Genomic DNA, 137,162 nt, shown 5'->3' with positions numbered 1-137,162 from the left:
GTCATTTATGGGGTGATTCTAATGTTTCAGCAGCATTACACCCCCCAGAAAACAGTATGCTGCTATAAAATCAAATGCAAAATTCCTGGATCGAAAAGGCCAAAAAGCCTCCTTTTATGCCAAGCCCTGGCACATGCCCGCACATTGAATAAGGCACACATATTTGGTATCCCCATGCACGGGAGAAGTGGAAGAATGTCAAAGGAGATTAATTTTGTCCGTGGTCCATACTGTGTGTGAAAAATACTAGCATAAACTGGCGCAATTGCTAAATTCTTGCATTTTTTTCCAATTTTGCCCACTTTAGAGAAAAAAATAAAAATGATATATACTGACAAATGCCACTAAAACAAAGCCCTATCTGTCCTTTAAAAAGAGTGTAAAATTCAAACATGAACTTTATTCACCTGCAGAGTTATAGTCATCTAAAGAAGCGCATAGCAAAATTGTGAAATTTGCTCTGGTCATTTAGCTGTAAAACAGCCTAGTCCTTAACCGGTTAAATAAATATGTTTTAGGGAGTCAATGTCACTGATCGATAAGTGCTGTAATAATACAGTAGATAGAGATCTTTTAGACAGAACACAAGATCTCACAATAAGCAGCAAGATCTCGCATTCTGAGACTGGTTGCTGCTGTGGGTAGTTGTCGATAGACTCGGGATCACCTACCCAGAAAGTTCAGGACCTGACTCCTACAGGGAGTCAGGTCATTAGCATAATGAGAGCAAGTCTTAGGCCTCATGCACACGACCGTATTTTTTCCCACCCGTAAATACTGGCGTAAATACGGGTCCGGTGTCACACGTATTCGACCCGTTTTGCACCAGTATTTACGGGCCCGTGCCTGTAAATACGGGCCCGTGCCTGTAGATACGGGCCCGGTGTCATCCGTATTCCACCCGTATTTACGGGCACGTTTTTGGCTGCAAAATTACACTGCAGTAATCGGCAGCCCCTTCTCTCTATCAGTGCAGGATAGAGAGAACGGACAGCCCTTTCTGTAATAAAAGTTAAAGAAATTCATACTTACCCGGCCGTTGTCTTGGTGACGCGTCCCTCTCTTCACATCCAGCCCGACATCCCTGGATGACGCGGCAGTCCATGTGACCACTGCAGCCTGTGATTGGCCTGTGATTGGCTGCAGCGGTCACATGGGCTGAAACGTCATTCAGGGAAGTCGGGCCGGATGTCGAGAGGGACGCGTCACCAAGGCAACGGCCGGGAGACCGGACTGGAGGAAGCAGGAAGTTCTCGGTAAGTATGAACGTCTTTTTTTTTTACAGGTTGCTCTATATTCTGATCGGAATTCACTGTCCAGCGTGCTGAAAGAGTTATTGCCGATCAGTTAACTCTTTCAGCACTCTGGACAGTGAATATTTACCGACGTCGCCTAGCAACGCTCCCGTAATGACGGGTGCACACACGTAGTCACCCGTTATTACGGGAGCCCCATAGACTTCTATGGGCTGTCCGTGCCATTATTACGGCCTGAAATAGGACATGTTCTATCTTTTTCAACAGCACGGGCACCTTCCCGTAAGAAAACGGGAAGGTACCCGTGGGCAATAGAAGTCTATGAGCCCGTTATTACGGGTCGTAATTACGACACGTAATAACGGGTGTTTTTACGGTCGTGTGCATGAGGCCTTATAGAGAGATTTCTTTACATTTGCTTTCATTACATGTATTTAGAAAAATATTACGTTCTGAAGGGGCTGATGATTTTTCTAATAAAACAGGTGCCCTATGTACGGTGATAGATAATCTTTAAAATACAAAGTGTAAAAGTACATTTTTGTTTTTTGGGCTGTAGAAAAAGTCTTAATATAGTTAACTTTTGACCACTTGAAACAAAAATTAAGTGGAAAATTTGTTTTACGCTACAATTCTAAACAAATCCTTGTTTTTTTGTGTATGGAACTGATATTTGCGAGTTTGATATATTTAAAAGGTATTTTGAGGACTTTCTAGGATCACTTATCAGAAAACTAGTAATGATTGATGTAATGAATGGTTAACTTATTACTCTTGCAGTTCAGTGTTTGTGCAACCTAAAACCTAGATTTTAACGTAGATATTAAAATGTGTTGGGGTTTTGGCTAGGTTCTCTAGAACAGTGGAATCCAACCAAATATATAACACCCAATTTTTTCAGGTGCATTATTTATTCAGCGTATATAGTAAATTTATGTTAAATAAATCATAATTTAACCCTTTAGGACCCAATCTGTTCTCATTCGTATTCTAAGAGACATAACTTTTTAGTTATTCCCCAATGTAGTTGTATGAAGGATTGTTTTTTTGTGGGATTAGTTGAATATTTCAATGGAACCTTTTTGGGGTACATATAACTTATTGATAACATTTTGAACTTTTTTTTTAGGGGGGGGGGGGGTGGAAGAAACCAACAACTTTGATTGTGTTTTTTGCGTTTTAAATTTAGGCTGTTCTCTTTGCACACATTGAAACACTTTTGTCTTATTTTGAAAATGAAAATCTGAAAAATAGCTGCAGCGGGAAGGGGTTAAAGTGTTTTTAAACATTGTGCAAACTGTCAACAATCTTTTCTTAAACCTTTTGTAATGTTGTCAAGCATTCAGTGACTGCTGGAAGAGAGGTAGAAATTCGAAATCAATAAAGAAGACTACGTGAAGACCTGTATTCATATAGAAAGGACTTTGTGATGTTGAACTATGATCAGAGTTATTATATGCAAACTAAGCTGAAAGTAAGAAATCCAACCAGTCATCCTGATGATAACTAAAGAAGCATCGCCGTTACTGTTCAAGAGTTTAATTAGTTCATTTCGTTTTTTACGGGGATAAAAAAAGTTCTCTTATCCCAAGAGTAGGGCAAAAACTATTCCAGAATTTGGAAGTGAACTGTACATCTCGATTAGAGACATCATTATCTAGAATTCTATGTAATTTGGATACTTCCAGAATCATCCGTTTGTTCCGCACTAGGTATTCCCCTGATTAGGAACACTTTGGAATAAGTATCTCCGGCAAGGTTTTTTTCAGATAAAATTGTGCTGTCACACTTGTCTTTCTGTCTGAACACAGGGAACATCCTGGATAAGGTGTCAGTTTTAAAAATGTTTGATCCAGATCGATAAGCAATCCAATTGAAATCGAGAAACTAAAACTCCACCTTGCTTGGCATCACGGATGAATTCTAGATTTCTATGATCTGTAAAAACAGTTGGAATCTCCACTCAGAAAATATTTTTTTTTTATCGCTAGCAGATCTTTATTTCGAATATAGTAATTATTTTCAGATGAGTACATTTGACGAGAAGAATAAGAATAAAAGTTCAACAACATCTTGTCTTCATTTTTTGGGGTTCGCAAATCAATAACAGCCTTGATTATACTAGGGTTCATACTCAGACCTTCTGGAGATATAATGTTCCCTCAAGAAATTGAATTGTAGTCTGTTAAAACTCACATTTCTCAAGTTTAATATATAAGCAATATTCTCAAAAAGTCATTGTAGTACGGTGCAGACACGTTTGCGATTCTCCTCAAGATTGAATTAAAGAAGTCTAAAAGACACTACAAAATACTTAAAGTGTCTATACCTTGTCCTGAAGGCAGTCTTCCGTTTATGCCCAGGACCAATTTGAACAAGGTTATTTGCTCCTCTTAGATCAAGCTTAGTAAAATATTTTAGCTGTGCGAAGTCTTTCAAGTAATTCTGAAAGATAAAATATTGTTTTTTAACTGCGACGTTATTAGGCTCTCTATAGACAATGCAGGGACGTACAGTGTAATCGTTCTTCTTAACAAAGAACAAAGGTGCTCCAGCAGGAGCTGTAGAAGGGCAGAAAAATAATTTAAAAAAAAATACTCATCCAAATATTCCCATAAGGCTTTTAATTCTGGTTCAGAAAGAGAGTAGATACGACCAAAGGGTATTTTAGCTCCAGGTAGTTCTACCGGGCAATCATATGGACAATGTAGAGGAAGCATATTTGAATTATTTTTTATCACAGACATCTGGAAGTTATTTGTATATAGATATAACATGTTTTCCAATTGATGGATGGATTGTGACTATAAAGCCAATTCGAATGAACTATTGAATTAAGCCCTCCAACTCATCTGCGGCTTACAATCTGGAAAGTTCATTCTTCACATGCTCAAAAAGCCCTTGATAAAATTTGTTCTTCGGAGCTACTAGATTCCATGTGGTATCAGCTACCCAGCGGCGGAATTCTGTGTATTCAGAGTGTCTCCGTGCTGCAGATTGTGTAGTTTAGCATCAGCCATGGCACAACGATTGGGATTATTAACCCCTTAGTACCAGCCCATTTTAGGCCTTAATGTCCAAGGAATTTTTCTAGTTTTTCCACCGTCGCATTCAAAGAGCCATAACTTTTTTATTTGCCACAGACATAGCAGTATGAGGACTGATTATTTGTGAGATGTGTTGTATTCTACAAAAACACAATTTTGCGGTACATATAATTTTTTTTAAAAACTTTTATTTTTTGCAGGGGGGGGGGGGGATAGAAGAAAACAACAATTCTGCCATTGTTTTATGCATTTAAAATTTAGGCCATTTACATGTTTAGGCGTGAATTACACGTTACCTTTTTTCTATGGGTTGATACGTTTATGGCAATACGACATATGTATAGGGGAAGGAAGTAGGGAGGAAGGAAAGGAATGGAAGGAATGCGTCCACAAGAAAGTCTCATAACTATCCAAAAGTGAGACTAGTAAGTGAGAGATGGGGATGAGCATGGGAGATCCACAGGCCCCAGATCTTGTGGATTTTCAGGTGGGTATCGGAAAGAATGCTATATGTATATTTTTTATGTTTTGCTACTTTTGCACAATAACCGGCACAGACGGCCGCGGACAGTCACCCGCATTTGTGGGCCGTAAAATAAAAAAATAGGACATCCCCTTTTTTTTGTGGATGCTTTCTACGGCCCGGACACCTTTATATATGGAAAGGTGTCCATGGGCAATAGAAATTAATGGATCCGTACTTTTAGCCACAATTACGGATCCGTAATTGTGGATCAAAATTACGGTCGTGTGCATGGGGTCTTAGGCTGGGTTTACATATCATGGTCAATATGTAATCACGCCAAAACTGTGCCGTTTTGCCACGATTTTTGCAAAGTCAAGGCAGAATGGTGCTGTTTTGCAACTTGAAAACCCAGCATAAATTCAGCATTGGAGCTGTCCAACAGCACGAGAAAAGCTGGTGCCTGGGACACAGGAGTTTCCGGGTTCAAATCCTGACACTAACACCAGGCTTATAAGTTTTACAAACGTAAAAATATCAACCTCTATAATCATATGTGCAGGTCAGCCTTATAAGGTGGCTTACGGAGCGGATTCCAAATCCTACAACCAGAGGTGGACTGAGGGTTCAGGCATTTTCTGGCGTTGTCCCACGATTAAATGTGTGTTGGTGTGTGTATCTGCCATTGTGAGGAGGTCTGGATTTTTTCAGTGTCCCACGATTAAATATTACATTTCTTTTACACAAAACATAACCAATTCTTTTTTTTTTTTTTAAACTCGTTTTATTGAAAATAAACTGTCAGAGTAAATTCATCACATACATCAGGATAACAGTATACAACCATCAGTACATATATCAGAAGAATCGATACACATAGACAAGCGTACTCGCAGGTACACACTGAGCCGGACCGTGGTACGCAGACCACATATGCATAGTACAAATAGATCAAAACAATATAATGAAACGTTTATTCTAATACAAGAAATACGTGCCTACATTTCAATAGCCTTCAGTTAAGCACCAATCATCCCGTACGGCAAAGAAAAAGAACACATGGATGTGCGCCATCCACCCGAGTCCCTTACCCACTTCCCCCCCCCCCCCAGTGAGTGAGATTCGATGAGCACCAGCCACCCAAGATCAGATCGAATTTAGCCGGCTTCCCCCGGTGTTTATACACTACTTTTTCGAAGGGAAGTATGTCATTGATCAATTTACGCCACTGCGCCACTGTTGGTGCCCTATCCGCCATCCATCTTATGGCCACCGCCTTCCTCGCCATAAAGAGTGATTCCCTAAGAAAGGTCCTCTCATATATCGACCACTGCTCCTCTGAAAGCAGTCCCAACAAACACACCTCCGGCCTGCGAGGTATCGTCTTCCCCATCACTGCCGTCAATAATGCGACCACCTCCTCCCAAATGCTAAGGATCCGGTGACATCCCCACATCAAATGAATAAAATCAGCCCTATCCTCCCCACACCTATGACATTGTGAGGATGCCATCCGTCCCATACGGTATAATCTTATGGGCGTTAAATAACATTGGTGGATGATAAACAGTTGCACCAGTTTATTATTAGCAGCGGGTGAAACCAGCAAGTGGGACCCCTGAGCCTCCCTCCAGTCCTCAGCTGTAAGTTGTGGAATAAGTTCTCGCCACCTGTGAGCAGCTTATCCGAGGCCTCCTGAAGTGTGATCCCCACATCCTGCACCGAGGGAGCAGGTGTTGAAGTCCCAGCCACAGCAGACGCCTGCGCCGCGGAGCTCCCGCCAGCGCCATCTTGGATCACCACGCGGGCATATGATTTCAACTTTTCAGCCGCGTCCATCGCTTTAGGCGGGCTCATCTTTTTCCTGGAAGATGTCCTTCCCTTCCGACGCAGCAGGTAAGGAATTTTGGCTGTTTTCAGTGATTACAGCACCGTCAGGAGGATGTTAGATAGGATGCTGGCCCGGAGTAACCGCCACACACGTCCTCTCACATCTGCTGCTGGCCACGCCCCCCACATAAACAATTCTTAATTGGAATCATTTAAAAAAAAAATGCTGCCTAGAGATCACTGTTACACACCTGTTACGGCGCCCCCTGGTGTTTTTTTAATTCCCACTTAGAACTTCCACCTAACGTGCCCAGTGCTGGTGGTCACACATGCCCAGTAGCTCCTTCCCACCGCTCAATTCTCTTGTACACCGGCAATGGAGTGATTCCTACTAGAATCCCACTACACTAGAAGTGGCTTCTTCTTACAGCACTCAACACATTAGGTGGACGTTCTGGAAAGAAAATCAAAAGAACACCAGCGGGCAATATAACAAGAATGTAACAACAATATCTAGGCACAGGAGAATTTTTTTCAAAGATTCACATTAAAAAAAAATTATATTTTGGGTGATCTAAAAAGGAAATGTAATATTTAATCGTGGGACAATCCGGATCCAGCTCATTTTGTGCCTTCTGGAAGCAGTGATTTATTTTATTTTTGCATTGCTGCAATCCAAGAGCCCTAACTTTTTTATTTTTTCAACAACATAGCTGTATGAAAGATTGTTTTTTGTAGGACAAATTGCATTTTTAGTGACACCATTTTTGGGTACATAGAATTTATTGATAAACTTAAATAATGTTTTAGGGAAAGGGATGGAAAAACAGCAATTCTGCCATTGTTCTTCAGGAGTTTTTTTTTTTACATACCGGTAATTCACCGTGTGATATAAATAGCATGTTCATTTTATTCTAGGATTATTGCAATTGTGGCAATACCAAACATGTATTGTTTTTTTAAAAATACATTTGCACTAAAAACTTTTTTTGCGAACATGAACTTGCGACCCTCCAATCTTTTCTATAATACACAGCCATCGCAAGCCATGTTGCAGGGGCTCCAACGGGCTTACAGAGCCCTCCATCTGTAAATTCACTTAGGTGCCATGGTCGCTATTGACTGTGGCTTCTAAGAAGATAAATGGCCAGGGTCCGAGCTATACTATATGGACAAAAGTATTGTCACATCTACACCACATTACACCTACAGGAACTTTTAGGACATCCTACTCTAAATACATAGGCATTAATATGGAGTTGATCCCCCCTTTGCAGTTAAAACAGCTTCAACTCTTCTGGGAAGGCTTTCTACAAGATTTTGGAGAGTGTCTGTGGGAATTTTTGCCCATTCATCCAGAAGAGCATTTGTGAGGTCAGACACTGATGTTGGATGAGAGGGCCTGGCTTGCAATCTCCGTACATCCCCCAGGTGTTTGATGGGGTTAAAGTCAGTACTCTGTGTGGGCCAGTCAAGTTCTCCCACACCAAACTCATCCAACCATGCCATAATGAACTTTGCTTTGTGCACTGGGGACAATCATGCTGGATTAGAAAAGAGCCTCCCCCAAACTGTAACCACAAAGTTAAAAGCATGTCCAAAATGTCTTGGTTTGCGGAGGTATCAAAAATGTCCATTAGGGGGAAATACGGGACCTAGGCCAGCCCCTGAAAAACAACCCCATAGCTTTATACTTCCTCTAAAAACTTTACAGTTGGCACAATGCAGTCACGTAAGTAACGTTCTCCTGGCATTCACCAAAACCAGACTCGTCTATCAGATAGAGATTTGCCAATCCACGGAACACGTTTCTACTGTTCCTGAGTCCAGTGGCGGCGTGCTTTAAACTGGTCCATCCCACACTTGGCATTGTGCTTGGTAATGTAAGGGTATGTTCACACGGCAGCGTCCGTAACAGCTGAAATTACGGGGCTGTTTTCAGGAGAAAACAGCACCGTAATTTCAGCCGTAATGGCATGTTGAGGCGCTATTTCGCTGCGTCCATTACGGACGTTAATGGAGCTGTTTTTCCATGCAGTCAATAGAAAACTGCTCCATTTACGTCTGAAGAATTGACAGGCACTTCTTTGACGCGGGCGTCTTTTTTACGCCCCGCCTTTTGACAGCGGGGCGTAAAAAAAATTACCATGTGCACAGAACATCGTAAGACCCATTCTAATGAATGGGCAGATGTTTGCCAACGCTATCGAGGCGCATTTTCGGACGTAAATTGAGGCGTAAAACGCCCGAATTACGTCCGTAAATAAGCCGTTTGAACATACCCTAAGGATTGCATGCAGCTACTTGGTCATGGAAACCCATGTCATGAAGCTCCCAGCTCACTGTTTTTGTTCAGATGTTAATGCCAGAGGGGGTTTGGAGCTCTGCCGATATTTAGTCGGCAGAGCGTTGGTAACTTTTATGTACTATGCGTCTCAGCACTCGCCGACCCCGCTCTGTAACTTTACGTTGTTGTGGTTCCTAAACACTTCCACTGTGCAATAATACCATTTATAGTTAATCGTGGAATATCTAGGAGGGAAGAAGTTTCACAAACTGACTTGTTGCAATGGTGGCGCCCTATTACAGTACCACGCTCAAATTCAGTGATCTCTTTAGAACAACCCATTCTTTCACAAATGTTTAGAAAGCCCCATGCACACGACCCTAGATTTCGCCTGTAATTACGGACCTATTCATTTCTATGGCCGACAGACACCTTTCCGTACATTTACCTTCCGTAAAAATAGGACATGTCCTATTTTTTTATTTTACAGACCGTGCTCTGATACTTTATAATGGGAGCACAGCCCGCAAATGCAGACGGCTGTCCGCGGCCGTCCGTGTCCATAGTCACGAACTGTGATTATGGGCGCTGTCGTGTGCATGGGGCCTAAAGGCAGACCGCACGTCTAGGAGCTGGATTTTATAGACCTGCGGTAATGGGACTGAATGAAACACTTGAATTCAACAGGATATGAAAATGTGATCTCATCCACATGCTGCAGAACATTTTCGGAGCGGAAATCAGAGCATGATGAGGATTTCCCTTATTTTCAATGTAGAAGGGGTGAAATCCACAGGAAAATCTGCAACAAAATCGTGTGGATTAAAAAGTTAAAAAAAATAAATATGGCCACATGGTGGTATTTTTCCTTGTCCCTCCCCCATATAAAAAAATTCAACGCGAACATATACATACCTCAAAATGGTACATTTAGAAACTACAGCTTGTCCTGGAAAAAACAAGACCCAATATTTCTGCCTTGATGCAAAAATAAAAAAGTTATTTGTTCTGTAATACTGAGATAAAAAAAAAACTAAAATCTTAATGGGGTTAAAAGCCTATACTAAAATATGAAAATGTCTATATACCTATGGGAGAATTTCTGAACAGCTTTAGGGGGGATTCACACGAGCGTGTATTCGGTCCGTGCGGGCCGCGTGGTTTTCACGCGGCACGCATGGACCAATACAAGTCTATGGGGCAGTACAGACAGTCCGTGCTTTTTGCGCAGCTTTTGTCTGCTGCGCAAAAAGCGCGACAGGTTCAATAACTCTGCGTATTTCGCGCATCACGCACCCATTGAAGTCAATGGGTGCGTGAAAACCACGCAGGTTGCACGGAAGCACTTCCGTGCGAACTGCGTGTTTGCGCAACAGCTGCCAAAAGGATGAATGTAAACAGAAAAGCACCACGTGCTTTTCTGTTTCCGAACATCCAAACGGAGTGTCTTTGCAATTAGCGAAGCCGGACAAGCGAACCGAACTTCACCGGGTTCGGCCGAACTCGTTTTGGCCGAACCCGGCAAAAAAATTATCGGTACGCGACGTCAGGAGATAGTCACTGTCCATGGTGCTGAAAGAGTTAAACTGTTTCAGCACCATGGACAGTGACTTCCGATCCCAATAAACATGAACCTGGTTAAAAAAAACGAAGTTCTGACTTACTGTTAACTCCTGGCTTCTTCCTCCAGGATGACAATTCAGGCCAAGTGACAGCTCCAGCCAATCACAGGCCAAGCACAGGCTGCAGCGGTCACATGGACTGGCGCGTCATCCAGGGAGGTGGGGCCCGATGTCGAGAGGCGCGTCACCAAGGACGCGTCACCAAGGACGCGTCACCAAGGCAACGGCCGGGAAGTTCTCGGTAAGTACGAACTTTTTCTTTTTTTCAACAGGTTTTTCGATATTGTGTTCGGCATTCACTGTCGAGGGTGCTGAAAGAGTTAGCTCTTTCAGCACCTTGGACAGTGACGGGCGTCGACTAGCCTCATCTCTATGATGGCGGCTGCGCAAAAATCATGCAGCCGCGCATCAGACACGGATGACACACGCAGCTGTCAAATGGTTTTTGCGCGCGCAAAACGCAGCGTTGTTTGCGCGCGCAAAAACGCAACGTTCGTCTGAATCTGCCCTTATGCCTTTCTGGTGTTAAAAAGTTACAAATTATGGCGCACGCCATATTTGCGCAATAATTTGCTGCTTTTTCTTTTATGATAGGGTTAGTGGGTGCATGACCTCCACGTTTGACAAATTTAATTTGTAAATTACAACACAAATTTACGCCTGTTCATAGCAGGAGTAGATATGCATTTTCTGGCGCAAAGATTCGCCAAATTTATTAGGAGGCGCATCATACTCCAGCCTATTTTGGTTTTAGACTGGCATATGAAATGCAACTGTATGTAAATCTCCCCCATAGTGCTCTGGTCTGTGGTGTTTTAGTAGCGTTTTGTGAGTCAATGGCACTGTTAGGGTATGTGCACACACACTAATTACGTCCGGAATTGACGGACGTATTTCGGCCGCAAGTCCCGGACCGAACACAGTGCAAGGAGCCGGGCTCCTACCATCATACTTATGTACGATGCTAGGAGTCCCTGCCTCGCTGCAGGACAACTGTCACGTACTGAAAACATGATTACAGTACGGGACAGTTGTCCTGCAGAGAGGCAGGGACTCCTAGCATCGTACATAAGTATGATGCTAGGAGCCCGGCTCCCTGCACTGTGTTCGGTCCGGTACTTGCGGCCGAAATACGTCCGTCAATTACGGACGTAATTAGTGTGTGTGCACATACCCTTATATGTACATCTCCTGGAAAACCATCTGTACAAAATGCCATGATTTAAAAAAAAAAAAAAACACGGAAAATAAATGCAAAAAATGGCATAAAAAAAACCTGCTTCAAACTGTAGTTTTTTTTTTACATACGTTTTAAAACGCAGGAGCAGAAAACTTGTGTGATGGAAACCTAAGGCTGGCTTCTATTGAAAACAGGTTAAAATCCCTAGCTCAACCATTTATTTTTATTTTTTTGCTGTTTCTATTATTCAGTCACATATTGTCAGGCACTAGCAGTCTGGCCTCCGCTTCTGGTTCGTCCATTGCTGTCCCCCTTATGTCAAACTGTGAATATTTTCCATACAGTCCAGTAAGTATGCAGCAATTCACCAGCATTTCATACGTGCAACCAGGATGTTTTGCAGAAATGATCGTGCTTCTGCTGTGGTCTTTGTACGGTAGCTAATAAAGTTATTTGATACTCTCCATACGGCATGCCGGGATTTGTAGTTCGTTAGACCTTATATCATATTATACTTCTCACGTACTGACTACATTTCCCAGCATCTCTTTTAGATTGACAAAATATACAATAAAGATGGCGGCTCCCAGGTAGCAGATCTACTTCTTGGAATATTTTCTGTCCGCTTGTCGAGTTGCTAGCAGGTAAAAACATCCTCTTTGAAGAGCGGTCAAGCTGTGCATCGGTTCTGTATTGCGATGAAGGGGTTTCTGAATTTGTGTAATAGGCATCTATGTAGGAACATGTAATCGCTGCACTTCCTTTATGTCAGTAGTGATTTGTCAGGGTTTTCTACGGATGACAGCTGGGTCTACTCGTCACTAGATATCTCTTTTATTGAGCATCTTTTCCGTTCAGCATATTGTATCTGTTTTCTTTGTTTATTGTCCAGGAGAGAAAATTATTTGTATCTTATTTAAACGCCATGTAAACCTTTGAGAATTTTTTTTAAAAGAAATAAAACAACATATTAGAGGATTTTAGGCAACTTTTAATTATTTTTGAATACATTTTTTTTACGTTTTTGAGATATAGTTTCTATGTATCTTGGATACGTAGAAACTGTATCTTGCGCTCTAAGCCGAATCTGTCAGGTCAGCGTGGCTGACTACTTCGGTGACAGCGGTTCCTGCGTGTCTCTGTCACGCAGGATACAGCTGTTATCGATCACGTCTAAGTTCATGAACTTACCGGTGGTTCATGATCAATAACATGTCATTTAGAGAGCACCTCAGCCAGTTCGGCTAGGAAAATGAGTGTCCCATGAAAAAGAAGCACACAATTCTCAAATATTCATATGCAAATTGTAATTTTTTTATGAAAAAGTGCAAAACGTCTTTAAAAGTAGATCGTTTACATACAAACAACATATTATGGCCCTCGCTTTATGCACAAGATTGCTAGGCCAGGTTCACACGTAGCATATACACTGCGGATTATCCGTTACAGATTTCATTGCGGAAAATCCGCAGCGTATTACTAGCAGCAAAGTGGATGAGATTCGAACAGATCTCATCCACACGCTGCGTAAAAAACCTTCCAAAAAAACGTTCATAAATTGACCTGCAGTTCAGTGTTTTAATCCGCAGCATGTCAATTTATGCAGTGGAATTGCTGGTTTTCTCCATTGAATTCAATAGGGTAGTAAACCCTGCAGGAAATAGCAGATGTTGCGGGGGTTTTTTTTGCGGCGGAAAAGCTGCGATTCCGGTACAAAAATTGCAACTGAGAAAAGAAAAGGTCTACGCGTACCCAGATCCCTCTGCTCCTGCGTGCAGCCCGGCCTCCGGGGATGACGTTTCATCCCATGTGACTGCTGCAGGTCATCACAGGCTGCAGCGGTCACATGTGATGAAACATCAACCTAGAAGGCTGGGCTGCAGGATGTCAGAGGGATACGTCGCCATGGCTACAGGTAGGTCTAGATTTTTTTACGTGCTGCTTACCGCAGCGGACATTCCGGCCTATAAACTGCACCGCAATTTGGTGTGATTTTTTATTTTTATTTTTTGCCGGAATTTACTACGGCATACAGGGCAGATAGGCTGTGTACTTTTACGCAGAGTATCTTCCCTGTGTGAACATACCCTAATGCTGAGAGAGGAAAGTGCTTTGTCACAAAGTTGCAAGCCACTAATTCTCTAGAATGTCATATGTTCTAGCATTAAAGGGGATGTGCAGCGCCATCTCTTCCATCCGATCTGACATTGAGCGCTGAGAGACACTGCTGCAGATCGGGTGGGACAGTTGCCTATTCTAATTAAGAGGACACGTGCGCCTTACCTGCCGAGTATCAGATGGTTGTCCAGCCAGTAGACCAACTGAGGCCAAGAGAGTGTCCTTTAGGCCTCAGTCAGGCTGGTATATGTCAGTATACTTTTTTTTTTTTTTTTACAGTATGGAATAGCGTAGTAGACCATGATATTCCAGCCTGAGGCATCCCGCCAACAAAGATATACCATGCGGTATACATTTTGTTCTAACATGGGAGCCTATGTGCGGCAGATGCCACTGTATGGCATCCGTCCCAGGTATACGTTAAACATCGGGAATCTCCAGTGAAGTAACTGACAATATATTGGAAGTTATGAAGCTTCCTGCTCAGCATCAAGAAATCGCTCTGTCTGGGGACTCCGGCCCTGGGGAGGCTCCTGACATCACTGTACATATATGGACAGTGACTTCAGGGGCTACCCCAGTGCCATAGTCCCGGCGATGTATCCCACTGTATGCCATACAGTGAGATACGTTGCAGCCTTCTGTCAGAGGTAAACGCTGGGAGTCCTCCTGACGGAAGGCCAAAACGTGATGTGAAGAGGGCCCAAGATTTCCTTTAACTGGAAGTGAGGCGCCCTCCAACCAAACCATGAAATGTATTCCCAGTTCATTTTTCCTCCTCCACCAAATTTTAAAGTTGGCACTTTACATTTGTGCAGGAATTGTTCTCTCTTTTTTTCCTCCAAATTCAGATTTTTCAAGCCTCTGCTGCAAAGCTCTTATTGTATATAATAGGAGCTACTCCGCATGATCTTATGAGAAATCCAGCATCCAGAGTATGTGCCTGTTTTCCACTGTAAGGTTTCTGAACTTTATGCTCTGCAAGCAGCTCCGACATCGGGAATGCCTTGCTGCGCAATCCATCAAAATAAGCCTGTCTTTTATCTTTTCTAAGCTTCTAAATAGAGGATTTAGGTTTGGATCCTGCTCTCTCCTACTGGAGATATCTCTAAGGTCCCATACACACAACCGTAGAATTCGTATGTAATTACGGAAAGCTGTCCGTGTAATTACAGGAAGGTGTCTGTGACGTAAAAAGGCTGCCCAAAAGATAGGACATGTCCTACTTTATATGCGAGCACGGCCCGCAAATGCGGGTGCCCTATGTACACGACCGTAGAATTCATCCGTTATTACGGTCTGTAGTTACAGACCATAATTACGGACCCATTCATTTCTATGGCCAACGGACACCTTCCCGTATATTTACGGAATGTGTCTGGGCCATAGAAAGGCTCTATAAAAAATAGGACGTCCTATTTTTTTATTTTATGGACCGTGCTCCCATACTTTATAATGGGAGCACAGCCCGCAAATACGGACGACTGTCCGCGGCTGCCTGGCTGTAGCCGTAATTCCGGACAGGGATTACGGTCATGTGCATGGGTTCTAATATTTTCTGTGATGTTTCAGTAGCTCAGAAGAATGGAGTGCAGAAACCCATTGGTTGAATTGGAGAACAGGCCACCAGCTAAAGCCATTCTTTGCAACAGGACAGTGCACAACATCGAACTAAGGCTCAACCAGTGTAAAAGGGTTACATACTTGATAAGATTGAAAAAGACACAGATATGTCAAATGCAACCTATAATCCTACAGTATTGATCCAGCGGAAGAAAAAAACTCCTATGAGGCAGATGTCAATTTCCTCATTGGGGGAAAAAAAATCCTTCCCGACTTACAATTCTTTAACTTTTTTTTGTTGTTGCAGGTTTACACTTCTTGATGAGAGATGTTTGGGGATCTGTTTGAAGAAGATGAAGACTTCTCATTCCTTTCAAACAGAACTACTAGTGGCAGGAAAATAAAATCCAAAGATTCTGAAATACTGGAACCAAGGGGAGAAACCAGACTAAGTGGCCTCAGGAACCAGGGAAGCACCTGTTACCTTAATTCCCTACTGCAGACCTTACTTTTCACTCCAGAATTCCGAGGTACATTCGGATTATTCTATTCCATAAAGGAAAAACTTGATTTGATATTCAACAATCTGATAAGAAAAACAGGGTGGTGGTGGATAAATTGAATTCCCTACAGCTTCCATATTTGACATTCAGCTAACATATATTTATTTTACAACAACCTGTGTGCACTGCTCCATAAGCAGAATACAGGCTGTTATAAATGTCTGTCTGTATTCTGACGCATTCACAGGGAAATGGCAGCAAATTTAAAGTAGACTTCTAATGGTTAAAGGAAAAAGTATGTGTTGGGGTCCCAGAGATCGGAACCCACCGTTTATAAAGTATGCCATCGCTTTTCACTTTATAAGACAGGAGGAATAACCCTTTAATATAAAATCTACCTAATTGGTTATCTGCTCAGATGTTTTGTTCTAGTATTGCAAAATTCCAGATGAACATGCAGTTATGTGCTAGAAACAACTGATAAACTATCGGAATATTTGTTTTAATCGGATGCTAGATTTAGGAATTTTACTGAATTAGAATGACAAAAATGGTTATGGTGGCTGAGCAACTTTAATTCATTGTCGTTGGTATTTGTGTTTCAACAGAAGCCCTTTTTGCCTTGAGCCCTGAAGAGCTTGGCTCTCTAGATGAGAAAGATGTCCCTAATTCCAAGGTATTGTCATTTTCAGATTTGCTTGTAGGGTGTATATGTTCTGTTATTATGGCTATTGGACTGTGTAATAAAACCATACCTGATGCAGAACATCTAAAGTGGAACTCCAAGCTCCTCATTACTAAAGGTCATTTGGCTCAGTAGATATGGGGTCATTACCTGATAATCTTGTTTTTATCTCTAGTGGTTTAGTTAGGCTTTGTTCACATCTGCGTTGGGACTCCTTTCATGGGCTTTGTCAGACCTTTTCGTCAGGGGAATCCATGAACTGAATCCAAACGGAAACCATAGATTTCCGTTTGCATCATCATTCATTTCAATGGTGACGGATCCGGTGCAAATGGTTTCCGTTTGTCACCATTGTGTAAGGGTTCCGTTGTTTTGACTGAATCAACAGCGCAGTCGACTACGGTATATACGGTAGATCATAATCATTCTATCCTTGCTATAAGGGAACTCAACATGCATTGACTTCCTAATAAACTCGTCCTGGGCTTCTACTTATAGACCACATCCAACCTGAGCTGTACTGTAAAGCATAAGGAGGGACAGAGCAGCAGTGTTTCAGAGTATCTCTGACTTCCTTTGCAGCTTAGACCACCAGTTAAATTTTCAATCACTGATCATAACTACATGCTAATGTAGCAGAGCTAAAAAGCGTCTTACACTGAAGAAACTGCACACCTTTGAACAAATTTTTTTTTCTAATAAATCAATGTTTTAATTGACTTTTATTAAAATGCCTCTTTACTTTTTAAGATAGAGCTTCTATGTATCCTGTATACATAGAAGCTATATGGTTCCGTCAAAGCCGATTTAGTCAAGTCATCTTAAATGACGGTTTTGCTGAGATCTGGTCCTGCTTGTCTCTGCCACATAGGATCCAGCTAATAACGATCACATCTAAGTTCTGAACACTCAGGACCTGCTTTCAGCCGAGCCGTCGGCTTGGCTGACCTGACGACTGCGGTTTTGGCAGAACGATACAGCTTCTATGTATACAGGATACATAAAAGCTGTATCTTAAAAGCTAAACGTTTTCTTTAATAAAAAAAGTTAATTAAATTTTTTTTTTAAATCACTTAAGACATTGATTTATTAAAATAGTATTCCCACCTCCGTCATTTATGATGGGATTTATGGCATCCACTGCGCTCCGGCCACTGTCTGACGAGGTGGCCAGTTTTTCCGGAAACAGCCGAGTGCGTTTTACTGCGTCCAAAACTCCCATTGTGACACAAACAGCGCAGCTTTCCATAACTCCTGTTTTTCTTCTACGGGATTTCTGGAAACAGTGTAACAAAATTTTGCTCGACTGTTTCCGGAAAACCCGGCCACCTCGTCGGACAGTGGCCGAAGCCCTATGGCAGAAGGTAGGTAGGTCAAGGGGCTCTGTTCTAGAGTTAGGTGTGGGTTCCAGAGGTGTATTCTGTGGATATGCCATAAATGTCCAAGATGGGTATATCCCTTTAAGCTATATTAAAAGACCTAATGTTATAATCTTTCTTTAACTCCCACACAGTTTGAATGGAGCAGCAGCGCGCCTTCTCGATCGCTGCTCCATTCAAACTATTCCTCTCCGCGGTCATGCGGGTGGGGAGGAATGGGGAGCTTGGAAACCTCTTCTAGTGATTAGTGGGGACCTCGTCGATCAAAGTTTTATCACCTATCATATGAATTGGCAAAAAATTTGATCCATGAAAAACCTCTCAAAGAGGAAGAGATTGCCTGTTGACAGCTACCGCTAACATTTGCATGGTACTTCCTTGCAAGATCACAACTTTAACTGCATTTAGTCAGGCTAACTTGTAAAATTGCAAGACCATAGAAGACGACTGCTACACATGTCTGGAAGTGGAAACAGAAATAAAACCTACATTTTACATGTTAATTAAATTCAGTCTGCCAGTTTTACCATGATTCCTGGTTTTCCACTTTTTGTTCTTTTGCAGGTTCGAATCATTCCATTGCAGTTACAGCGATTGTTTGCACAACTCCTCCTAGTGGATCAGCAGGCTGCATCAACATCCGACCTTACAAGCAGCTTTGGCTGGGATAATGAGGTCGGCTTGCCTATATCTATTAATTTTAGTATTAATTTCTTTCAAATGGAAGTCTATATCATTTTTTTAAATAAATGGAAATCTGGTGGGTTTCTATTTTTACTTAAAAAATGGAAACATTTCTAATTCAGTGTCCATCATAGGCACCAAAGGCAATGTATAATGCTGGAATCCCATTTTCCTTTCAATTACTGGCATTCATGTTTACTTATATACAAGTTTGGCACATAAGATCCTTATTTTGATCTTGTGTTACATTTGGGAGATTTCCGCTTTTTCAGCTTCTTAAAGTAAACTCCACTTATTTATCTTTGTTTTATTCCTTGACTCTTGCAGGAAACTGGCCAGCATGATGTCCAGGAGTTAAACCGCATTTTGTTTAGTGCCTTGGAAAGCTCTCTGGAGGGCACTTCTGGCCATGATCTCATCAAGAACCTATATCATGGAACAATTGTTAACCGTATCCAGTGCCATGAATGTGGACATGTCAGTGAGAGGCAGGTGAGGTCACTACATCCAAGCTTGCCTGTCAACAAAATGTTACTGCTAAAAACGAAGCGCGGGCAGGCTTCATTCTGACTGATGAATGAGAATTTTCTTTTCAAGATATTACTAATTGATGAGGTTAATTATACACAAGTATTAGTACATAATATATGTAGAGAGTGCCTGTCACCTTCCAATATCATAATGCTTAATTAGTCACTAGCATCATCCTAAGGCTATGTTCACACCTACATTTCGGTTGCAGTTGTTCTGCTCCGTCATTAGTTATTTTCTGTCAGGACTCTGCGCTATTCTATCCAGTAAAAAAACATGGCTAGCTGACAGAAACTGATGGACCTATTATAGGTCGTTGGGAGTAAAAAAAAAAAATGGATTATGACGGATGAGAGTATGGTTAAATAAAGTTACAATGTTGCTCTTCAATGATGGCTCAATTGTTCCATTTCTACCTACATACAGGAAGATTTCCTTGATCTTACAGTAGCTGTGAAGGACATGGGCAGTTTAGAGGAGTCTTTATGCAGCATGTATGTGGAAGAAGAAATGTTTGACGGAGACAACCTGTACCGCTGTGGAGCATGTGACAAACTTGTCACTGCTGCTAAGGTACCTGTATCCATTTGCTCTCTTCATATTAAAGGGAACCTGTTACAACAATTTAAATGGGTATTCCCAACCACAGGCTATGCCATAAATGTCTGATAGATACAGGTCCCATCTATGGAACCCACATCTATTTCTAGAACATGGGCCCCCTGACCCTCATCCTACCTTCTTTCGCTGGGCTCCGGCCACTGGGTTATGACATGTCTGGGTTTTTTCCCAGGAACAGCCAAATGCGTTTTCCTACGCTGTTTCCAGAACTCCCAGGGAAGCGAACTGCGCTTTTTCCGTAGCTCTAGAGTTCTGGAAACTGCATACCTCACTCTGCTAAGCTGTTTCCATAACTCCCATTCACTTTTATGGGAGTTATTTAAACCATGTAGCTCATCAAGACTGGCTGTTTACATAGTCCTGGCCACCTCCTAACTCCGTGGCCAGAGCCCAGCAGGAGAAGGTAGGATGGGGGTCAGGGGATCCTATTCTAGAGATGGAGGTCGGACCTGCGTCAATTGGATATTTATGGCATATCATGTGGATATGCCATAAATGTCCGGGATGGGAATACCCCTTTAAGAATTTGCTTCCACTAAACAGCCTCTTAAAATGATTATCAGAGGTCAAGAAAATATGTCAGGCCTTTTAAAAACAGAAATATTTCTTTTTAGCGGTGCCATGGAAGGACATGTGCGCTTTAAATTACATCTTTCATGAGACAAATGCACATACTAAATCTAAACGATTGTCCATAATAAATGAAATAGCTGCATAGTTTACATACTTTGGTTACTTGGCAAGCTGTACATTGCTTCTCACTGTATTTATTGAATCTGTCAGCAGTGCAGTGAGCCATGAGGGAATCTCAGCCTATTAAATTGCTATCAAACTATTATTTGTGTAGGGCAGTCAAGTGCTGTGCCTTGCCTACATGACTTATGCAGCTAGTCGGCAGGAGCAGCTCTCACTAGTTTATGCCTTTATGGTCAAGTTCCTGGACTTAAAAGTAAATTTGTCTCATGTAAAACTGCTGTTCTCATCATAATAAAATTATCATGAAGTTGAACGTCTTGGCGTTGTCTAGAAGTTTACAGTGAGGAGTTCCTAGTGTGCTTATAAAAATGTAACATAACTGATTTTTTTTTTCTACAGTCTGCCAAACTGGCAAAATTACCGCCCTTCCTTACAATTTCTCTTCTGAGGTTCAACTTCGACTTCACAAAGTGTGAGCGGTATAAAGAGACCTCACGATACACCTTCCCTACACGCCTCAACATCCGCCCATTTTGTGAGCAGGTTTGAGAGGGCTTCTCTATTTATTTTAAATTTTGTTTTATAAAAATCTGTGTTCAAGCACTTGTGCGTACTTTTATAACATTGCCTGTTGAACCTTCTTTAGCATAAATTTTTTGATTGGCTGAAATACTGTTAGTTTGTTAGACATTCCACTATGTAAATTAGTTACTATTAAATATATACTCCAACGTTTATGGCATATCCCCATAGGTAGGACCTGCACCTAACTGGAGAACTGGGATCCCTCGACCCCCGTCCCATTTTGGTGAGGTGGCCGCAGCATCCTGGTTGAGAATGAATGCTCAGCTGCTTCCATTACTCCCAAAGAAGTGAAAGGAGAGAGATGTGCACATGTGCAGCCAACCTGTCCATTCATTCTCTGCCTGGATGTGGAAAAGATCCCCCGTTCTCCAGATATCCCATATCTGGGACCTGCACCTGTCAGGCATTAGTAGCAAATCCTGAGGACATGCTATAAATGTCACAGTGGAAAATACACCGTTAAATTAATGATATCTTTAGGGTCACCCGCACCTGTTTTTAGAACAGTTGTCCCTTGATCCCCGTCCCAACTGGAGAGGCAGCCATTGCATCCAGGCAGAGAATGAATTGAGAGGTTGGCTGCACATGTGCGCGGCCGTCTTTATTCACTTTTATGGGAGTTAGAGGGGTTGTCCGGGCACAGACAATTGATGACCTATTTACAGGATAGATAATCCGTATATGATCGGTGGGGGTCCGAGACCCGGACCCCGCACCGATCAGCAGCTCCTTTGTTAGGCCCCCAGGCTGCCATAACAACCATTGTAACTGGCCGATCATGCAGTGGGGGGGGGGGGTGTGATGGCTTTTTTTGAGGGGGGCGCCCCCTGATTCTAACACTTGCTGAGGTCACGATTGACCGCGTCATTTAAGGTGTTAAACAGGCGGAATCAAAGTGATCTTTGATTCCGCCCGTTGCAGTGAGGTGTCGGCTGTGTTATACAGCCGTCACCCGCTGTGTATGGAGCGCGCTCAGCTCGTGAGCGCACTCCATACTTCTCCTTAACCCTTATCACGTACAGTTACATGATAAGGGGTTAAGGAGTATGCTCATATTGTGCTTGCTTATGTATTCTGTTTGCATTGTTATCCACTGCCTCTCTTCTCCCTTTTAGAATCACTTGGAGGATACAGTGCAAATATATGAGTTATTTTCAGTTATCATACACAAGGGAGGATGTTATGGAGGTCATTATCATGTATACATCTGGGACGTAGATGAACTGGGACACTGGAATTGTCAGGTAACTATGACCATCACTGGTTGTAAACCAATTACAGGTAAGGGTTTATTCCAACTTTTTCTTGAAGCTAGCCGAAGACATTAGGTTGTCGTCAGATCACATAGAAATGAGTGGAATCTTCTGAATATCTTGTTGCCAATTGATTTTAATTATGGCTGATCTTGTGCTTCTCATCTCCGTGGGGGGGGGGGGGGGGGAGTGTCTGGCAGCTTTGTATTAGGCCTGCGCAAAAGGCACTTGACAGCTCCGTGTGTCATCTGTGTATGATGCGCGGCTGCGTGATTTTCGCGCAGCCGCCATCATAGAGATGAGGCTAGTCGACGCCAGTCACTGTCCAAGGTGCTGAAAGAGCTAACTGATCGGCAGTAACTCTTTCAGCACCCTCGACAGTGAATGCCGATCACAATATACACCAACCTGTGAATAAAAAAAGACGTTCAAACTTACCATGAACTGCCTGCTTCCTCCAGTCCGGTCTCCCGGCCGTTGCCTTGGTGACGCGTTCCTCTCTTGTCATCCGGCCCCACCTCCCAGGATGACGCGGCAGTCCATGAGACCGCTGCAGCCTGTGATTGGCTGCAGCCTGTGCTTGGCCTGTGATTGGCTGCAGCTGTCACTTGGACTTAATTGTCATCCCGGGAGGTCGGACTGGAGGAAGGAGCCGGGACTTATCGGTAAGTCCGAACTTCTGTTTTTTTTTTACACGTATATGTATATTGTGATCGAAAGTCACTGTCCGTGGTGCTGAAACAGTTTAAGTCTTTCAGCACCGTGGGCAGTGACTGTCTCCTGACGTCGCGTACCCGAACATTTTTTGCCGGGTTCGGTCAAAACGAGTTCGGCCGAACCCGGTGAAGTTCGGTGCGCTCATCTCTAATTTGACACTCCGTTTGGATGTTTGTAAACAGAAAAGCACGTGGTGCTTTTCTGTTTACATTCATCCTTTTGACAGCTCTTGCGCGAATCACGCAGTTCGCACGGAAGTGCTTCCGTGCGGCATGCGTGGTTTTCACGCACCCATTGACTTCAATGGGTGCGTGGATGCGCGAAAAACGCACGATTATAGAACATGTCGTGAGTTTTACGCAACGCACTCACGCTGCGCAAAATTCACGCATCGTCTAAACTGCCCCATAGAGTAATATAGGTGCGTACGACACGCGTGAAAAGCACGCGCGTCGTACGCGCGTATATTACGCTCGTGTAAATGAGGCCTTAAACTAACATGCACTGATGGCCTAGCCAAACGTATATATTAATGGAGCAGTCGTTGGTGAAAGTCCTCACCTGAACCTGGTCAGCTTTGTAAAGTTACCGTCCTCCGGATTTTGTTATTTTAATGCATCTCTACATTGCTCCTTTTGTCAATTAGGATTAAAATATATAATAAATAAAATAAGAGAGCTACATGTCTTTATTACTTGGTTTGAATTTTCCCATTGATTTCTATACAGGAAGAAAAGAAAACCCGAGGAGTAGGAGACATAGGGGATGAACAGGACTGTCCTGCTGTGATCCTTGCTGCCATTATTGCAGAGGTACTTAAACTAACATAAGACGGGAAACAGTAATATGTACATTATTTACTAAGTATGTAAAAAAACAAACTAAAACAGTTTTATATTTAAAGGAACACTCCAGGCTAAATTGATAGTTATGTGTTGTGCCCAGTGCAAGGCCTGATTTGGAGGTGCACAGATTTCAAAGAACACCAAAGAGATTCCCTGTGTAATGCACTGCCCCCTCAGGACCTGTAATATGCATAACACATCAGTTTTGTCCAAAGGAGAGTTTCTTTACTTTTAATAAAAATTTGTTAAAACCGCATTACACTTAAAATGACATTACATTTTGAGCGTTTTCTCTCTTTTGCTTTTTGTTTTTAAATGTGTTTTTCCACATAAAAAAGAAAATTAAAATGTTCCAGTTATCAATAGGTTGACACTTCCTGTTTTCAGTACCTCACTTGTCATCTTTGCTGTATAGACTGGGACAGAATGAGCAGAGTCATGTCATTATCATTAGTTATTGACCATTCTATTGTACTCCTGGAGGCCTAGAAAAGCAAGAATAGTAACATCATACACACAGATGATGATGATGATGATAATAATAAGGTGTTTGCAATTAAAAAATATTGTTAGGGATTTCTTTGGGCCTGAAGGAAATTTTTGATGTACTCATTACGAACCTAAAAACATGCAAACCTTGATACAAAGTCTTCTTCTATTCTTAGGCTGGTGTTGATAAAATGGTTCCCATTGATCAAATGAGTCAAAAGCTGCTGGAGCACACCGGATCTTCGTGGAACAAGGCTTATAGGAAGCAGCATGGAGCCCTCCATAAGGTACGAGCTTATAACCGTCAGGGTGTAGGCACAGTGGACCCTTTGTAGGTTCGATACATCAATTTGTATTTCTACTAAATAAATATGATCGTTATATAGACACTTCTCGGTTTTGGTCTACAGGTTGCTTCAAAAATTTCTATACAAAGGTGATTGTGGGTCTCATGGCTGCCAGGTTTCTGAATTAGTTCCCAGATCTCGGCCCACTCGGTTTTCAGTTGTGGGGGCACTTGAAGACCATAGTACACCAGTAACAGTGTGTGTTCTGACATGTACATTTTTGCACTTTTTTGCGGCAATTTTCACAAAAATGCTGTGATTTTGCAAAACATGGACACTTTTGCTGGATGAAAAAGGAATTCCCTAATAGAATGCAATTAAGCACGTAACTTTAGATATGTTAACGTCAGTTCCATAAGTGGAAGAGAAGCATTAAATTGTTTTCAATGGAATGGCATCCATGTAGAGCATAATTGGCAATAAAAAAAGTTTGAATCACCCTGTATATTCAAAACACAATATTACATGTACATGGTTTTATACTCTGCATTTGTGGGAAGACGTATCTGTGGTACACTGTGTGTGGTACACTGCTAAGATTGCGCAGGTTGGCTTTACATACTACAATTTTATGTGTCAGCATTTTACCCACAGTAATTTTTGCTAGATAGTATTAAAATGATTTTAAGTATTTGAAGTTTATGGAAATTACTATAATTGAAAGTAGCCTTACATGTTACAATGTTGTGCATCATAGCCCCAGCCTCATTTATAGCGTTTTTTGCCCCTCTTTATAATAAACGGTTATAGAATGTAATTTAAAGTAAAAACTCCTTTACGCTGTCATCGAATGTAAAGGAGCGACACTTTTTTATATAATAAAGAACGAATGATTCTGTATCTGCAAATGAAGACGGTACAAAGACTACTGTGTATTAAAGGGAAAACCCCCTCTATGATGTCCATATGCCTTAATAAGGCATATGGACAGTGTTGTCCTAATGGGACAACCCTTTTAACCCAAAAAATTGAGAATCACTTTAAAGGAAACTTTGATAAACCTATCCCTTTTAGAAGTTGTAATTTACTGAGTATATTGTTTGCTAAATAAGCTATCTTTTATTTGTAGTTCCTGCAGAACCATGCCTCAGTTTTTCAGTTAAGTTCAGACGGTTCTTTTGTGGGCTTGGCACATTTCGTGAACGGCACTGATCCACAATGCTGCAAGCCAAATAATACAGAAAAAATGGCAGCACCACAAAGAAGTTCTAGTCATTGGTTTGACTTCAATGACTCTACAGTGCAGTGCATCCAGGAAAAGGACATTGAAAAACAGTTCCAGGGAAAAGAAAGTGCGTATATGCTCTTCTACCGCAAAAGTCAACTGAAAAGATCACAGGAAGGTAATACTATGTGGGACATGTTATCTGCCCTCTCATGTCGTATCATACAAGTGATGTATATAATACAAATATATTTTTATTTACAGCTAGAGGCAATGCTCGGTCTGGAGTCCCTGAATACCTCCTACAACAGATGGATCAAGCTACTGAGGATCTTCAGTGGAAAAGGCATGTTTATATTTCCACTTCATTGATTTCACTCCATTATCATCCTTTGTTAACAATCCTCTTCATGTGTATTTATGTGTAGCTATAGCTATGTATACATCAATCTTTCCAGATGCATACATTGATCAATCAATCACATACACAATGATGATATGTTATTAGTACATTATATAAGTCTGCTTCCACTCTGCTCTCTTACATTTATATTTTTTAAATAGTAAATAGCGCAGTGATGATGACAAAATAATGCAACATTTAAGACCTAATTGATAAAATCCAGGAGTATTTTTTTTGAAAGACTATTTCCACCCTGAAAAACTTTTTTCTTTTATTGTTTCAATACATCTAAAATGAAAAAAAGCAGCAACAGTGCAAATCGTCTTAATTGAAAAGTTTTTATAGTATTGTGTCTGCAGCTTTAATATAGGCCTATATGTTTCCATGGTAACAGACTGCAAACAAACCCTGTGTAGTCTGATGCTGCTGTCACACTCCCTTCCATCTCTCCCCTAGCTTTTGCTTACCTACCAAATGTATTTTAGTAAGAATGAAGAGACCAATAGAAGGGAGTTTGACTGGAAGATCAGACTACACAGGGTTTGTTTGTTGTCTGTTACCATGGAAACATGTAGGTCTTTAAAGGAGCTGTAGGCACAAAACTATAGATTTATTTTTTAGTTAAGACTGTTTAGTAAGTTGCCTAATTTTTGCTATTAGATGTATCGGAACAAAAAATTGAATTGGTTATGGTGGTGGACCACCTTCTAAGCTGGTTGATGCTGACGTGCTCTTGTTTTATCGTAATGTTACGCAATTAATTCATAAGACCTCATGTACACAACCTAGCACAGATCTGTGTGGCATGAATCCTTATACATCTACGATCGTACCTTGTGCCTTTGATTTTATAGAGGCACATAGTGTTTTTTTCTCACATATTGTGCATAAATCAATGACAATTCAATTTGTGATTATGATCCATCGCATGCTGCATTGCTTCTAGCGAACAATACAGTCCCTCACAAAGGCAGAATTTTTGTTCTGATAAATCACTTTTATATATTTTTATTCTTATTAGTTTTAGAAAAGTACATTTTATTTTGTATCAGATGGTGCTTTACGTTAAAGGGGTTGTTTCATGTAGCGGCGGGGAAACATTGTTGTACATAGCTGCCTTTCAAATGAATGGCTGTTCATGTAATTCATAAATGGACTGTGTCAACTGGAGCGGTTCTCCATACTGGCTAATAGACCGAGGGGGCCTCCCCCATGACCCCTGTGTGCCCTAATAGGACATGAGACCGATTCTAAAGAAATAGATAATTGAGTTATTAAAGCTGAACTGGAAAACAAAATGTTCTTCAAAATTCTACTTCTGATTATTTTCAAGCAAATATATTCGACACTCAAGTCCAAGTGTTATTTTCAACTTATTTCAGATTTTGTTATATCAGTTTAGAAATAGTTTTGTTTTTTTTGTCATATTTCCTAAGACTCTGTTCACATCTGTGTTGTAGGCCCCATTCGGAGTCTCCATCACAGATTCCGTAAAATTTGGTGGAACAAACAACTGACACTTCAGTGGAATCCGTCAGATACCATTGTAAGTCAGCGGAGTCCTCTGGTCGCCACTGTCATCCATTGTGTAATGGATCTGACAATGTGTTGTGGTTTCCGTAATAAACGTAAAACACACCGCAGGTGCGAACAGAACCTTCTAAATTCATACTATACATAAAAAGTGTATTTGATAACATTTTCTATCCATTTAGATTGGAGTCTGACAGAAAAGCCAATTGCATGAACCTGCGCCTCCACTTGTCATCTTGCTACCGTTTGGATAATGGCGCTCTTCACCCAGTGACTTCCCTGGGAGATAGCACTCTCGAAATTAGCGTGGACCGGCGAGGCACTGTGGGGGACTTGAGGCAAACTATTTTCCAGGTGATATTGTCACTATACATTACTTCTTTATGTGGGATTGTATCTATTCAAGATTTTAATTTCTATCTACTTCCTTATGCTTTATTCCGTGTGTGTGTTGTTTTCTTTGTTTTTTTTTAGTATTCTGCTCCCTTCACATGTTTTTGTTGTATATCACTTGATAAAGCAATCATTAGGTCACAACGGGTCTGATGAATCATACGCCGGATCGTTCTTACAAATGATCTGACAATAGCGAATGATCGGCTGTTCTTGCCCAATCATGCCATACACATCTAGTTTGGCAGAAAATAGTCTGCCGTCAGCCATGGCAAGTGATCATTCACCTATCATTTTAGAACAGCCGTTGGCCGAAATGGTGAAAATCAGCCATTTCAGCCGACTATAATCTTGTGTATGGTCAACTTTAATAATAGATTTGAAGGGCTCTTTTTACTTTTCAGGGGCTGCCTGTGGCTGGCAGTCTTCTATCAGAGGTGATGCAAACATTTCAGTTTATGAATAAAACAAAAGGGAGCTCTTGGAAGGGCAACGATCAGCTGATGAACAAGCAAACGCTCTTTCATCGGCTGATCTTGTTTACGCAGCAATAAATGTTATCGTTGTCAGCAGCACATCTCCCATACATTCGCTGTCTCGTTGATCGGCGCTCGTTTTCACGGCACATATCAGGCCTCGTAATGGGACCCTAAGACTCTTGCTGGTCTTGAAAGCATTAGAAATGTTATGTAGATGTTAGAAAAAAAATTGATGAGCTAAAAAAAAAGAAAATAATTATTGTTGGATTTTGTCTGGGGTTTCCTTTAGGCTGGGTTAATACACGCTGTGGAGGATAAAGTCCGCAGAGAAATCTTTTGAAAATCCATGGTAAATCTGCATGTATTAACATGTGGATTTTTCCACAGAATTGCAGTGAATTTAAGCTCTTACAATATAGTAGGTAAAATCGGTGGCAAATTGGAACAAATCCGTGACCGAATAGAATCTACTCTGTGCTCTGGAATCCGCAGGTTTTTTTTTATTACATTCATTGTACTGCACATTTTCTGTGCAGAATCAGCAACAAATACATAACTTGTGTACATGGCCTTATACTGCAGGATGTTGTCAGGAGCTTCCCCCTCTGTATTTGTGTGTCTTTTTCTTCTTTTTTTGTTTTGTTATTTGGCATAAAGCGACTTTTCCTCTCCTTGAAAGTTTTGGATATTTCATTCAATTTTATTTTATTTTTTTGTTTAGTGTCGGTGCAGGGTTGAGTCTAATTTAAGAACAGATGTTTGTTCCTCACTAGAAAAAGTGTTTATAAAAGGGTGTGTGGCTTAGTACAGAAGGGGGCATGGCCTAATATGAGTCAAAATGTGCCAAATTGCAGCAAACGAAAGCTCCGTCAACGAAGAGTTGGTATAAGAAAGAGAAAAGTGGCAAGCATGGTACGCCAAATTTATCATACAACATGCGCCACTGTGATTAATTTGGAGAATCTTCAGACTGCCTGGTCTAAGTTTATGCTGTCTAAATCTCAGACAGTTTAGTAAATCTGTCCCATTGCAGTTGCTCATTTTTTTAGTTTTAGAAAATGTCCCAGCGGTGGCCGTATTAGATACACCTCTTTCCTTTTATCGTCTGTGAAGACAGTACAGCAGAGTGTGTGTGCTTAATGGCTGCTACAAAGAGTGGGAGTTAGTTGACAGAGAAATGTCAGACTATTACAGTCTCCAGGTAGTGGTGACCAACACACCCCTCCGCCAGAGACCAGAGAGTGGCAAAGGAGATGCATACAGAGGCAAATATGAGTGGGTATAGTGTTGCTAACCTGCCTTATCTAGGCCCCCAGCAGTGCAGTACAGCTGACATTAAGTCTCCCACCCTCTGCTGAACCTGTCCCAGTCTACAGTGCAAAGCTCATAAGTCCCTGTTGTGTGTGTGTGTGTGTGTGTGTGTGTTCTAGTGGCCAATGTTAAAAATATATTTCAAGATATTTTTTTTATGAGGATAGTGACATGAAAATACATAAAAAAATGTTTATAATAAAAACCTTATTTAAATATCATTTTCTGATAAATTTCCTTTAATATTTCCATTATGTATATATGACCAATGAATACTGCAGTGCTGTACACAGATTGTATCGCTCACATCTGTCTTTAATCAGGATAAAGTTATAATACATGCACACATACATACTAGGGACCAACTGACTTACCAATATTAATATTATGTATAGAATTTGTTTTACTCTTGTATTAACCTTTGTTACAGCTGTTGGATCCATCAATAGAAGGACATGTTCTGAGTATTGCAAAGCTTCTGCCTGCAGGGTTACATGTTTTCCAGGACCTATGTGGTGAGTGTGAGACATTTCTGCGGTTTCTGGAAAATAGATAATATATTATGTATATCCTCTACATTTGGGTATAATAAAGAATTCTCATGAATGCCAGGTAGACCTTTTTAGTTAGAAGATGACCCACTCTGTTTATTCGCTTGGGGTGCTTGAGTAGGTTACCCAACCTAGATTGTGTGTGTGTGTGTGTGTGTGTGTGTGTATGTATATGTTTATATAATATATATATATATATATATACACACACCAGCAGAGAGAAGCAGCAGCACTCGGTTCCAAGCACAAAATCCTGTAGTAAAGGGTGCCAGCAAGTAGTCTCGATCCAAAGACCATACAGATATCCAAGAAATAAATCCTGCAGCACTCCAGTAGTCAAGATGAAAAAAGTGTAGTTTTATTGTGCCAACATGGCAGGTGCTACGTTTCTGTCCCACACTAGGACCCTTTTCATGATTGAAAAAGGTCCTAGTGTGGGACAGAAACGACTACACTTTTTTCATCTTGACTACTGGAGTGCTGCAGGATTTATTTCTTGGATAGATAGTATGTATATATATGTGTATGTATATATATATATAATATATTGAAGAAAGTCCCACAGTGCTCCGTGTTAGTGGGTGTATGTATATATATATATATATATATATATAACACGGAGCGCTGTGGGACTTTCTTCAAAATAAATATATATATTGCAATCCACAGTGTAGTGCAATTTCTTTTATTAGAATATATTTAGAATCTATCGGACAATTCAAGCATATAGGCAGGGGCAGGCATACCATTGGTGCAACCTGTGCAGGTGCACAGGGGCCCAGTAGGTAAGGGGGCCCGCTTTCACCTTAAAGCACCCCTCATCTGTCTATTAGATTGCATATAAATGCCTGAGTTAATAGATTTGTTAACAATTAAAGAGACATAGACATGGATTTCTAGAGAGATATATGATGAGATATTGGAGAGCAAGGGTCCCATATTCTGTACTTGCACAGGGGCCCTCCGCTGTCCACCCCTGCATATAGGGTAAACTTTTTTTAGTCGTCTGACCATCAGATCATCCTAATGTCACACCAGAAAGCTCAGTTAAGTAGCGCAATCTCTGGATGTGGGTGTTCCCGCTAATAATTTCCAGCGCTGGTAAACCTGAGCTTTACCCTATATGCTTGGATTGTCCAATACGTTGTAAATATATTCTAATAAAAGACATTAAACTACGGAGTGCAGACTTTTCATATATGTACGGGTAGGTCCTTTTGACTTCATATTTGAGAGAATGTACAGTATGTCTCCAGGTTGGTTTATTGCACTTGTTGATGATGGTATTTAGAAATGGTATTTAGAAACATATGTATGAAGCAAGTACCGTAATATGATGTGTGAGTGTTCTGCAAGGCCTAGCAGCATCAATACTGAGCTTATTGTACATTGAGTGGCGGTACACTATTATAGTTTAGTGTTTGACGCCATCCTCATAATGTTTTATTTGTGTGGTTTTTAAAAAAAAAAAAAAAATTTTTGTTTTTAACTTTTAACATCTTCTACATCCATCTTTTTGGTGCACACATTTATTTGGGAGACCGTAGGATTATTTTCACAATTCCATGGATTTTTCTGATTTCCCTTATCCAACCTCCTCTTTAAAAAAGTATCTGAGAAAAAATGTACATCGGCCAATTCTGCATAATAAGCAAATCCCATTCCTTTTATGTTTTATAATTTTTCTAGATGCTGGGCAGAATCTTTTGAGTGTAGAAGTACATGATGGATGTGATATATTTGTTTGGGATGGAAAGCAGGTAAGGCACAGCTTAAAATTTTATTTGTCTGGGAAATGGGCAGCTCATCTATAGACGCAAGAAGTGGATAAGGCACCGAATGCACTGGTATGAAAGTTTCTGTTATACATAGAAACCATATAATAATTAGTCGTTATAGCAACGGCTCTCAAATTATCTTATATAATGGAAATTTATTATGTGTGATGTATTTAAGACCGTTTGATAGCCGGTTACTATAACTCAAAATTTTACTTGACCTTACCATCAAATATTTAAGGCATATTCTGTCATTATGTTATAAATGTTTGTGGCCATAGATTGGCCCATGCCTTAGGTGACACCAATGGATCACCATGCTATGTTCCAAATGGACTTCCAGTCTTGGATATCAGATGAAGAAGAAAATGACAATGACAGCACTCAGTAATAATGTAGAGGTTCGGACAGCACCAGGAATTATATATAGGGTGCACGAGTAGGAGCCCAAACCAATACTGTGGAAAACAAAGTACTCGGTACACCAATTGGGGGTAACTATTTTCTTGTTTTTTTATTTTGTCAGTCAGTGTATTCGTGCGACGTGTCGGTTAGCCGCTCTACCATAGCGCCACAGATCATACGGTTCCTCCTCACCTATGCAGGTATTCTAACAGCTAGCGCCTCTTTATGCGGCCAGCCGCTCATCCATAGCGCCACAGCTATTTACCGATCCAGCGTGTCCCTACAGAGCTCGACGAAGGTCCTTGTGACCGAAACGTCGCACACGTACACTGACTGGCAAAATAAAAAACCAAGAAAACATCTCACTCCAATTGGTGTGCTGAGTACTTTGTTTTCTACAGCACTCAGTAATAAGCATTTATTTTTAGACTGCCATGGTTTTGGTAAGGGCCAGAAAGGGACCAGCAGTTGCATGTTGTCATCCTGGCAAAGTTTTCCTTTAAGGCCTTGTTCACGCGGGGTTTTAAAAAAAACAACAAAAAAAACGACCTGGAAACGTGTTAAAAACGCTAGCATTTTTGTAAAGCGTCGTTTGACGCATTTTTTGTGTAATTAGGACTCCCATTAACTATGGAAATTAGGCGCTTTCTCCGCGCGTTTTACACGCCAAAGAATTGCCCTGATGCTGCTTTTTTTTTACAAGACCTGTTTTTTTTAAATACTCTTGCGTAAAACGTGGCGTATGCACTAACTATGCGCTTTCCTATTGATGTCAATGGGAAGTTTAAATCATGCGTTTTTCGGCACGTAAAAAAAAAATGCGTCTTAATACACTCCGTGTTAACAGGACCTTAAGCAGCTTTCTTAAAGACCACTCCGAATATAACAATATCCGCTAATAAAATGATTTTACCATAAAAAATGTCCTTACATCTCTTGTTTCTTCTGCATCAGTGTACACAAAAATATTAACGTGCATATCTTTGACTACTTTTTGCTGCAATATTTATAAGACATTGACCTGCAAGTTTGTGGCCTATGCTCTAAAATATAAATAATTCGCAAAACTGTGCGTTTGCATATTTATTTTCTTTCTTTTTTTTTTTTTGTTGTTGTGTGGCTGATTAGAAAGATTACAATGTTATAAGACCAGAACAACTACATTTCTCACTTGTGTCCTTCGCGCACAGCAACAGCACCGCTAATAAATGTCTGATACATTTTGGGCTCCTGCAGACAATGAACCGAGGCCTTTTGGGCAGTTCTCCATTATGCATGCATCATTCAGGATGTCAGGGCACCGCATGGTCTTCTCTCCACACCTTTTCCAAGTTCTATGCTTCCACAAGGTCATGTCAGGCAGTGGTCAACTAGGTCTTTGCGTGGTGTTTTCTGTGCTCCTCTTACTTTTTCCCAAACTCTGGGATTGCTTTTGGATATTCCATGGTTGCCGGATCTTACCCGTTTTTGCCAGCTTGTCTTCTGGACTGTGTTCTGTATTGTTTTAGTTTACCTGTTTTTTTTTTCTGTACTTTTACCATTTTAGTATTCCTACTGATCAGTTAACCTGAGTCAACATTAATCTTCATACCAGCTTCTATAGTGGTAGGGCTTATGCACTGGATCACTGTGTTCCCCTATTAACAAGAGAATGAAATTGACTAAAAAGTCCTTTTGTGTTATTAATATCCATATTCGCCTGTCTGACCGCTTTCATTTGCAATGCAGGTTGGAGGTCTGTGTGTGCAGAGTGGACCCGACTGTGCTCCTCTTCTTCTAACAATCATGCGTCCATGTAAAACCCAAAACAGCGGTTCTTCACAGAAATATTCAGAAAGTCAGAGAGTTTTCCCATCCAACTTTCAGTTGGGAGACCTGCAGCAGACATTAGCTGGTAGCCCCTCTAAAGAGTCATTATTGTGCTCCCCCTCCTCAGAGACCAGTGAGGGCTGGAGTGTTTTTGCCATGGAGGATATGAGCAAAACCCTCAAAATGTTAGGCCTTAAAGATGGAAGCTCCCTACTTCTGCTAGATTCACCTGAAGAGGGGTAAGAATGGCACCTATTATAATGTTATATACACACTTTACGTTACTACTCGTAGGAAAATATTCTTCACCCAGTATGGTTTTCATATAAGAGTTTATTTCTAATTTGCAAAGACCGATAAGGTGCAATTTTCATTCTAGGGATATGGTTCTTGCTGCCGGCAAAGAGATGGCTGTAGACATGAACTTATACTACATTCAAGTCCAGGACTGGTACAATTCAGGATCTGAGAAGGGAATTGTTCAAATAACTGCAGATCCTGATTCTGTGAGTAATGAAGGCCTATTCATGATCAAACACTTTTACTATTATAATGTAAAAATTGGCTGCCAAGTGACCAGTATAGTCAGTCTGCGGACATTGGGAAATCTGTAAGAATGGAAGTGATGTGCAGACATAAGGGGGAATTTATTAACCTTTCTACCTCAATTTTTTGGTGTAGAAAAGGCCCAAAAGTCTCAATTAGCAGGGTAAATTGTGACTTTTGGGCATTTTACGCCCCCCTCAGCACAACAGATTAACTAACATTATTGAGGAAATCTATGCCGGCTCCTAGCTGCTGTAGATTTTACTATATGGCGCATAGCAGGGTAGATGCCTGTTCTGGGCCTCGTACCTTGCCTCTACCGATCAGACTACCCTCACATCCCCATTGGACAATAAAAATAAAAACATATGTACTTCGCTCACCGCTGCACTTTACACCTTAGGCTCTCACAGAAGGCCGCTGCTCATACGAGATACTGATGCCGGCAGGGTCACAACCTTGTATGTGATGCAGCACTCAGTATGTTGACTGCTGGGTCGCATATAAGGCCCTGACGCTGCTCAGTATCAGTACCTTGTATGAGCCGCAGCCTGCTGTGAGAGCCTGAGGAGCGGAGCAGTGAGTTTTTATTTTATGTGTATTGGGCGCGGTCGCATTTGTAGCACACGGAAAAATGTAAAGGGTAATTGGAAAGTCTAATGCTGTTTTTTTCTATCTCTATTGTTTGCTTCCAGACAATGTTAAGTATCCGCAGAAAAGCAGCTGAGCTGTTGGAGCTGCCAGGGGAATGTGGTAAGCGTTTTAGTCTTGTGGTCAGACTCTCCTTTTATTTGACAGGTTTGCTCTTACAGGACATGAACTTGGCTTGTGTTTTAGAAAAATAAATTTATACGATTTGGATTTTCTCTTTGTTAGGTGACACCTGCCTGAGAGCTGTGCATAAAAGTGGAAAGTTGTTCCCACCTGGTGAGATGTTACAAACTATGTTGCTGACTAGTCCTCTATAACTATTATTGGGCTATAGTAATATTAAATAACTTAAAACTGTTTTCAACCCCAAATTGCATATTTTCTAGGAGTCAAATGAGATATGGAGGTAGATGATAGTCAGAAACTAAGCTATTCTGTTTTATTTAATAACATTTTCAGGAGGCCTATAAGCATAATCTTGTAATACAGAATAATAGAAGGAAGACAATTCACATTGAAAAAAAGCTGAAGGGAAATAGTCTATGGAGAAAGTGACAACTTCAGCCGATTTAACGGATAAAGGTCCCCTTTACACTGCCCGATATGGGCAGTAAAAACAAGCGCCGATCAGCGAGACTACTCGCCGCCTCCTATTAAGCCCTGCTGAAATGGTCACTTTTCAAACATCTTATGTTAATCTCATAGTATGCCTGAGATATATATATATAACTTTTGTAATTTACTTACTGTTAAAACTTAGTTGTTTTGTCCATGAAAATTCTGTCCGAAATTACTGCCACGAAGTGTCTCCCTTCCTGTAATCTGCTTTCCACCCCCTGTTGTCAAGCAAAATCTGTCCCTAGTTACAGAGCAGAGGACACTGACTGCATGCTTGCTGCAGCTTCCTGGTATGTGTTATATCTCACCTCAGTTCTGGATTATCAGATACACTGCAGTATAATCTCTATGATCCTTCAGTTTTTATATATGTGACAGATAGAGGATTCTCATTTACTTTGTCTATAAAAGACATGATAGCCATTAGGCTCCACTCACTAGCTCGGAGACAACTGAGAATTAGAGCCTGCAGAGGGGAAAACTGCTAAATAATACAAGTCATGTAATGGCCAGAAATATTGTTATTCCTCATGTACACACATATGACAACTTAAGTTTTAAGCACCGCAGCATCTAACTGGTTAAACAGCCAGGATCCGAGTTATAGGCCATTAGTGCGAGGTGTCGGCTGTACTACCGACTCTCCCCTCCGACTATGACTGACTGACATATGTTTACGTCAACCGTCAGTAAGGGGTTAAATCTCCAACTTTCGTGGATGGCATAGCAGCAGATTTAACTCAAACCCTATATCAAAAGACATAAACCATCTATAATAGCATTTATTATGCCACGTATACAACAGGGTGTGTATAGCAGAAAATCTTAACAAAAACATTACAATCTGAAACTTCTCACCTGCATTGGATAAAAATTATAATACAGGTTGTAGTACATTGGAAAGCATCTTTTTATTCAAAATTACCAGTAAAAAGATGTATTTGAGCAATGCAATTTGGCTGTTTCTTAGTTGCATCTAAAACTCTTGCATGACCACCAGTATGATCACTAGTCCAGCTGTTCCTTACTACCTTTTAGCTCAATAACCATATATATTTTTTCCTGCAGTTCTGGAGCATGTCACCGTGCAGGAGGCGGAAATTAAAGCTGGGAGCATTTTGGGTCTGTGCAGAGGCAGAGCACCCACCACCTCTGAGGTATGTGTTAAAAAAAAAAAAATGCTTCAAACCAATAGTAGTCAGTTAGCAATGGGGTTCTACCTCCAACAGTGTATGTTGTATTACATATAAATCATATTTGAAAGGTTTTAACTGCATGGCATACTGACACGACCGTGAGAAATTCCAGAAGATGGCATTGGAGGGGGTGTATGAGTTGGGGGCCCCCATGATGATCAGAATAAAGGGACCTATGTTCTACTGTAGAGAGATGGGATTCTTCCATTTTAACCCCTTAATACCAAAGGTATTTTAAACCTTCATGACCAAGCAATTTTTTACGTTTTTCCATTGTCACTTTTAAAGAGCTATAACTTTTTTTTTTTTTTTTTTTTCCCATCGACATAGCTGTACAAAGACTTGTTTTTTGCGGGACAAGTTGTATTTTTTAATAGCAGCATTTTGGGGTACTTATAATTTATTGATTAACTTCTGTATTGCAGTGTATTACTTCCTGTCAGTGTAAAACTGACAGGCATCTGTTAAGCCATGCCTCTGGCATTAAAGAGGCTCTGTCACCAGTTTATAACTGCCCTATCTCCTACCTAATCTAATAAGCGCCTTGATGTAGGTAACTACTGCTTTGTTTTGGGGTTTATTAAACGTTTATTTTTGACCAAGTTATGAACATTTTAAGGTTTATGGAAATTTGTTCTTAATTTTCACCTAGTGGGCGTTGTAAAGAAAAGTGTTTGACGCTGACCAATCAGCGTCATACACTTCTCTTCATTCCAGCCCAGCTTGATCCAGAGCACAGCGTGATCTCGCGATCAGAAGAGTGACGGTAGAATGTACAGACATCACCTCCAGCCGTGCCAGGACGTTTATTTGAATGTGCAGCGGCTGGAGGCAATGTCTGTTCAGTCTTCCATCGCTCAGATGAAGTGAGCACCCCGCCTGATGCGGTAACACTTTTTCTGGAGTGCTACCATGAAAAAGCGGCACTTCAGAACAACTACCCTGAATGGCCGCCATAAAAAACACTATACACCGGTCGTTAAGGGGTTAAGATTGGAGATTTCTGCATTTTGTCAACAACGGGCCCTTTATTCTGCTGATGGGGATGGGCTATCGCTATGTTTTCTCAGAAAGCCTCTTTAACCCCTTCTCCTTCAAAATTATGTACATGCACGTCATTGGCGGAAGGTAGTGTAACTTCTTCGTGATTACCAGCAAAAGTGTGATTAACAGCCAAAGTCCCGCCGTAACAGCCGGAATCAGAAAAAAAAGCTTTGTTGTGTATTTGAGGACTTGATTTTTACGGGTGAATAAGTTGCCCCACATCTAACAGGGACTAGAAAAAAAATAATTAAAAAACAATTAACTCCTTAATAACCGCCTGCCGTCCTTTGACGGCAGGCGGTGCATGTCCTAAGTATACAGCGACGTCTTTTGGCGTTGCTGTAGATGAGGCTGATGAGCGCTCATCGTCTAAGCAGGAGCTGTAACTTACAGCTCCTGATGTTAGAGGAGCCTGCTGAATACAGCTGGGGTCGGAAAACATTCGGACCCCAGCAGTTTAACCCTTTGATCGCCGTGGTCCGTGACCGCGGCAAGTTCTAGGGAGCTGCCCGCTTTTATCTAGTCATCGGAAACCCGGTGACGTGATCAAACACCGGGGGAATCCCTCTGCAGTCAGCCCTGGGGACCTACAAAGGACCCGAGGGCTGTCCGTTCAGTAAGGCCCCATGCACACGACCGTAAAAAACCTCAGTTTTTGCGGACCGCAATTGTGGTCCGCAAAAACAGAGCCATTCACTTTCATTGAACACTGACACCTTTCCGTAGCACTACGGAAGGGTGTCAGTGCCGTGGAAATGTTCCGGGAATTATGGAACATGAAAAATGTAGCTTTTCAGGCCCGGTCATTATGGGGTTAAATGGAAATGACATTGACAGAGAAATGACGTCACAACAAACTACAGTAAATGCAATTTTTTAAAAAGAATTTTTATTTCACAAAAGCAAAAAGAATATTTTAAAACATATCCATATTCGCTGTCAATGTACTCATAATGACCCGTACAATATAGTTACAATATAGTTATGCCATCTGTTAACTGCCGGAAGACATTTATTTTTTTTTAAAAACACAATCACGGATTTGCTTTTTGTTTTTGTTTTTTGTGCATTCTTCCTTTATTAATAATTTGTGCAAAGTTAAACCGTACTATGTGAAACTCGTTCCGCAAAAATCAATGCCTCAAGCAACAATATAGCTTTAAAATTAAAATGTTATGGCTGATGAAACGAGAGGCAAAAATAAAAATTCTCTTTGCTCAATCTTTAGGGTAGGAAGACACAAGTTGGATACACAGCGTATTTTACGCATTGGGTTTCATTGTGGAAATTTGAACAAATCTCATCCACACACAGTGGAAAAATTCTGCCGAGAAACCGTTCATAAATTGACCTGCGGTGTGTTTTTTTATAATCACAATAATCTATACCAAACGAGTAAAAGGAGCACTAGACTACCAAAGTATACACCGAATATAAAAAATATTATTGAATGACATAAAAATTTAAATGAACAAATATAGTGGCAAAATTCCAAAAGAAAACAGCGGGTGTACCATCGGGAAGGACCTGAACATCACTACCTAATAAGCATAATGCACTGTGATGTAAGAGGTAGAGATCCTTTACTCACTAAGTCAAACTATCTCCCTATCACTGAAATGTGACATAATGGCATAAATGCAACCAGTAATAACGGCATATGAACTTGAAAGGCGTACATTACCCATAATCCAAGCTGTCAGCACTGCTCTGTGCCCCAACGCGCATTTTACTTATTGCTTGCTCAGGTGGTACTGTTGCTGTATACAGAGCAGCTGTAGCTTGCGCTGAGAACTGAGTCCGTCAGGTTAGCGGGACTGACGGGTTTAGTGACACACGGGTCCTGTGTGTCTCTGACACGCAGGATCCACCTGTTATTCATCACATCTAAGTTATAAACTTGGATGTGATGGGATTTAGGTCTCAGCGCAAGATACAGCTGCTCTATATATAGGATACAAGGCAGCTGTATCTAAAATTGTAAAAATAATTTTTAATAAAAAATAATTAAAAAGTTGCACCAAACACACTGATACACATGTTTATTTAAAAACCAAAAACGATTTCAAAGATGTTACATAGCCTTTAATGATATTGTGTTAGTTTATAAATGAATGACTAACAAGTTACTCTACCCAGTTTAAAGCAAACCACACACAGATATATTCTATCACTAATTCCAAAGTGTGTGCAAGAATCTTCTTTATTCACTTGGATGACCAGATTGGGCATCTCAAGTGCATCGATAAAGAACCTTCTCAACCTATAAGTTCAAGGTCCATGATATTTGGGTTGCTTTCTCGTCTAACTATTAGAATATGGCTCACTGGAAATATGTGCTATAACAAGTAGAGAGTATCCCATATAAATGGCATTGTTTGTATACATCAACAGGTCTTCCTATCTTTTGTTCTTGGCACTGATCTCCAGGAAGGACAGGAGCAAGACATTATCCTGGATGAAACTCTGACCATGAAGGAGGTATATTACCAACCTTATCAAATGAGATAGTACTGCTGTTTGATAAATACGGCAGACACCTTCAGCGACAATTTTCAAGATTTTCTTACACCAATTATTAATTTACAACATATTAATAAATCTCCTCCATTGTACTTTGTCTTTTAAACCACCTTGAAATTCTTACTTTCACTTTATTGGTTTCTGGAGCCAGAATTAAGTAGTTGTTTTATGTATATATGTTTCTATTTTCCAAAACTTGTCTTAAATGCTCCTATTTATATCAGTCACTCACGGTCTGAACCCTTTTTTTCCCCATTTTTTTTTATTTTTTTATTTTTTAATAATATTTCTTAATATTTTTTTTAATAGAATTTAATGTTTTACAAAAAAAGGTCAATAATGAAAAATTAACAAAAAAACAATACAAAAGAAAAGGCGAGCACCCATTCTATTTATCTAATTGCTTATGTTTTGTTTCAGTGCTTAGATCAAATGCTGCAGAAAGCCGGCTTACCAGGTGGGAGAGAATTAGTTTTACATAAACTTAAACTTTCCAATTTATTAAAGATCATGTGCACCTTTGGACACCATTTTACATGGCTGATGTTTAGCTAACTAGGAATGCTGGCAGATTTCTTCCCTGAAGTCTATAGAATTGTGAATTCAGCTCTGGAATCTATAATACAGAATGTGATTAGAGTTTGGATTAGTACAACATTTTAACTTTTTATGTTCTGTTCTGTGTGTAAACTGGATAATGATGCTGAAACGATGATCCTTCGCTTTAACCTTTTATGTTCATATTATGAAGTTGTTTTATGTACTCTTCCCAATACTAACATAAGATGTTGGAATTGAATCTAATCAATGTTCTATATAGTGACTGCGGAACGGTTTCTCTGTTTGGACAAACACAAATACAACCTGAATTATAAAATAAAAAAAATCATACTATACCCCCATAGTGTAGTAAAAGAAGATACCTTACCCACTGTTAAAATGCTACCCAGCAATTTCTACTCATGGGCGCCTTTATGCGATTAATTTTTTTATCTATTTTTTTTTTTTTTTTTAATCAAAGCATTGCGTTTGGTAAAAATTGCATAAAATGTCAAGTTTGTGGTTACAAGTCTGAACCAAGCAGAGCCTGGAAACACAATTGTTCCTAAAATAAAAGTTAAAGATGCGTAGCGTTTATACATACCCCTTAGGCTAGAGTCACACGTTTTTCACGTCCGAGGTGCCGCCGTGCGGGTTCCGTTTTCACAGATCCCCACAGACTTGAGCCAATGGAGGGATCTGTAAAAACGGAAGATAATAGGACAGTTTCTATTTTTCAACGGACACTTCACACGGTCCATTGAAACAACAGCCATGTGAACGGCCCCATTGTAATGCATGCGTCCGTCTGCCGTTATTTTAACGTCCGTTACACGGAAGTAAAATACGCTCGTGTGAATAAAGCCTTATGCCCGATGTCTTTATGCACATACCTATTATCACATATTCACCAGAACTAAAAAGACCAAAATGTTGCTGTATCCCCCCCTGGGATTGCTGAAAGATTACAGGGGGAGGGAAGACCGTTACAGACTGTGATCTTTCTTCCTGCTGTCTCTTGCAGTCTCAAAGTTCAAGACCATGATTCAGTTCAGCTAAGGCACAAGTTCAGACTTGAAAATCTTTTTGATTGATATTACCCTTTTCTATCAGGTGATGCTGGATGGCACCTAAGAAAGATGGACTGGTGTTATGAAGCTGGAGACGCTGTGACTGAAGAGGTAATGGGGTTAAATAATTCTTGTACTTTATACACAGGCGTCTTCTCACATTTTATTTCCATTATACCTTCTTTATTCTATACTGCTCTCAATCATATGATTCATTTCTTCATATCCTTTATGTATAATAATCAACCTGTCAGGAAATTAATTATACAGCACCAAAGGGAGAACCAAACATACCAAGTGGAGATAAAGAATTAAAATTTACATTTACAGTAGGGCTGGCTGATATGGCCATAAATTCTTAATATTTCATTTTTCGAAGTTAATGATGATTCTAAGTTTTTATCTAAATTTTGTATGCAAACTGCAGTACTATTATTATTTTTATTACTATATAGGTTATTATTATATCTCTATTACTCTGCAGGTCCTGGGGTATGAGTGCAGCTCCTTAGTATCACTGTACTGTTGTTGTTAATATGTAGAATATTACTGCTATTACTCTGCAGGTCCTGGGGTATGAGTCCAGCTCAACACTAGTAAGGGCCTGTTCACACCAGCATCAGGGTTCCATTCACCATTTCCTTCGGAGGAACCGATGAACAGAAAGCCGAACGGAAACCATAGCTTCCGTTTGCATTATTATTGATTTCAATGGTAATGTTTGTTTCAGTATGTTTCCGTTTTTTTCCCTTCTGTAAAGTTTCCATTTCTTCACCCAAACAATATCGCAGTCAACAGTACTATTGTTTCAGTAAAAAAAAACTTTACGGAACGGAAACATTACCATTGAAATCCATTGTAATGCAAACGGAAGCGATAGTTTCTGTTTGGCTTTCCGTTCATCGGTTCCTCTGACGGAAAGGTTGAACGGAACCCAAACACTGAAGTGAACAGGCCCTTATACTGTATTATTATCATCATCATCATTATAGCCCTATACCTAGTAGTTGCTTCCTTGAAATCATCCCTGACAACTCCAAACCATTATAAAGGAAAACTTAAGCGACTTAAGCCTAAACTAAAAGTTCGGTCCAGACTTATTTGGACAGCGACACAATCTTCATGATTTGGGCTCTGCATGCCACCACATTGGATTTGAAATGAAACAACTGAGATGCAATTGAAGTGAAGACTTTCTGGTTTAATTCAAGGGGTTGAACAACAATATCCTGTGACACATTTAGGAATTGCAAACATTTTTCTACACAGCCTCATCATTTCAGGGGCTCAAAAGTAATTGGACAAATTAACATTACCATAAATAAAATGTTGTTCTTTTTTAAATACTTTGTAGAGAATCCTTTGCAGGCAATGACTGCCTGAAGTCTGGAACCCATGGACATTGCCAAATGCTGGGTTTCCTCCTTTGTGATGCTTTGCCCGGCCTTTACTGCAGCGTCTTCAGTTGTTGCTTGTTTGTGGGTCTTTCTGCCTTAAGTTTTGTCTTAAGCAAGTGAAATGCAGCTCGATCGGGTTGAGATCTGGTGATTGACTTGGCCATTGCAGAATCATCCACTTCTTTGCCTTAAAGCGACGTCCAATCTTCTTTGTGAAGCGACGTCCAATCAACCTTGCTGCATTTGGTTGAATCTGAGCAGAAAGTAAACCCTGAACACTTCAGATTTAATTCGGCTGTTTCTGTCTTCAGTCACATCATCAAAAATTGCACTAGTGACCGAGTGCCTTTGGCAGCCATGTATGTCCATGCCATCACACTGCCTCCACCATGTTTTACAAAGGATGTGGTGTGCTTTGGATCATGAACCGTTCCAAGACTTCTCCTTACTTTCTTCCTGCCGTTGATCTGAGTTTCATCTGTCCAAAGAATGCTGTTCCAGGGCTGGGCGGCTTCTTTAGATGTTGTTTGGCAAAGTCGAATCTGGCCTTTCTATTTTTTAGGCGGATTAATGGTTTGCACCTTGTAGTGAACCCTCTGTATTTGCTCTCATGAAGTCTTCTCTTTATGTTGGACTTAGATACAGATACACCTACTTCCAGGAGAGTGATCTTCACTTGGGTAGATGTTGTGAAAGGGTTTTTCTTCACTATGGAAAGGATTCTGCGATCATCCACCACTGTTGTCTTCTGTGGATGTCCAGGCCTTTTGGAGTTTACGAGATCACCAGTGCGCTCTTTTTTTTCAAGAGTGTACCAAACTGTGGATTTGGCCACTCCTAACATTTATTTGTGCTATCTCTCTCTCATGGATTTCTTCATTTTTTTCAGCCTAACGATGGTCCTTTGACCTCATGTTGTGGGTTCACAGCAACAGCTTCCAAATGCAAATGCCACACATGGAATCAACTCCAGACCTTTTACCTGCTGAATTGATGATGGATTAACGAGGGAATAGCCCATGCAGCCCATTAAATAGCTTTTGAGATTATTGTCCAATTACCTTTGATCCCTTGAAAAAGAGGCAGCTACATATTAAAGAGCTGTAATTCCTAAATTCTTCCTCAAATTAGCATGTGAATACCCTCAAATTAAAGCTGAGAGTCTGCACTTTAAGCCCATATTGATTATATAACTGTATATTTAATATATTTTGGTAAACCGCTAAAATGACAAAACTTGTGTTACCGTCTAAATAATTCTGGACCTAACTTTAAGTGAACTTTCGTCCTCCGGAACACCCCTACTACCCTGTAAAGCTGGCCATAGACATGAAAATTCTTGTCCATGTCATCAGGAGACACAGAGATGACCTGCGGACACTAAAGGAAAGTATTAGCTCCTTGTAACAGCTAAATCAGTGTTTAGCTTAGTGTCTATAGGAGGCAGGCCTCTAGACTCAATCACAAACTGCCTGCATTTGTTTCCCCCGGGACCAGGATCCACTGTAGCTATAAATGACTCTCTGGTCAGCCCATGGGACCAATACCAGCTTCCATGCATCTTTCGCTCCCCCGAATAATCATGAAGGTCAAAGTGGAAGGTATACTAGTAATTCTCCTTAGCCCTGGATTGGCCTGGTATGCCGACTTGGTCACTCTCTCTTAGTCGACGCACCCTGGTGTCTTCCCCTCCGACACAATCTGCTCTCTTAAGGTCTACTCTTCCACTCTCTCATTTAGTTACGCTTCTTTTAATGGTGTGGCTGTTGAAGCTGCCATACTGAGAGCTGGGGTTTATCTGAGCCGGTTATCTAAACAATGCTGAAAGCTAGGAAGCCCTCATTCACTAATTTACCACTGCATTTCAAAAGCGTTTCTTTCGCTAACGTGAAGAGAGACCGTTCCAGCTGATGCAATTTTTTTCTCTCTCGTTTCCTTTTTTTTTCTTCAAAAAGCATCTGTATATGGGCTAGGCCCTCAACTTCCTCAGGGGCCATGCACACTTTTTTGCTCAGAGTGGCATATGTGGTTCCTCCCTATCGCCAACCCACGGTACCATGGGGCTTTAACCTGGTTCTCGAGGTGCTGCAGTCTTCTCCATTTGAGACTCTCAATAGCATTTCACTTTGGGTTTTTTCTTGGAAAGTATATTTTCTGGTGGCCACCACCTTCATTCGGTGTGTCTCTGAATTGACAGACCTGTCCTGCAAGTCTCCATTCTTGGTTATCCACCAAGCAAAGTTATGCTCTGCCCTATTCCCTCCTTCTTTCCAAAGTGGTGTCAGCTTTCCACCTTAAGGCCTCGTGCACACGGCTGTGCCCGTAATCACAGCCCGTGATTGCGGGCACGGCCGGTCGCCGACACCCGTGGGCCGCGCACCACATTTTCATGCCGTGCTCCCATACAAAGTATGGGAGCACGGCACGCAAAATCCGAAAAGTAGGAGATGCTCCATATCTCCCGACACGGTTCTACGGCACTGACACCTTTCCGTAGCGCTACGGAAAGGTGTCCGCGGCCAATAGAACCTGGAGTTTTTCCACAGTCGTGTGCATAGTCCTGCCCCCTTTTTGTCCAGCTCCTTCACGCCTAAGGGATAAGGTCTCTTCACAAGGTAGACCTAGTCCGTGCCTTACGCATCTATCTGGTACAGAACACCTCGATCCGTTGCTCTGACTCTTCTTCTTTCCAGAGGGCCGCAGGCAGGGCAGCTTCCCAAGTCACCATATCAGATTTTTGTTACTCGCTGTGTAGTACTTTTCTCGTCAAGTTCACTGGTGGGTCAGCGACTCAGCATGCACTCATTTTTTCCCTCGGGTTCTCATATGGTTCCTCTTGTTTTTACTTTTCAATATTTGCATTTCTGCTTCTTCTGCTGCTTTTGTGCAAAACTGCTTTAGCTCAGTGCCTGTAGGAGGGATATTTCTGGTAGGAGGAGCGAACACTTTCACTTAGTGTCCGCCCCCTAGTGATAGCAGCCGCTATACCCAAGGTCATCTCTGTGTCCCCCAATGAATGCTTTGCGGAAATAATTTCACGGTAACTAAAATCCATTTTGTGGCGTTGGATCCCTCTGATTTAGGACAGGATCCATTGACAAACTTATGTTGATGGTGAGCAGCAGACACTCCCCTGATGTCTTTTGTGAGTTGAAACACCTAAGAAAGGTTGGATTTCAACCTGTCGAATCCTATTGTATCCCCAGGGATGCCTGCCAGAATTTCATCCCTGCCCCTATTGTAGAAATAACATGCCGAGACTGACCCAAATGGGGATATTTATGGTACGGTTACGGTCAGACAAACAATCATGTCTATGGCTAGCTTCAGCAAGCCAGATTATTGAAACCTGGAGATCCAGAATTTGAGGGAATAGTTCTGAGTCATGACCGCTCAATTTCCAATAAAGCTTCCAAAGGAGCAGTGCACCCACCCCTAATGATTATCCACTTTTAGGACTCTTCATTGAAGGATCTAAAAATTCAATCTGGAGACATATTCGTTATAACAGAAGGAAGACTTCCACCCAAGGTAAGTGTTTCTTATACCTGTAATATCCAAGGCAACTTTGTCATTTTATTTTTCCATAGTTCATTTTTCTGTTGATTAGATGTTTATTTTTACGTGGTATCTTGCACCTTTCTCACAGGGCTTCCTAAAGTTACCAATATGGCTGTACTGTCCAAAGGCGCAGCAAAATTCTGTTAATCATGTCACCTCTCATTCAACTGTACTGCAGATAAACCCATCTGGAGGTAGGATGTTGTGACTGTTTTAAGTGTAACAAAAATTTATTTTTATGTTTGTTTTGTCTTCACAAACTGGGTTTTGTTCAAACAAATATCTCTGTGATAGCTCTAAAAAGATAATAAGGTTAGAAGCACTTAGAGAGGATGTGAGCTCTCCTGACTTGTCTGTTTCAGTACATACGTGCATTCTTCTTGAAATGAAATAACAATGCAGGAGCACCTTTCCATAGGTCTGTGTGTAGGTGTTTTATAGGGGTACATAAAGGTTGCCGTAAACAGCTGAGATCAGATGATGCAATCATTCTAGGTGTTTAAATAGTTACAAATATTATGGGACAGTAGAAAATAATTTTTTAGAGATTATAAACCTCATTTTTTTTGTAGCAGGTAAAGGATAATTTGCCCATGATCTACAATTTTGATAATTCAGCACAAATTAAAAAGCTTCAAAGCAGTTGCCCGGGCACAGGTGGTTTTTCATACGGATAACCTCTCTACAGTATAGTTTATCAGTATATGATTGGTGGGGGTCTGACACCCGGACCCCACGCTGATCAGCCGTTACGGCTGCCTCTGGGCAGCGGATGTTATGCATGGATGGATGTTATTCACATGAATTTTCAGTAGACCCATCACGTCTAAATTTGTGCATTTTGTGATGAATCTGTGAATTTGGTCATCACCAGTGTCACACTTTTTATTAGCTCTCTTTCTGCAGTGAACAATCTAAATGGCCATTCAACAACTCAGACTTGTTCCTCTACCTTTCACAGATAATTCTCTGCAGGAAGATGTGGAGTCTGACCTCTGCTTTGTGTGCCATATAGAGATATCCAAAGATGCTTCTCTACAGGACCTGAAATTGCAGGTACCGTCTCGTCTGTAACTAACTAAATTCCCATTAACATCGTGTTTGTGCTACCTGCGGAGCGTATACGTTTTTTCTTTATAAAAACGTAGATCGTTGAAAACGTAAACAAACGGGGACTATTATCTGTTTACGTCTGTGTTTTTTCATAGCTTGTACGTTTAGCTTATACTCATACGTCATACGTTTCTGTCCGGTTTTTTTTTACCTAAAAAAAAAGTATATATTTTTTTTTTTAAGTGAACACTGATAGAAAAAAAACATAAACAAAAAAAAGGATAGATTTACTCTATTTAAAGAGGCTCTGTCACCACATTATAAGTGGCCTATATTGTACATGATGTGATCGGCGCTGTAATGTAGATTACAGCAGTGTTTTTTATTTAGAAAAACGATAATTTTTGACGGAGTTATGACCTATATTAGCTTTATGCTAATGAGTTTCTCAATGGACAACTGGACGTGTTTTACTATATGGCCAAGTGGGCGTTGTGGAGAGAAGTGTATGACACTGACGAATCAGTGACCAATCAGCGTCATACACTTCTCTCCATTCATTTACACAGCACTAGCGATATAGCTATATCGCTATGTGCTGCCACATAAACACACTATAACATTACTGCAATGTCATGACACTGAATATACATTACCTCCAGCCAGGACGTGATGTGTATTCAGAATCCTGACACTTCTCTGCACGTCTCTGTGACTACGCCTGCTGTGCTGTAAATCACAGAGAAGTGCAGAGAAGTGACAGGAGTCTGAATACGCATCCCGTCCTGGCTGGAGGTAATGTATATTCATTGTCAGGACACTGTAGTAATGTTATAGTGTGTTTATGTGGCAGCACATAGCGATATAGCTATATCGCTAGTGCTGTGTAAATGAATGGAGAGAAGTGTATGATGCTGATTGGTCAGCGTCATACACTTCTCTCCACAACGCCCACTTGGCCATATAGTAAAACACGCCCAGTTGTCCATTGAGAAACTCATTAGCATAAAGCTAATATATTTTTCTAAATACAAAACACTGCTGTAATCTACATTACAGCGCCGATCACATCATGTACAATATAGGCCACTTATAATGTGGTGACAGAGCCTCTTTAAGTGGATACAAACCTATAGCATTACGTTTGCATACGTTGTTCATTGAGATCAATGCTAAAACAAGTTACGTCACGTATACCTTTTTCTGAAATACAGAATAGCGTAGCAGACTACACTTTTCTGTCCCAACATAAACCATGACAAATATAGTCCAAACGGATGCTATTTTGGTCTACGTTTGACCCATTGTAGTCTATGTATACACCGAGCTGTACGTTTTCAATACTTTTTTTAGTGTTTAAAAACGTTTACGCTTGGCAGATAGCACAAACACTATGTGAATGGGGCCTTTCTTTGGTTTATTGCATGGTGGAAATGCAAAACAAAAATTGGAAGACGTGCTCCATGATTTGCAACTATGCTTATCCATTATCATTATTTCCTCCTCTATACAGATCATGACATTAACAGTTTTTGATGCCCTTGGAATTCCCTCTCCTGAGTTCCTTCGTATTTGGATCTTAGACAATAAACGTTTGGGAAAATTGCTACGGTTGAATCATTTGCAGATCAGGTGACCTATTCGAGCATATCGACACTATAGAGCGTCCCATGTATTACATTGTCTCTTTTGAGTTCAATAGGCACCATGTAATAATATATTTTTGAAGGAGAAATGCGCACCAGCAGCTTCTCACGCAAAAAGACCAGATTACTGATAGTTTACTGCTGCTAGACTCTCGCCAGTCTCCGCTCAAATGAAACGGAGTTGTCCTGATTGTACAACAATACCGGGTGAAAGAACGTTGTGGGTTGCGGGAAAGTGCATTGTGGATCTTCTCAACATTATTAGAATTTGTACTTCTATAGCCAAACATGTGCAAACTGCATAAACATTATTATGCATTTTGGTTAATCTTTCCTTCTTCATATTGGTTTAAACCACAAAAAAATTTATTGATGTGAGAGAGGGTCCTACTGCGGCAGGTTGACACCAAGCCAAAGATTCTGCTGATCTGAAATGGGAGTGAACAAATGGATTGTTACATAGTACAGAATCAAGACAGAGACCAGAAATTTTTAGCATTGCTTTAAAGGGAATGTATAATCAGAAAATGACATTATATTTTATTATTTTAATCCGGTTTTTATTAGAACATATTTTGTAAACATTTTTGGTACATTTTGTGTTATTTTGTTTTTTACCATCCGCTTAAAAAAACCTTTACATTTGTCAGCTTCACTTTATAAATTGGGAGAGAATCTTATTATCATTAGAGAGTAGAGCGAGGCAATGACCGCTTTATTGTACACCTGGAGGCCTAGATAAGGTACAGTACGATAGAATAAGCTATAAGATTTCTCTTATTCACTCCCATTAGTTTCTGGTGCCATAAAGCGCACACACCCTGCTGCCCTGTCTATACAGACAATACAGGAAGGAAGCGTGTATCTCCAATATGCCGTTCCCAGAAAAGTTTTTCAAAATTAAAAATAAATGGCTACGGCATTCAAAAACAAAGACCAAAGAAATAATTTCTCTTCCACCGACTTAAAGGGGTTGGGCAGTTTAAAATACCCATTTTTTTTACCTTTATTATGGAATTCTGAGTTAATACAGGATGATGACATGTTTAGGGTCCTCATCTCCTGGCCAGAATGGAGAGCGGTTACAAAAAGCATCCCTCACTCTGGAGGACCTATCCTGTCCTGCATTACACAGGAGCACTGTGTAATGCTTATTTTCTCCTGTGGTGGTGCTGCAGGGAAATGTAATACTTAGTGCCGGGTTTCCCCACAGATTACAACTGATCAGTGGGGGTCACTTTGTGATCAGTTATTGTCAAGAGACATTTTTAAGAAGTATGGATTGTGCAAAGCGAAGAGTCCCTTTTAACTAAATACATTCCCTTTTTAGGTCTTGACAATTAAATACTACTTTCTATATTTTTTTTATTATTTTTTTTACAGTGACCACAAACTGGGTATTAACACTACACTCTGTGTAGAGACACTACAGATAGAGGAGATTCTTGGGTGAGTATTGTACAAAATGATCAGCATTTCTGTCGAATTTTGAGAAGCATGTGGTTTAAAATTATCTTAAGTACAACAAATTCTCAGATTTCCTCCTTGATCATTTAGACCGCAGGATTTGCTTCTGCGGATACAACTGTCCATCCCAGGGGAGTGTCGTTACTTTCCATCTGTGGACATTGCTTGGAATATCTCTCGTGGTTGCACAGCATCTGCTCTGCGTCAGAAGATTGCCACCCATTGCTCTTTGCCCGTGGACAAAGTTGAGATTGCAAAGTACTTTGTTGAGAAACATGAGTGGCTTCCATTATCCAGCTGGGTGAGTATATGTGTGAGTATATGTTTTTGATTAAATAAAGAATTTATAGAAAAGGGAGACGGGCTCTGATCCATTGTCCTGTATTCTGGCATTCACGTATATACCCATTTTTTTTATCTACAGTATAGCTGATGACGATCTGTTTGGGTAATTCTTCTTTCCTTCACAATAGATTTATCCACAATAAAGGCCAATTCACTTTTTTGTTGTGATTTAAATAGACCACTTATATATCTGAGATGTGTTAATCTATTACAACAGACTCGGCATGTTTCCAAGAAAAAGAAGAAAAAAAAAATAGCAGCTAGCCTGCAGGGGGCACCCTATTACCTAAAAGATGGCGACATTATTGGGGTAAAGGTGAGTTGCATCTGTAACATATGTAAAATGATGTGGACAGAGTTCTAGGTATTGACTTGATGTTTTTTTATATTTTTGACAGAACCTTTTATTAGATGATAGAGTGGACTTCAGCTCAGAAGCTGATTTTATTGCTAAGGAAAAGCAAAGACAGATTGAAGAAGGCAAAAAGAAGAGGTAAGACTGACTACATATAAATTATGACGCCTTAAATTGCATTTGTCTATATTTAAATAGGACCATTAAAAGTGTTTTCCCATAATCAATATTTATCACCTACACACAGGATAGGTGGTAAATATATGATCAATGGGGGTCCGACCACGAGAACGGTCTTACTTTGCTGTTGCTGACTGCCCCATAGGAATGAATGGAGTAGTGACTGAACATGCGCACTACTGCTCCATTCCTTTGGGGCTCCCAGGAACGGCAAGGTAAGCTCGTGATCAGTGGTGGTCACAGCGGTCGGACCTCCAGCAATCAGATATTTATCATCTATCCTGTGGATAGGTGATGCATTTTGGTTTAGGGGAAACCCCTATAAGAGCGTTAACTCCCGAAAACCAACGCTATTCAAATGGAATCTGACCTGGCAATCAACTGGTATTGCCAGGGATACTATTCCTGGCCATACATCTTCCCTGCAGCACTACATGCCAGCCATTCAAATGAAAAGCTGAATGGCTGGCATGAAGAGCTGGAGGGGCTGGGTATGCCAGAGTGGGGGCTGTTTCTGGCTTGTAGACCTAGGTCTTAAGTGGTAGAATGGTTCTATGATGTCCATAGGACCTTTGGGCATCTGGACAGGGTTAATCAACAAATCTTGTTTTATATCAGTAGATCATCCTTTTGTTGCAGTTAGAATTGCTTCAGCCTCTTTTTTTTTTTTATCCCCTTTCTCACACCATAATTTCTCTTTTATAGTCCACAAGATCTTTGCAATGAAAAAGTTTGTCCAAGTGTGCGGAAGACGGAAACATCTCTATCCATCAGAGTGGGAGTATTCAGATAACATAGACATTCTCCAGAGGTTGGAGCATACAGTCTGGGATATTGTCCCCTTTTTCTCAGGGATGAGCATATAATGTCAGTGGAAGGCCGTGTGATTGGTGGTATCTAGGTCTCTCTCTACCCCCAGAGGTCATATCAGGTACTGCACCATCTCGAATTGCTGTATAACAGTGCTTATCACTGACCTCTTCTGCAAACCGTCAGGGACTTTTTTTTTTTTCTGTGGACGTGCCTTCTCTTTCCTCATTGTCTTCTGCAAATCATTTGTAATGGTTCTTGTCCAGTTGCTGCTCTAGGGTAAAAAGAAAAGCACATTGCTGTATTTCATCAGCTCACATTTACCTACTTGTGATAATTCCTTTCATTGTGGGTTTGCACGGCTAAGGTTTACAGTCCTACTGGTTGCTAGGGGAATAAGCTGCTGTTACATGATCATGGTAAAATACAATCCTTCAATTAATAGAATTTTAGGAGCTTGTTAGAACACATGCAATTTTGGAGTTCTTGTTGCAGGGCTGGGTAACGGTCATGTATAATGAGTCGTCATTTACAGAGCAGCAAATATATCGGTTTTATAAGTCATCTATGAGACTCTCCTAAAATGTGCCTTTACCTGTTCTGCTGTCCCTTCTAACCTGCTGCAGAAATTACTTTTTGTCATAAAGTCCTGTCTTTGTCAGATTGTGATATGTAAACACTGTTCTGCACCCCACTGAGATCATGATAAATGACATAAAAAATTGAACAGCGGCAATCTAAGAAAGAAAAAAAAAGATTGATGCAAGAAATAGCACTCATGACCTGCAGGCTCAGCATTTCCTCATGCAAGCCTTATTATAGTTCTGAAATGGCGGCTTTCCAAACACATTGGAGACTGAAAAACACTTTTTTTCTAAATTCATTACATTCTACATTTTTTTGCATAGAGTGGTTTAGGGTTTAGTAAGCTCCAAATCCCCTGCACAGAATTATTGATGTAAATTATAAAATTCTGGCTGCCTGCAGCTGCCACTTGAGGGAGCTCATGACATATGGATTGATACAGCTTCCATTATAAGTCTTTATACCATGATCTCCCTCTAGTGGCAGCAGAAATAATTATTATTTCAAGGGGTAGTCCCTACTTAAAGTATAACCTGTCATAGTGACATAGTGAAATTTTGATTGGTGGGTGTCCGAGCACTGAGACCCCCACCGATTGCTAAAACACTTTTTTGAGCGCTGTGCCACCTCATTTCTAATTGGCTTTACTCAGAGAGTTGTACGGCCTCAATAGAAAGTCTGAGTCCTTACACTGTTCGCTCGACGTTCCAAGGAAAGTCTATCACAAATTAGGCGGCATAGCACTCACCCGAGCGCTTTTGCCGCTTTGTTTTAGTGATCAGCAGGGGTCTCAGTGCTCGAACACACACCGATCAAAACTTCTGACATGTCACTGTGACATGTCCAAAAGTTTTTTAGAAGTTTAGTTACCCTTTAAATATTAACGCCATATCCACAGGACATACCATAAATGTCTGATAAATGCAGGTCCCAGCTCTGGGGACCATACCTATCTCCATAACTAGGGTCACACACATTCAGGTGAAGAATGAATGGAGGAGTGGCCTGGCATGCTTTCTCTGCTGTTTCCATAACTCCTATTGAACAGGATGGAGAAAGCCGTGTCCAAGCGGCAAGGTCGGGTGATCCCCATTCTGGAGATCGGTTTGGGTCCCTCAGCTGGGACCCGCATCTATAGAACTTCTTATGACATATCCCATGGAATGCCCCCTATATTTTTTATATTTTAAGAAGGTCTATTGTCACATAAAGTTTATATTCCCTTTTTAAAAATCACTTTACAATGTAAATGCGGACATACTAAATATAAGAAAGTTGAGTAAGGCTATGTTCACATCTGCATTCGCCATCCCCGTCATGGTTCATGTTGGGCTTTCTATCACTTTTTTTTTTAAAGGCAAAAATAATGCAGCATGCAGTAATATTCTTGCCATCAAAACTACTGAAACCTTGACCAGAAGCCAGGGCATTCATGTGAACAGAGCCGAACTTTATATGCATTGCAGTCCGAAGCTGCATTCGGAACTCTGGTGGTTGTTTGTCAATATACTTGTAACTGAGCAAATGTCCAAGATGAGAAAAAGATCGGCGCTGCTTTGGCTCTTAGAGCACTGAGAGTCTCCGCAATCAGACAACCGCACAGGTCTAAACGGATTAAATTAGATACACAACAGGTGGTGCTCAGTGGTATGTTAAGATAAGTATAGGTACAATAGTAAAGGTAGAAAAGCTCCACAGCACTCACCATTCAGTTGAATTTTAATTTAATGTTGCGGCAAAACACTTTGTTAAGGCCTTGACAAATCGCGGGTGGCCGTGGAACGGCCGTAGGCTTGAGCTTCACATCCATACTGCTTTTATCTGTTTCATTAAATGAAAATTCAACTGAATGGTGAGTGCCGTGGATCTTTTCTACCTTTACAAAACTGACCTTCCATAACGCTTTGTACGCTGCTGCACAGCATTTTGTTTTTTTGTACAGCGTTTTTCGTAAAGACTAGACTTCCGAGTATGCCAATTACTAGAAAAGCACTGTACGAGAAGGGAATGCTGGGAGAGTTTAGCTCCGTACCTGCTGAACTGTAAGCTCTGGATGAGTAAAGGCTATAAAACATGGTAAAACTCAAGATCCATATGTGTTCTGTGTTTAGCTTACAAATTTTGGTCACTATCCTCATCAATGACCAGGTGATATGTTTGTGTTGTTGTTTTTTCTGTATGGGGCTGAGTATCAATTCCTAACACAGAACTTCATCAGCAGTGGCCCGGATTCATAAAAAAAGCAAAGTCTTCCCTTTGGATCTTACCATCCTATGATGGGTGAATGCCCGAGGAATACTGATAAATGTAAACTGATGGATCATTAGGTTTCTCTGCTCTCTGGATCCATTTGTATACAAATTCCAGACCTAAAAGTGTGTAATATTATGGGACGTGAAGAAATCATATTGTAGATGTTAGGAAAAACCCACATGTTTGGTTAATTTTGTCAAAGGGGAAGCAAAACTATACATTATTGATGTCTGCAGGTGGAGAGGCTCTTTTCAACAGTACATGGATCAGAAGCAATATATTGTATGTCTGGGAGGTAACAAACCAACCATTTGAGTTAAGAGGTTGGAAAATAAATATTTTCTCTGTGATAAATGTTTTGTGTCTTTTTTTTTTTAAATATTGCTTAGGTTCAAAAGTATGACTTGTCCAACAGTGCGTCCATCTGATTTGCTATTGCAATATACTTTTGTGTTAAAAAAAACAAAAACACAGTTGTCCCACTAGTTTTTGGGGAATGCTACCTGCAAGTGTGGCTCTCATACATGGTGCAGAGATGCTTTTCCATGCATAGAAGCTAACGCGACGGGAAATCCACATTCAAGAAAGCCTTATTTATTCTGGTATTACAGCGTGTTATTAATATTGGGTTCATGAAATAGTTTAAAACATTCTAATAGAATGTTGCATCTGTTATCTGCTTAATATGTCTAAAATCAACATTTTTATCCTGTTGCCAATAAATATTAGTCTTTAATTTAAATATGTTTTAAAATAAACCATAAAGTGAATGAAAACCCTTAAAGAGACTCTGTCACCAGATTATAAGTGCCCTATCTCCTACATAATGTGATCGGCGCTGTAATGTAGATAACAAGTGTTTTTTCTTTTGAAAAACGATAATTTTTGAGCAAGTTATGAGCAATTTTAGGTTTATGCTAATTAGTTTCTTAATGCCCAACTGGGCGTTTTTAAACTTTTGACCAAGTGGGCGTTGTACAGAGAAGTGTATGACGCTGACCAATCAGCTACATACACTTCTCTCCATTCATGTCCATTTGTACTCAGCACTGCGTGATCTCGCGAGATCACGCTGTGCAGTGATTAAGTCCCACACAAACTTTACCAAAGTGTTGGTAGTGTGAATAGACATCGCGTCCTGGCTGGAGGTGATGTCTATTCACTCTCAAGAGACTTCAGTAAAGTTAATGTGGGTGTATGTGACAGCACAGCGTGATCTCGTGAGATCACGCTGTGCTGAGTACAAATGGACATGAATGGAGAGAAGTGTGTGACGCTGATTGGTCAGTGTTATACACTTCTCTGTACAACGCCCACTTGGTCAAAAGTTAAAAAACGCCCAGTTGGGCATTAAGAAACTAATAAGCATAAATATAAAATTGCTCATAACTTGCTTAAAAATGATCGTTTTTCAAAATAAAAAACACTGTTGTTATCTACATTACAGTGCAGATCAGATTATGTAGGCCACTTATAATGTGGTGACAGAGCCTCTTTAATTTAAAAGATTAGATGCTGGCTACTTGCAGCCGCCACTAGAGGGAGCTTAGGCTCTTACTGCATACTGTTTATACATTGAACTCCATAATAACACAGTATGTAGTAATCTTCTAAGATCCCTCTAGTGGTGATTGCAGGCAGCATTGTTATCTTTTAAACCCATCTATACAGGGGATTTGGAGCACTGTATCAGAAAAGCAAAACTCTTTTGATACAAAGATATGTTAATAAATTAATCGGCACAGAATACTGGATCTGAAAACAGCTTGGTGATAGAAGGTAGAGATTCACTTTAAAGGAGTTGTCTGATTTAGAAAAAACATTTTCGAATACTGGAAATTCTGGGCTAATAGAAAAGGGTCCCTCCCGTTTCAGCCAGTGACTACAAAGAGCGTTTCACTCTGGATGGCCTGGCACTTTGTGCATTACAAAGTCAGTTTATTGTTCTCAATGGAAACTATGTTCTGTTTCATTTGCCCTGTGGTGGTGCTGCATAAAATGTAACTCTTGCTGCCACGGTCCATCACATGTTACGGCTGATCGGTTTGCGTTCTGAGACATTTAGGTTTCTCCCCATATCTGCGCCCCTCTGCTCTCACAGCATTGCGTTTCACATAAGCTGCAATCCTCTCACCTCCTACTATGTGCTATTCATTATACTGGTGCCTTCTTACGTGGAGGATGGGCCTTTTGGTCCCCTCAAGCACCAGTTCCCAGGTGTGTCTGCTACCTCTGCACCCCTATAGCTAGGCCCCTGCCATCTGTATGGATCATATTGTATTATAAAATGTGATTTCAATATTACTTAGGCATCCTGTATGTTTGTATTACACATGGGATGTACAGTGGGAAACCAATCAGTTGTCTGGGGATCATGAACATTGAGTTTTCCTGTATTTGTCCCTAATTATACACACAAAATATAGTGACATCTCCTTGATAATATCTGATTAATAGGTTATGAGTAAACACAATTTTTGGGATAAAACATATTTATTTGTTACAAATACACAGTAAATATTTTGTATAAAATGTATAAAGTTACAGGGGTGACCTGGATATAATATGGACAAAGAGGAGCAGATGAGACTTTCTAGTTGCCCACAATTAATAAGCTATATTTTGATATGGCTTTTGGATATAGCACTATTTCCACCCATCATATGAATGCTATGTCAATTACATGGAGGTTGAGGGGTACATTACACAGTAAAGGGACAGTTAGTTAAAAGACAAGACCACAGCGAGCATATTAAATATCAGCGTACAGTAAGATATTAGGGGTTACTTCAATGACATTTAATACATCCACTGCCTACTCTGTTCTAATACAAGGCATCTACCAAGAATACTAATATTGACCAAAGGCTGTTTCCTATGTTTGCAGAGTAAAAAATGTAGGGTCATTGATAGAAAGGGTGGTGAGGGCGGGTGGGATGTTGTCTGTGCATTCATAGAACAAGAGGTAGGAAAAAGTAACAGTAGGAAAGACCTGTCATAGATTAAAGACTATGTAAACCCTTGAAAGGCAATTATTATTTTTTAAATAAAAAGGTCAGTCAGTGTGATTAGCGCAACTTTCTAAATAGTTTTTATTAAAAATTATTTTTACTTTTTGAGATAAAGCTGCTCTGTAATCTCTATACAGAGCGGCTGTATCGTTCGCTATGACCTGAATCCTGTCAGTACCGTGGACCTGACGAGTTCAGTGTCAGCGGGTCCCGTGAGAACCACCTGTAATCTATTAGATCTAAGTTATGAACTTAGATGTGATAGTGTACAGGTGGATCCTGTGTGTCAGAGATACGCAGGACCCACTGACACCAAACCCGTCAGTCCCACGAACCTGACAGGTGCAGAATAATTTTGGAGCATAAGTATTTATAAAGTTGCACTAATCCAACTGACTGAGTTTTTTTTTATATATATATATATATATATATATATATATATATATATATATATATATATAAAATTGCCTTTCAAAGTTGTACATAGCCATTAAAGGTAACTACATTTTTGCCGCGTCTGGTTCGCCATATGTTCGTTGTCATAAAATACTTTTTTCTTTTGGTCTCCTATAGTCTCTTATTATTGGTGGTCACCGTGGCTCCGAGACCAGACTCACAATTCTGTGTGGAGCACAATTTTTGCTTTCTTCATGTTTGTAATCACTGTGGGTAAGAGAAATATACAAGTTATTATTACAATATAATCCCACAAACAGAAATAACTGCAGTCGAAATATATCCCAAGGTCTGATAAACTCCCCACAGCTACGCAATATCGTTGAGATAACCTCAGACGAGATAAGGAGATATGGTACCTGATGGAACAACCCATTTGCCCTATTAGGAAGTCAAAAACAGTGCCCACCTCTATGAGGCAGAATGGAGATCTGCTAACAAGAAGTGTCTCTCGCGGACTCAGGCCATGAATTACCATAACCATGAAATACTACATAAATGTTTGACTTCCACTGGCATATTCCTCTGTTTGCTAGGGGTCTCTTCAAGGGGTTGTCAAGTCCCAAGAAATTGATGGCCTATCAATATGTGATCGGTCAGGGTCCGACACCCTGAGTCCTGAAACCCCTGCCGATCAGCTGTTTTGAAGAGGTGCAGTGCTCGTATGAGCGCTGTTTCCCCTTCAGTTTCTGATCTGCTCAAACCGAATCGCCAATAACTTGTAGCGGAGGTTTACATTATTACAGCCTTCTCCTATTCACTTCAATGGGAGAAGGCTGTAATACTGTGATCCACCGGTACAAGTGTGTTGGCGATTCAGTGTGAGCAGAAAAGGAAATTAAGTGGAAGTAGTGCTCGACGAGCGCTGCAGCCCCTCCAAAACAGCTGATCGGCGGAGGGGGCTGGGAGTCAGACCCGACCGATCACATACTGATGGCCTATCCTTGAGAACAGGCCATACATTTTTGGGAATGGACAATTTCTTTAAGCCAGCTGATTAATATGGATGCTCCCATATTAAAGGGGTTGTCTGTGATAGATTGTGAAGGACAATTATTTCAATGGTGTTGTGGGTAAAATAAGAATTACCATATTTGAATCACGTAACTTGTTATAGGAACGCTAGACCTAGAAATGAATGATCAAAGTAAACCGGAGATATATTTTCCCCCAGTGTTTTTCAGTCTGCAGGATTTTCTACATGTTCCTTGAAAAAAAGTCTTGTAGAGAGATCCTGCAGAGAACACAGGCGTTATTCTCCTGCTGATCTATTCCGTTTTCCATCGGGAATGGTCAATGGGGTGGGGCTTTTAAAAGGGGTGGGATTTAACAATCTTTCGTTTTCGACATGGCAGAAGGAGGGCGGCTCCTGCTCCAGCCAGTTGCCTTAGGGCAATACACATGAGAGTAAGAAGGGGGACACGGCTAATCTACTGGGACAAGACAAGAGTTCTTTTTTTTTGGGGGGGGGGGGGGGGATAATACTCACGCTCTGGAATGTCACCGGCTTCATAGGCATACAGTCTGTTTGAGTATCTTCCTGCTAGATCTGTCCTGACGGTCATAGATGGATCTGTAGTACAGAAAGTACATTACTCAAGACCTTGAATGGCTTATAGCCTTCTACAGTCAACAAGTACACCTCCTGATTAATAGACACAGTTGAAAAAAAAAAAAGTATTTCATGGCAATTTGCTACAGAGCCTGCTTAAAATAGAACTCACCAACAAACATGACTCTGGGTACATAATATCCATCTGGAGACTGGTTCTCATCAGCCACAGGGTGCTGTAAAGACAGATATCTACATAAGCAGTGTGTGGTAAAAAATATAAAACCATTAGAGGACAGATCTGCGTTGCTCTTATCAATTGCTCTTCATGTAATCAAAATCCTAGATCTCAATTTTATTGTGAAATTTACTTTGTGGGACAATGTTCTCTTTGATTTTAAAGCAGTTCTTACAACAAAAAAAATCCCCAGATTTACCCATATTAAACACTGCCTTTGCTTTGAGGAGGTGGCCAACTTGACGTCTTGTAGGCTGCAAATGTAGTAACAACTACCCAATGGCTACAGAATAATGACTCCTTCAAACGGGCGCATTTTGCATCAGTATTTGTAGGCCGAAACCAGAAATTGAACATAAACAAAGAAAAGCTAAAAAAGAAAGATGTGCACTTCTTTCATATTGTGGACCCACTCCTGGTTTTGGCTTGCAAATACTGATGCAAAACACTCACCTAAATATGCCGATCTGAATAAGGCCTTAGGCTGCATTCACACGTCCTATATTATGGCCGCAAGACCTTGACCGCCGCGATTAAACTGAACAACTTATATCACCATAGGCATAAGCTTGGTTTATTTGAACCACGGGGGAAACTGGGTCTTGCGGCCGTAATATGGACACTAAAATGCGGCTTTATCCAAATCTGTGTGGTATAACCGTGGTATGTGAAGATACTATACACTACTAAGTAAACAAAATGTGTACCACATCTACATGGGGCTCTTCAACAAGTGATAGTCATTCACATTATATAATGTAGAGAAATAAGCAAAAACTCACCACAACATTTAACATAATAAAATCCTGCTGAGCCAATTTCTGTGCCATAACATCAGCAGCAAAAGCTTTCTTCAGGTCTACATGTGAGAGAGAGAAATTGTAAGTTTCTTGAAAAATGAAAATAATATTTAGTATGAAAAAAACCTGACATTTAGAAGTTCTATTCTCCAGCGTTCATTATAAGTTAAATGCAGATGAAATTATTAAAATTACAATCTAAAATTTTGCTCCCTACAGTGGACACATCATTGTTCTTGTGAATAACGTCTGTCTCAAACAATAATCGTAAAGATTTGTCACAATTTAGGAGGTTATTATAAATCACACCCTCCACAGCCAACCTTGGATAATGTTAAAGAGGCTCTGTCACCAGATTATAAGTGGCCTATCTTGTACATGATGTGATCGGCACTGTAATGTAGATAACAACACTGGTTTTTATTTAGAAAAACGATCATTTTTGACGGAGTTATGACCTATTTTAACTTTATGCTAATGACTTTCTTAATGAACAACTGGGCGTTGTTGACCAAGTCGGCGTTGTACAGAGGAGTGTATGACGCTGACCAATCAGTGACCAATCAGCGTCATACACTTCTCTCCATACACTGCAGATAGCGATCTAGCTATGTCGCTATGTGCAGCCACATAAACACACTATAACATTACTGCAGTGTCCTGACAATGAATATACATTACCTCCAGCCAGGACGTGATGTGTATTCAGAATCCTGACCATTAATTTGAATGGCCAGCATGTAACACTAGATTTTTCCAGCAGCGGTTGGGATTACAGCAACAGAACACCTTAGTCCGAGTTTCCGCGTAGCATAAATGCTGCGGAATTTCCACAAAGGAATTCTGTGCGGAAATTCCGCAGCATTTACAGTAGCAGCAAAGTGGATGAGATTTTGAAAATCTCATGTCCACGCTGCAGAAAAAAAATTCAGCATAAACCTTAACCCCTTAAGGACTGAGCCTGTTTTGGCCTTAAGGACACAGCCTATTTTTTTCAAATCTGACGTGTCACTTTATGTGGCAATAACTCCGGAATGCTTTTACCTATCCAAGCGATTCTGAGATTGTTTTCTCGTGACACATTGGACTTTATGTTACTGGCAAAATTTGCTCGATGCATTAAGTATTTAATTGTGAAAAACACCAAAATTTAGCAAAAAATTGCAAAAATTAGCATTTTTCTAAATTTATATGTATCTGCTTGTAAGACCGATAGTAATACCACACAAAATTGTTGCTAATTAACATCACCCATATGTCTACTTTAGATTGCCATCGTTTTTTTGAACATCCTTTTATTTTTCTATGACATCACAAGGCTTAGAACTTTAGCAGCAATTTCTCACATTTTCAAGAAAATTTCAAAAGGCTATTTTTACAGGGGCCAGTTCAGTTGTGAAGTGGATTTTAGGGCCTTATATATTAGAAACCCTCGATAAGTCACCCCATTTTAAAAACTTCACCCCTCAAAGTATTCAAAACAGCATTTAGAAAGTTTCTTAACCCTTTAGATGTTTCACAGGAATTAAGGCAAAGTAGATGTGAAATGTTCAAATTTCTTTTTTTTTTTTGCAGAAATTCATTTTTCATCTATTTTTTTTGTAACACAGAAAGTTTTACCAGAGAGACGCAACTCAATATCTATTGCCCAGATTCTGCAGTTTTTAGAAATACCCCACATGTGGCCCTAGTGCACTTATTGACTGAAGCACAGGCCTCAGAAGCAAAGGAGCACCTAGAGGATTTTGGGGCCTCCTTTTTATTAGAAAATATTTTAGGCTCCATGTTGGGTCTGAAAGGCTCTTGCGGCGCCAAAACAGTGGAAATCCCCCAAAAGTGACCCCATTTTGGAAACTATACCCCTTGAGGAAATTATCTAGGGGTATAGTGAGCATTTTGACCCCGCAGGTTTTTTGCAGAAATTATTGGAAGTAGGCCGTGAAAATGAAAATCTACATTCTTTCAAAGAAAATGTAGGTTTAGCTAATTTTTTCTAATTTCCACAAGGACTAAAAGGAGAAAATGCACCACTACTTTTGTAAAGCAATTTCTCCCGAGTAAAACAAAACCCTGCATGTGGTCATAAACGGCTGTTTGGACACACGGCAGGGCTTAGAAGGGAAAGAGCGCCATTTGGCTTTTGGAGCTCAAATTTAGCAGGAATAGTTTGCGGAGACCACGTCACATTTGCAAAGCCCCTAAGGGACCAAAACAGTGAAAACACCAAAAAAGTGACTCCATTTAGGAAACTACACCCCTTGAAGAATCCATCTAGGGGTGTAGTGAGCATTTTGAACCCACAGGGGTTTCATAGATTTTATTAGAATTGGGCAGTGAAGATTTAAAAAATCCTTTTTTTCCAATAAGACGTAGCTTTAGCTCAAAATTTTTCATTTTCTCAACAAATAAAGGAATAAAAGAACCCCAACATTTGTAAAGCAACTTCTCTGGAGTACGGCAATACCCCATTTGTGGTCATAAACTGCTGTTTGGGCATACGGCAAGGATCAGAAGAGAAGGAGTGCCATTTGGCTTTTGGAGCACAGATTTTGCTGGATTGGTTTCTTGACACCATGTCACTTTTGCAAAGCTCCTAAGGTACCAGCACAGTGGAAACTCCCCAAAAGTGACTCGATTCACGAAACTACACCCCTTGAGGAATTCATCTAGGGGTGTAGTGAGCATTTTGACCCCACAGGTGTTTCATAGATTTTATTAGAATTGGGCAGTGAAAATAAAAAAAATCCTTTTTCTTCAATAAGACATAGTTTTAGCTGAAAATGTTTCATATTCTCAACAAATAAATGTGGTCATAAACTGCTGTTTGGGCACAGAGTAGGGCTCAGAAGGGAAGGAGCGCCATTTGGCTTTTGGAGTACAGATTTTGCTGGATTGGTTTCTGGTCGCTATGTCGCATTTGCAAAGTCCCTGTGGGACTAAAACAGTGGAAACCCCCCAGAAGTGACCCCATTTTGGAAACTACACCCCTCAAGGTATTCACCTAGGGGGTGTAGTGAGCATATTAACCCCACAGGTGATTGGCAGAAATTGGTGTGCACTCGATGTTGCGGAGTGAAAATGATTTTTCAATAGATATGCCAATATGTGGTGCCCAGCTTGTGCCACTGGAGACACACACCCCAAAATTTTTTAAAAGGGTTCTCCCGGGTATGGCGATGCCATATATGTGGAAGTAAACTGCTGTTTGGGCACACTGTAGGGTTCAGATGGGAGGTAGCGCCATTTGGCTTTTGGAGCGTGGATTTTGCTTGTAGTAGTTTTTGTTTTGAGTCTTACTGGTGTTTCCGTTTATAATGTGGGGGTACATGTAAGGCGGGCGGAGTATATAAGGGGCATAGTCAGGTGGTATAGTGGGGTAAAAAAAAACAATAAAATAATCCATAGATGTGTTTTATGCTGTGACACAATCCTTTCTGCACAGGCCAGTGTCGCACTAATAAATGGTCTTTACTTATCCCCCTTTTGGTCCACACTCCGCACCTTTGAAGTTTGGGGAGTTTTGCTAGAAAAGTGTTTGTCCTGGTATAATACGGGCATCCTCGCTTCCAGCAGATATGTTTTGGCCCTCCCCTTCCTGGTTCCCTAATTTTAGGGGCCTTGATAATTCGCCACTTGAAACAGAAGAAACGTTCCCCTCGGGCCGGCACAACTGCATATTTTTATTTCCTGGCTTATTGGTGCCTTGACTAATTTTATTTTTTCATAGACGTAGTGGTATGAGGGCTGGTTTGTTGTGAGACGAGCTGTAGTTTTTATTGGTACCATTTTGGGGTACATGCGACTTTTTGATCACTTGTTATCCTTTTTTTTTTGGGAGGCAAGGTGACCAAAAAACAGCAATTCTGGCATATTTTTTTAGTTCTTTTTATACAGCGTTCACCATGCATTATAAATTACATGTTAGCTTTATTCTGCGGGTCAGTCCGATTCCGGTAATACCTAATTTATAGCACTTTTTATGTTTTACAACTTTTTGCACAATAAAATAACTTTTGTAAAGAGAATGGATTTTTTTTCTGTCGCCAAGTTGTGAGAGCCATAACGGTTTTAAATTTTTGTCGACGGAGCTGTATGAGGGCTTGTTTTTAGCGAGACGAGTTATCGTTTTTATAGGTACCATTTTTAGGTACATGCGACTTTTTGATCACTTTTTATTTCAATTTTTAGAAGACAAAGTAGCAATTATGTCAGTATTTTTTTGTTTTTTTTTTACGGCGTTCACTGTGCGGAATAAATAACATAATATTTTTATAGTTAAGGTCGTTACGGTCGCAGCAATACCAAATATGTATGGCTTTATTATTTTTTTCAATAATAAATGACTTGATAAGGGAAAAAGGGCGATGTGTTTTGTGTTATTATTTGAAACTTTTATTGTATTTTTTACCACTTTTATTACACTTTTTGTTTACACTTTTCTTTAGTCCCACTAGGGGACTTGAAGGTCCAACTGTTTGTTTGATGTTCTAATACATTGCACTACCTATGTAGTGCAATGTATTAGAACTGTCAGTTGTTCACTGACAGCAAGCCGATCAGGCTCCGCCTCCGGGCGGGGCCTAATCGGCTAACGTAATGGCAGATAGGAAGCCATTGTTAGGCATCCTGTTGCCATAGTAGCAGTCGCCAGCCTTGCCATCGCTTGGCAAGGCTGCCGATTGCATACAAACCACTTTGAATCAGCGATTGCATTGAATCGCTGCATTGAAGGGGTTAATGGCAGGAATCAGAGCTAGCTCCGGTTCCTGCCTATAGATTGGGGTGTCTGCTGTAACATACAGCGGACACCCACTGCTGATGACGCCGGCTCAGCTTCTGAGGCGGCGCCATCTTGCCGATGGTACCGGAAGCTTCCTGGGCCCCGCCGACGACGGGGCATAGGAGGATTCCGTTACTGGCGGACCGGGAGGTAAGTATTAGCCCTCCCATCGCCTTTGCAGCCACCGGCAACCCAGCGATCACGTTGCTTGGGCGCCGGTGGCTATAAACTCCTCACATGCTGCGATCTCTATTGAACGCAGCATGTGAGGGGTTAATCGGTCGGATCGGAGGCTATCTCCGGTCCTGGCCGATACCTCAGGGTGCCAGCTGTAACATACAGCTGTCACCCGGCGGTGATGTCGCTGGCTCAGCTCCTGAGCCAGCTCCATCTCCTTCACGTACAGTTACGTGGAGATGCGCGAAAAGACCATCTCCCATCACGTAACTGTACGTGAAATGGCGCGAAGGGGTTAATAAAGTGACCTGCGGTGTGGAATTTAAATTCGCAGCATGTCAATTTATGCTGCATTTTCGTTGCTTTTCTAATGTAGGTTTTCCCCATTGAATTCAAAACCCCCAACAGAAAGCCAGTGTTGCGTCTTTTGCGGCGGAATCGCTGCAAAAATCGCAACTCAGGAAAAAAATAATAATCATACCTACCCAGAACTCTCTCCTCCTTCCTGCAGTCTTGCCTCCTGGGATGATGTTGCGTCCCATGTGACTGCTGCAGCGTCACATGGCCTGCAACGTTACCTTAGGAGGCCGGACTACACGCAGAGAAGAGGGAGGGGATAAGTATTTACCTTATTTTTTTCCACCGCGCTGCTTTCTGCAGTGGAAATTCCGTTTTTTCAGATGGCAGGTGCTGCGGGTTTCAGGTCGGATAAGCTGCACAATTTTTACGCAGCCTATCCGACCCGTGGGAACCCGGCCTTTAAAGTAAAACTCCACCTTTGATTAACAATGGCTATACTGTCAACAAAGGTAAAATGTGGCTTCTCTGTAACATATCCTTTGTCCTTTTTTTGCTACATGGAAGCCTTCAATAAGCTACTTTTACCAGATCTCTTAACCTTTATTGAGTTTCTTTATTTAGTAGTTTTAGGCATAATGTTATGCTACTGTGAATTTAGATGTTCTAATGATAATCATAGGAGATGTTAATTAGCTGAGCTTACTTTATGGTTACCAGGCAGCAAAATATTTTTGTTCTTTACTCCACAGGATAAAAGCAAACTAAAAAATAAGTTAATAAGTTAAAGGAATAGGACTATATCAGCAAATGTGGAGCTTCATTGGAAAAATAAAGCCCAACCTGAGTAATAAATGCTAGTAATTCATGAGAAGTTGCTGAACTATTGTCTATAGCAATTATTTTTACAGTGACGACTCTGGAATCTGGTTTACCTTGGCTGAAGGGGCAATCTTCCAGGTGATGAATCACCATAAGCGGTTTCCTTCTGCAAAGGTAATTTGACAAATGAATAAAGGGAAAACGTGTATTCGCGTAGAAGACATGTATGGTATAAGATGTACATAGAATGCTTTTTATATTACTAAAATATTTTCTCATTCATAACAGGGGCGGACATAGACAGAAGTGGGCCCCTGTGCAAGAACAATTTATGGGCCCTTTGCTCTCCAATAGCTCATCATAGAGCGCCCCCTTATGTCGCTCTTATAATCCAACAGTAATTGTGAGCTTTGACATTCATTATCTGAGTCCCTTACATCTAATAGACAGTAGGAAGCGACTTTAAAGTGTCAGTGGGCCCCTCTACGCACATATATTATGTCCACCCCTAATTCATAATTAAAAATGTAAACATTTATAAATCACTGCCATGTGATGAAAATCATTCTATAAAGCACATGGGTGAACGTTTGGGAACCAAATTCAATGTTCACTTATAATGTTCACCACCTAGTGGACCAGAAATGGGTATCCGTGATTGTCTCCTATATCTAATACAGTGCAAACATTTGACACTAGTCTAAACTTTTTCTATAGAAAATGGTCAATAAAATATTATATTACAAAATATGTTAGTTCTACATTTCATTCCTTGTTTTTTTTTTATTTCACCTTATAAGGCATGCACTTACGTTTCCCTAGACTTCGCCAAAGCCTCTTCGTAGGTCTGAACCCAGTCAATGCTGTCACCCCAGCCTGCAGAGAAGAGACATAATTTGTCATGTAAACTTGACAATAAATGTAAAATTAATTGTATTGTCCACAGTTCTAATAGGACCTTTATGGTATATATTTTTATAAAATAATATATACATATATAATGACAACCTCTGTTCGTAACCTCGACCTCCTCTAAAACACAGACACTTACCTCTGGAGAGGGTTTTGGGTTGAGTGACAGAGGCCTCTGTAGGCTCGGGTTCAGATTTGGCTGTGCTGCTGGCATCAGCGGGTGGCTGCTTCTTTGGTTTCCTTGTAGCTGCCTCTCCCAGCGCTGAGCAGAGGAGAAGGAGGCAACAAACAAACAAGTTGGACTGCATGGTGTCTGCAAGAGAAAGTATACTGCTCAGTGCACAGAAACTATTGGGGCATGTAACATTGCTGAACAAATTTAACACTTTGTGACATGTACAGATGTGCAAACAATGTGCAGTGGGATGGAACTGTCAACATGAAAAAAGGAATGCAAATATACGTTTCCTGTTCCTTATTGCTTGTTAATCACCCTAGGTAAACATCGCTAACGTCATTCTAGAAATATTGATCACAGTACATATCTGTAGCTGCCATTTGAAAAGGCTCATGACTGTAAGAATTCTGGACTTTCACAAGTGATATATGGATGGATTTGATTTGATTTAATCTGACAAAATAAACCTCTACATGGAGTTTGCATGTTCTTCTTGTGCTTGCATGGGTTTTCTCTGGGTATTTGGCTTATCTCCCCTGATCCAAAAACATATTGTGGCAGATTAACCACTGTGTCTGGGTCTAGAAAGTGTTGAAAAAATACACAATACTGATGATTACAATTAGCTAGACACAATTTAAACTGGACCAAAAAAGGGTGTGGCTTAGAGGGAAAGGGTGTGGCTTATAGGGAAAGGGTGTGGCTTAGAGGGAAAATGAGGCGCGGCTTAAAATGCCCCAGTGTACGTCAAAAATGCAGGAAAAAAACAACTGCCATGAAATAAGCCAAATCAAAAAGGAAGATGGTGTCCAACAGGTGCCAAAATGATCATGCAGTATGCACCGTGATAAATTTGGCGCATTTTAGGTCTGCCTGGTCTAAGTTTACACTGTCTAACTATTAGACTGCATTAGTAAATGTGGGCCACTGGTAGATTAATAGGGTTTTCCTATCTGAACAATCCATCCTTAGAATGTCTTCGTAGGAAAAGGGCTGTTGCCTTTAACTGGCTTCCTATAAAATTGTCCCTAGACTGTATATGAATGTATTCTTGCGGAAATTTAGATTATGAGCTCCATCGTTGATGCCGCGATGAGTGAATATATTCTGTGTACAGCACTGAAGAATATGTTGACACTGTATAAAGCACATAAATAGAAATGTATTGGGTGTGTATTGTATAACCATGTTTCCTATTTTTTCTGGTTTCTCAACTATAGAAGCACAAATCTTGAGGCCTTCTATGCTCTGCTTGGCTCTTGAATATGAATCAAGGGTTCTTGAAAGTCCAATTATCAATACAATGTAGCTGATATGCTTACACCGAACTTTAATGGCACTTTTGTTAGATATAAATGTCAAAAAGCAGCTATGTAAGATGAAAATTACAGGGCAGATGCATATTTTTTTTCCAAGTGGGATTAACTCTAGTAAATAATATCTTCTTTGATAACAAAGCAAAAGAAAAACCATATAATGTAACTTTTGACATAAAAATCAATCCTTGGGTGCATTCTAGAGGATGAATCACATCATTTATGTGGCTATAGTCCCTATGTAGAGTAACTGTTCCTTCCACAGCGAACCAAACTATATAGTCAATTAGTTGTAAATGTTCCTTGACTAATTTCTGCCCTACAGATACTTAAACTTACATGTCATATAATAGGAAATGTAACATAATAAGTAGGTGCAAAACAGAAGACTTCAATTCTTGCTGTGCAGTAGGTTACCTGTATATTCTTGCAGTCACTTACCTGTGGTTCTGCACTTTCTCGGTCAGTGTCAGGAGAGCACCTGGATGATCAGTGCTGTAGCTATGAGATGAGGACCTATTTATACCGAAAGGAGAGCAGGCTGCCTGAAATCAACGTCAGCTTTAGAACCAGGATGTCCTGATCCTTGGAGTTGACTGACCCAACCCAGAGATCAGCTCAAGCAAAGAACTGCCCCCATCACACCTTTCCCTTTCTTGAGGTTGCTGTTGTTTGTCTAGTTCAGATATGCAGGGGACACACCCGGCCTGGCTCTCTGTCCTTTATGTGTCCTACACTTATTGGCTGATGGGTACAGTAGTTGTAAGACTCACCAGATCCAAGGAGATATGGCATCGTGACATCACATTATGAATGTTTCCTCCATTAATGCCTGCACTTTTCACCAATTAGTATTACAAAGAAAGACTGTTTTACAGTCATTTATATTATTTTCTTAAAATAATAACTCTTGAAATACATCTGCTAAGCAGGTGCCTTCATTGTCATGCAATCTGTGCATCAAATTGGGCATTATTAGACTAAAGTATTGGGACATCTACACATTACACCTACAGGAGCTTTAATAACATCCCATTCTAAATCCATAGGCATTAATATGGTGTTGGTCTCCCCTTTGCAGCTAAAGGAGCTTCCACTCTTCTGGGAAGGCTTTCTTCAGGATTTCGGAGAGTGTCTGTGGAAATTTTTAAAATTCATCCAGAAGAGCATTTGTGAGGTCAGATACTGATGTTGGACGAGTAGGTCTGGGTACCAATCTCCATTCTAGTTCATCCCAAAGGTGTTTGATGGGGTTGAGGACAGGGCTCTGTGCGGGACAGTCACCCAACCCTGCCTTTATGGACTATGTTGCTTTGTGCACTGGGATACAGTAATGCTGGAACAGAAAATAGCCTTCCCCAAAGTGTTCCCACTAAGATGGAAGCTACAATTGTCCAAAGTGTCTTGGTATCCTGAAGCATTAAGATTTCTCTTCACTGGAACTAAGGGGCCTAGACCAACCCCTGAAGTGTGATTCATCACTCCACAGAACACTTTCCACTTCTCCCGAGTCCAGTGGCGGCGTGCTTTACATGACTCCATCCGACACTAGGCATTGTGCTTGGTGGTGTAAGGCTTGCATGCAGCTGGTAGGCAATGGAAACCCATGTCATGAAGGTCCACGCACAAAGTTTCTGCTGATGTTATGGAGGTTTGGAACTCTGCAGTTATTGAGTCAGCAGAGCGTTGGTGACTTTTATGCACTGTGTGCTAGGGCTGGGCAATTATGACCTAAATCAAAATCACGATTAATTGAACATGTAACCTCGATTACGGTTACTGAACGATTATTTACGCCACATCCCTTTTCTCATGCCATGCGCTTATTTGCATGCTACGCCATTTATTCCGACCCTGCTGTATATTACTGTATATAATATACTCACTGACACTGACACAGTATATTGCCCCCATAGAGCTCCTCACACAGTATGATGCCCATATAGCTGCCCCCACGTAGTATAATGCGCCACATAGCTGCCGCCTTACAGTATAGTCCCCCCCAAAACTGCCCTTCACACAGTATAATGCCCTCTATAACTGCCTTCCACACAGTATAGTGCACCATAGCTGCGCCCACGGGGTATAATGCCTCCATAGCTGCCCCCCACACCCGCAATAGTGACTAATAAAAATAATATACATACTCACCTAACCCTGTTCCAACGACCAGTGGATAAGATCCCTATAATGCTGGCAGCCACCGATTGCCTATAACCGGCCTCCCATGGCGGCCGCCAGCATCTTTTACCTCCTGTACCGGCATTCCCCTCCTCGGGGAAGCCGAGGAGGGAGTCCCAGTCAAAAGTTTGGTATGGGGTAGAGTCTTTCCGAGTTGCACCACTGTATTCCATAATTCTGTGTTTTCCAATAAATATATGCAAAGTTGTGGCTAACCCATGCCCTGTGGTCCAAGTGCCAACCTGTCTTACATTAAGTGCAGAACAGACCCACAATTTGGAATGGCATCCCAGGAACCAGGCACAATGGTTTTGTGCTACCAAAGCTCAGATATTCACTTCCATAATAACAGCAAAATTAGCACAGAGGGTAATGCCACCCTTCTCGCCTACAAGAGATAAGAGGGTGGGTAATAAAGCAGGGGCATCTTGTCCTGGTTTGTAATAGCCAGCAAAATCAGAGACCTATACAGAGTTTTGACATGGTACCGGCACCTTGCCCTATGTATAACACTGAATAGACGTATCATTTATAGGTATGAGTTTTCTTGTAATACATTATTCCTGGTTCATTGGCATAGTCATATTTTTTACAGCTGCCAGTAAGACAAAACTAACTCTGTGTAAAGCCTGGATCGCTTTATGATTATGATTTAATGGACATTCTGATCTGTTAGTAGAATTTTTCCTACTTGAACCCTTATCTCCAAGTTGTATTTTTTGATACACTAATAAAAGTAATTGTATTAAAAGCAGTAAAACTGTAACATATTTATATATATATATATATATATATATATATATATATATATATTTCAGTAGCACACATATTGAAACAATAGTAATGCTGGTTATAAATCTGTATAATTTAATGCCACTTCTATCCCCACTTGTCCTGAATGCAGGTGCTGTGTCGGGTGGAGCACACGGCTCCATTTGACTGAGCTGTAAATACAATCGTTTTAGGCTCAGGTACCAGGATGCAGATAAAGTTCACAGATAAAACCGTTCTCGAAGTGGGAGAGGCCTAATCAGTAGATTACTAGAAAGGTTGTGAGAGTGAGAATTGTTACAAAACGGTGGGAAGTTGTGAATGTCTACTACTTGGAAATGTAAAATGTATGAATGCTAAACTAATCTTTCCAGCCTCTTTGCCTTCGTCACAGTCATCTGTTAAACGTATACGTCATGGGCTTTTCATGACGTATATTTTAAATGACTACTATTACACGGATACCATTATATGCATGCAACGGATGTCTAACATTGGCTATAATGGTATCCATTTAACTGATACGTCATGAAAAGCGTCATGAGAGCTCATGATGATACCCTTACAGTCTATAGGTGACACAATTCCACTGTTAGGCTTTTCCTGGCGTTTATGTCAAATGGAGAATATAAAATGCAGTGGAAAAGGACCGAAGTCTTCGTTCACATCAGCGCTAGGGTCCCGTTCCGACGTTTTGACGGAACCAATAGCTTAGTCGACTACGCTATTGATTCCATCAAAACAACAGAACAATTGCACAACTGAGACAAACGAAAACCATTGGCACAGGATCCGTCACCATTGAAATCAATGGTGATGGAAACAGAAACCTATGGTTTCCGATTGTGTCTGTCAGGGCTCCGTTCCGACGGTAAGCTACGTCGGAACGGAGCCCTAGCGCAGTTGTGAACGAAGCCTAAGTAGTATTTAGCTGGCGTTATAGATGAGATAGCTTGGCTCACTGTCATTTCTCTTGACTCCATCATTAGCATTCACACTCAGTCAAGCCTGTATGTGTATTTCAATCAGGAGGCCCCTCTGGCAGCGGCTTATCTCCCGCAGGAACAAAAGATCGGGCATGATTGATCCTTCTTGCCCCATACCTATAACATTTTTGGCCAATCCCACTAAAATAGGTTGATTCGGGCGACTTTTATTTAATGTGTATGGCCAGCTTTATGACTAATAGGACCAATTTCAAAATCTCTAGATTTGCAGTCGACTAATTCCTATGCCTTATAACAGAGCTGTCTTTCAGATTCTATTTATATGCGCTTATACAATCTTGGTATAATGATGAACAGTAGAAAGATGTTTTCAGAACAGTTTTTAACAGATTTCAATTTGATCAATAGGCCAATTTAGATTGGTTTGAAAGTTAACCCAGCCTACAAAAATATATTCGGGAAATGCCTAAATAATAATTCTCTAATATACTGTTATGATCAGAATGCTCCCTGTTGCCGTGGGAGTGTTCTGATAACCCCTTTAATACATGTGTATTATGTGTGGAGCGAAAAGTATTAGCAGTGTACTCACATCAGTATGTGAGTACACTCACTAATATACATTCCGGTCCTCCGTCGCGCTGATTATGAAATTTTAATACATTTTTATAGCACTGGCGGGGGACCGGAAGTCTGGTTGCACAGACTTCCTTCATGACAACATGACTCTTTGTCATGAGACCAGCCCCGTTGTACTCTATGTAATCGCTGTACTATTGCTACTGCTTGTACATGGAGGACAGCGGGGCCAGCAACATGACAAAGAGTTGTAATCATATTTTAGCCTCCCAAACGGCTAACACTGCTGGGGTAAAGCAGTATTTCTTTTGCTTATATAGCGCCAACATATTCCACAGTTCTTTACCGAAGTTGTCATCAATCACTGTCTACAAACTTCATGCAGCAGTTGGTCAGATTCAAACCCAGGACCACAGTGCTGCAACACAACCACTGAGCCACAATGCTAAGTGTTAAATATATTAGTGCTTGCATCAAGGTAAAAAAGAAGTTTTATTCTGCCATGTGCCAAAAAAATGGGTCATCAAACAACTTCATGGGTGGTGAAATGTCACACAAAGTTAAGACCGTAGAAAATATCGGCTTTGAAAGTGACAGTACTACACAGGAAAAAAAAAACATATGATATTGCTTTAAGTTGGTGAAGCCAAGTACATGTTATGTCTGTAAAAAGTAAGTGGTATCATAAATTATTTGCATACAAACCGATAGTAAACTTCATTAAATATTGACTTATGTTTATATGTATTACAATAATACCATTGAAGGCAGAACATTATTTGATACTTGGTTTAATTCACTAGAGCAAGTCACTTGCCACAATGAAAATATAAAATATACAATATGCCATGAAAAAGCTTAAAGGGGAAATCTGCTCAAAATGATCTGCTGATATGTCATAGATATACTATATATGGGAAGATCACATTGGTGAAGTTTGCGATTTTGGACCACGACTAATTTTCAGAATAAAAGGATCTGTGGAAGGCTAAGGCTATCCATACACATTAGATGACTGAAGCGTCAAGCCGACAGTTAATTCTCCTATTTCCACCATAAATATGCTCGGCCGAGGACGCCTGTTTCTTTCAATGAGGAGAGAGAAATAGACAGCTGCCAGATGGCTCTTGCAGTGGCTTATCACGCGTGGTAAGTTAAAAATTCAACCTGCCCGTTCTTTCTTTCCCCCGACATCTTCTGTTGGGGGATAGTCAGGTGGACCCCATAATTGTTGACCGATCCTGTCGGGACCGTCCTTAGGATAGATGGTGCCTCGTGCGAAATTATCTTTCCGCGCCCCACCCCATCATAAAAAAAATGCCCCATAAAAAAGTATAATGCCCCACACACAATAATGCCCTATATAGTGCCCCCACACAGTATAATGTCCCTTTAGTGCCCCCCATACAGTATAATAATAATATATTATTACCCCTTCAAGGACACAGTATTTTGTCCTCTAATTGTGCCCACACAGTATTATGCCCCCTAAGTGCCACACAGTATATTGCCTCCTGTAGAACCCCTACACAGCATAATGTCCACTTAGTGGCCCCCACACAGTATAATGCCCACTCCTCTGGCTGCCACACACACCCTCTCGTAGATAGTGCCCCCCTGTAGATTGTGCCATACAGCCTCCCTGTAGACAGTGCCAACATCCCCCACCTCTACCTTGTAGATCGTGCCATACAGCCCCTCCTCCCCCTTGTAGAGAGTGCCCCCAAACAAACAAAAAAATGTAACTCACCTAAGCCCCGTTCCCACGACGAACTGAGCTGCTCCACAACGGGATCCTTGCGTAGGCCGGCGTGATTCTGTAGCCTAGTACAGAGGTTCCCAACCTTATCGGACTCTAGGCACCACTGGAAAAATAAAATTTCCTCAGTGCACCCCATCTAGAAATTATTAAGAGAAAGATAGAAAATGGCTAAAAACAAGCACTACACTCGTAGGGTATGTTCACACAGCGTTTTTTGTAAGGCAAAAAAAATCTGCCTCAAAATTCCTTCAGGAAGTGTTGTCTAACTTTTTTTTTTGCGTTTTTTTTTAAGCCGTTGAAGCTAATGCAAAAGACGTTGGTAAAAAAGCACCAAACAACCGACACAGCCCCCTTGTAGATAATGCCACACAGCCCCCTTGTAGATAGTGCCACACAGTCCCCTTATAGATAGTGCCACACAGCCGCCTTGGATATAGCGCCACACAGCCCCCTTGGATATAGTGCCACGCAGCCCCCGGTAGATAGTGCCACACAGCCCCCTGTAGATATTGCCACACAGCCCCCTGTAGGTATTGCCACACAGCACCCTGGTAGGTAGTGCCACATAGCCCCCTTGTAGGTAGTGCCACACAGCCCCCTTGAAGTTAGTGCCACACAGCCCCCATGTAGATAGCACCCCTCCTTCCTGTAGATAGCACCACAGTAGCTCGGTAACGGAGCGGAATCCCCCTGTAGCCGGGGATTCCATTCCTGGAGCGCTTATCTTGATGTCTCTGTCCATATATGGACAGTGACATCAGAGACAACTCCTGAAGCGGAAACCCCATCCACAGCGTTTGCCGACACTGTGACCGGGGATTCCACTCCAGGAGAAGCCCCTGTTGTCTGTGTCCATTTATGGACAGTGACATCACTGGCTTATCCTGGAGTGGACTCCCCGGTCACAGTGTCGGCAACACTGTGGACGGGGATTCCGCTTCAGGAGTTCCCCCTGATGTCACTGTCCATATATGGACAATGACATCAAGCGCTCAGTCCAGGAGCGGAATCCCCCGCCACACGGGGATTCCGCTCCTTCAGGGAGCTACAGTGGCACTAGTAGATTGTAGAGCAGGGAGATACCTCCCTGCTCTGCAATAGTGGCATCGCTACTGCTGTAGCAGCCGAAGCGCCCTCATGCCCGGTGTCGCTGCTAGCAGCCGCTATGGCTGCTACAGCAGTAGCGATGCCACTCAGTGAAGAAGCGCCTGGGCGGAAAGGCAACTGCTGAGTCGCCGGGCCCGGGCGCTTCTGAAACAAGCAGGGGAAGGGAGCCAGCGCCACGCCCCCTTCCACCTGCTGGAGTGATGCGCCCTGTGCAATGGCACAGGTCGCACACCCCTAAGGCCGACCCTGGATCCTGTCAAAATTAGTGGGTTCTGCCAAGCTTTATCTAATGTGTATGGGCACTTTTAATCCCCTTTTCAGCAGTTGGTGAGACCGCAAACAGGTCCACACCGGATCTTCTGATGGTGCCACATCAGGCCCCGACACACAATGTCTGTGCCACGGCGCGTACAAGCTCCTGATGCCAGGTATGCAGTTGTATACATCCTTTCTTTGACATTTCAGACTTCTCCTGCCTTCAGTTTCTGATATAGAAATAAACTGTTTAATATCTACCATTATGAGACATTATGAAACACTCTTGGGGCAATTTTACAGACACTGAATCACAGTGAGAGAACCGTCCAATCCCTCTGACCGTGCAGAGATAAGCTTGAGTGAGTGAATGTAGATCTGTAGTGTGTGCAATATGATCTGGTATGATTAATCAAATATTATGTGTCCATCATGGATGTGCCAGACAGACCAGAGTCTTTACTCTAATATCAACTTACTTTTCTTAGGGCCTGTTCACATCAGCATTTGGTTCCGTTGATGGGTTTCGTCAGACCTTTGCGTCAGGGGTACCCATCAACGGAAAGGCAAACAAAAACCATAGCTTTCCATTTGCATTACCATTGATTTCAATGGTAATGCTTCCGTTTCTAACGGTTTCCATTTTTTTTTTTACAGAATCAATGGCGCAGTCGATAGTATTAATTTCTAGGTTATAAAGGGTACCTTACTGATTCACCATATGGTGGCATATGGAGTGTCTACGTGTCTGTAATACAGACCCGTGGGGAGTATGACTGAAGGAGTACATGGTCCTTATATGAGCCGTTGAGAATTATATGGTCCTTATATGAGCCCATGAGAATGTTATCATTGTTAATACATGTGGAAGAGGAATGGGTTGTGTGACCTGTGTGGTTTTCACCTATGTTTATTTTAGATTCATTGCTAAGCCTGGTAAAACTCTGCAATATCAGTTCTGCTACATTTACTTTAATGTGATCCTTAGGTTGTTGCCTTGGCATTCTGTCACAGTTTCCTGAATGCTACATGCTTGTGCCAGAGACATATTTAGTATTGACATTGCCTTAGGCATTGAGAATAAATATGTTCTTTATCAGTGACTATGTAGCCAATGCAACACATTTACCAAGAGTGTCATAAAAATTACTATTTAAAAAAAGAGCATGTCGCCTATTTTGGAGTAATAAATGAATATGCGCCACATTGTTTGGTGCATTTTTTTTATTCATTCTAGATGCAGACACTGTAGTAACTCTGCCCCATTGTGTGAGGATGGAAACCTAGAAAGCGGCTCTGCTCCGGGACTCCGTCTCTGGGGAAGCCCCTGACATCAATGTCCATATATGGACAGTGTTGTCAGGAGCGGAGCAGTGTCCCAGGCAGAGTGCTAGTAGCGCTCTGCCCGGGACTTTGGCTCTGGGGTTGCCCCTGACATCACTATCCGTATATGGACAGTGATGTCAGGGGCTTCCCGAGAGACAGAGTACCGGAGCAGAGCCTTTACTAGCGCTCTGCCCGGGACTTCAGCTCTGCTCCTCACATCACTGTCCATATATGGACAGTGATATCAGGAGCAGGGCAGTAGTCCCAGGAAGAGGGCTAGTAGTGGGGTTGCACCTGACAACACTGTCCATATATGGACAGTGACGTCAGAGGCTTCTCCTGAAGCGGAATCCCCAGCCAGAACGTCGGCAATGCTCTGGCTGGGGATTCCACTCTTAGAGGGAACCACAAAGGCGCTACCTACAGGGAAGGTGGCTGTGTGACACTATCAGGGAGGGTGGCTGTGTGGCACTAACAGGGAGGGTGACTGTGTGTCACTACCAGGGAGGAGGGGGCTGTGGGCCCTACCTGGGAAGAGGGAGCTGTGGGTCCCTACCTGGGAAGAGGGAGCTGTGGGGCCCTATCTGGGAAGAGGGGGGCTGTGTGGCCCTACCTGGGAGGTGGGGGCTGTGTGGCACTACCTGGGGGGGTCTGTGTGGCACTATCTACAGAGGGCACTAAATTTATGGGGTACAAGCTGGGGGCCTAACTTTTATATTGGGGCATATACAGGGCCTAACGTCTATATGGAGGTACAAAGTGACATTTTCTGCCATTTTACTGCCACAGTGAGTTCCCCCGCAAAGGGGCCTACTGTCACCCAACGTCCCACATAAACCTGGAGCCGGCCCTGCCTGTGGATATGTCATAAATGTCCCTCATGGGAAAAACCCTTTAAGGACTAGGCCATTCTTAATTTTTTCATTTACGGGAAACGGGGCTAATTTAGATACAATAAGTGCTTTACAAATGTAATCAGAGTCAGAGGTTAAAATCACTGACACATAAAAGTGTTAACTCGGAAACCCCCTTTAACAATTCTACAAAACCCATTATTCTCAGAGAAATGCAAAATGATTACCAAACACTTTGACATTCAGAGACACTACTGTTTTCCTGAATTCCGTTATGTTTTATGTTAAAAAAATGTTCACGTAAGGGCCTGTTCACATCAGCGTTCGCTTTCCGTTCCGGGGTTCTGTCGGAGGTTTCCATCGGCTGAACCCCGCAACGGAAAGTCAAACTGAAACCACAGCTTCCGTTTCAGTCACCATTGATATCAATGGTGACGGAAAATGTGCTAATGGTTTCCGTTCGTCACCATTCCGGCAGGTTTCCATTTTAACGACGGAATCAATAGCGGAGCCGACTGCGCTATTGATTCCGTCGGAAAAACGGAAACCTGCCGTAATGGTGACCTAATGACCAATGGTGACCTAATGACCAAGGAAATGATAACTTGGTTTTTGCGGGTTGAGCTGTATTTTTCAATGGCACTGCTTTGGGGTATGTAGAATTTTTTTATTAACTTTTTTTCGGGGGGGGGGGGGGGGGGGAATATAAAAAAAACCCTCAGCAATTTAGCCATTGTTCTATGCATTTTACATTTACGCCGTTTACTGTGCGGCATAAATAACATGCTACCTATATTCTACGGGTCGGTACGATTATGATGATACCACATATGTTTAGCTTTTTTATGTTTTACTACTTTTGCACAATAAAAACACTTTTCAATTAAAATTATTTTATTTTGGATCGCCGCTTTCCAAGAGCCATAACTTTTTTTTATTTTTCCGTCAATGTTGCTATATGAGGGCTTGTTTTTTGCGGGACTTCATTGCTACCATTTTGGGGTGCATGGGACTTATTGATAAACCGTTTATTATTATTTATTGGTGGGAATGGGAAAAAATAGTAATTTTAAAGGGTTTTTTTTTGTTTTTTTTACTGTGTTCACCTTGCGGTTTAAATAATATACTAATATATTTAGTTTTTGCCATTATGATTGCGGGGATACCATATATGTGTAGTTTTTATTTTATTTTTGCACTTTTTTTTTTTTTATCGGTCATGTACTGTATTCTTTTTTTTTTTTTTCAAAGTTGTTTTTATTCAGCTTACAACATTTTATCAACAACAATACAGCATCCACTCCAGTTTCCAATAATATACATGTCATAATACAGCATAGTGGAGTGCCAGCCATGCGTACCCAGATCTTAACCCCCGACACCGAGGTTCTTACTGTAAGATAATTATCCGGGCCTCAGTCCTACCTAACTCAAGTCTCTGAAGTCCATGTATTCGCTGAGTATAGGCCATCAACTCTAGTTTGTGGATCCCAGCATAATGAATTCCCAGCATGGCTGCCACTCCCCCCACCATCTCCCACAAATCAACAGCTGCAAGTTACCTCAGATCTCAAAGCACGGGAAATACACTGAAGTGGCGAGCTGTTAACTTAACAAAAATCAACACATATTAGCCTGCCGCCTCTATTTTTACACTTTTACTAAATAAAACCATTTTTTTATGGGGAAAAAATATTTTGTTTTGTTTTTTATGTGTACCTTTTTATTAATTTTTATTCCACATTAATAATTTTTTCAGTCCCACTAGGGGACTTCACTATGCGATCTTTAGATCGCAGATATAATGCTTTGGTATACTTAGGGAACATATGTATCGGTGGTCATTAAGGGGTTCATATAACTGTGATTACCTCACCATAGGCCACCCTAAAGTCTTGGTTAAATGTAGGAAATAGCAATGTGATCTATTTTGTCTTTTAAACTGCTAGGGAGAATTTGGAACCAGTAGGAATTTACAGTAGAGGGGACCCCAGTAAGAATGATCTATCTCATAACGGCACGCTAGGCCTCATGCAACAGCAAAGACTTCCCAGATCCAATTACTACCTCTACAAAGTTAGTCCTGGGAACTTTCTGTTGCTGGATTAAGTGGTGTCATTTGCAAACCGATGCGTGTGCTCAATCCACTGGGGTACTGGTTCATCTACTTCTTCGTTTTCTCTGCATACTGCTTTGGTAAATTGGCCCTGTCTACCAGTGCAATGCAATGCAATGTATAGACGCCGTCTACCAATGTACTTTTGCATTGGCCCACCTACCGCCAATCTGGCTATAGCTAAAGGTTTGCTGATCCACCTATATGTGTTGACTCTGCCTGCTGCCAATTTGGACACCCCCACAACATAAGGCCACTTTTAGATATTTTCCAGGACCTCTAAGTTCGCAATCTGCCCCTGCTCAAAGGGTATTCCCAAATTTAACATCTATGGCGTATCCACGGGATATGCCATAAATGGGGTTAGCCCTATTAAATCTCATTTCTATGGACAGCATAAGGCTACATTCAAATGTTGGGGCATATTAAGACCAGGCAGTTAGAAGATGGCGCACGCTGTATAATAAATTTGGTGCATCTTTCTAGACACGCTTGATACTTATCTCTTCCTTATACCACCTCTTGGTTGGCTTTTGGCACAATTTTGGTGCATGGCGATGCATTTTAAGTCATGCCTATTCTGCTAAACTATGCCCTTTTTAGACACTTTTGAAAAGTGTCTAGTAAGGTGTAAACATATATTATTTTTGGCGCAAATCAATAATAAATTTGGTTACGTTGATTTTTTTCCAGAAATAGGCACAACTTAAGCCAGAAGTCTGGCGCAACAACAATAGTAAATCGGGCTTATTACGTTTTGAAGTAATTTTTTGTGCAGTTTTTTAAGCCAAAGTCATAAAATAGAGAGATGCATCAGTATTTCCTCTATTATTTTCCTTCCTTTTGTATTCACTCCTGGCTTTGGTTCAAAAAAATTGCATCAAAAACTGCATGTGTACATTTTTTGTAAAAACTCAGGAGTCCTATACCATCTGGTGATTGTTTTATAAGAGTTCTCTTGTACCCATACACATCTTGAAACGCCGTGTGAGAACCTTAGAATGCGAGAAACTTCTTCAGTAGTAAAATTTAGATCAAGTTCCTTTTCCCAAGCTTGAACGACGTTTTATTTAGAGCGCTCTCTGTTCATGAGTAGACCAGAATACAATTTAGAGAGTAGTCACCTTACTGTGTTAGGTAATATACGTTTCAAGCCAGGAAGGTTCCTGGATATTCGTGAACTTTTGTTTAAATAGAGTACAGACTTTTTGAAAATGAATGGTGTGCAGAAAGGTGGGAACCAGCAAACCCTGAGATGTCAGTAAATCCAGTGAATCTGTGTCCCTGAATGCATCAGATATATTATGGTCTGGCAATTTTTCCCATAAGCCCGGAAGAGGATGCATGGTATCTGTTAAATAAGGCAAGAGAGCCAAAGAAAAGATCAATCTAGTTGGTGTAAGGGAATTAAAATAATTTTGTAAGACCAAAATCGTCCCTTTGGTAGTAGGGCTCGTGTTAAAAGTGCTGTGAAGCCGAACAGCAGAGCACCACAATTGCACTAGGTAATTTGTTCCTATATCTTTCATATGACTCTGTATTTTGTTATATCCAAAAATAAAAGATATTTACAAAAAAAAAAAAAAACTGCATGTGTGAATCCATCCTAAGTCTGAGTCAGCACTTGAGCCCTAGAACATTCAGCATATTAATGATCTCATATTGTGTAAGGAGGTATCCTGCTCGGCTCAAAGAAATACAAACATGCCGGTGGAAATGTACACAAAGAATGGGGTGTGTTAAATCACTATTAAAATGCCCAGGACATGGAATTGCATACTAGCTGTGATTGCAAAGTGAGGACATAAGCACAAGCACATAAACACATGGAACTACAGACAAAAGCCATCTTGGAAAGTCCTGAGTGTTTTGTCAAACACTTTACTTGCTTATATAAAGTATATTACTAAAATAATGAATGTAGTCATGTAAAACAGTGTATGCCCCCTCCATGGTGTGGAGCAGCTCTTTACCAGGGATATGCTGCTATCTTATGAAATGAACCGATTCAGGTTTGTGTTAAAATTATCTGTCCTACAGGTTAAAGCCAGGAGTTAAACCAATGCTAATATTTTATATGTAATGTATATATTTCCATTGCTATGCTGTCATCTAGTGGCCAGACTGCATTAATGTGTTATGTGCACAGGACCTGTGGTCACCTGTTCTGAGCTATGCAGGTCCTCGAGTGACTGAAATGTTCTGCTCATGATAGAAGGGCGGAGCCATGGAGCACATCTATTAGGCAGGGAAAGGTTCTGGTTCTGGTTAGGGAGAGTTAGATTGGCGAGTGCCACATGGCTGGACTGGGTAAAGCACAGCAGGGAAGAGCAGACAAAGGGAGACTTCTCATTAATCAGCCCTGTGCCCAGGCACTGTTCTCCCTGGTGTGAGAAAGTACTCCTGCTGAAGACTAATGATTTGCTTAGAGAATCGGTGGAGTGGAGTCTCCCTGCCGCTGTGCTGATCACATAGAGTCAGCAGTAGAGCGAGTGTGCCAGCCGTAGTGATAGAGACTCTGGCTAAGGGCCTGTTCACATCACCGTTCGCTTTCCGTTCCGGGGTTCCATCTGAGGTTTCCGTCGGGTGAACCCCGAAACGGAAAGTGAAAGTGAAAGCACAGCTTCCGTTTGAGTCACCATTGATATCAATGGTGGCGGAAACATCACTAATGGTTTCCGTTCGTCACCATTCCGGCAGGTTTCCGGTTTTCCGGCGGAATCAATAGTGGAGTCGACTATTATTACTATTAAACTATTAGGGTATGTGCACACACACTAATTACGTCCGTAAGCATCGTACATATGTATGATGCTAGGAGCCCGGCTCCCTGAACTGTGTTCGGTCCGGGACTTGCGGCCGAAATACGTCCGTCAATTATGGACGTAATTAGTGTGTGTGCACATACCCTTATTAAAATTATTTTCAACCATGATTTGTGCTACAGTAGTTCTTCTGTGGGATCAGACCAGACGTCACTGCCCCCGCACATCTAAAAGCCTTTGGCGTTTATGACCCTGTGGCCGGTTCACAGGTTCTCCTGCCTTGGATCGCTTTTGGTAGGTACTAACCACCGCATATCGGGAAAACCCCACAAGACCCGCTGTTTTGGAGATGCTCTGACCCAGCCGTCTCGCCATCACAATTTGTCCCTTGTCAAAGTTGCTCAGATCCCTATACTTGCCCATTTTTCCTGCTTCCAACACATCAACATCAAGAACTGACTGTTCACTTACTGCCTAACATATCACACCCTGTGTCAGGCGCCATTGTAATGAGATAATCGGTTATTCACATCATCTGTTTGAGGGTACGGTCTCATGTTCCCGTAGTTTCTGCGTGCGACCGGAAACTACGACTGCGTGTGGTTTATTAATCGGCCTCAGTTTCACCTGCAAAACCGTAGGCCATTAGGATTGTAAATGGCATGGGAGGGGGGGTCTTGGGGGTTGCAGGAAAAATCACCGCTTACCTGTCAAATTGTGCAGCCAATTAACAATCTAAATGAAAACACAGCCCACCGTCTGCGTGGGATCGAACCCTCCATGTTATATATCTGATCGGTGTGTATGACATTAGTATAAAATTTCGCACATTTCAGTGATAAAATATAGATTTGAAAACAAAGTCAAGGTCACAGGGACATTGTGGTTACTATTGAAAAGCGTCGTATTTATGCCGCACGTCCGTCAACTGAATTCTGTTCCAAGACGGATCTTTATGTCACGTGACTGACAACAGTTCCAGCTCCGCCCCGGGATGTGTTACGCTTTGTTGCCATGGCGGCGAACGCTTGGTAACGGCGGAGGCGGTGCATGCGCAGAACGGTGATCGCTATGGATTGTGGGAAATGAAAGGTTGGCCGGTGCTGAGTATACGGTTCCCGAGCCTTGGAGACAAGTATAAACGAAAATCAGGGATCAGCGGGGAAGAGTACGGGGCGGACAGCACCGCTCTACCGCTAATCCTCTGCACAGCCCGGCCTCCGGGATGGATCCTGCGGTTGTCCGGTGCACACAGGAATCCCTGGGAAAGGTGATTAGGAAACCGCCACTGACTGATAAACTGCTGGGGAAGCCTCCGTTCCGGTACCTGCACGATATTCTAACAGAGGTGAGAGATCATATACGGGATAAACGGGGACAATACATGAGAAGTGCTGCTGAGGTGACAGCCACCTGTAGCTCCCTGTATGAGAACTACAAGTCCCAGAATCCTCTTCCCCGCCGTGCTGAGCCTTGTAGCCCTCCAGGAGAGTTATATGACCGTCTGCTGTCTGTGTAGATATAGCTTCTGTATGTATCAGGTCCCAGCAGTTCCCCAAAAATCCTCTGTGGTTGCTACACATTGTGTTCAGGCCTTTCTGGATTGTTTGTGTTTCTAGGAAGGTGACATAATATGGCCGCCCTTCCAGCTCCTATAGGAGTTGTCATCCAGCTTTGTCAGGTTTCTGAAAGGCTAATCTGCCTAGTCCCCTGCTCCTATATATGTTAGGCTCTGTTCACATTTGTGCTGTGGCGCCCCTACGGATCCCCGTGACTTATAATTGGGTTCCACTGAGGTATCCAGGTAAATATCGCTGCAATCATATCCTATATTTCCTGTACAAACAAATACTCTGACGCAGATGTGAACAGATCCTACATGATTTGCTGTTCACGTGTATATGAAAGCTGCGTGACAACCCCGGTGAGAGCTGGAATGGTGGCTATGCTGGTTGTCCCCAACTTTCCGAAAACTATGTACAAACACCACTGTACCCCACCCCCCACTGTAGGCGGCTTCCATAACTTCTATAGGAATCAATGGAGGGAGTGGTGCACATTCACGGTCAGCTCTTTATTTATGCTCTGGATGAGGCGGTTGGGGATTGGGTGACCCCCAGTTCTGGGAATAGGTGGGGGTCCCAGAGCTGAAAACCAGCATGTATCAGATATTTATGGAATATAGCGTAGATATGCCATAGATTTCTAAAGTTGGAATAACCCTTAAACAAGCTAGGGCTCCATGGCACAGCCCGAGAGTAGCAGTAGAATCGTGGGGCCATGTTGGATTGTTTGTGTTAAGAAGAATTTGGGATTTCTCGCAGTAATCCCACAATTTCCCATGACACGTGAGTGATAATGTGGAGCCCCAGTTTTTAAATCCATTCCAGCATGATCTCTGTGATGGCCAGAGAAGTGATAATTCACCTGCTGTGAGCTACAATAATACATTGCAGCAGTAATTCATGCTTCCGTGCAGATATATCGGTTTCTGTTGGCTGTTAAAGGGCTGTAGGAGTTATCAAAACTTTCCTGACATTTATTACCCATCTCGGGAAACCCTGAATGTATTTGACTTGAGAATGATGGTAAAATCAGAGCAGTAATCTTCTGATAAGGCTGTTTACGCCACCGCCATTCCAGAAAACTCCTCGCTCTCAGACATCAGGTGATCTGCATGTTCTTCTAGTCGGAGATGTCATTTATGTAAATTAGTTGGTGGCTGTACAGTAGTCTGGCTTGTTGTCTGGACCGCCCCTCATAGTTGTTACAAGGCAAAAGGTAAATAATGACATTATATTCTCCTGTAAACAAACTGGAACAATACGATTTTGTACATTACTAGGGCTCGTCCACACGCTGCGGAATTGCCGCGTTTTTCCGGCTGGAATTTCAGCCGGAAAAAACGCAGCAGCATAGTGGATGAGATTTAACAAATCGTATCCACATGCTGCGTAAAAATTCTGATCAGAAATTGACCTGCGATGCGTATTTTTCGGACCGCATCATGTCAATTCCTGCTGCGGAATTGCTGCGTTTTTCAGAGGGGATGTTTCTATTTCCTAACATTGTGAAAAACGCGGCAAAATATGGAACACTTTCTGCCGTAAACAAAATGCAGGATATGGTGCGTTTTTGCCGCAGTGGAATGTCTGCGTTTTTCAACTGAATTTCTGCAGCAATTCCGTTGTGTGTGGACAAGCCCTTAATCCATGACCAGTCTATGTAACAAGCCTCATAGTGAAATATCATTATTACCAAATATATAACAACTCAAAAACCAATGACAAGTCAAAATGTGAAACGGACAATTTAAGGCTGGGTTCACACTTGTGTTGGCGTGTTCCGCTGTTCTGCTCCGTCACAGGAGCAGAACAAGGGAATAACAGAACCAACGGTTCCATTGAACAACAAATACAAAACCCATTGACTTTAATGGGTTTCGTCGGGTTGTCCGTGATTTTGCTGCGCTATTGTCTTCGGAAAACTGTAGCAGACGCTGCCGGATCTGTGATGGAGGTCCCTAACAGAGCCTCGGTCGAAAATGTGAACATAGCCTTAGTTTAGAGGATTTTGACTGTTGTTATGATTCATTTTTGTACCATAGATATTTTATTGTTGATGATCATCTTAACTTTAGTACCATTAACATAATAATTATTTTGTCTTTCTCCACCTGAATAAATAATTTTTATGTTTTCTTTTGTAGGTGATTAGAACGACAGGATTTTTTAAGGGCTTGTACACGGAATCTGAACTGAAGTCCGATAATGTCAAGGTAAGTAGTCACAAAACTATAATTCGTATTGGTTATTTCTCCCTATAATCCTAAACTTAGTTTTAGAGCTCATGCAGAATGCCATATTACAGATCCAAATTTCTATGGACCTATATGGCACTTCTGTGTGCCTCTGATTTTATGTGGTGGCACATAGGCTTTTTTTTACTCATAGGTCCACGAAAAAAATTGTGACATACTCTAATTCATGCCGTACTATGAAGCTCCAAGAAGCGTGGCTTCTATGGGAGAGTTCCGTGCTTCACAGAGACGGCATATGGAGTGCCTACAGATCCGTAATATCGTGCAAAGCCTTATAGGTTCTGCGGACACACGGCTTGCCATAATTTAGTACATGGTTGGAATACTTTTTCGGCTGGCAAAAATCATGCCCAAAAATCATGCCCATTATCCCATTAATACTCCCTATACAGACAGGACATGTGAGTGGCTTCAAGATGGGTCATGGATGCCATTTCTGCTAGGTAGAAAACATAATTTGATGGGAAAAATCTTGTACTTTTTCTGCAACTCCAGATTGTGACTGATTTCCATAAATGCGTGAAACGGTCAGACCCCAATGGGACTTCAGGGAGTCCTTCAGCGGCATCTTTGCCCACATATAAAGTTCTCTAAGTAGTAACTTAAATTGCTGCAGGACACAGGGTAAACTTCTGTAATGAAAAGGTTTATGGCAGTTGTCAGAGCAAAAAAAAAAAAAAAAAACCTTTTAACATTGCTGCTTTATTGTGTGATTTGGGAATCCCAAGACTGTTCCCTTTATGAAGTACTCAAGGTTTTTCAGGTAGGGGTATCAGACCAAATCTGCTGTTGGCACCTAACTATTTGAGGTTGTATTCCATGCCTGTATACGGATGTTCTTATTACTGATCACTAAATATTCAACTGGCTCCTGAAGTCCGCAGTATTTGGTCTTCCACTTGTCTGAATTATTATGAAGACTACTTGCACTTTCTTTGCTTACCATAATAATAAAATGTGTAATTCTTTCCTGTGCAGTGAGTTTGCTAAAAATTTACGATCAGAAAACATTCTCTGTCCACCACCTCTAGTCACTATTGCTCCTGTGTGTTCCTATGGACTCTGTGACTCTTTGTCCATGTGATGCCATGTGACTGCGTCCCCCCCCCCCCCCAGCAGCAGCAGTCGTCTTTGCATTTTTGTCCATCCAAATATAATCTCCGTGGCGCATTTATTGGTACACTTTGCTGCATGACGTGACGTCACATGGGCAAAGCGTTACGGAAGTCAAAGGAATGCACAGGCGCAACATGTCGACGTGTTTATTTTTAACTCGTTCCACTTGTTTTTCCAGACGACCCTAACGGTGAAGTGTAGACTGTGCCATTTAAAAGTCTGATACAGTCTGAATATCCCATGAAATAAAATGTGATCTTGTTCTTTTTACTTTGTATTCACATCATCCGCTTGGCTATGTAAATATGTGATGTTATCCAGTGAAACCAAAGAAATGATTTCACGCCTGAAAACATGGCACATGCACATTCCCGAGCTATCCCTTACATGGCAACCACCACATAAACTGTACTGTTGTTGCCCAGTTACAGTTGAATACAAGTGCAGGCTACAATGGCTGATATTAACGGGAGGCTGCCAGGGCAGAACAATTGTATGAACATTAAGTTCCTTGAATGTGGTATTAATGGGGTTATATTTGGAAGGAATAATTGCTGGACGACAAGAAGGAAGGCAAGAAAGAAGTAGAGGTGACGTGATGACAGATTAAAAGGACCTGTCACTGTCTCATATGTCCTAGTTCACTGTCTCCCTGATTCCAGCAATGTTTTCTTTTTCCCTCTGCCCCCCCCCCCCGCCCCCCCGTTCAAGATATATGGTCCACTGTTGTGTTGGCTTCCTCTTTGCTTACTTTGCTGTAGTCAAGAGGGCGTGAACTACCCTCAAGCTGCCTCACGCTGATTGGTCTGCATCAGAGGCAGGGAAGCTAGCTCCTCCCAGTTGGCTAAGCACAGCAAGTTAGCATATAGGGAGCTAACACGGCAGTGGGCCATATCTCTGGAACGGGGGGCCTAAGAAAAAAAGACAAACCGCGCTAGAATCAGGGAGACAGTGCGATTAAGATCAGTTAACCATTTCAGTTTATGTGACCTAGTGACAGGTCCTCTTTAAGGCTAAGACTGCCCATGGGATGATTTTGCTGCAACTCCATATTGCATTATAATGACAAGTCATAATCTTCTATAATGTCCATTGGGGACAATACAGGCAGGCTACTAGAAATAGAGGGTTACTGATACCAGGAATGCAGCTTGTTTTATTCTTAACTAGCAGTTGGCCAACTCAGTGACAAATTATCATCATGGTGTCTCATGCAACCGTGATGCAACTTGTCATCATTTGCTCATCACTGTTTATTATTTCCTAACGTATACAATTTTGTCCGAGCAGCAAAGTTACATGCAATGGCACCGACGGACTATTGCTGCAACAAAAGTGCTATATATATATATATATATATATATATATAATGATGAATATTATGCTTGAAAAAAGTCCTAATGTTGGACTGAAACGTCGCACCTCTGTATGTTGGCTTGAATAAATCACAGTTTTTTTTATTCATCCTGTTGGAGTGCTGCAAGATTTATTTCTCCTGAATATTTATCCAGTCCTAGGATCTGGACTGCTTGCTGGCACCCGTTCACATATGTAAGCTTTCTCTTACTGAGATTGAGTGCTGCTGCTGCTTTCTCTGTTTGAATATATATATGATGATGTATAATCTTGGCCAGAGCGCAGGGCAATCAGCTAAGATTTAGGCCTTCTTCACACGGCAGTATTTTGGTCCGTTTTTTTTACATCCGTATTTGTAAGTCAAAGCCAGAAGTGAGTCCAAAATACAAAAACGGTGCAAATATTTCCATTATACTTTTTCTCTATGTAGTTTCCACTCCTGGTTTTGACCTTCAAATACTAATCCAACATTCTAACCTAAATACTTCTGTGTGAATGAGATCTTAAAATGTATTAATCTGCAGACCTGTTAGACTAAAGTCATTACAAAGTTTCAACAGCATCCAGTCTTAGTTTCAGTCCATTTAGTAGAGTGACAGGACTTTCTAGTTATTAGCCTCTAACTGTGGTCTAGTGATCAGTAATTGGAGTAGTCCTCTTTGTACAAGGTCAGGGGCTAACTTTACATTATTTTCGATTGTTGGATCCATCCTCTTATGTGTTTGTTTTTTTTGTTTTTTACAATGCTCTTTATTGTAGCATAAGTTCTTAAAGAGGATCTGCCACCACGTCATATAAGTTTAACTGGTTTACTGACTTGAATAGCGCTGTTTTTTTGGGGTTTTTGTTTCTGAGCCCTGCTGTTCCAGAGATATGGCCCAATGTTGTTTTAGCTCCCCATATGCTGATTTGCTGTAGTTAGCTAACGAGGCGGATCTAGCCTCCCTGCCTCTGATTCTGACCAATGAGCACGAGGCAGCTTGAGGATAGTTCAAGCCCTGTTGGCTAAGTACAGCAAATTAGCATAGAGAGCGCCAACACAACAGTGGGCCATATCTCTGAAACGGGAAGAGGGGTCCAGTAAAAGCTTAAAACAGTGTAGAAGCATTTCTAATAAACATGTATAGTTTGCTAGCAACACCCTAAATTATTTTTGTCTTGATCTTGACTCTTAGGATAAAGATGCCAAAATCAGTTTCTTACAGAAGGCAATAGATGTTGTCATTCTGGTCACCGGGGAGTCTCTTGCAGTCAAGCCAGCTCGTATTGTGGCGGGACATGAACCAGACAAAACCAATGAGTTCCTACAAGCCATAGGGAAATGCTGTTTTAATAAAGTAAGTGTCTGTTGTGACCTACGTATTCTGCATGCTTCGATTACCTCAACATGTGAATGGGTTTGTCAAGAATTGATTTGGTTCTTTAATTTAGTTATATCATATGGTACAATAATATAATCCACCTTCAAAACGCATTCTGTCTATGTTATAATAATAATAATCTTTATATAGCGCCAACATATTACGCAGCACTTTACAATTTAGAAGGAACATAAACAGACAATATCAGACATTACATAGTGACAAAGCTAATTTACAATTCAGACCGGAGGAGTGAGGACCCTGCTCGCAAGAGCTTACAATCTATGAGGAAATAAGGGAGACACAAAGTGTAACAGTGTTTGTTCTGTACAATGGTCCAGCCATTTTTATACACCTAAAGCTGCATGAGCCGGTCACCAGCCAGTATCCGTGTATGAAGGACATGAAGTGAAGGAGTGTGAGGGAATCTTATTCTGATGACTAATGGGGTCAAGGAAAAGAGTCAGATATGGGAATGTTATAGGCCTGTTTAAAAAGATGTGTTTTCAGGGCACGTTTACTAACTGTGAATATTGGGAATTGATCTGATTGTCTGGGGTAGCGCATTCCAGATGACTGGTGCAGCACGAGAAAAATCTTGGAGACGGGAGTGGGAGGTTCGTATTATGGAGGATTTTAATCTAAGGTTGTTGGCAGAACGTAGAGCGCGAGTAGGGTGGTAGACAGAGATGAGGGAGGAGATGTAAGGAGGTGCAGCACTGTGGGGAGCTTTGTGGGTGAGAGTAATAAGTTTGAATTTAATTCTGAAGGGTATGGGCAACCAGTGCCGTGACTGGCAGAGGGTAGAGGCGTTGGTGTAGCGATTGGTCATAAATATGAGTCTGGCTGCTGCATTGAGGATAGATTGGAGAGGGGAGAGTTTGTGAGGGGAAGACAGATAAGCAATGAGTTACAGTAGTCAAGGCGCGAGTGAATCCGAGCAACAATGAGCGTTTTGGCTGTTTCCTCCGTAAGAAAAGGGCGGATTCTGGAGATGTTTTTGAGGTGAAAATGACATGAGCGTGTAAGTGATTGAATGTGAGGAGTAAAGCAAAGATCTGAGTCAAAAATAACCCCGAGACAGCGGGCGTGCTGCTTAGGAGTTATGGTAGTGCCACACACAGAGATGGAGACATCAGGTTTAGGGAGGTTAGTAGATGGTGGGAACACAAGGAGCTCCGTTTTAGAAAGATTCAGATAGAGAGAGGACACGATGTTAGAGACAGCGGACAGACAATCACTGATGTTCTATATTCGAGCAGGGGTGATGTCACGGGAAGAGGCGTATAATTGGGTGTCATCAGCGTAGAGATGGTACTGGAAGCCAAATCTGCTGATAGTTTGTCCAATAGGGGCTGTGTAGAGAGAAAAGAGGAGCGGACCTAAGACTGATCCCTGAGGAACCCCGATAGCAAGGGGAAGAGGAGAAGAAGTAGAACCAGCAAATGACACTGAACGAGCGGTCAGAGAGATAGAAAGAAAACCAAGAGAGAGCCGTGTCTTTAAGGCCAATAGAGTGGAGCATGTTAAGTAGGAGTTTGTGGTCTACAGTGTCAAAGGCTGGAGAGAGATCCAGAAGAATCAGGAGAGAGGATTTACCGTCCAACTTAGCTGCCAAGAGATCATTTGAGACTTTAGTAAGGGCAGTCTCTGCGGAGTGTAGAGTGCGGAAACCAGATTGTAAGGGGTCAAGAATGGCGTTGGCGGAGAGATATATAACCTGAATATTGCTTATTAAGGCTCCTTCACATCTCTAAAATAACATGCCCTGGAATTGCGCTGCTATAACCTCTAAATTTCGGACATTGAGTGTCGTGCTCTCTGAGTACTTTATACAGTGCTTCATGTCTGCTATGCACTGGGTAGTTGGTGACATAGAGATTAGTAATCCTGAAGCTGATTGGGGTCAGCACAGTATAAGTACATTGCTTGCAGAACGCCTCTTACCTCAGACATGTGAGAGATAAATGTAGTAGTTCTGCGTGCAGAAGCCGTGCATATAAAATATTTTATTAATGTATTATTTACAATACAACTTCTAATCTATTTACCGCTTAAAAAATAGATTGCGTTAAAGGTGTCCTCCACTTTTTACAATCCTTGTTTGTTAGAAGGGTTCTCTAAAGATAAGCTGATTGCAGTAGGCCATGCTGCTAGGATCCCCTGCAGTCAGATGTAATCTGCAAGGGGAACCCGGGAGCAAATGTTTAATTCCCTTCTAGCGCCACCAAAGAAGGAATGAAGCGTTACGTTGTCCCCGTTAAAATTAATGACCTGTCCATGTAAAGAATGGACATGTTTGGGCCTCAAGACAGAAAGGCACTTTTTGTAGCCACTCTCTATAGACAAGGTCCTGATCGAGTGACTCCTCTATTAACTCAGAATTCCCTGATAGGGTATTTGAAAGTGAGTGCAATAAAATCTCTTGTAGCAATAATAGTATACAATTATCCGTTCCATTTAGAACCAACAGGTGACGTATTTCCTGTAGTCACACCTGCATATAGGACAGTCTTCTTTATTTTTTTTGCTTTTTAACCAGCTGTCCAGCGATGATGCTGTGAAGAGGATATTGTCGGGTGAGAAAGTGGACCTTAAAGGCAAGCCACCAGCAAGTTCCAAATCTCAGGACAAAGAAAACCGAGAGGCAAAGGAGGAAGAGAAGAGAAGTCACAAGGAGAAAGAAGTAAGTTTGTGTGTCACCTACTGTATTACTTATTGCCTTGGATTAGAACCTGTCAATGTAAGGAATGGCAATAATCCTGAAAATACATCACTGTGACCATGGCTAATGTAGTCTGATCCGGTTGAAGAAGAGTCACTGATGTGCAGCTCATAAACAATTTACCTTGGTACATTCAGCTATGAGGTAATCGGTATACAGTCCTAAGTGTTCATATACACGCAGACATTGCAAGTCAATGAAAGGGGGGGTCATATAACCCAGCATGAGTCTACCAACTTACTGACTTTAATGGGCCAGTCCTCTGCCCCTCAGTTTGTGAATTCACCACTATTGCTGTCAGCAAGCATTTATGGCTTTTCTCTAGGGCTCACTGTTTTGAGGCCATTTATAGGATTGCAGAATGATACCTTACATTATTACTCTGAGTGTAGAAATCCTGGACATGGGACATCTTGCAGAAAAATGATTTCACTATATAAAAGTATTTTCTCCTGTGAAGCGGTAGCGCCTGCATCTATAAAACTCGTGTGATGTGCTGTCTGTGTGATGTAGATTCATTATATTCATAGGGAGCACTTCAGCATGCTCATAGACTATTATTATCCAAAAGTACAGTTTGCCAAAACCGTGTCGTTTTAGCATATATTTGGATTTACATTTGCCTCAACTGTATTAAAAATTAACTTTTAAAAAAAAATGCAAGTTGAGCCTGCAAAAAATAAAAAGTGCATATAAATGCACACACTGCCGAATTTAATTATTTTTTTTTTTTTTTTTTTTTTTTTTACAATGGTAGTCAAGGGCAGACATGGGATTGTATAGGCATGCAAGACAATCTTAATGCCCAAGCATGATGTGAACAAAGCCTAACTTTGTTGTTGTATAGAAGAAAAATTTCTAGACCTGATAGAACAACATCACATATGTATGATGTTTGTCTCTTGATACTCTGCTCATGGGAGAATGTACTTGTATATCGGGTGAGGTTGTCCTTCCATCTTTCGTACACAAGGCTTAATGGGCATAGCTTTTAAATAGACATTACTCTGTTCCTGCCTCCTTCAGACAAACCATTTGCCATATAATGTTGATATGGTGATGTCTGTTGATGGATAAATATTTTTTGTTCTACATTTTAGGATAAAAGAGAAACTGAAATCCGAGAAAGAAGCAGAGATAGGAAGGAGAGACAACAACTCAAAGAGGAAGAGAAAAAAGAGCAGGAAAGGAGAAAGGAAAGGGAGAGAAATGGAGAGACTGAGAGAGACGGCTTGCGAGAAGGAGAGAAAAATGAGAAAGAAAAGAACAGAGTGAGAGAGTCCCGGTCAGAAACCGATAAAGAAAGAAGTAAAGAAAAGTCTGAGCGAGAGAAAGGCCGGGAGAGGGAGCGACGAAGTGAAGGGAGCCACGGAAAAGAGAAGGACAAAACTAGAGAGAAAATAAGAGATCGAGAACCGGAACGAAACCTGGACAAAGAGAAGGATTCAGAACATCGCAATCGTGACAGAGACAATAATCATGGGGAGCGTAGTAGGGACCGGGAGCAAGAAAAGACACGAACCCGAGATAGGGATAACGAGCGCAAAAGGGAAAGAGACCCTGAGAGGGAAAGGAGAAAAGAACATGGAAGGGAAACTGGAAGAGATGAAAAAACACAAGACGAGGAAAGGACACAACGCAAGGTAACAATACCAAGTACCATTATTGGGGTGCTGGTGCACAGTTATTGTGAATGTAATATATGGAGTAAATAATCTCTATCATTGAGCTTCTGTGACATAGCACAGCGGACCAGCGATAGAATAGCTTAAACTTCTTGACACACAAGTATGCTCATCATGAGTAGCTGGCAGTAACCGAATCATGCCAAACATACTAATCCTGCTGATCACGTGGGCACTGCTACCGTGTCCGTGTGATCAGAAGCAGGACGACAACTAAAATACACAGTCCAGTCTAACGGCGGAGATCAAAGGAAGCTTTGATCTGCGCTGTTGAATCCTTTGATCAGTGAAGATCCCCTTTTGATTTAATCACAGGGGAACTCTGTGGTGAGATCGGAGTCCATGCCTTTGAAGGACCTCATGGCTGTCTGGCCGGTTATCCAGCTTTTGTACTATTAATACTTAGACTACTATTCTGGCGTATAGATCTGTGCCAAAGCCTATTGACAGTTCAAGGAGTTATTTAAATATCGGGCACCAACTGTACTAATATCTAAATAACGGAGGAGGATAGGAAATTTTTTTAAAGTGCCCCAGGGTTTGTGCAGCCCTGCCTATTACATGCTGCACTCCGCTACACATGTATGGGCAGGTGAAAGGTTCTCTTTAAGTAATCTCATCTACACATTTCTGCACATAAATTAACCTGTGGTATTTTAAAATCCACAGCATGTTAATTTACCTTTCGTTTCCGTCTCAGAATTGTATCTGACAAGTTTATAAAACCCGCAGCATAAAAACCGCACCTAAAAATGCATGAAAAATCGCAGTATTAAGTGCAGATTTTACATTCGGAATCAGCTATGTTTACCTGCTGTTTTGATGGGGATTTTCTGCATCAAATTACGGAACAAATTAATGTAGCCTTAATGTAATTTCTAGTGTATGACCAGCAGGGGGTGCACAACTATAGTAATGTTAGTTATTATGTCTAAAGAACTCGATCATTGAAGTCCCCTGATGGATCTTCTCCTTCTTCTGCCAGTTACCCCTTCTCTAGTTTTGTGGGATCGGTAGCTCTTATAGTCCCTCTCTAGTGCAGGAGTTGCTGGTGATGTGTATCTGTATGCCCTAGTGAATGCAGATGACACATTCAGATCTTCACAAAAGCTATGAGATCTAATTGCACTACCCAATGGCTTCAGCTTGTATTGCTAAGCAGCAGCCCAAACACGTGCAAGACGCTATTTACCACACAGCAGGGTCAGAGAATGATTCATTAGGGAGTCTGTGGCGAAATGCAAACCATTACTGTCTCGGTACTCCTGTGATTTTACCTGTATTCTCAGGGATTCTCTAATGTTACCAGATATTCAATCTTAAAATAGCATTTCAATATTTTTTTTTAAAACCTGTAGAAAACCAAATCTATCATAAAATGTTTATAAAAGGCTCTTTAATGTTTATTAAAAATGTGAAAAACTTTTATGCAGAGATATATATATATATATATATATATATATATAATAACCGTAAGTTAAATATCCAAAGTCTGAGTCTGCAGTACTGACAGATTCCAGTGTCAGCGCTTTATATTCTGATTTCTATTCCACATCATTGTCCACATATTTGACGTTCATTAACAAACGTAGGATAAAGATGGTGATTAGAATACTCACAATGTATCCATTGGAAAACGACACCTGCAAAATCAGAAGTGGACATGTCTTATTCAAGTGATCATGTCTCCGTTATTTTTAAGTGAAATATTAAATTTAAAAATAAATAAATAAAATCTTGTGTGTGTAAATGTTTAATAATATGCAGAATCACCCGGATTGTAATGTCGGTTTCACACCGTATTGCAGGAGACAATAGTGTTCTATGAATTATTAATACAATTTAAGTCTTTTAACCCCTTAATGACCAGGCCATTTTGCGCGTTAATGACCAAGGATTATTTTTCGTTTTTTCACGGTCGCATTCCATGAGTCGTAACTTTTTTTTATTCCGTCAACATCGCCGTATAAGGGCTTGTTTTTTGCGGGACGAGTTGTATTTTGTATTTGCACCATTTTTAGAGACTTATAATATATCAATTAACTTTATTTTAGGAGAGAATTGAAAATAAGCAGCTATTCCAGCATTGATTTTCACGTTATAAATTTACGCCGTTTACTATGCAGCGTAAATAACATGTTAACTTTATTCTATGGGTCGGCACGATTAAGGGAATACCAAATATCTAAATATCTAATATGTTTTCCTACGTTTGCACAATAAAAACCCTTTTAGAAAAAAAATTACTTGTTTTTGCATCGCCGCATTCCAATAGACGCAATTTTTTTATTAATCCGTCAATGTGGCCGTATGTGGGCTTGATTTTTGCGGGCCAAGGTGTAGTTTTCATTAGTACTATTTTGGGGTACATAGGACCTATAGATTAACTTTTATTTAATTTTTTTATGGGGGGAATGGGAGAAAAGAGAGAATTTTGCCGTTGTTTTTTTTGGACGCCGTTCATCCGGCGGTTTAATGACTTGTTCATTTTATTGTTCAAGTCGTTGCGATCGTGGGGATACCATATATGTGTATGTGTTATTTGTTTTAACACTTATACTAAATAAAACCACTTTTTGGACTTCACTATGCGATCTGCTGATCGCATATATAATGCTTTGGTATACTTAGTATATCAAAGCATTATTGCCTGTCAGTGTAAAACTGACAGACTATCTATTAGGCCATGCCTCTGGCAGACTTTGTTAGGCCCCCGGCTGCCATGGAAACCCCACGGCGACCCGTGATTTCTTTGCGGGGGCGCCGATGGGGTGACAGAGGGAGCTCCTTCCCTCTGTCAAACTCATTAGATGCCGCTGTCGCTATTGACAGCAGCATTTAATGGGTTAAACTGCCATAATCGGAGCGCGCTTCGATTCCGGCAGTTGCAGCAGGAGCCAGGCTGTGTACACTGTCAGTACCCGCGCGATCACAGGACGGATATATCCGGCCTCCTGCGCGAGCTAGCAGCTGCAGAGGAAGGATATATCCGTCCTTCGGCGTTAAGAGGTTAAAGAGGACCTGTCCCCCCTCTCCTGACATGTCTGTTTTAGTAAATACTTGTATTCCCTGTGAGATAACAATTCTGGAACATCTTTTCTTAAAACTCAGTGTTGTTCCTTTCCTCTGTTATTCCTACAAGCAGTTTATAAATAAGTTGACAACTGATCGTTACTACTTGGGGCAGTGTCACTACACAGACTGACACTGTCCAATCAGTGCTGACGGAGTGGGACTGTAAAGGGACACACCCCTATGACAAGGGGAATGGTAACACCCAGTTGTCAATTGATTCATACACTTCTAGGAGGAATAACAGAGGAACAGCAGAACACAGAGTTTGAAGAAAATATATTCCAGAATTGTTATTTGATGGGGAACACAAGTATTTACTAAAATAGACCTGTCAGGAGAGGTGACAAATCCTTCTTAATCTGGCACTTTATTGTATGAAAATCCTGATAATCCGGCATTGAACTACTTTTAATAGGATTTTATTTGATAGTCCAGATGGTCCACACTGGCACCTGAAGATGATGGGGAAATCCCCTGATGCATTTGTTGACATGTTGAGGCTAGAAGCCTATCCTATCCTATCTATCTATCTATCTATCTATCTATCTATCTATCTATCTATCTATCTATCTATCTATCTATCTATATCTATCTATCGCCATCTGATAAATGTATCCAATAATCCAGCAATTTGAAAATGATAGATTTTTCCGGTACAATGCTGCAGACATCACCAGTGTATTTTAATTTCTAGTAAACAATTGGACGTAATATTGGACTATAGTATGACTTTTTGGGGCGAGTCTGCTGCTGTTTTATACTTGGATAGGTGTCTTATCTTCTATAGCAGTACGCAGCTTGCAGATGCAGCATTCAATATTATCTTGTTCTGAGACACACACATGACAGCATTTTTATAATATTTGGAAATCACATTGTGTTTGTTCTAAGGGGGAGCTCACAAAGAGTTTTTTGACGCGGACACCGTGCCGCAAAACGCGTCAAAAAATGGCCGAAAATTCCTCTCATTGATTTCGATGGGAGGCGGAGGCGTTTTTTTTCCCCCGCGAACAGAAAAACCGGCTCATGGGGAAAAAGAAGGGACATGCCCTATCTTCGGGCGTCTATGCCTCTGACCTCACATTGACCTCAATGGGAGGCAGATTTTTCTCCTGCAAAAACTCTGTGTGAACCCAGCCTAAGTGACCTATCGGTGTTGTACTTTTTATATCTAAGGAACTAATCTGTCTTTTCACAGCATAAAGGATCAGAAGAGTCTGCAAGGAAAACCTCAGAGGTCTCTACAGGGGAAGACAAACTCATCACAGATAAACCGGTATTTGTGAATTGTAGTTCTGCATCTACCGTATTCATTTATAATGCACGCAGAAGGTTGTGTAAACTTACTTGCCGTCCAGAGGTTTGGTCGAAGACTTTTCTTAGCAATATTGGTTCTAATTGGGTCCCTCAGTCTCCGAGAAATAAAAGTTTATTGCGCCGTAAATATTCAACTCTTGTTAAGATAGTTTAGATGTTCTACATTAAAAATGGATGTTCATTGTGAAGAGGGAAACCGTTCAACTCCATATTGAGAAACCTCTTGCCACTTTCAGTACAATAGGCTAGCTCATAGTGATCTGGCGATTAGTATGGAATAGATGTGATCGCGGTGATTGTAGTTTGCATCTTGTGACTACTTCCATCATTACTACATCTTGTAATTATAATAATTGTGTTTGTTTTCGCATTGTCCGTGGATCTCTCTCATTCTGAAAATAAGGTACATTGACTGTCAACTACTTAGCTGCTGTAGGCGAATATAGATCATTGTTGATGTGTTCTATATATGTGTGTAAATTCTATTAAGAAGATTATTAAAATGTATCATTATTTTAATTTTTAGAAGCCTCTTGTCCAATCCAAAAATTCCCGACCATCCGCCTCAAAACTACGAGAGAGAAGACCAGCAAAACCTAGTGGTGAAGGTAAGGTTAACCTGATCTAAGTATGAGGTGCTGTAAAATAGAAATACGATATTGAAAATGCTTGTGAACAAGAGATATCACACGTATGAAGGGAATGGATGGTGGCATATTTCCATTGAATACTATAAAATTCCTTTCGTCTAGCACATGATTTTAGTGGTATGGAAATTTCTATGTTCCCTCCTCATACTAGAAAAGACCCAAATTCTGTTTTGGGGCGCTATTCTTGGTCATAGCCTTAATAAATGAATCTTATGTAGATTGAGTAAGGACTGCATGCCGAGACATTGCTTCTTTTATAGTCTCCATAAAGCTTTGGACACTTGAAACGGCTGTGCCCTGGCTCTTCTGTACTATAAGTTTACATTACTGCAGCAATAATGTCAGTGCATGGAAACCCCTTCACATTACACTGACGTCTATAATCCTTTACCTGCAAACTCAGCTGAAAGTTACAGGATTGTAAAATTTACTTTTTCTCACTTTACAGGAGAGACTGCCAGTGATGAAGGTAAGGTCCTTTATTGCCTTAGTATTATTGAAAAAGGTCTCCTAATATAAAGGAGAGGATTAATAGTAATCGCAGCCAAACAACAATTTTTTTTATATATTTACGCTGTTGTAATAGCTGTGAGTTTGCATTAAAGTGGACCTGACATGTTGTTCTTTTGTCTTGTTTTATCTAAATAACTCCAAAATTTTGTGCAACTTAATGTTACATTATCTTTATATTATATAGGAGGTCAGAGCTCTGTTTTTCTGTTACACAGTTCCAAATCCCACGACTGTACATAATAAGTGCTTAATATCCTTCTAGTGGTAGTATCCTTATAGTATCCTTCTAGTGGTAGCTGCCGGCTGCCTGAAATTTATCATTTAACTCTCTTGCTGGGTGAGGCCCCATGCACACGAACGTAGATTTCATCCGTAATTACGGACCCATTCATTTCTATGGCTGACACACCTTCCCGTATATTTACGGGAAGGTGTCTGGGCCGTAGAAAGCTTTCGTAAAAAATAAGACATGTCCTGTTTTTTTATTTTATGGATCGTGCTCCCATACTTTTATAATGGGAGCTTGGCCCGCAAATGTGGATGACTGTCCGCGGCCGGCCGTAGCCATAATCACTGTAAAACCGGGATTACGGCTACGATAACACTGTAAAAAAACAAGAAACTGATCTCTGATCCCTAAAAATATCTGCTAAGAAATTAATTTGTATTTAACTTTAATAATGTAGATGTTCATCCCCTGTACTGCTAATAAGACATGTTTAATGAGGCACTCCGGTGATTTTTTTTTTTTATCGTGGCCATAGTTTGAAAAGCACACCTGGTAAAAGGGAGGCAGGAAATCATACCGGACGCTTTGTTGCCAAACTATCTTTTTCAAATCCCAGCTCCCGTTATATCACGTGACTGTATTGGGACTGCCTGATTCTTAAAACGTCTACTGTGTGGACTGGAAGTCACTTTCACTATGCATTCCCATGAGACTCACATGGAGACGTGACAGAACGGCGTTCGGGATTGGAGGAGATAGTTTGGCAACAAAGAGCCTAGTAAGAGTATTACCCGCCATTCTTTTTACTGGGTGTACTCTTTAAACGGGGCCACGTTAAATAAAAATCACCGGAGTGCTGCTTTTAATAATAAAACATCAATCAAATCCTATAATCAATCAAATTCTAAGATTTGCATTCTTTGAAACACCAGGAAGCCAAACTTTGATATGAGATCTAGAAAAAAGTACAAAGAAAATCATAGGGAGATGAGATCAGTCAACTGACATGAGGCAATTACCTTGTGAACAAAAATATGTTAAGCAGTATGTGAAATGTGTACACCTAGCTGGCCATCAGAACACATTTGGACAGTAAAATGCCATGTTACCCTGACAATAATAAGAGTAGTTGACAGGATCAACATTTTCAATAGTAGAGAATGTAAATGGCTGTTTCACTGCAATTTATGTTCAACCGTTCTATCAAGGACCAGCCTTTTTGGGGGCTTAGAACTATAAGGGGGGATTAATATGGTTTTAATTTGAAAAATGGTTAGCCCTCACAAATAAGTAATTCTATAAATTTAAATATAAAAGAAAAATTATTTTTACGGTGCGTGCATATTAAGTAAATAAGCCACCTGAGCACGAGTCGGCAACGAACTTTCTGTTAAAGAAGCACTCCGGAAATTTTTAATTTTTTTTTGCACAAATAATGCTAACGCAGGAGCAATATAATAGCAGTGTCATTTGTTTCTTCCCAGCTCCGTTGCATCTATACATTTTGAGCCCTTTCATTATGAGCAGCTGTGAACTGGGTCATGTGATCTTAGTCTTACCACCAAAATAGACTCTGCAGGAGGTCCTTCTCCCCGTGTAGATGACTACCAGTGAACTACAGGATCACATCATACCTATCATATTTGGTATTCAAAGCCCTGACCACCAATCCAAAACATACAACACAGCTGTTTAATTGACTACCATAGTTAGATTCATTACCTTACTCTCCATGCAATCCACGTGGACAAAATGGTGACAGAACGCTTTTCCCAATACACCTCAGTGAGTTACATGCCCAATTAAAGTGCGGGGGCATGACAGGAGTGTCAATTCAATTTTCCAATATATGGGCAAATTGTACTTGCGACCGCCATCCCATCCACCCGCCCATCCAAAAGATACAGGAGACTTCATGGCAATGCAAAGCCTGTTCCCTCGTATTAAATGGGGAAGGACAGAAAGAAGGGAGAACAATCTCTTTATTGATATGGAAAGCCGAAACGACCTTTGGAGGAAGGATGGGACAGGCCGGAAAGCCACCTTATCCCTATTGATGACCAAAAAGAGTTACTTGTAGGATAGGGAAGCTGGTTCAAAAGCAGTCTAATGCAAGTGACGGCCACCAGGAAGACAACATTCTAGGATATGAAACGAAGCGAAAAGTCCCTCAAGGGTCCACAAGTAGCAACCTGACGAGCCCCTAGGACCAAATTGAGATCCCACGACGTGAGATTCCTGGATGGAGGGACCACATGAGCTACCCCTTGTAGGAAGGTCTTCACTTGAGAACGAAGGTCCAAAGACTGCTGAAAATGTATGGACTGTGCAATAATTTGACACTTAAAGAGGCTCTGTCACCAGATTTTGCAACCCCTATCTGCTATTGCAGCAGATAGGCGCTGCAATGTAGATTACAGTAACGTTTTTATTTTTAAAAAACGAGCATTTTTGGCCAAGTTATGACCATTTTTGTATTTATGCAAATGAGGCTTGCAAAAGTCCAAGTGGGCGTGTATTATGTGCGTACATCGGGGCGTTTTTACTAACTGGGCGTTCTGACGAGAAGTATCATCCACTTCTCTTCAGAACGCCCAGCTTCTGGCAGTGCACAGACACACAGCGTGTTCTCGAGAGATCACGCTGTGACGTCACTTCCTGCCCCAGGTCCTGCATCGTGTCGGACGAGCGAGGACACCGGCACCAGAGGCTACATCGACTTACCTGCAAACGCCGATGCTGCTGCAGAATCAACTGTAGCCTCTGGTGCCGATGTGTCCTCGCTCGTCCGACACGATGCAGGACCTGGGGCAGGAAGTGAGTGACGTCACAGCGTGATCTCTCGAGAACACGGCTGTGTCTACACTGCCAGAAGCTGGGCGTTCTGAAGAGAAGGGGATGATACTTCTCGTCAGAATGCCCAGCTAGTAAAAGTAGTAAAAACGCCCCGATGTACGCACATAATACACGCCCACTTGGACTTTTGCAAGCCTCATTTGCATAAATACAAAAATGGTCATAACTTGGCCAAAAATGCTCGTTTTTTAAAAATAAAAACGTTACTGTAATCTACATTGCAGCGCCTATCTGCTGCAATAGCAGATAGGGGTTGCAAAATCTGGTGACAGAGCCTCTTTAAGGGAAAACACTCAAGTCCCAGATCAATGTCTGATTGTAGGAAGGATTGGACCATGTGGAACATACCATTGGGTGGAAACTGTGCTGTTCACACCAGGAGAAATAAGCCTTCCACATATGGTGGTACCTTGGCTAATTGAGGTTTCCTGGACTCAAACATCGCCTGAATGACCCATTTATAGGGAATCCAGTATCTGCTATATTGTCGATGCCACCTCCCGAACCCAAGAGTCGTCTGCATGAGCGAGCAATGTCCCTCAAAACAAAGCAGTCATCCCCCCACTTGGACAGCCAATACGAGTTGGTAGGCACCTTCAGGTTTTAGATGTCTTGGCAGAGGAGGACTTCTTGGCTTTGGGGTGCTGTAGCCAAGCAGGCCTGGGCTTGAAAGCCCAGACCTGCATAGAAGCTATCCATTGATGTGTCTTTTTTACCAGTTCTGATCCACTTCAGAGGACTCCCCAAAGGAGACCAGCTAATCCTGCAGAGAAGCCGCTTCTCCTGTTTGAATTCTAATAGAGAATGCTTGTGAGAAACCTGTAGAAGACGCTTCTGGATTTCTTACTGGACCTACCACAGGTGAGAGGGCTATCCCTCTACTGTAATACCCTAGGGGCAACTCCATTGACCCAAGCCTGTTCTGAAAGTATCTGGAAATGTTCCCCACAGCCTGGGTGAGGACCAGGCCCAGTCAGAGAGGCCACATCCCAGAAGCACACGTCCGAGGAATCAGCAAGCCTATTCACTTTCTTCTAAATAACATGTGCCACTTTATGAAACAATTTATGAAAGCGCTGGCCGCTGCAACCACTCTGCCCCCATCTTAGAATTGGGGCTAGCTTGCCCTTAGAATTCAGGCTGAATAATACGGCTGCCTGGTTCGTGGCGAAGATATAAGCCCAGAGCACTAACCTACCTGACCGCTGGTTGTGGAGAAAGTATGGAGGCTCTTGGGATCATTGCAGGGAATATCTGGCTGTAGTCCACAAGATGCGACCCTTCTGGAGGAGAGAACCGCCAGGAATCAAAGAACACTCCTGAGAGAGAACAAATAGGAGGACACCAGGCAGCAATAGAAGGGAATATGGCAGCCTAATACTACACCCCTGTCAGTTATGCTAAAAATTATGGAAATTCACTTTTCCCTAGTCTTCGGGTGTATATGGGTACACACCATCGGTAACGTCGTACTAGGAGAAGGGTTAACGGCTCTCTGGACTGTGACGACCGCAAAAGCAGGGGAATGGGTGACCATCAGAGAAGGAAACGCAGAGCAGATGACTGACTGGTTTCCCAACACCTTCAGGGAGCATGACTAGTGTGGCAGTCCACGCTGACAAACCCCCCCCTAACTTGAAAGAGAAAATAAATAAGACTAAAATAAGAAATCGCAGTAGCCCTGAGTATCAGGTCATGTCTGCTTCCTACGAATACTGGACTAAAACGGATTTGTCCTGTGCCTGTGGGAAATGTTTGGCTTGCCTGGGTGGAGCCAAGACTTTTCCTACCTAGTGCCAGCCTCCTAGTGGCAAGGGCTTATAGACATGATCGCTGAAAACCAAAACGTTTTTATTTTTCTGTCATTGTGGCTGTTTGAGGGCTTGTGTTTTTTTGTGTGACAAGTTGTATCTTTCAATGGCACTATTCTGGGGCACTTAAAATGTATTAATTAGCTTCTATTATAAAAAAAATTTAAGTGTGTGCAATGCCAGAAATTACAGCATTTTTTTGCTTTTCTTCTTCCTTTTTTATTTTTTACCATGCGTTAAAAATAACATTACCCTTTTTCTACGGGTTGGAACGAATACAGAATGCCAAATATATGTATAGTTTTTTCTTTTTGTTTTTTTTTTTAAGTGTTAGCGCTTTGCACAATAAAAAAAATAAAAATATTTTATTGAAAAAGTCGTAGTTGTATGAGGACGTGTTTATTGCAGGATAGGTGAAAGTTTTTATTGGTACCATTTTGGGGTACATTCAATATGACTAATCTTTATACATTTTTATTTTGGGCGGAATAGGAAAAAAACCCCGCAAATCTGCCATTATTTATATTTATATTTATATATATATATATATATATATATATATATATATATATATATATATATATATATTTTTTTTTTTTTTTTTTTAACGCCATGCACTGTGCATTATAAATAATAAGTTAACTTTATTCTACAGGTAGTTATGATTTTTGTTTAACTATGATTTCGGTAACTATTTGTTTAGGGAGGGGTTTTTTTTTTTTTTTTTTTAAACCTAATTTTATTTACATTTTTTATTTTTTCCCCCCCCCACTAAGGGGACTTGAAGCAGCGATCGCTTACATAATGATTTAGTATTCCAAAGCATTATTGGCAGTCAGTGTTACACTGACAGGCTGTCTATTAGGCTATGCCTCTGGCCTAATAAGCAGATACCTATGGCAGACGTGAGTGCCTTTATAAGGCCCCAGGACTGCCATGGTTACTTATCGGCACCCCGCAATCGCGTCGCAGTGCGAGAATGGGTTCACAAACACTTCAAGATGATGACTTGGCCGAAATTCTCAATCCAATGTGCTGGAAAAGCACATAAAGGATCCACTGCTAGCAAGACGCTAGCAGTGGATCCTTTAGGTGGCAGATGCCTCAGGACACCTTCAGAGATCTTGTGGAGTCCAAGCCAGCCTGGATGTGCAAGAGCTATTTTGGTGGCACGACAGGGACCTACACAATATTAGGAAGGTGGTTTTAATATTTTGTTTAATGTTTTGCCTGAACGTTTTTTGTTTTTTTTTGTACAGTTTTGCTAGTACAGCCAAGTATTTATTGTCTGTTACCATTTAACATGGGTTGGTGGTTTTTTCTTTCTTTTGTTTTTAGAAGGTGGAGCTATAGAGTTGCAGAATTCAGAAAGTCATGATGTTACTGAGACAAATATTGCTTCACAGAGGTAAATCACTTATGACCAGTAATCTATGCATTATAAATAAATTGATCCGAGCTGAAAATTGATATGACTTTTTGCACATTTCACGTTATTTTTTAAATTTTATCTGTTGTAGAAAAATCCCTCGACCTGGAAGCGCTCGACCAGCACCACCAAGAGTCAGACGTCAAGCTAGTGCAGAAGTCGTTGTTCCAGAAAGGTGAATATGTAACAGGCGTAGCTTGAAGTTCTTGGGCTCCGGTGCAAAAGCTTTACCTAAGCCTTATAACTCTAGTCTTGAAATATCCTCAACAAGTCATGATTTGAGGAAATTCTAGAGAGAAAGCACATATGGTAATGTCTGATAGACTGACAATAATTATCCTTGAAATACGCATCCTCAAAACATGATAGTTAAGGCTTGGAGTTGGGAAACCCTGATATACAGTATAGCAGTATTTAATTTCTATAGTGAGATATCTTTGTATAGCATTATTTCATTGGTCAATTAGCATGACAAATCAACTGTTCTCTTATGTAACATCAGCGGTCTGTAATAACAAGTGGGTTGTGGACCCAATTTACTACTCAACCGGTTAGGCTTTGGGCCACCTCTAAGGGCGTTGTTTTAGTAGGCTCCCTCTGGACTTCGATGCGGAGAGACTACTAGGTCGCTACCACCTAAGATGGTACGGGTGTGAGTAGCAACTGGTCCAATGGACCAGGAGACAACAGTGAAGTACACCATGGGTTCAGGCACAGGCAGAAGATACTGAAGGAGGCCGGTATATGTCGAGGTCACAGTTCGTAGCGGGTCTCCGGCTCGCAGCAGGATACATGTTGCCAACATGTAGGCCACAGGTTCGTATTGGGTAGCATGATATGGACTGGTAGCGGGATACAAACAAATACAATACGAATAGAACCTTTGCAGGAACAAACTATTGCATCTGCCTTAAATAAGTACAGAGCATCATGGATGGTTAGGGCTGATAGTGAATGTGCGTACGCTGAGCTTTAAGAGACCGCAAGTGAGCGCACGCGAGCCTTATGAGATTCTGTGCAGAACGGGGAGGAGATCTGCAGCGAGCAGAGGTGTGCAGGCGTCTGCATCCACCGGGAGAGACAACATATTGGCAAGCACAGAACACTGACGTGCTCGCTGGATCAGAACGCCGGCAGGAGAAGTGAGCATCCCGGCGGCGGGTCTGCCAGCACCCGGCGTTACAGCGTCTATGGAAGTGCTTTTAGGGTTAGGAGCCCCGTCCCTGTTGCCTTTACTTCCACTGAAACTCTTCCATTGGTAGGTGGTGGTCTTCCATGTTGTTGTAGAGAGAGAAAATTTGTAACAATACTTTTGTATCTGTTAATTTATGTGCATGTCTTTACATAGGGTCAGCAGTGGAAAAGGTGTAACTAAAGTGATTGTTGACAAGACTAAAGAAGATGGTGAAGACGACGACAATGAATTTGTGGTAGAAGAAGCTTCTCCTCAGATGTCAGAGATGCCCAAAATGGAGCTAGTATGTTTCATTAACCGTAAAGCTGTTTGCTGTAGTGGATTACCTAACTATATTGAAAAAACTTTGGTTTCTCTTTTCAGGAGCCAGAGCTGGATCTCCCAGGAGATGAGAAACATGGTAAGTTTTACTTGAACGCATGGTTGGTTCTTGGTAAGGTACTGCAAAGAGCACAGTCGTTTATCGCATACACCATGAAACCCTAAGAATTGCAGTATTTTTTATTATTTAATCATCCTAATGCTGTGTGCAAGTAAAAAAAATAAATAAATAAATAAAAAAAATAAAATATATATATATATATCTAATGGCCAGCTTAACACTTCGAAGTTGGTCAAGATTGCCTGTATTGTAGATCTTGTCACCCAAGCTTGTTTATACAGTGATTCTGTACTAATGGCACACATTAAGAAGAACATATTGCTTTTTTTTCTAAATAGGTCCAAAATTCAAGAGTTTGAATTCTTTGAGGTTTATATCCCCTGCTTTCCTTTTACTCAGCCATCTAGTTAAATGATTATCCCAGATTAAAAATCATGGCTGCTTTCTTCCAAAAACAGCACCTCATCTGTCGACAGGTTGTGTGTAGTATTGCAGCTCTGCCCCATTCCCTTTAATGGAGTTGAGCTGCAATACCAGACACAATCCAGGAATGGTGCCGGTTTGGGAAGAATTCAGCCATGTTTTTTTATAATCCTGTACAACCTCTTTAAATAATAGAATTATTGATGCCTGTACTGTGGGAGGTTAATAAAGTCAGATTTATATATCTCTCCCTGAGCTTAAAAGGGGCTCTCAATGAGCTCTGGCAGTCCTGCGCCGTCATTGTATTCCATGGACGGCCATTTATTTGAATGTCCGTCTTGCAATAATACATTGCAAGGAAAATGTCTGGCTGGCCACAGCATCCCCTGGCAAAATTAGTCGGGGTGCTGGGAGCAGGACTGATCGCTGCAGTCTTTTAAAAGCTCCTAACCTCACCGTAGTGGTGGCTGCAGGCATCTAGAATTTTATTTTATATTTAACCCTATGGCTGTGTTAAAGGAAGCAGGGGATTTAGAGCTCATTAATATTAAAACAATGATCTGACACTTGTAAGGAAATATTATGAAATTAATCAGCACAACATTTTTTTTACCTATTCAGATTATAAAAACTTTAAAAGGATTGTCCAGTCATAAGAAATCGATGGCCTGTCCACAGAAAAGGCCATCATAATCTGATCAGTGGGGGTCTGACTCCCAGCATCCCCGCCATTTAGCGGTTTTAAAGTATCTGCTGCACTATGAGCGCTGCTTCCCCTTCATTACGGTCACTGCTCGTACTGTAAATCGCTGACACACTTGTAGCGGCGGTTCACATTATTACACCCTTCTTCTATTCACTTGAATAGGAGAAGCCTGTAATACCGTGAACCGCTACTACAAGTGTGTTGGCGATTCACAGTACGATCAGATAAGGAATAAAGTGAAGGCAGCGGTCTCAGAGCGCCGCGGCCCCTTCAAAACAGCTGATCGGCGGGGGTGCTGGGAGTCAGACCCCCACCCATCAATTTCTTATGACTGGACAACCCCTTTCAATGTACAAATCTCTAAGCATGTGCATGAGTAAATCCCTACTTACAGCTATGCTGCTTGAATTTTGTGAGGACCCCTATAATACTATTAATCATTCTTGACCAGTTTCAGAATATTAAGTTGGTCATAGACTTCAGTTTAACTGTCTCTTCGGCCAGCAAATATTTTAAAGTCAGGATAAGATTTGGAAGTTAAATAGCTGAAAGTTGTATTATAATGGATTCAATTCCCACTTAACATGTGCTGAGATTTTAACTTTGCATTTAATGTGTATCCAGGTGGTCTTGTCAAGAAAATCTTAGAAACCAAGAAGGACTATGAGACACCGCAAGATGCAATCCTTAAGGTAAGCGTTAGAACTAAACATCATGTTAAAGAGAGCCTAATTCCATATATTTTATTTTCCTTCATTTATTTGACTTATAAATATAAAGGTTTCACTTATGAAACGACCGCAGCATATAAGATGTTTGACAGACTAGGGGGCTCCCTCTGTCAGCCAATTGGCGCCCCGCGATGTGATCGCAAGGCGCCGTTGGTTTACTATGGCAGTCGGGGGGGCGTGGCCTAATAAGTTGCCTGTCGTTGTTACACTGACCATGTTTTAGAATACTACGCATTATACAAGTGATCAAAAAATCGCTTCTTTATTGTGCAAAAGTGCTGAAACTTATTAAACTTTACATGATTAGTATAGTCTTATTCATACCCACCCATAAAATAAAGTTAACGTGTTATCTTAACCGAATGGTAAACAAAATGACAATGGTAGAATTATTGTTTTTGTCGTTCCCCCCCCCCCCCCCCCCATCCCCAAAAAATAATACATTTTTAATAAAAGCTAATCAAAGCTTATATGTACCCAAAATGGTGCCATTGAAATTCAACTTGTCACGGAAAAAATACAATAAAAAGCCCTTATACAGCTACATATGGAGCTACGGTTTCCGTCAGTCCCATAGACAATGAATAAGCTGGCAGCGCACATGCTCGACTGCCGCTCCGTTCAATGGCCTCACTGCGGTGGAAGAGTGGATAGGTAACAATTCCGGTACAACCCCTTAAAGGGGTCAAAAGTAAGTCCACCAAAAAACAGAGCTTCAGTACATTGGAGCAGTACACATGCTCAACTTTTCTTACCATTATTTTTAGGACCCTGTTCTGATACGTTATCTTTTTATTTCCCCTTACTGGGATTATTTTATGAGCTCTCTGAACAGTGTAGCTGAGGGCTTGGGTATGCGGCTGAAATACTGAGAGGTTTTGAACTTCATAATAAAGCATGATGGGATTTATTAGGGTCTATCCTTCAGACCGTGAATGCATCATTAGCATAAGAGGCATGAAAATCTTGAGCTCTTTACAGATGTAATTTTGCTGTTCTATATAAGACCAGAAGTGAAAGACTGCACTTAGATAATCAATTAGGAAATGATTCATTAAAAGACAAAGTTATAATAGAACATTTTGTGAACCATTTTATTTTGAGATTTCTTATTGAAGCTTCCCAACACTTACAGGTGAGTTTATATAATTTTCATTTACTGATAATCTAAACTATTAGATAATCCAGAACCTATAAAGTACCATTGATGTGTTTGTGTTCCAGATATGAAAGAATTTATCTCTTCACAGTAATATATCATGCTATTGTTGGATAGTGTGTTTGGCTTGCAGTAGCCTGAGCTGACTACTCAGTTATTACATTTAGATGTATCCTTCCTTACCTTTCCACATATCTCGACATATCCTAAGATGTGTGGTGCGAGATGACCAGATTTGAAGCCTGTCAAGGGTTTTGATGGCATGTCGCGATATTATATTGAATTTGTTTCATGAGATATTGGAGTCTTTAAAGCGACCCTCCGTTCCCGGGACAACATTTTAAATGCGATAAGGTATATGGAGTTATATTACCTGGTGCCCTCCAGTTGTGCCCGTCTGCCTTGTATCCGCCGTTTTAGGGTCCCCTCTGTGCTATCCCAAAATGGCTGCAGCGCTTCTTACACTACAAGTCTGAGACACTCGCACTGTTCTCAGATTGGCCAGAGATTCTCATGTGAGCAGTTCTGTCAAATCCGTGAACAGAAGGAGTGTCTTAGACTCAATCTGTGAAGCACTGTGGCCATTTTGAGACAACACAGAGGGGACCGTAAAATAGCTGATCCACAGCAGAGGGGCGCAACAGGAGGGCACCATGTAATTTTACTCCATAAACCCCATCACATTTATAATTTTGTCCTGAGACCGGTGGGTCGCTTTAACTAAATTCAAGCAAGGGTGGACACATCTGTACTTGTATATCTTAACCTGTTCCCGCACCAGGATGTACAGTTACTATACGGTTCCCTTCCCGGTGCTCACTGTCCTAACGTACATTGTCCGGGAACTGGGAGGTCAGATGTCCCCGACAGTTGACGCTCCACTGTTGCCGGCCAGCGGTTCATCGCCGCTGATTTAGACAAATAACGCCTTAAATTCGGCGATCGCGCATATAAGTAGTTTGTAGCAGATCGGCACCCCCCACGATACGATTGCGGGAGGTGCCGATGGTTGGCATGGCATGTCTGCCATTTACAGGAGACTATGAGGACCAGCTTCCGACTGGTCCTGATAGGCTTCCTGTCAGCGTGACTCAGCGTCACACTGACCGTTATAATACATTACACTGCGTAGGTAGTGTTATGTATTATAGCAGCGATCAGTGCTTCAAGTCTTCAAGTCCCCTAGTGGGACAAAAAAAATAAAAATTGTAAAACTAAAAGTTATAAGTTCACAAAACAAAAACTGCTTTTTTTCCTATAATAAGCCTTTTATTATAGGAAAAAAATGAAAACGTTAAAACAAAAGTACACATATTTGGTATCACCTCGTTCATAGCGGCCCAAACTATATAGCGATCATTATTTTTCCCGCACGGTGAACACAAAACAAAAACAATGCCTGTATCTCTTATTTTGGTCACCACCCCTCCCAAAATATAGAATAAAGTGATCAAAAAGTCGCATGTACCCCAAAATAGTAGCAATAAAAAATACAGCCGCAAAAAACAAGCCCTTACACAGCTTTATTGAGTTATGGCTCAAAGAATATGGTGACACAAATTTATTTTTATTTTATAGTGCAAACGCTGCAAAACCTAAAAGAACATTATACATATGGTATCGCCATAATCCCATCGACCCACAGAATAAAGTAAAATTGTAATTTATAGCCCACGGTGAACATGTGAAAAAGAATAAAAAACATTGTCAGAATTGCTTGCTTTTGGTCACCTTGCTTGACAAAAAATGCAATAAAAACTGATCAAAAAATCGCATGTCCCCCAAAATGGTACCAATGAAAACTTCATTGTCCCGCAACAAAGAAGTGGTCACACCGCTCTGTTGGAGAAAAAGTTAAAATGTTCTGGCTCCCAGAATATGGCGACGCAAAATGTGCAGTGTTTCAAAAGCGGATAAGATCGGGCACCGTTTATCAGTGCGACACTGGCCACATATCTATGAATTTATTAGTTATTTACCCCATTATTACATCCTCTTATTATGCCCTAATGTACTCTGCCCAGCTTACATATGTCCCCATATTATAAATTGAAATACCAGTAAAACTCCAAACTGAACATCTACCAAGCAAAATCTGCGCTCCAAAAGGGAAATGGCGCTCCCTCCCCAATGAGCCCTACAGCGTGCCCAAACAGCAGTTTACGTCCCCAAATATGGCATTGCCATACCCGGGGAACACGCTTAATGTTTTATGAGATATTTGTCTTCAGTGGCACCAAGTGGGCGCAACATATTGTGCACTAAAATGGCATATCAGCGGAAAATTGCAATTTTCACTTTGCACGATCCGCTGCGCATTAACCTCTTTATGCACCATAACGTAATAACACGTCGTGCGGGGGTTGGTGTATGGAGCGGGCTCATGGCTAAAAAAAAATAATAATTTGTAAATATAACCTCTACATTGCTTTAATTCCTGTGCAATGCCTAAAGGGTTAAGAAACTTTCTGAATGCTGTTTTGAATACTTTTGAGGGGTGCAGTTTTTTAAAATGGGGTGATTTATAGGGACTTTATAATATATGAGGCCCTTTAAAGCCACTTCAGAACTAAACTGGTCCATAAAAAAATTGGGTTTGAAATTTTCTTGAAAATGTGAGACATTTCTGCTAAAGTTCTAAGCCTTGTAACGTCCTAGAAAAATAAAAGAATGTTCAAATAACGATGCAAACATAATTAGACATATGGGAAATGTTAACTAGTAACTCTTTTGTGTGATATTACTATCTGTTTTACAAGCAGATACATTTAAATTTAGAAAAATGCAAACTTTCTCAATGTTGGTGTTTTTCACGAATAAATACTGAGTTTATCGACCAAATTTTTCCGCTTTCATAAAGTACAATATATAAAAGAAGCCACATTACTTGGATAGAAGGTTCACCGGTAAGGTTCCACTCCGTAGTATTATATACAAAGTATTACAGTATTATATTTAGCAAACCCGGCACGCAAAAATTTGTATAAAAGAATTGTATTTTTATTTTTTAGCAAACCACAGACATTCTCATTCCCTGTCTGGCGGCGGACATCACAGCATATTGCGGTTCCAGTCAACAGAGTTCACACGCAATCCGAGGGCTTGAGAAAGGTCTTTTAATTGACCGAAACGTTACTATTTATGTCTGTGGATTGGCAAAAATAAAAAATACAATTTTCATATGCAAATTTTTGAATGTCGGGGTTTCTTCTATATAAAGTACAATATGTCATGAGAAAACAATTTCAGAATCACTTGGATAAGTAAAAGCATTCCAAAGTTATTACCACATAAAGTAACACGTCAGATTTTAAAAAATCCGCTGTGTCCACACAGCCAAAACAAGCTGTGTCCTGAAGGGGTTATACATACAGTTGTGTCACTGTCCAAATAATTCTGGACCTAAGATTTGGCATTTTAGCTTATTACCAAAACATATTGAATATACAGTTATATAATCAATATGGGCTTAAAGTGCAGACTCTCAGCTTTAATTTGAGGGTATTCACATCCTAATTTGAGGAAGAGTTTAGGAATTACAGCTCTTTAATATGTAGCTGCCTCTTTTTTAAGGGACCAAAGGTAATTGGACAATTATCTCAAAAGCTATTTAATGGGCTGCATGGGCTGTTCCAAAGTTAAACCAAAATCAATTAAGCAGGTAAAAGGTCTGGAGTTGATTCCAGGTGTGGCATTTACATTTGGAAGCTGTTGCTATGAACCCACAACATGAGGTCAAAGGAGCTCTCAATGCAAGTGAAAAAGACCATCGTTAGGTTGAGAAAAATGAAGAAATCCATCAGAGAGAGAGAGCACAAATGTTAGGAGTGGCCAAATCAACAGTGTGGTACATTCTTGAAACTCCAAAATGCCTGGATGTCCACGGAAGACAACAGTGGTGGATGATCGCAGAATCCTTTCCATGGTGAATAAAAACCCCTTCATAACATCTACCCAAGTCAAGAACACTCTCCTGGAAGTAGATGTATCAGTATCTAAGTCTACCATAAAGAGAAGACTTCATGACAGCAAATACAGAGGGTTCACCACAAGGTGCAAACCATTAATCAGCCTCAAAAATAGAAAGGCCAGATTAGACTTTGCCAAACAACATCTAAAGAAGCCAGCCCAGTCCTGGAACAGCATTCATTGGACAGATGAAACTAAAATCAACTTGTACCAGAATGATGGGAGGAAGAACGTATGGAGAAGGCTTGGAACGGCTCATGATCCAAAGCAAACCACATCCTCTGTAAAACATGGCGGAGGCAGTGCGATGGCATGGGCATGCATGGCTGAAAAAGGCACTGGGTCACTGGTGTTTATTGATGATGTGACTGAAGACAGAAGCAGCCGGATGATTTCTGAAGTGTTCAGGGATTTACTTTCTGCTGAGATTCAACCAAATGCAGCAAGGTTGATTGGACGTCGCTTCTTAGGACAGATGGACAATGACCCAAAACATACTGCGAAAGCAACCCAGGAGTTTTTTAAGGCAAAGAAGTGGAATATTCTGCAATGGCCAAGTCAATCACCAGATCTCAACCCGATCGAGCATGCAATCACTTGCTTAAAGGGATCCTGTCATCAACATCTTACCTGTTAAACTCACCTGACCACTCAATGGCCGCAGCTGTCCAGAGTTCATTCCTGTTCTCTTCTTTCCTGAAGTCCTCCTCTGTCAGTAAATATAGTCGTTTAAACTTTTCCCCGCCTTTTATGGTAATTATTTTTCCCTCTGGGATGCAGCTTCTTAACCACGCCCACTTCCACCACCTGTCCGGCCCTGACTGGCTAAGGAGCTGGCAATCAAAAAGAAGGAGGTGGAGTCCACTCTGAGATGCTGGAGGAATAAAAATCTGACTCTTTTCAGATGAAGATTTGACTCTTTTCTGCTCATTTGCCTACGGCGTGGGACCACTGAAAAACGGAATACTAAAGCTACAGAGCTTACTTTGAACATATTTATAGCTTAGATGACAATGATTTTTCACCCACTTTCACCAGGTGTTGCTGGCTTTATAGCTAAAATGCTGGTGACAGGTTCCCTTTAAGACCAAACTTAAGGCAGAAAGACCCACAAACAAGCAACAACTGAAGACGGCTGCAGTAAAGGCCGGGTAAAGCATCACAAGGGAGGAAACCCAGCGTTTGGGGATGTTCATGGGTTCCAGACTTCAGGCAGTCATTGCCTGCAAAGGATTCTCTACAAAATATATTAAAAAAAACCTTTTATTTATGGTAATGTTAATTTGTCCAATTACTTTTGAGCCCCTGAAATGATGAGGCTGTGTAGAAAAATGGTTGCAATTCCTAAATGTTTCACAGGATATTTTTGTTCAACCGCTTGAATTAAACCTGAAAGTCTTCACTTCAATTGCATCTCAGTTGTTTCATTTCAAATCCAATGTGGTGGCAGCGGAGCCCAAATCATGACGATTGTGTCACTGTCCAAATAATTCTGCACCTAACTGTACTAGTCCATCACATGAGTAGAAATTATATTATCTCATAATGGAGTCAATCCACCTGTGCTCCATAATCAGTAGGAAATCATTATACCCATGGTCCGGATGGGATTTGTGCAAATAGCAATTTTTGTTTCGCTGACAACAGAGTTGATTTGTCTCCGTTTAGTATATGAACCCGGAGAGATCTGCAGATCTTCAGCTGTGGAACAGAAATGATAGTTTTTAATAAGCTTCCAGTTAGTGGACTCTGATGACCATGCCTGTAGTCGCTGGATGTACTTCTCTTGATAATCATTTTATTGGGTTCATTAATCATTGATAAAAGCTTAGCATGTGGACAACATTGTGATGATAAGTAGTGACAAGCTTCAGTTTACTTAAAATGGATATGTAAGTGCAACCCATTAAGAATGGAGAATTGCTGCACATGTGCCGAGGGAAGTCAGGAGCATCTTTTATAAACAAGCGTGCCTGGGAATGGTGGTGACAATGACAGAGGGTAATTAAAGGGGTCGTCCATTGTTTATACAACAGGAATTCATACGGTTTTCTTATATAAAAGTCTGCTCACATGCCGTTTTTATACCAGTGCAGTAGGCCACTGTCTCTTCACAGTAGAATCGTGTAAACCATGGATTAGTCCTGTGTAATGCATCTATGAGCACTAAATATGACTAAACCTGGCGTCAGTCATGTGACCACCCCCCACACATCAGATGACACACACACACACACACACACACACACACACACACACACACACGTGACCCTAGCATGCAGTTAACAACATGGTTACATTTCATGCACATGTTGGGGCCAAATAGAGGACACAACCGTGTGCTCCGAGAATTAGGGTTGTCACGATACTTGATACCAAAACGATACTTTGCCAACAATTAAAAAATCCACAAAAATGTCCTTCTGTATTGTGATGTGAAACACATGGTATTATTTTGAACCTTCATGTGCCTCACATTAATTGTAATTAACTCCATCATGTACCTCACACATTAACCCAATTTTGCCCATTGACTGTGAGCGAGGTACTTGATGGGATCACTTACTGTAATGATTATAATGGGCAACATTGGGTTAATCTGTGAGGGAAATTATGGGGTTAATTACTATTCCGCCTTATTCACATGGCTGTGTTTTGGTCTGTGATCTACAGACCGTATGTCACCCGCATTTCCCGGACCAAACACAGTACAGGAAGCCGGACTCCTAGCATCAGTATTCTATGATACTAGGAGTCCATGCCTCCCCGCGGGAATACTGTCCTGTCCTGTAGTCATGATTTTAGTACGGGACAGTTTTCCCACGGGGAGGCAGTGACTCACTGAAGGAAGAAAACATTGCGGGCGCTGTACAGTGCGTACGCGCCATGTTATTTCAATAGACCGCTCCGTATTGAAATACATAAATTGACCGTATTGAACAGTTTTCCACCGCACAGCATCGAAATGGTATCGAAATTTCAATGCATCGTGCATCCCTACTGTGAATAGGACTAATGGTGGAACAAGGATGAATAACTACTTCACTGCGTGTATTTACTTTGTATTGTATTTGCTGTCTTTAGGTGATGGTGTCATGTTAATAAAGTTAACTGTAAAAAAACAAAAAACCACAAACCGCACACACAGAGAAGAATGTAAGAGCTGCTCCTACACAGACACGGAATGACATGATGATGAGATGCTGTAGGGAGAAATACTTTATACTGTAAAATACTATTAACCTGTTACAATTTGTGTATAGGTTCAGACAGCACCGGATACGTGGAAGGGTGTGGTTTTGCACAGATAGGGGCCCAACCCAAATATAAATATAAAAGAGTATCCGGCACACCAATATTGAAACAAAGGTATTTTTATTTTGTTTTTAATGCCACTGTATCAGAGTGCCATGATATAGCGGCCAGCCGCTATCAGCACCACTAGCGCTCGTCTATGCAGTTCCCAGCACGGCTTAGTGCCTGATGAAGGTCACTTAGACCGAAACGTTGCACTCTGCCACTGGCATTAAAAGCAAAAACAAAATAAAAATACCTTTGTTTCAATATTGGTGTGCCGGATACTCTTTTATTTATATATATATATATATATATATATATATATATATATATATATATATATATATTAACCTGTTACATACCTGGACAGTGTTACCTGAATGCCAGTGATCACACAATGTGCGGGTGGTGGGTCACATGACTGCTGCCATCTTTAGTCTATTCAGTTATCATTTGGACGCATTACAATGGACTAATATGTGGGCTATACCATTTTTTTTGTATTCAGGGGATAATGCACTATTTTTAATAAGATATGTGAGCAGAATTTGTAGTACATGTATATTACAAAACTTTATGATTTCCTATAGTACAAATATATTTAAAAAAAATAAATAAAAATCTGGACAAATTTTTAAATGAATGAGTTTATCCAATAGTCCTCATCGTGCTGAACTTCAAAAACTGTGGTACATTTTGAAACCCCTGCCTAAAGGTGCCCCTTACATGCTATTGGCCGACAGTCTATTGTGTATGACGGCCACCCCACTTTCCCCCCCAACAGCAGAATATAGGGATAGATGGATCGGTTATGTTGGATTTTAACATACCCGATGCTTTGTTCCTTTGTTCTTCTTCTCTCCCCAAGCACGCTTGGCCAAGCCGAACGTGCATGTTTACGGGCAAGTCAGGAGAAATACCTGTCAGCCGAACAAGCTTTTAGCTGACCATTCTTTAGGGTGTATGGCCACCTTTAGGAACCAAGAGAGCTTCTCGCGCCCCTGGCATCAGACAATGTTAACGTTATTAAAATTTCAAATAATAATTAATAATCCATAGCATGTGTGAATACATGAAACTTTGTCTGCTCTTTCGAGGAGTCTTGTTAGATGCTCACAGACTTTCTCAGCTCACCCACACAGCAGACCACTTTCTCTCTATGTTGGGCCCCATGACTGCTCGTAATTACGGGCACAGGCAGCTGCGGATTGTCGTCCGCATTTACAGGCTGCGTTCCCGTTGTAAAGTATAGGAGCACGGACTGTAAAAACAAAATATAGGACATGTCCTATCTTTTGCAGGAGGCTTCTACGGCACGGACACCGTCCCGTAAATATACGTGAAGGTGTCCGTGGACAATAGAAGTGAATGGGTCTGTAATTGCAGACCGTAATTACAGTCCGCAATTACGGACGAGTCACAGTAGAGCAGGACAGGTTGCCCCCATTCATTGGCCAGAGTGCTGTGTATGGCACTATTATATGAGCGGACAGCTGGACAGGACTGTAAAGTGAGTTCAGACATATATAGTAGGATAAAAAAAAAGACCCAAGAAATACAAGTTAGATATAACATTGCAGTCTTCACTACATCTAGTTATCATCTAGATTTGTACTGTATAATGATAGGCACTGTGATGAGACCGTGGCACTTTAACGAAGGGTATCTCTATAAGATGCTCAGAAGGGGTTAAAACAACGGGCATTGTTTGGGGAGCTGTGCAGCTCTCCTAAAAATAATATATATGTATGATAATAAAACATTAATGTATGTTTTACAAGAACAGTCCCCGAGCACCACATGACCATGGCAGCCGTTGATGCACCAGCTGCAATAACAATTGTCTAACAACTTTCATGCCATTTTTATATACCCATGTCTTTCCTATTGAGAGATATATATATATATATATATTGCAGCAGTCGAATGAAAATGAACATGCGACGTTCATGAGATTTAAACTGTTTTCACTGTGCAAGTATGTATTTTACTTTCCCGTTCTCCTGCTAGACGTTTGCAAGTTTAGGCTTTGGAGTCTATGTTGGCCTTAGAAACTCGCCCACTATGGATTCCCTGCAGTCTCCTACTGCCCTTTCTAAACTTTGGGCGGGATAGCCGGCATGCTTCGTAAGTGGAGCTACACTTTTTAAAGGGGTTCCCCATTAATTAGACTCAAATATAGCTCTAAATATCTGTTCTAATTCTAGCTCTGAACGCTGATGTTAAACACTGTAGTTACAATGAAGAAGGGTCAATGTATAAATACACAGGGTTGTAGCTAAGGGGGATGGGGCCTGACTGGGTATGTGGCCCAGTTGCTGGGAACCAGAAGAGGGCACCAACAAGCTACTCTGCTTTTGCCAGGTCATTAGGCTACGGGGTTAGGGCAGTGATCTAAATCTTGCTCCAGGTGAAGAAAAACAACACTCCAATATAAGTCTTCTACATAGACAGGGACGTAACCTCCCCACAATAGACCCCATCCCTTTCTAACTTTTCCCCTGTCTTCTCTCTTTGCCCCTGGTCCCCTCAGACTACCAGTCTGATGCGCCGCATACAAAGTCCTGGAGCTGGGCAGCGTCAGGAGGTCACATGCGACGAAGCACACAATATCCAGTGTCAGGACCTTGTATGCGGCGCAGCACAGATCGTCTGAAGTGGAAGCCGAAGACCATATGGGCTCTCTCCCCCTCCGGGCTCAGTTGCACCCCCTGCAACAGCGATCGTTACGCCACTGTCCATAGATGTGGCATATCTCCATAGACATGTATGTACATATAGCGTGCATGTGGATCAATCGTATATTAACAAAGCTGTCTCTCCCCCCCCCCCCCCCCCCCCCCCCCTTGGCCATAGTTTCTCCGATTTGCGCTTGGTGGCTGAATTTTATATTGTGTTCTTCCAAAAGAACCCCTTTAAATGTTAATAGTTAATTAGACCGGTATATATTATTTCTCCAATTGTGCATGCACTATATAAATAGAATAGTATGACAGTGTGTTCTAATAAACAGATGTCTCCTGAGCAGTACTAATTGCAATATACCTGCTTACCACTATGCTACTTTGTAATCCAACCACCTTGCCTAATTGAGTGCCCCCTAGGGGATGTTTTGTTACCAGCATTCTTTGCAGCTGTTTTTAAGTACAATTCTACTTGGGGTGATGTGCACATCTGGTCCCGAGAAGAAACGCTGACCTGAGACAACTGTGAACACAAACAAATGATTAAACTTGTGGAAAAATTGTAACTTCTTTATTGCTTCAAATAGGAGATCCAGCTATGATTCACTAGAAAGGTCACCAGTGCAGGGAGCTTTCCTTTATGGCACCAAATTATATATATTTTTGTGTTTGTAAATATAAATGTAGGTGTTGCCCCCCTGTTAATATTCCAATATCTTTATTCAATATGTTTTTTTAGGACAAACTACTCTTGACTGATACTGGAAGAAAAAAAGAGAAGGATTTTGTGACAAAAGAGATAGAGAAACTGAGAGGCTCCATCCAGATCTTGTGTCGCAGTGCTTTACCTCTGGGTAAAATGATGGACTACATCCAAGAGGACATGGACACTATGAAAAATGAATTGCAGATGTGGAGGACAGAGAACCGAGAACATGCAGAAGTTCTTCTGCGGGAGCAAAGGTACCTGCAAAGTATGGGGTAAAGGGTGCAGTATTCGGGTACGTACAAATGGGGCAGAAAAACATTGCTGTGGATTTTGTAGTGAATTTCATAATTTGCAAAAATCTGCTGCACTTCTACAAGTTAAATAGACATGCTGCGGATTAGAAATTCGCACCAATCCAAAAATCTGCCACGTTTGAACGTGGCCCTCTAGTCGATCAAGATATTGAGCTTTGCTGGGCCACCAGTCGGATAGCCGTGAAATGTGAAAACTCATCTGGATCCAGAAATCTGCTGAGAGCAGTTGATACTTCTCTTCCCTGCTTCTTTTGGCAAGTCACACAAAATGCATTACTTCATAGGCTAAGACATTGGGCTTAGCAGAGGGCACCTCGTAAGGTAGAAACACTATATGTGTAATCCATTGAAGAGGCATGACGGTAGTGAAATGAAAAAAAAAAGCTTACAAATATTTTTGTTCATTTCCTTACAATTTATGAATGTTTCTTTGTTACTTTTTGGTGATCAGATCAGTTGACCGGAGTTGTTCATCAGTTATATAGCATGTAAAGGCTCTCCTTTCTAGTGTGTATATATAGGTAGTAAATGTTACGTCAGTAGGGGTCTGGATATTGCCACCCCCACGATTGCTAGAAAGAGGGACCCCCTGCCTTTCCCACCTAGATAGCCAGAAATGGGGATGGGTTGTATTGTGTGGTGGCGGAGTATGTGGGGTATGGAAACCGCTCAAGCTCCTCAACTCTGCCCCACTACGGCCCAAGATGGAGGTTCCCCATTCTAGCAATCAGTGGTTGTTCTAACATTGATCTAACATTTATCACCTGTGAATAGGTAATAAATGCTGATAGTCCAGCAACAGCATAGATGACAAGCAGAAAGGGCATTGCGGAGACTAGCACGGTACAACTGGTCTCCTGCTCGCCAGTAAGAATTTACAGTATAATATAAAATGGATTGCTAGAAATTAAAAAAGCAGACCTCTATCTCACCATTTATGGTATCATATCTTCCATGCAGTCTGGGCCCTGCAGCGTAGTTCAAGCGGCAATTCCACGGATCATATGATCCCGTAAATGAGGAGATATAAATAAAAAAATGCAGACTTCGGACAATCCATATTATATGATAAATGTTGATAGCTGGAATAAGTTAAGATTGTAGTTTGTCATTGAAGATGCACTACTCCGTTGTTCTACCTGATGAAGGTGTCTTTACCTTAAGGCCCTGTTCAAACAGAGTATTTTGCAGGCAGAAAAAATCTTCCTCAAATTCCTTCAGGAATTTTGAGGCAGTTTTTGACTTGCTTCCACTTCCTTCCCGCTGTTTTCGTGGCGTTTTTCGCCTGCGGCCATTGAGCGCCGCGGGCAAAAAAGCAGCGAAAAGATTTTTCTGCCTCCCATTGATTTCAATGGGAGGTCAGAGGCGGAACCGCGGCAAGGAAGGACATGCTGCTGAAAAAAACACCTCCGCCCTCCAAATCCATGGGAGGTGGTTTCGGATGTTTTTTGGCGCTGAATCAGACGCGGTTTCAGCATCAATATCGGTGCCAAAAAAAACTCAGTGTGAACTGGGCCTTAAAGGTTTTGCCAGATCCATTTGTTCATCAGCAGAACCAGCAATATACATGATATATCATTATCTTTTTCTATGTTATCAGTGTCACTGACACCGCTGTGGATCCCCTCAAAGCAGAACTTGCCGAACTTGAGCAACTGATCAAAGAGCAGCGGGATAAAATATGCACAGTTAAAGGAAACATCCTACGGAACGAAGAGAAAATCCAGAAGATGGTTCAGAGCGTTGGCGTGTCTAACAGAGACTGAATTTTTCGCTGAAATTCTCATTCCATTACTCAGTGACATATTTTATATGTTTACACACATCCAGTCATAAAAATCTATTTATTTGGCTTTTGTTCAGGGTGAGTGTTTATATTCTATGCATTGCTTGGGAGGTTTTGTGACAATTTTGCGAATAGCAGCCCCCGTTTTGAAGTGCTCTACTTGTCATTGGCTGATCTCCATAATTCTGGAATAGATTGATCTCCCTTACTGCACATGAATTAACTTCTCTTACAATACTCTAAAGACATGTCTCCTTTTTTAGCTTTTCCTTAGTAAATTGGTGGGTTATGAATAGCCTCTGACAATCCTGCATAAAGGCCTCTATCCATATTCGTTTTTAGGCCTAGACAATTTTGGTAGAATTAGTTGATACTCTAATGTCTACGATGGGATTTAGGCATTAGATTGTCTCCTGATCTAATAAAAACTGACTGAATCTGGCTACAAATATTTAAGGTCTATAGCACCTTAAGGTGAATGTCCACCCTTGAATATCATATAGTTTTTTTTATAAAAAAATCTAAGTTGGTTAAAAATGCTATGTTTATTAATTTCTTAATATATCTTTTTAGCATTTAGGGCTCTGTTTTTTGATACAGAGCACCAAAACCCCTGCATAGACATAGATGTAAAATATAACATGCTGCCACTAGAGGGAGCTTACTGCATACTGTTTATAAGTTAAACTCAATAATAAGGAAGTATGCAGTAAGCTCCCTCTAGTGGCAGCTGCAGGCAGCCAGCATGTTATTTTTAGAAGAGCTATCCGGGAGTGTTTTAATTGTAGAGGAGGGCAGGGAAGTTTATAAAATAATAAATGGGTACTAATACTTTAAAAAAAAAAAAAATGCCCCCACCCCGCTTTATTGCTGCTTTATTCAAGCTTAGGCTGTGGTCACGTGCCTTTGACTGGTTACGTGCCTCTGCAGCCAATCGCTGGCATCAGCAGTGATGCCATGAACAGCACATGACTGCTGAGGCCAGCGATTAGCTGCAGCGGCATGTGACGAATGAATGGCACATGACTGCTGCCGGAGCTTTCGGGACCAGAGTGGTGGTGAATGGGATGTCCGAGCTGGAGCTGCCCTCCTGTAAAATGTCTATGTCTCTGGAGGAGATTTGGAGCTTTTGTATCAGAAATATAGAGCTACAAATGCTGTAAAGATTTATTACAAAAAGAATCCGTACAGAATTTTGGACCCCACCAAAACAATATTCTATCAGATAAAGTTTAAACTATATAAATTTGATGACCACATTTGACCATCTGTGCGACGTCCTCAAATACTATCCTATTGTTTCCTGTACAATATCGGTGGCTGCGGCTTACCAGAATCTACATGAGACAAAAGAAATGGCTTAAAGGGATCCTGTCGCCATCATTTCGCCTATTTGAACCAGTAATACCTGGTGGAAGTGGGTGAAAAATAATTTGTATGTAACCTATAATTATCTTCTAAGTAGGCTCCGTACCTTTTTAGTATTCCATTCTTTAGTGTTCCCGCGCCGTATACTAATGAGCATAAAAGAGTCAAATCTCGGATTATTACCATAAAATGTGCAAAATGTTTGCAGACCGTTATTTACGGTCATAAGAGGAATTTAGGAGAGGGGATAACGGCAATGTGCTCGACAGCAGCGGCCAACCAGGGGAGAGCACAGTTCAATAGATGAAAATGCTGGTGACAGGTTCCCTTTAAATTTGGTGGCCAAATCTGCAGCATATACAATGTATATGGCCAGATTTGGAACACATTCATTTTTAATGTTGCACACAAAATGTCTAACTAGATGGCACTTCCTCAGATCTCATCTGGTGTCAGTCCTGGGAACAAAGTTGACAACTTCTAGTTCATTCATAGTAACTTCCAATAATGTATATATATTCATAATTGTCCATTTGGCCCTTGTTTCCACACCGACTGCTGCTAAATTAAAGAGGCTCTGTCACCAGATTTTGCAACCCCTATCTGCTATTGCAGCAGATAGGCGCTGCAATGTAGATTACAGTAACGTTTTTATTTTTAAAAAACGAGCATTTTTGGCCAAGTTATGACCATTTTTGTAGTTATGCAAATGAGGCTTGCAAAAGTACAACTGGGCGTGTTTAAAAGCAAAAGTCCAAGTGGGTGTGTTTAAAAGTAAAAGTCCAAGTGGGTGTGTATTATGTGCGTACATCGGGGCGTTTTTAATACTTTTACTAGCTGGGCGTTCTGAAGAGAAGTAACATCCTCTGAAGATCGACTTACCTGCAAACGCTGATGCTGCTACAGAATCAGCTGTAGCCTCTGGTGCCGATGTGGCCGTCACGATGCAGGACCTGTGAGTGACGTCACAGATCTGCACTGTCAGAAGCTGGGCGTTCTGAAGAGAAGAGGATGTTACTTCTCTTCAGAGCGCCCAGCTAGTGAAAGTATTAAAAACGCCCCGATGTACGCACATAATACACACCCACTTGGACTTTTACTTTTAAACACACCCACTTGGACTTTTGCAAGCCTCATTTGCATAACTACAAAAATGGTCATAACTTGGCCAAAAATGCTCGTTTTTTTAAAAATAAAAACGTTACTGTAATCTACATTGCAGCGCCTATCTGCTGCAATAGCAGATAGGGGTTGCAAAATCTGGTGACAGAGCCTCTTTAAGTCAGAAACTTCTGTGTTGCATAGATGGCAAAGCAAATACAGGAGATGTTGACTGCAGATTTTATATTTTGTTGTGTACAAATAATTTATATTCCTATTAATCACATGATAATACTTGTGTGAACATTTTGTAAAACTTGAAGCATTACATTCTATCAAATTATGTTCTAATGTTTTCTATAAAATCTAACAAAACAGGCTACGTCTCTACTCCATTATATTCTCCTGCGTGTCTATATATGTATTCTATTTATCAGTAATGTAGCGCTACATCTAATATTTGTAATGATTACATCACAATGTGTATAAGTTGGCACCAGCAGCAGATTGGCTCAAAAAATGATGACTTGGATGCAGTTTTCTATAATAACATCAAATGAGCCATTCATTCCTAAGGCCCCATGCACACGACCGTAGAAAATGCGGTGGCTGTCCGCGGCCAGCCGTGCCCTTAATTGCGAACTGTGATTACGGGCACGGTTGTGTGAATGAGGCCTCATAGTGCCGATTTCTCCGTGTGCTGTAAGAGGCAAAACTAGTGTAAGGGCTTATTCACGCGAACGTTGTATATGTCTATGAGAGGGCCGTTAAAATAACGGCCGTCACACGGATGCATGTATTTCAATGGGGCCGCTGTTTTAACGGACCGTGTGAAGGGTCCGTGGAAAAAAATAACATATACTATTTTCTTCTGTACTCACAGATCCCTCAATAGACTCAAGTCTATGAGGGATCCATGAAAACGGGTCCCACACGGGTGCAACTCTGACGTGAAAAACTGCAGTTTTTCACGTCCGAGTTTGCACCTGGTTATGTAAACGTAGCCTGAGGCTGTATTTACACACAGCGTTTTAGGTCAGGTTTTTATGTTTTTGGGTTGCTAAAACGCAGAGGCCAGATGTTTTCTGGTGGTCAATAGGAGAATATGAAGTTCAGAGCGTAGCTTTCATTTTTTTTTTTTTTTTAGTTGCTCTGGAAAAATGAAAGCTCCTCTATGGGAATAAGGCCAGTTTTTCCTTTTAGACAGTTTTGATACATAAGGCCCGATGGCCCACAGACATGAAGCAGTCTGTGACAAAAACTGCCGTAAAAGTAGCTTGTGACAAATTTGTGCTCATTTGCAACTTGTTACATCACAATAACGCCTCTACAGGAGTGATCAGAAATCTGTCTCATGTGTATCCTTGCGCTCACGGGCTGATCCCGTTTCATACTAAGCGGGTAACTTGACTATATGTTACTTTCAACACTTCACTGCTCGTTTAACTCTTTAGATGCCGCAGTCCATAGCGAGAGCAGCATCTAAGCCATTAGAAATAGAGGGGCGGCCCCCTCTGTCGTTCTGTCATAGGTAGTGCAATGTATTAGAAAAAAAAACTGACAGTTGGACTTTCAAGTCCCCTAGTGGGACTAAAGAATAGTGTAAAAAAAAGTTGTAACAAAGTTTCAAGTAATAAAATGCAACACTATCGCCCTTCTTTCCTTATCGAGTACATTATTATTGAAAAAATAAACCATACGTATTTGGTATCGCCGTGTCCGTAAGAGCCTGAACTATAAAAATGGTATTTATTCCACGTGGTATACGTTGTAAGAAAAAAAACGTAAAAAACCATGCCAGAATTTCTGTTTTTGGTCACTTTGCCCTACAAAAATTGGAATAAAAAGTGATCAAAAAGTCGCATGTATCAAAAAATGGTACCTATAAAAACTATAGCTCGTCTTGCAAAAAACAACCACTCCTACAGCTCCGTTGATGAAAAAATTAAAAAGTTATGGTACTCACAACATGGCGACTGAAAAAATACATTCTTTTTACAAGAGTAATTTTATTGTGCAAAAAGTTGTAAAACGTAAAAAAGCGCTATAAATTTGTTATCGCCGGAATCTTACTGACCCGCAGAATAAAGTTAACATGTCATTTAGAATGCATGGTGAACGCTGTATAAAAAAAAAACTGCCAGAATTGCTGTTTTTTGTTCACCTTGCCTCCCAAAAAATAGGATAAAAAGTGATCAAAAAGTCGCATATACCCTAAAATGGTACCAATAATAACTAAAGCTTGTCCCGCAAAAAAACAGCCCTCATGTCATAACGTCTATTAAAAAATAAAATTAGTTAAGGCTCCAATAAGTCAGGAAAGAAAAATATGCAGTTGTGCAGCCCGAGGGAAACATTTCTTCTGTTTCAAGAGGCGATTTATCAAAGCCCTAAAATTAGGGAACCAGGAAGGGGAGGGCCCAAACATATCTGCTGGAAGTGAGGGCGCCCATATTATACCAGGACAACACTTTCCCAGCAAAATTCCCCAAACTGCAAAGATGCCAAGTGTGGGCCAAAAGGGGGATAAGAAAGGACATAATTTCTGTGTGACACCGGCCTGTGCAGAAAGGATTGCTTCACAGCGTAACAAATATCTATGGATTATTTTTTTTATTTTTTTACCCCAATATTATACCACCTGACTATGTCCCTGATGTACTACGCACAGATTACATGTACCCCCACATTATAAACTGAAATACCAGTAAAACTCCAAACAAAACTACTACCAAGCAAAATCCACGCTCCAAAAGCCAAATGGCGCTCCCTCCCTTCTGAACCCTACAGGGTGCCCAAACAGCTACCGTGTTTCCCCGATAGTAAGACACCCCCGATTGTAAGACGTATCGGGGGTTTCAGGGGGGTCGGCTAATATAAGCCGTACCCCGAAAGTAAGACATATGTCTTACTTTCGGGGAAACACGGGGGTATTGCCGCCTCCTGCCCACTTCCGCGCCGCCCCCCTCTCCATACGTCACCGCGCCGTCCCCTGCACTTGCTCCTGCTGCAACTGCCGGAATCGAAGCGCGCGCCGATTCCGGCAGTTTAACCCATTAAATGCCGCTGTCAATAGTGACAGCGGCATTTAATGTGTTTGACAGAGGGGGGAGCTCCCTCTGTCACCCGATCGGCGCCCCCGCAAACAAATCGCGGGTCGCCGTCGGGTTTCCATGACAGCCGGGGGTCTAACAAAGACCCCCAGGTCTGCCTTCAGCATCTGCCTGTTAGGCGATGCCGGAGGCATGACCTAATAGGTTGCCTGTCAGTTTTACACTGACAGGCAATAATGCTTCGGTGTACTAAGTATACCAAAGCATTATATATGCGATCGGCACATCGCATAGTGAAGTCCCCTGGTGGGACTAAAAAAAAAAATGTAAAACAGTTAAATAAAGTTTGTGAAAAAAAAAAAAAAAAAAAAATCGACAATTTTTTTTACAATATAAGACATACCCAGAAAGTAAGACATAGTGGGGCTTTTGGGGATAAAAAGAAAGTAAGACACTGTCTTACTTTCGGGGAAACACGGTATTTACTTCCACATGTATAGAATTGCCATACCTGGGAGAACCCTTTTAACAATTTTTCGAGTGTGTCTCTCCAGTGGCACAGGCTGGGCACAACATATTTGCCACTGAAATGGCATATCTATGGAAAAATTTCAATGTTAACTTTGCACCATCCGCAGCGCAATCATTTATAGAAAAAGCCTGTCTTTTAAAATGCTCACTACACCCCTTAATAAATGCCTCGAGGGTTGTAGTTTCCAAAATGGGGTTTCTTTGTGAACCCATACTTTGAAAATCACCAAATTAGGCCTCGACTTCGCATGGTACTCTTCAAATTCTGAGCCTGGTCGAATGTCCAGGCAAAATATTAGGGCCACTTGTAGAGTGATTCCAAAACCAGCAAACACAGCATAATAATTAAAGAGCTGTCTTGTTATGGTGGCACAAACTGGGCACCACATATTGGCATATCTATGTAAAAAAAAAAAAAAATTTTCACTCTGCAACATCGAGTGCACACGAATTTCTGCATAGCACCTGCGGGGTTAACATGCTCACTCCACCCCTAGGTGAATACCTTGAGGGGTGTAGTTTCCAAAATGGGGTCTTTTCTGGGGGGTTTCCACTGTTTGCGTCCCACAGGGGCATTGCAAATGCGACATAGTAATCAGAAACCAATCCAGCAAAATCTGTACTCCAAAAGCCAAATGGCGCTCCTTCCCTTCAGAGCCCTACTGTGTGCCCAAACAGCAGTTTATTATCACAAATTGGGTATTGTCGTACTCCGGAGAAATTGCTTTACAAATGTTGGGGTGATTTTATTTCCTTTATTTGTTGAGAAAATGAAAAATTTGGAGCTACAGCTACATCTTATTGAAGAAAAAGGATTTTATTTATTTTCACTGTCCAATTCTATCTCAAATCTTTGTTTTATTGAAGATGAACAACAATAGAACATCCTTACATAGATCATGAGGAACAGGAGGGGAAGCTTACAGCACGCAGGCCGAAGTTTCTCACAAGAATGATAATACAGGATGAGAAGCATTAGAATATAAACATTAGTAACTATATACAAGGTACCCATGTCACAGTATGAGAAAATTAAATCAATAAGATAATGTATGAGAGAAATATGATGAAATACATTGTTTGAGAGTAAGAGGAGTAATGTTAGGGTCTTCATATTTGGAGGGAACCCGTGTAGTCATAAGGTTTTAAATTTTAGCTGCCAACTAAAGATCATGAGGGTCAACTGAGGGTGGGGAGGGGATAGAGGCACGGAAAGTTAGCCATAGTGTCCACATCTTCAGATAGATAACATGCTTTCTGAGTTCCCAGCTCAAGAGCTCCTCCATCCTGCAAATGGAGTCCATCTTATAAAACCACTCACGGAAAGTTGGAGGTTCGGTCGATTTCCAGTGGAGTGGAATCTGTAGTTTGGCCACCGTAATCATTTGAGTAATCAAATCATAACGTTTCGGGCAGAAGTTTTGCGATGGAGCCCAGAGGAGGATAAGAGGAGCTCTGAGGGGGAGGGTTTGTTTCGAAACTCTCTGAATTGTGTCAGCCACTTTATCCCAAAAGGGCTTGATCAAGGGGCAATCCCACCAGATATGGGATATGTTACCAACGTCAGAATTACATCTCCAACACTGGTTGGATGGGATCAAATAAATTTTGTATAGAAAATCAGTTCTGTACCACCTGGTTATGGTCTTAAAGTGAATGTGTCGCTAGAAATGTTTTTTGTTTTTTTTAGTTAAACAGGATATAAATGGTTACACATTGTTGTAATTTTGTAAATTTTTTCACAAGTCAGGAAATATTATAAATTAGATTCTAATTTATAATATTTCCCTGTGCTGGTCACTAGAGGGAGCAATTCCCAAAATTGCAGCATTGGCATGTGGTAAAGCAACCACATTGCTTTATGCTGCAAAATTTGAGAAAACTCACTCGCTCTAGTGAGCGCTCAGAATCCCCCCCTCCTTTATCCTGGCTAGTGCCGGGAGAAACTAGGGGATTGAACGGTCAAACCTCCTACACTGTGTGTCGCCATTTTTTGAGCTAACACACAGTGTAGTAGGTTTACATACACTAGTAAACACACAGTAAAACACTTACTTACACAGAAATAACTTACCTGCTCCAGTCGCCGCCGCTCCCTCTGGTCCATCCGCTCCGTCTGCTACCGCCGCTCCAAGTGCACAAGTCCGGAAGCCGCGACCGTAAGTAGTAATCTTACTGTCCGGCCGCGACTTCCGGTCTACAGCGTCCTCAAACAATCCCCCCTCACAAGAAAATGGCGCCGGATGTCGCTCGGCCGAAGAACTTCCATTTGGACTGTGTGGGAGCGGCACATGCGCCGTTCCCACACAGACGGCGTACACCATAGTGAATGCGAACGGCTCCCGTTCGCATTCTCTATGGGGATGTATGTGCCGTATTCCATCTCTGTATGTGTGGTTAATCGACACATACAGAGATGAAAAAATAAATGGCAGCCCCCATAGAGAAGTTAAAGTTAGAAAAAAAAAAAAAAGTAAAACACAAACCCACGAATAAATCAAATTAATTTTAATAAAACACTAAAAGCAAATTGATATAAAAAAATTTTTTTTCGCAACACCCGTCCTTTAAAAGAGTTCTCTTGAATTTTAACACATCTAGAGAAGCCAAACATATGCTTCAAAATAAAAGAGGTATCTTCCTTGCTGAAGGTGACGTCTAGTTCCTTCTCCCAGGCTAGTATAAAACTAGGTTTGGCAGGAGAGCCATCTAAAATCAAGCCAGAGTATATCTTAGAGATTAGGCCTTTAGGAAGAGCAGGTAATAACAAATATGTCTCCAGCCAGGAGGGTTCTGAGATATCCGAGAACATCTTCAGAAAGAGATTGCTTGTTTCTCTGAAACCCAGGGAGTGTAAGAAAGGGAGGGTCGAGTGTGTATCTTCAGGTATCACTGCCCTATTCTAATAAAATCTATGAAACACCTGAGGTGGTCAAAATGCTCACTACACCGCTAGATGAATTCTTTAAGGGGTGTAGTTTCGTGAATGGAGTCGCTTTTTGGTAGTTTCCACTGTACTGGGGGCTTTGCAAAAGCGACATGGTGTCAAGAAACCAATCCAGAAAATCTGTGCTCCAAAAGCCAAATGGCGCTCCTCTTCTGATCCTTGCTGTGTGCCCAAACAGCAGTTTATGACCACATATGGGGTATTTTCATACTCCAGAAATTGCTTTACAAATGTTGGGGTGCTTTTTTTTCTATTATTTGTTGAGAAAATTAAAAATTTTGAGCTAAATCTACGTCTTATTGAAGAAAAAGGATCGTTTTTGTTTTCACTGCCCATTTCTAATAAAATCTAAAACACATGTGGGGTCAAAATAGTTTCTGATATATAAGGCCCTCAAAGCTACTTCACAACTGAACTGGCCCCTATAAAAATAGCCTTTTGAAATTTTCTTGAAAATGTGAGAAATTGCTGTTAAAGTTCTAAGCCTTGTAACGTCCTAGAAAAATAAAAGGATGTTCAAAAAATTATGCCAATCTAAAGTAGACATATGGGGGATGTTAATTCGCAACAATTTTGTGTAGTATAATTGCCTGTCTTACAAGCAGATACATTTAAATATAGAAAAATGCTAATTTGTGCAATTTTTTTGCTACATTTTGGTGTTTTTCACAATTAAATACTGAATGTATCGACCAAATTCTGCCAGTAACATAAAGTCCAATGTGTCACGAGAAAAAAATCTCAGAATCGCTTCGCTGTTTTTTTGGTCACCTCATCGCTCACAAAAAATCGTACCAATAAAAACTGCAGTTCACCCAACCAAAAAAAAGCCCTTAATTGATGGAGAAATAAAAAAAAGTTATGGTTCTCAGAATATGGCGACACAAAACAAATATTATTTTTAACAATTCATTTTTTCTTTGTAAAAGTAGTTAAACATAAAAAACATATATATAAAATTTGTAAATTCTATAAATCGTATTGACCCATAAAGTTAACATGTCGTTTTAATTCCATGGTCAACGCCTTAAAAACAAAACCCACAATGCAATGGAGGAATCGCTGTTTTGTTTCCATTCTACCCCACAAATATTTTTTTTTCCAGTTTCAATAGATGGTGCCATGAAAAATTAGAACTCATCCTGCAAAAATCAAGCCCTCATACGGCTTTATCAACGGAAAAATAAAAACCGTATGGCCTTTTGGAAGGCGGGGAAGAAAAAGCAAAAATGAGAATCCGAAAAATGTTGGAAAGGGGTTAAACTCTCATACTGTGCCGCCGTGCGGCTCCTAA

General features: G+C 41.1%; 3 protein-coding genes across 6 annotated transcripts; 2 read left to right on the top strand and 1 right to left on the bottom strand.

Moving 5' to 3' along the window:
• Nucleotides 1-12,241: 12,241 nt before the first annotated feature.
• USP40 (ubiquitin specific peptidase 40) lies at nt 12,242-56,722 on the top strand. Its single transcript, XM_075829593.1, has 32 exons — nt 12,242-12,329; nt 15,674-15,896; nt 16,478-16,545; nt 18,498-18,608; nt 18,945-19,109; nt 19,575-19,721; nt 20,865-21,008; nt 22,166-22,294; nt 23,749-23,832; nt 24,531-24,641; nt 25,771-26,044; nt 26,131-26,212; nt 27,985-28,156; nt 30,416-30,500; nt 32,226-32,296; nt 34,448-34,767; nt 34,908-35,034; nt 35,770-35,827; nt 35,951-36,001; nt 37,412-37,500; nt 40,978-41,064; nt 41,527-41,563; nt 42,760-42,827; nt 47,570-47,644; nt 47,763-47,868; nt 48,636-48,730; nt 50,241-50,359; nt 51,757-51,822; nt 51,931-52,141; nt 52,403-52,501; nt 52,584-52,678; nt 53,426-56,722. Exons 2-32 carry the CDS (start codon nt 15,695-15,697, stop codon nt 53,511-53,513), a joined length of 3,636 nt encoding a protein of 1,211 aa, XP_075685708.1. The 5' UTR covers nt 12,242-12,329; nt 15,674-15,694; the 3' UTR covers nt 53,514-56,722.
• Nucleotides 56,723-58,842: 2,120 nt separating this feature from the next.
• On the bottom strand, nt 58,843-86,592 carry LOC142655439 (anterior gradient protein 2-like). 3 transcript variants are annotated; one of them, XM_075829590.1, is made up of 8 exons: nt 86,278-86,592; nt 69,553-69,726; nt 69,314-69,377; nt 68,615-68,667; nt 62,408-62,484; nt 61,560-61,623; nt 61,325-61,408; nt 58,843-60,042 (listed from the first exon to the last, which is right to left on the bottom strand). In XM_075829590.1, exons 2-8 carry the CDS (start codon nt 69,719-69,721, stop codon nt 59,993-59,995), a joined length of 561 nt encoding a protein of 186 aa, XP_075685705.1. In that variant the 5' UTR covers nt 69,722-69,726; nt 86,278-86,592; the 3' UTR covers nt 58,843-59,992. The 3 variants fall into 3 exon arrangements, with proteins under 3 accessions (XP_075685705.1, XP_075685706.1, XP_075685707.1); XM_075829591.1 differs by having other exon boundaries at nt 86,461-86,592; XM_075829592.1 differs by lacking the exon at nt 86,278-86,592 and adding an exon at nt 71,349-71,469.
• Nucleotides 86,580-133,925, top strand: TRAF3IP1 (TRAF3 interacting protein 1). Of its 2 annotated transcripts, XR_012849490.1 has the most exons (16): nt 86,580-86,918; nt 89,280-89,348; nt 93,038-93,199; nt 95,766-95,909; nt 97,049-97,591; nt 101,907-101,984; nt 102,552-102,633; nt 103,124-103,144; nt 109,423-109,492; nt 109,605-109,688; nt 110,862-110,991; nt 111,072-111,108; nt 112,844-112,911; nt 124,799-125,022; nt 126,683-126,946; nt 133,789-133,925. XR_012849490.1 is itself a non-coding variant. In XM_075829589.1 (15 exons), the coding sequence occupies exons 1-15, from the start codon at nt 86,796-86,798 to the stop codon at nt 126,846-126,848; spliced, it is 2,001 nt and encodes a 666-aa protein (XP_075685704.1). In that variant the 5' UTR covers nt 86,580-86,795; the 3' UTR covers nt 126,849-128,154. The 2 variants fall into 2 exon arrangements, 1 of the variants encoding a protein (XP_075685704.1); XM_075829589.1 differs by lacking the exon at nt 133,789-133,925 and having other exon boundaries at nt 126,683-128,154.
• The last annotated feature ends 3,237 nt before the right edge of the window (nt 133,926-137,162 follow it).

This window comes from Rhinoderma darwinii, chromosome 6 (assembly GCF_050947455.1).
Source record: "Rhinoderma darwinii isolate aRhiDar2 chromosome 6, aRhiDar2.hap1, whole genome shotgun sequence".
NCBI classification, from domain to species: domain Eukaryota; kingdom Metazoa; phylum Chordata; class Amphibia; order Anura; family Rhinodermatidae; genus Rhinoderma; species Rhinoderma darwinii.
Note: the sequence above shows the minus strand (reverse complement) of the source record. Positions and strands in the feature narration are given on the sequence as shown.

What these genes read in the sequence shown, in the direction of transcription:
- USP40 (XM_075829593.1), top strand. Translation starts at nt 15,695, where the DNA reads ATGTTTGGGGATCTGTTTGAAGAAGATGAAGACTTCTCATTCCTTTCA. An exon ending in TCCGCCCATTTTGTGAGCAG is followed by an intron (nt 21,009 to 22,165) that starts GTTTGAGAGGGC and finishes TCTCCCTTTTAG; the next exon opens with AATCACTTGGAGGATACAGT. An exon ending in GAGACGCTGTGACTGAAGAG is followed by an intron (nt 42,828 to 47,569) that starts GTAATGGGGTTA and finishes ATCCACTTTTAG; the next exon opens with GACTCTTCATTGAAGGATCT.
- LOC142655439 (XM_075829590.1), bottom strand. Translation starts at nt 69,721, where the DNA reads ATGCAGTCCAACTTGTTTGTTTGTTGCCTCCTTCTCCTCTGCTCAGCG. An exon ending in ACCCAAAACCCTCTCCAGAG is followed by an intron (nt 69,378 to 69,552) that starts GTAAGTGTCTGT and finishes TCTTCTCTGCAG; the next exon opens with GCTGGGGTGACAGCATTGAC. An exon ending in AGCCGGTGACATTCCAGAGC is followed by an intron (nt 60,043 to 61,324) that starts GTGAGTATTATC and finishes TCTTACCCACAG; the next exon opens with TGATTACAAACATGAAGAAA.
- TRAF3IP1 (XM_075829589.1), top strand. Translation starts at nt 86,796, where the DNA reads ATGGATCCTGCGGTTGTCCGGTGCACACAGGAATCCCTGGGAAAGGTG. An exon ending in AGAGACTGCCAGTGATGAAG is followed by an intron (nt 103,145 to 109,422) that starts GTAAGGTCCTTT and finishes TTTTGTTTTTAG; the next exon opens with AAGGTGGAGCTATAGAGTTG. An exon ending in GAAGTCGTTGTTCCAGAAAG is followed by an intron (nt 109,689 to 110,861) that starts GTGAATATGTAA and finishes GTCTTTACATAG; the next exon opens with GGTCAGCAGTGGAAAAGGTG.